This window comes from Gorilla gorilla, chromosome 3 (assembly GCF_029281585.2).
Source record: "Gorilla gorilla gorilla isolate KB3781 chromosome 3, NHGRI_mGorGor1-v2.1_pri, whole genome shotgun sequence".
Lineage (NCBI taxonomy): Eukaryota > Metazoa > Chordata > Mammalia > Primates > Hominidae > Gorilla > Gorilla gorilla.
The window spans coordinates 176,801,145-176,945,323 of NC_073227.2; the positions used below are offsets into that span (position 1 = coordinate 176,801,145).

Here is a 144,179-nt window from a genome sequence, read left to right on the forward strand (position 1 = left end):
CCAGATCATGCCACTGACTATCCCTGCACTCTTTACTACTGGAAATAGAGTCTAGTATCTTTAAATCTAATCAGATTAGAGAGCCAATTCCATAAACCTTGGAATGAATTCAGAAAACTCATCCTTAATATGTTCCTTTAGAGGCAGTCTCAGTACCAAAATCTACATTAGAGTTTTCCAAAAATACATATTATTATGAGAAACTGGCTCAGGTAATTATGGAAACTGAAAAGTTACACAATCTGCTGTCTGCCAGCAAGCCAGAGTCCCAAGAAAGCTGGTGGTATAATTCAATCCGAATCTGAAGAACTGAGACTGAGGGGAGTTTATCTAAATCCCAGTCCAAGGGCAGGAAACAATGAGATGAGATGGTGATATAGTTTGGCTCTGTGTCACTGCCAAAATCTCACCTTGAATTGTAATAATCGCCACATGTCAAGGGTAGGATCAGGTGAAGATAATTAAATCATGGGGGCAGATTACCTCACACTGTTCTCATGATAGTAAGTGAGTTCTCATGAGACCTAAGGGTTTTATATGGGGCTCTTCCCCCTTTGCTGAGCACTCATTCTCTCTCCTGCTGCCCTGTGAAGAGGTGCCTTCCGCCACAACTGTAAGTTTCCCAAGGCCTCCGTAGTCCTGTGGAACTGTGAGTCAATTAAACCTCTTTTCTTTATAAATTACCCAGTCTCAGGTATTTCTTCATAGCAACGTGAGAATGGACTAATACAGAGGGTCTAGCTCAGGCAACGAGGGAGAAAAAAAGACTGAATTCTTCTTTCCTCTGCCTTTTGTTCTATTCAGGCTTTCAAATGGATCAGGTGATCCCTACCAAGGCAGGGGAGGGCAATCACTCCACTGAGTCCATCAATTTGATGCTAATCTCATTCAGAAACACCCTCACAAACACACCCAGAAATAATGTTTAATCTGGGCACCCTGATGCCAAATCAAGTTGACACATAAAAGTAACCATCATATGAAGGATAGGAGATCTTCAAGTGTCTTCAAGGAAATCCCAGGAGTAGATCATGATACCTGCATGAGACTATGAGATGTTTCCAAAGGGAAGCCATCCTTGAATTCTAGAGAAGCTTCCTTGAGGAATAACTAATTAATCATTTATGCACAAAATGCAAGCCATTATCCCTGTGATGGGAATCACACAGTTAAAAATTTTCCCTTTTAGCTGAAGGGATTAAATATACCACCTTGTCTGCCAAAGGCATTCAGCTAATACACAACTTGCTGGCCAGGTTCCTTATGAATGATAATAAAATCACCCTAGACTTTCCCCTTGCAGGCCAAGGTGGAGTCTGTGTAATTGCAAATACACCCTGCTGTATCTGCAATAATGCCTTTGGCTAAGTGGAAAGATCGCTAGAGAAACTTGAGGAAAAACATACCTGTTTTTCTAAGGTAGACTTGGTGGTTTAGGGATTAGTTCAGCTGGTTGAGTCCAGGACTGGATAAGATGGTGAGGCAGGGCATGACAGGCCAATTTTGCAGGTTGGCCTCATTCTACTGCTTGAAGTCCTGTTGATAGTAACTGCAGTTAAATGCTATATTAGCCAAATTGAACAGATTTAGGCCCAGCTCTCCTGATCAGATTAATCAGAGTGCTAATGGAGTGATGTATCCATGGGAAAATTCTCCAGAAGACAAGATGGTGTAGAAACTAGGGGAGAATATTGTTGGGAGGTGGTCTCTCATATTTATGCATGTCTTATGAGCAGAGGTTCTGAGTGTCTTTGTTCTGCACTAGCTTTCCTGGGGTGTTTGTACAGCAAATCGTCTTGGAAGATAGAGATAGTATTTCTTTCTGGAGCAAGGGGCAGGCATGCTTACTGTTCAGTATAAAAGATTCATGTTCCCTAAGTTCAGGGTTCCTCTCTTGTGATGTAGCCTACTGCATGGACAGGTGTTACCTGGACCTCTTTTCATCACCCTGTGGACTTGGGACTCAAGAAACTGGCTACTCTGTCTATTGCTGTTGCTGTGAGTAATACATTCTTTACTCACTGACCCAGAAATCTTACCGTTTTTTGCCAGCATTACAAAATGCAGCAGGCTAACTTACTAACTTCCAAGTAGGATCAGGTTATCATGCTAACATTTTAAAATCATATGATTTCACAAAGAAATCGAGATCACTCATTGTATGTAGCATCACTTGGCCCACAATGTCTCTACAATGAACCGTTGTCCCTGAGTGGGAGCTGCCTCATTTGAGTGGGGTAAATATTCATGATCTACTGCATTCCCCAATGCTCACTTTTACCTCAAATCCACCCAACCTGCCTCATCACTTTATATTACCTGCTGAGCCCCATGGTCTTTGCATGCCTAGCTAGTACAGCAAACCTGCCCTATGAAAATTAATGATAAAACTAAGTGTGAATGTTCACTGTGTAAAGTCTGTCCTGTAGAGAATCCTATGTTCTGTAATAGGGTTCTATTAAATTACTTGCCTTTGTTCATATAAATGCGATTTGATTCATGGTCATAAGAACTGTATGTGGCTGTCAGGAATACAGTTTCTATAAAGTGAGGTTCACTTTAATACTGTTCTCCCACAATGTTGATATGCGATAGCTGTATGTATTTTGTGGATGACACAGTAGTGGTGGGTTTGCATCTGAGCTAGCCCAGTGACACCGACATTAATAGCCATGGGTTGAATCCCCAGAGAGTCTTTCAGTCAACAGTTCAGTAATTGTGACTCCTTCTGAGCCCTCTTTCTGATGATTTTGAGAGCAGGTAGAGTCTCAACTCATACCTTTGCCTCCTGTTCACAGAAAGAGTAACACTCTTGAATAGAACCTGGTTTCTTCACACAAGGGCAAGGCACAGCCCCTCACCTGTTTGGATGGATAGAGTGTGGGATAAATAATTTACTCAGCTTCTTGCCCTAAGAAGGATGTTCATGGAAGCAGAGTTATCATCACAGTAAGCAATCTTCAGCCTGCAAGGTCCTGAGCTGGTACTGTGTCTTTGAAAGTAGCCTAATCTTTCAATAAACAAACTCAAAATTTGAGTGACTCACAGGAGCAGTTCCTTTCTCACATATTGTCTAAGGATGAGGGTGATGAGGGCTGAAGCTCCACCAGCCACTCATGACCTGGACCAACAGATCACTCTCATCTTCAACGTCACCTTAAGTATATATATCTACCGGGCAGTTGGAGAAGGAATCTTGGGGAGTAGGTGTGGCAAATTTTTAAGTTCAGTCCTGGAGGACACACGTATTCCTTCTGTTCACATTCTCTTTCCTTGAACAAGTGACACAGCCAACCTCACTGCAAGAAAGCCTAAAAGAAGATTGGAATGATTTGCATTATCAGTACAATTCCTGCTACAAGTAATTTACTGAGGGCTAACTCAGTGTCAGGCAATGTTCTACACTTCACGGTACACATTATTTGAGAGCTTCACATAATCATGAGACTGAAAGTTTTTGTCTAGACCAGGCCCATCTTGAAGCCTGGGAGCAATGTAATCCTGAGTTTAAGTGACAGTAAAGGAAGAATCAATGTGGCAAGCCATCTGAGCCTGCATGGGGAGAGTCTGAAGTCCCCTCTTCGTGCTCCCAAATCAAGAAAACCCTGATAGTGCTCCATGGGTTGTGTCCATCAATTACTGAGCCTGGTGAATCAGAGCTAGAATCCTTTAGCTACAGGTAAAGATGAAATACACCTGAGTTGAGAGCAATACATGCTCTACCTATTATAAACCTGAGTGGTTCCAGGTGGGAGAGGTAGTGCACCCCCCCCCCCGCACCCCCCCCCCACAAAAGGACATACCAAAATAAAGAGGACTTTTATCACCTGGCAAAGGTGGCAGGGAAATATCTCTTACTGACAGGTAAAAAAAAAAAATGTGGATAGAGGGTGCCACTTCTCTTTGGCTGCAGTGTGGGATGAGAAGAGACTTCAGAGTTCCCGCCTATCTCCCATCTTTAGTTTAAGGGAGAATAAACCGAGTTCTGGACTATCAGTTCTTGCAATCTGGTTGCCTCCCACCCTGCCAATTCCAAACCAATGGTAGCTTCTTCCCAGGAAGAGTTTTGCAATAAGAGCAGGAGTTTTGCTCTAAGAGCAGGAGTTTGGCCATGCAGTTGCTAAAAGAAGCTCATTACTGTCACAGCTGGAAATAATCTGTATGTAATTTCCGTATATTTGATTCCTGCTTAGGAATCTCAGGGAGTTCCCTGCACATTGGGTGCCATTTACTTTTCAACTTTGAGATCAGGTAAGAGAAAATCAGAGTACTATGAATTAGACTTCACCTGGAAACCAGACAGTGGACCTCTAAATGTGGCCCACCTGCTTGAGAGTCACTGGAGGGAGGGAGCACTTGTTAAAGTGCAGCCTCCCGGAAACAACAACTTATTTATCAGTTAAAACAGCAGAGTTGGGTTCCAGAGATCTGCATTTTAAAGAAATGCCCCAAGAGATATTTATCAGCATTTTCAATCCCAGGAGACTATTGCAGTCCTTCCCTAAGGGTTGGGGTAACTCTACTAGTATTTGCCCACCGGATGGCAAGCTCTACTAACAGCTAACATTTCCATAACTTTGTGGATTGTTAGATAAGCATGTGAATTCATAATTTCCCTACTTCCTGGACCATGGACATATTTAGGGAGGCAGAGAAACACCAAGCTTCCTAGAACCCCTTCTATTTTGTTTGTTCCTGTCTCCTAGGCTCAATAGGTTACAGCGACGAGTATGCATGATTCAGGACACTGAGGTAAGAACAGAAGAGATAGATATCCCCTAAAATGCCAGACCATACACCACAGGGTTACATCTGGGACCAAGGAGAAAGGATCTTTATTAAGAATCTATGCCAGGAAACAGTAGCTAAGCCAGAAGATGAATACCAGAAGATGAATGATAGAATTGGGATCTAGAAAAGTCAATCAGTTGGCTCATAGTGGTTTTACTGCATTGCTACTCAAGTGTAAGCACTATGTTCAGTGTAATTTACGATAGGTAACAGTATTGATTTTCATTCATGGGTTACAAATGAAGTGTGACTCATCTTCTCCGGATTATTTTTCCCTGCCACAGAGATGAACACTTCCATGTGCCCCTTCACTTCTCTTTCCCAGCCTTACGGTTTCACGGATGGCTCTTTCAATGCTCATTCTCACCTCCCAGGATGAACTGCTTCCGTCTACACATTCCTGATGTTCAAATGTAACGAAAACATGGAAAGGTTAATTCATGTTGGGAAACAGATCAAGGACTTCGATGGTAGTAGAAGGAGGTTCTCTACCTGTGAGAAGGAAGGTAGGAAAAAAAACTTTAGACCCTATAATGCACCTACCAGCATAAAAAGCAAAGATACTTTTTTAACTCCCCAAATCAAAAACGATTAAATAATGCTATCTCCTTGTAAAAAGTCACCCCAAATCGTCATACTTACATAGTATATGAAGTACAACTAACCCAAATCAATGACATTTTGCATTCCCTTTTATGGAGGAAATGAGTAGAATTTACACATAGTTTATGTTTCTCTCACCATCTCTTCAGTCATCCTTATGATATTGTGAGCTATCCAATATTTATGTTTCTTTTCCCTTTAAGTCAGCTATAGCTGGTTTCTGTTGCTGGCGATGCACAACTCTGGCTAATGGAGAAACCAATAATTTCCCTAATGATTAATCCTCAGGAAATGTACCTTCTTTTAAAGAAAGCTGTGGCTATCTGTGAGAGGGGAATCCTATCTTATATATAAGCAGCACCGGTATTGCCATTTTCTCAGTGAAACACAGCATGGCCAACAGTAGAATATGAGATTGACACACACAGTACTAGGATATATGTAGAAGTAGAGTGGGAGACTTTCTACTATTATTGATATTTCTGAAAGATTAACATAGAAATGTAACTTCTAGGTCTGCTTTGTCAGCTCAGACTGCTATAACAAAATACCATAGACTGGGTGGCTTAAACAACACAAATCAATTTCTTACAGTTCTGGAAACTGAGAAGTCCAAGATCAAGATACAGGCAGATCCAGTTCTTGGTAAAGTCCCACTTCCTGACTTGCAGACGGTTATCTTTTTCATGTATCCTCACATGGTAGAGAGGAAGCTCTGGTCTCTTTCTCTTAATAAGGATACTAATCCCACCTTGGAGGGCCCATATCAATGTCTTATCTAAATAGAATTACCTCCCAAAGCCCATAAAAACCATCACAGTGGAGGTTAGAACTTCAACATATGAATTTTAGAAAGACACAAACATTTAGTCCATACCCAGGTCCCTGAGATGTCTCAGAATTTGGGTTAGGAAAGCTACTTGACATACTGAATTAGCATCCTACTGCTGCTGTGACAAATTGTTATAATCTTAGTGACTTAAAAAAAAAAAAAACCAGAATTTTTTTAGCTTATAGATCTAGAGATCAGAAATCCAAATATCTAAGTGTCAGCCTGGCTGCTTTCCTTCTAGAGGTTCCAAGAGGTCTATTTCCTTTCCTTTTGCAGCATCCAGAGGCCCTCTGCCTTCCTTGGCTCATGGCCTCTTCTTGGCATCATTGTAACCTCGGCTTCCATCATCACACATGCTTCTCTTACTTTCTCACTCCTGACTCTCCCTTATAAGAACTGTTGTGATTAAATTGGGCCCACTCAGAATTCAGGATAATCTTTGCATATCAATGTCCTTGACTTAATCACATATGCAAAGTACCTTTTGCTTTATAAGGTGACATAGTCACAGGCTCTGAGGATTAGGATATGGACATCTTGTCAGGGAAGGGGTGTGGGGGCGGGAATTATTCTATCTACCATGGCATGCCTAGTGGTTACATAGGTAAGAGAATCCACATAAACCTCAGGACTCCCTAACTCAGTTAATTCCATCATTCCATTTTTTTCTTTTTAATGTGTAAAAACCCCTGGCTTCACTAAAATCAGCTTTACCTAGGATCAGACTAAAGAAACCACAGATTTCCATTACAGGCCAAAAAAGTAGGTCTAAATCGCCTTAGAAATTATGAGCAACTTTTTTATTTGTCTCTTGGCAGGAATGAAAATGAAAGTAACAGATTGCAAAGAAGAAATAAGAGCAGTTCAATAAACAGAATGCACATTATTTTGGTAGACAGAATATAAAAACATACCTCAGGGTTGATTTTCATTTACTTCAGATAATAGAGTAGAACACATCTGGGGCTGCTTTGTTCTGCTGGCTTTGGTTCTTGTCTGTGGGACTGGAGTCATAAAAGAGGATGGGATCAGAAAACCATGGCTTAAATTATCTATGATGCCAGGATTGGATTTAAGCAAGTTACTTTATCGAAAACACAGCATATGTGAAAATGGATTATTTACATTTTTATAAACAGGATGCTTAAATGAATGATAAAAGTCACATTTACGGTGTATATTCGTCCGTTTTTACACTGCTGATAAAGACATACTCAAGACTCGGTAATTTATAAAGAGAAAGAAGGCTTAATGGACTCACAGTGCCACACGGCTGAGGAGGCCTCACAATTATGGCAAAAGGCAAAAGGCACATCTGACATGGCAGCAGACAAAAGAAAAAATAAGAACCAAGCCAAAGGGGTTTCCCCTTATAAAACCATGAGATCTGGTGAGACTTACTCACTACCATGAGAACAGTATGGGGGAAACTGCCCCCGTGATTCAATTATCTCCCACAGGGTCCCTCCCACAGCAGGTGGGAATTATGGGAGCTACAATTCAAGATGAGATTCGTGTGGAGACACAGCCAAACCATATCACCATGTATCAATCACTGTAATATGTCCTTTATAGATATCATCACATTTAATCTCTGTAATTGCTTTATTTTCAGGAGAGAAAACTAAGGTTTAGAGACGTTCAGCAATTTGTCCACAGCAGGGCCAAAAGCTAGAATACCATTATGAGTACCACTCATGCTCTTATCTCCTTTGTGGTATTTTCTTATTTTAAGAATGTTTAAAATTCATATAATTCAAATAGAGAACCTGATAATAAAGACAGAAAATTAAATGTACATTATATATTACTATACATAAAATGCTTTTGTAAGTGTTAACTCTTCTGATCCTTACCAAAAACCCTACAAAACCCTATATAAGTTGCTATTTGTATTACCTCATTTTCACAGACAAGAAAAGTAAAGTTTAGGGAAATGATGTGAATTCTCCCAATTTACATATCTATAATGTTGCAGATATTTATCTTCTAATTTCTTTCCACTCTACTAGGTGTTATAACAAAAAACACCAACTGTTGATTCTCGTGACACGTAAAGGAAAAAAAAATGATATCTTCAGGAAAGAGTTGTAGGTTTGGGTTAGGTGATCTGCAATGGGTCAGTGAGGCAAGTGAAGACCCTGATTAACGTGTGAGCCCCTCACTGCTCTGGGCTGCAGGTCCTCATGTGCAAACACAGCAACATACTATCTACCTGATAGAAAACCATAAGGGATAACCCCTGTGAAAGTACTTTGTAAACCGCAAAGGTTATTTAGAGGTAAGGTCTCCCATTTTTTGTTTTTGTTTTAACTACAAAGCATTAGAATCATTCCACTGGAACAAATATTGCTTTACTTTCCAATTTTTTCAATAGGGTATTGATGCTTCTCAAGTGAAGCATCATTAATGGTTCCTTAAATGTGGCCAAACCAGTTTAAGTATTTTTGTTTCCATATTTTAGGTTGATATTTTGATGGTTTTTGTCACATGGGGGAACTATCATGTGGAGACACTGTAAGTCATAGTTAAAGATCCTTCAAAATATATTCTAAATGGCATTTTATTACAGATGTATGTTTTATAAGCATACTAGTAAATACACTCAACGCAATTCTTTTGCTTCAAATGTCAATAAAACTTAGTAAGATTTTAATACATTAGCACAAGCTAATTTTAACTTTTTATGTTGCTGATGAAGCACCCATTCAGGAAAAAAAAAGCTCATGCTTTATGTAAACATATTAATGGACAATTTATCTCCTTTTCATTATTTTTACTCATGCTATATTTGTTAGAAAACTGATAATATAGTTGTATGTTATGAATCTAGTTAGATTTGGATTTTATTTTCAACAACAACAACAACAAAACCAGTAATCTGAACATGAAAAGTCGATGTAGGCAAGAGATTTTCTTGCAGATTGTCAGTTGTCCCTCAATGTTTCATATGTGAGTAACTTTGGCTTATTGTTACTAACTCCAAACAATCAGTAACAGAGTTATGTAGTCCTTTAAATTTTACAAGAAGCTTTCAAAGATGTCTCATTTGATCCTCTTAGTATCTTAGTTGAGCAAGGTGGGTCAGGCAATGCTATCACCATTATAAAATGGGAAGTTCCAGGCTCAGACAGGTTGAATTGCCAAGCAAGTAACTGACAAGGGTGATCTAGATCTTTTAGTTTGACATGGTGCAGCTCTTTTCACTATGCATTCACTGTCAGTGGACATATTACATTTATTTAAGGTGGACAAAAGGGGTTTAGTTTCATTAATCATTGACTTCAAACACAGCAATAACAACCACCACCTCAAAAACAATATTAACTAACAGTTTGTGAGGACTTAACATTTTGCAATCATTGCTTTAAGCATCACACTTGCAAACCTGTGGGGTAGGTAATATTTTTAACCTTCTCAGCACTGGAGTATATTGACCTGTTATTTTTCCTATTTTACAAGTGAGGAAACTGTAGTTCAAATACATTAAGTAATTTGTCCAATGGTGAAAAACAGGCAGTCTGACTAAAGAATCTGTACAATTAACTCCTACACTAAACTGTCCCCGTAGCTAATTTTTGTTTTTTAAATCAAATAAAGTTACAAAAAGAAGCAACCAAATATTTTAATTAGTGGCTCTTATTCCCTGCTATTTTCTATTTATATCTATAATAATAAGTAGTTTCAACATAGACTAGAGAAGAACATTGTTTTAATATAGTATCTAGAGGCTTTTGAGAGTTATGGACAGCTTTTGAAATCTAGATTCCAACTTCCACTGGGTGAGACTATGGGAAAGAAAGTATATTTAGCTCTACTTTGATGGGAATCTTAATATCCTCCAAACTTTCTGAGGACAACAATTCATAACTTTACTAATTATACTTCTTGGCTAAGATTTTAAGTTTTCACTGTTCCCCAACAAGTTCATAAAGAGATTTCCAGATATAGGAAAATATCATTGACTAAATGACCTCTAAAATATCTTTCAGTGCTCAAAGTCAATCAATCTTTGACATAATCATGGTAGATCTATCCTTACTAAACTAAAAAAAAAGATTAAGATAATCTCTCCCAGCCATGTACAAGCTTAGGCTGTAAAGAAGATGAAAACAAGTTAGTTTTAATTTTAAGCAATTTGACTTCAGAAGCAAAACTTTATAGCTCAATCTGGTACTCATAAGCTTTTCTTGAAAATGAAACATATTTTTATTTAATTTCATATACTATCAGTACGTTATAGTGATGTGTTGATTTAACTTAATGCTTTTAATTATTATAACATTGATACTAAGCATCATCTTTAATTCTCTTTTAATTTCTTTTAATTTTCATACATAATTGTTTAAACCTTATAAATAAATGGATATACATATATATGTATGCATGACTAATTTTTTTTGTTTATAAGTTCTGATGGCAAGGTAAATATTAAAAGAATTTGATGTAGAAAAAAGTAATTTAAAAAGTGCTTCTTTTAATATTCAATACTACCTTTTTCATATGACAAAACTTACAGTTCATTGGCAAGTTAACAATAAATCTGAATGTCGCTTCTTTAGGAATCTGAATTCTTGGATCTCTCTTTGTTCTATTGATCTAGAATCACATCACCGAATGTGTCCTTTAGAATTTGCTTTTCTCTTTGCTTGTAAGTATTCTGAATTCCTTGCTTGAAGTATCGAGTGACTATATTAGCAAAAATCATGACAACAGATGTGATTATTGTGCGACTAACCAAGACCAGCAACAGAAGCTTCACAAAGAATCAATATTCGGCTCTTAGCCACAGAGATTAAAGAGGCACATGAATATAAAGCAAATCATTGTATAAGGAATAGTTGAAATGAAACGACATGCTGCTCCATAAAATGATCCAAAAATGGAAGCCACAGAAAAAACTGGCAAAACACCAGAGCTTTGACAAACACATGCACAGACCTGGGAACACCCCCAAATATACATGTATCTTCCTTTATCTTTAATCAAAGGTTTCTAATTTTCACATTAACTAGCAAAGCCTTGAAAACAATGATTACAACACTTTATTTATTTATTTATTTTTGAGACGGAGTCTCGCTCTGTCACTCAGGCTGGAGTGCAGTGGCGCGATCTGGGCTCACTGCAAGCTCCGCCTCCCAGGTTCACGCCATTCTTCTGCCTCAGCCTCCCAAGTAGCTGGGACTACAGGAGACCGCCACCACGCCCAGCCAATTTTTTGTTATTTTTGGTAGAGACGGGGTTTCACCGTGTTAGCCTGGATGGTCTCGATCTCCTGACCTCGTGATCCACCCGCCTCGGCCTCCCAAAGTGCTGGGATTACAGGCGTGAGCCACCGCACCCGGCCGATTACAATACTTTTAATACTTAACTTACCATAGTAATTTATTTTTATTAGCTGAAAATGTGAGTCACTTCAGCTGACATTTCTGAAAGCCACATATTGCCTTTTTACTTATTGTTCATTCATTAGACTGACCTTCATGTTGATTTTAGGGCTGGCTAAGCCATTCCCTAAGCTCTTCTTTTTCATCTTTAACTGATTCTCCTCAGCTTGGGGCATACCTACAACAATGCAATGCATTGTTCAGAGAATATAGCATAATCTACTTCCTGATATGATTCCTATGCTACTTGGCCAGCAGTGGTGACAATAGGTAGGGAGCTTTTATAGAAGAATGGTGACCCCTCTTTTGAGATCCTCTATAGCTGGCAGGCATCCTTCTGTCCCTGAACATCACAGCCTGTGTAATATCTTGTAGGCCAAACAAAAGTCAGTAAATGTTTAGTGTCTAGAACTTCTTTTAGATTCAGAATGAATATAAGACAATTGGAACACAAAACGGTAAAAACATTTACAAATGCAAAAATGTGTTGGACAAAAACAACAATAAGTGCAAAAAGTTATTGGACAAAAGGGAAAGTGAGGGTAGAAGAACTGAAATAGAGAGAAAGAGACAGAGAGAAAGGGACATTGGCAGAAATGCTCATTATTCATTTCCTCTCATATCTTTCTCTAAGTGAGCTTTCCTCATTTTTCATTCCCAGAGAACAATTCAATCTCCTTATCTTTTGCCTATGTGAAGTTTAAGGTGGAGGACACCACAACACAGCGTAAACCAGAGAGCATGGGTCCATTGCTGCTCAAAGGTGAACAGATAAGAGACATAGTTTTTTTTTTAAGTTTTTTTTAACAAGTTAAAAGTTATTTTATGTATATTATTAAAAAGTCAAATAACAACAGATTCTGGCAAGGTTATAGAGAAAAGGGAACTCTTATATAGTGCTGGTGAGAATGTAAATTAGTTCAGCCATTGTGGAAAGCAGTTTGGTGATTTCGCAAAGAACTTAAAACAGAAACATCATTTGACCCAGCAATCTCATTATTGAGTATATACCCAAAGGAGTATAAATCATTCTACCATAAAGGCACATGCATGCATATACGTTCATCACAGCACTAGTCACATGGAATGAAATAAACTATTCACAAAATGAATACTTGTGAATATATGTGAATTAATATGTGAATTCACTATATGCAAAGACATGGACTCAATCTAGATGTCCATCAGTGGTAGACTGGATAGAGAATGTGGTACATATATACCATGGAATACTATGCAGACATCAAAAAGAATGAGATCATGTCCTTTGCAGCAACATGGACAGAGCTGGAGACCATTATCCTATGTAAATTAACAGAAACAGAAAACCAAATACCACATGTTCTCACTTGCAAGTGGGAGCTAAACACGGAGTACACATGAACACAAAGAAGGGAACAATAGCCACTGGGGCCTACTTGAGGATGGAAGGTGGGAAGAGGGTGAGGATCAAAAAACTATTTATTGGGTATCATGCTTAGTGCTTGGGTGACAAAGTAATCTATACACCAAACCCCCAAGACATGTAATTGGCCTATATAACAAACCTGCATATGTACCCCTGAAACTAAAATAAAAGTTAAAAAAAAATTCAGTTATGTAACAGTAAAGAAAATTCATCCATGTAGAAAAATAATCAAAAGATACAGAAAGTTATAAAAAGTAAGAGTCATGGCCATTCCAGCCACTGGTTCTAATTACAGACGATAGCCATATCAACACTTCCTGTGTTTCCTCCCAAACCATTATTCTTACAGCAACATGTATGTGGCTGTGTTATTACCCACATAGCACCTTACTGTATACTACCTCTAAAAAATGGAAAATGATTACATTCTTGTGGTGTTTTGTAAACCTGACAATACTTTTCTTCATCATCATTTTCTAGTCACCCTCCTGCTTTTTCATGGTTGTTTAATGTGCCATTTTAATGGTTCAAAATTAGTGGTTAATAGTTGTTAAATAATGATTAATAGTTTAATAGTTGTTTAAAACAAGGTGTTAGATTGTATGAAAGGCTGTAATCTATTTGCTCATTCCACCATTGATGGAAATTTTTAAAGTAATTTGTTGTTTTGTTTGTTTACTATATACCACTATTTCTGTATCAGTTTCCTTCATCATAGCTCTCTCGGTGCTGATGTCAGCACAATCTTATTGTTTTGACATTTTTCTCTAACCATATTGAGACTGTTCTCACAACAAAATATGCACATCTTAAAATACCATCTGGCTTCTCAGGTCCACTTGAGACTGGTGACCTCACTTTTGACCTTGCCCTAAAGTCAACTGGAGTCCATATACCTCAGGTACAAACAGCTTTAATAAGCTGCCACTTCCTGTTCCTCTCATCTTCTCTCTATGGCAGGACTCAGAGCATTAACTAACCTAAGGGCCTGGTAGAATGTAAGCTGGAGGTAGAGTAGTTAAAGTCTGTGCATTTTGTACTGGTCATTTTCCAGTTCGTCTGTTGCTAAGAAACAGCAACAGAGGCCCGCTCTAGAGGGTTACAAACTCCCTGGAATTATGGCTCCCGGACATGGTGTAGGGAAAGGTGTCCCACAGGGATCAAGCCTAGAATATCGCTGGATCTTGTACAGTTTAGTAAAGGGCAGGACTGGATTTAACATAACGCCCACCAAACTACATTACTGAAAATTTTTGGTGCTTCACTCAACTAGTCTCATTGACTAGAAGTAAAAATATGTTTTTCTCAATATTAGTAGCTTTAAATTTGCGATAAACTGTTGTGGGACCAAGCCACAGAGGAAATGTTTATCCGCTAGACAAAGATAAGCATGAGGATGCCAACAACGGAGGATATTCCTTTTAAGGTCTGTCCATTGCAAAGTACACAAGTACACACTCACACAACAAACACGCCCTGTTCCCTTTTGCTTGTGTTAACCACTGAGGGCAGATATCTGAATAATAATACATTTAGTGGGTCCACAAGAGCTGCATTTCCTCTGCTCCAGAATTCATGCAAGGAGCACGGCTGGGGCTTCTCCACTGTCATTGTTATGGCCTCAAATGAAGGCCTTGTCACCAGGCGGGGGCGGGAAGGCACTGGAGCGCAGCAGCATTGAGAGCATCCGAATTCCCTCCTCTGTCCCTGATTGGTTGAAGAACTGGGGGGCACCGACCAGCCCCCTGCGGCTCGACTCGCCATTGGCTGGGAAGAGGTGGCAATCAGGGCGGGCCAAGGCGGCTGTTCTCGCTCCAGCTCGATGCTGCCTCCCCGGCCCGGTTGCGCTGTAGCCGCTGCCGCCTCTGCCTGGGTCCCTTCGGCCGTACCTCTGCGTGGGGGCTGCCTCCCCGGCTCCCGGTGCAGACACCATGGTAAGTGCTCTCAGCCGGGTACGGCCCGAACCTCACCCCTCCTCGGCCGGCCTGGCAGCGAGGGAACTGGCCGCGCAGCCGGAGCTTGGCTCGGGGGCCCTGGGAGCTCACTGCCGGCCACGGGAGCAGCCTCACTCCTTGCCCGCGCCCAGTCAGGGGAGGTGGGAACGCCGCGAGTCGTGGCGGGGGCGATCGGTGCCTTTGCTTCCCAGGCGGGTTTGCCGCTCCACACCGCAGCTTCCTGAGCTCGGGAAGGGGAGGTGCGGCGGAGGCGTGGGGTCTTCCCGGCTCTGGCCGGCCCCACCAGTGTGGGAGGCTGAGCGCCAGCGGCAGGGAAGGCTCCGGGTTCGCGTCCCCTCGCTGCCCCCGATGCCCAGCCTCTCCCGGAGCGGTGACAGGTGAGGAGGGTGGGAAGATAGCGTGGGGGTGGGGCGGATGGTGACGGGGAGAATCCACCAGGGATTGGGGGGTTGGGCCCCCACGATCCGACCCCTTTAGTGCATAGTACCCCTAAGGGAGAGGAGTCAGGGGCAGGGTGAAAGGTTAAGCCAGCGCCATGGGAGCAGAGGCAGCAGCCTCGCCCCCAAGCCGCTTCTCAGCTACAGCGGGTCCCTGACGCTCAAGTCTCTCCCTGTCCCCGCAGTACGGATTTGTGAATCACGCCCTGGAGCTGCTGGTGATCCGCAATTACGGCCCCGAGGTGTGGGAAGACATCAAGTAAGTGGCCGGCTCCCCTGGCTGTGGCCCAGGTCGGCGCCCAGTGTGGGAAGCCCCCCGCGCCTCGCCTGGTCCTCAGCCTGCTGGCCGGGTCGCCGGCGCGCATCCTTGGAGGTGCCTCCGCGCCTCGCTCCCCGCTCGCTGCAGCTGCGCTCCCACGCTCCGGGACTGGAACCAGGAGGGGAGGGGCGGCTGGGGCGGGGCTGCGAGGGCGAGAACCGCGGAAAGGAGCCCCTAGGGGTCACCATGGCTTCCCGACCCGTCCTGAGCGTGGGAACGCGCTCCCGGCGCTCCCAGGCTCAGCAGGCTGGGCAGCTCCCACGCGTGCAGAGCCCCGAGGGACCACACGGGCCTCCGCGAGGTTCCTGCGCCCGGAGGCCTTAGAAACAAACGGAAGACTTTGGCTCCTTTATGATTTACACACCTGGCATAAGTTAGGCCTTTTTGGTATGCTGAAACACGCAGGAGATTATTTCTTGAGCAACAGTGAATTAAGAGCATTTATTCATTTTTAAATAAAGTGAAAATTGGAAGTTTTTCGTTTTCCCCAAATCCCACTGCCCACCCACCCCCTGCCCCAACCCCTATCCCCCCTGTTTTTTTCTACTGTGTTGAAGACTTACAGTTCAAGGAGGCATTCTACTTTCAGTCCTGGAGCTTTGAGCCCAGTACTGGGGATGTGAACGGAAATACCACACCCACCTGAGAGTTTAAACCTGTTGGAATGACTGATGCATCGGTCAGCATGTCTGCAGGCAGGTTGACTATTTCACTCTGATAAAGTTCTCTCTCCTTTTTCCTCTCACTCTCAAAAAATTTGCATTTAACTTATGGTATAGCTGACCACCACCAACTAGCTACTCCAAAACCCTATTTATGGATTTTCATATTAGAGCAACAGTCAAGACTATCACATTGTAACAAAGGTGGAAGGAAGGGTTTCCTGGGTGGGCAGATGGGAATACACTGTTATTATTCACTCTGATTTCCTGTACTTAGTGATTTCATTTTGTTGTCTCAGGTAGGTGAGGCTTCCATGCTGTTTTTCCCTAAGCACATTACAATTATTAGCAATCAATTCTAACAGGCCTTATTATGCAGTTACATGATGGTGATTTCTCATAACGATCTGTTTCCATAGAAATGACCAGGGTTATATATTAAGCACGAAAATGTAACTTTTCTTTCCCCTGGATCTGTATCACTGAGCATTTCTTTCATGTTTCAGAAACCATTTGTATTATCCACAGGGCATATTACCTACATATTATAAACAGAAGCCGAGATTTGGCAATTATGTGGTTGAATCCAATGAGAACATAGGCACCAAAAGTTACTTTAGGATTTGAATTTTCTGGCCATCTTAATACCATTATAATTTTTATTTTGCTTAGTAGACATATCAACAAGGCAGACATCAAAAAAAGATTGTTAACAGTATAACTTAACTACGGAATTATTTTTAAGCCACTTGCTTTGTAAATTTATAAATGCAATATATATATATATATATATATATATATATATATATATATATATATCCTCCATGTGATGCTTTTGCATCTGTAAGATACAAATTCCCAAATTTGCTGGTAGATATGCTATGACAATGAATATGCTTAGAATTTTTAGAGCAGAATAAAAGATGGCTATTATGATTAAACAGTCATTATGTAATTTAACCAGATTTAGATTGTATATCCTAGCCATTATCAGTTTAGATCACTGTTAAATACAGAGATGAAAAATAATACTTTATAGAGTAATGTATCAGACATTTTAAAAAGTTAAAATTGTCAATAGATTTGTTTATATTGCTCATATTTTCCCAGAAAAAGTCCAAATATGTAAAGATTCAATTAATGAGAATTTAACTCTGCAAAATCAAGCTGAGAATATTGTTCCATTCTACTTTTAAAAATTATTTATTAACTTACTAATTTATCTTTACGTAGCTTCCAACAGTATTCATAATTTGTCTAAAGGATAAAAATTCCAATCATCCACAACATAATTTTTCTGGTAAAAATGAAACAAGTTATACTGGTCTTTTCTTAAATAAAATTACCTCAAGGTTATGCCCCTGCAAGGGAAAAACTGTTAGTCACACTGATGTTGGTAATCCAGGTGTTAGTGTTGATTCTTTATTTGTCTAAGCATCTTTTGGTGGACCCCAGCTGATCTTGGGTGTGGCTTAGTGTCTGGGCTAGAGAACATGGTTGAACTCTCTGCACTGAGGGGATTAAAGCTGCTCCTTGGTTTCCAACCCAATACCCCTGAGTAATTACTAAATGCTCCCTTGGAGAGCATCTGGTCTCCACAGAAAAGAATCTTGCTGCCTGGGGAGAAAAGAGGAGAACCTGGAGGAGTGTAATTGAAAAATGCTCCTTGGGTGATTCTGGTTCCTCCTCCCCTCCCTACCCTCTGCTTCAGGGAATATTACAGCAGTCATTGGTCCAAGATGCTTTCAGTTTTAACTTTTATAAGAAACTGAATATAGGAGGAAAAACATTTTTTTGGTCTCAGTAAGTACCAAACTCTTCTTTTTTCTTTTGGTCTTTGAGAAACTATCTAAATTGATGTTTATAAAAATTTACATTATACTTTTTTGCTTCACTAGGAAATGGCCATCCATCCTTCATGAGAAAGGATGGGAAAAGATGCCAAACATTTAATGACAAATAAAACCCTAAGTAACAGATTCCAGACAGCAGATAGAAAATTCTAAGTGGATAAGGGCCAAAAATGCTTCATTGTAAACTCAATATCCACTTACACTGTTACCAACAATATAACCATTTCACAAAAGCTTTAAATTCCTCTTAAGAAGAAGAAAAATTGTCTAGACCAAGAGCCAGCAAACTTTCTCTTAAAGGGCCAGATAGTAAATGTTTTAGGTATTACAGGCCAAGGTAAAATTGAGGATATTATGTAGGAATCAATATAACTATTAAAATATAACCACTTAAAAATATTAAAACCATTGTTAGCTCTTGGACCAGGAAAATGCAAACAGACAACCAAACCAGACAAAGTGGGCTACATGTGATCCATGGGCTATAGTTTGCTGACCTCTGATTTAGACCATAACAAATCTGAAAAAGCAAAAGAGACCTCTGCATCTATTTTAAAGTTTGTTTTGTTGATTTCCTTTCAATATTCAGATAGTCCTTTTAAGAGGCTATGATTTCTAAGTAATGACAAAAAAAATTATCAGGGTAGAAAATAAATAATATTAGGAGTGATACATCCTAGAAAAGCACCTAAATACTTGATTTCCCATCTCTTGTTATCCTTCCATCAGCCCTGACTAAACTCATCATTGCGTCAAATTACTGGGTTTAATTTTAGATTTTTTTTTCTTCTTTCTTTCCATATTTTTTCTGGGTAGCAGTGGAGGGGAGCAGTTAGAGACAGGTCTTGCTGTGTGCCCAAGCTGGTCTCAAACTCCTGTCACCAAGTGATCCTCTTGACTCGGCCTCCCAAAGTATTGGATTATATGCACCACCACGCCCAGCCCAACTTTAGATTTTCTAACCTCACTGAAACATACAAATTAGGAAGATAGATCCAAAACACTGAAAAATCCCAAATGAATAAAAGTCTGTAAAGAAAGTACGCTGTCCTGACTTAAATAAATCAGATAAAACGTTTATCTTTAATGAGTGTAGTCAAGTGTTTTAGGCACTGAGGATAGAAAAGCAATGATGTAATCCTTACCTTCAAAAAAAAAATTCTAGAGTTTTCATGATATTTTAGTCTTATTATTTTGTTTTTATTTTCCTGCCTATAACTCAAATACGGGAACCTTTTGTCTGTTGGATAGCATATACTTCCAGTTTTGAAATTAACGTGTCTTGTTAAATTTGCTAATCACAAATTAATCATTATGGTTCAAATAAGGAAACACTTTGCTATAAACTAGTTATGGGACTTTCCAAGTTGCCTAAACTTTCCAAGCCTCCATTGCATAGAGGAAAAAATAATACTTCACAGAGTTGATGTAATGCATTGAATAATGTCTGCAAAATGCTTAACATAGTTCTTGACAATAGCTTAATAAATGATGATTTTTTTTATTTTACTCTAGAATCAGAGTTTTTAAACTTTCCATTCCCCAATTTACTTGAAAGATATTAAGCCCTCCTTTAAAAAATATTATTGCAGTCTATATTCTATCAGTCTAAATTTTTTTATCACTCTAGGATAAGTAATCATCATCATCATCATTTTTCATCATTTTGTTTTGAAATGCAACATATGCTCTTAATATCCATTGTACCAAAGCAAATTAAAACAAACAAAAGAGCACATCACCATGTTTTGCCGTGTTTATTCAGATTTTCATATTTTTGAAGGTGTGATTTAAACTTCTATACCTTTCTGTAGACCTGCTTAAGTAGTAATGAGCCTATGTACGTTTTAAAGTAGTAAGGATACTTTATATTATAAAGCAATTTCAAATTTCCAAAGTTTTGTTCTCTCTATAATTTTGATTGACTGCTACAACATCCATTTGGAATAGGAAAGGACTTTACAGCTCAATTTTTTTTAATAACAAAGTTGATTTTCCAAGAGGTTAATTCCCATATGTAATTACTTACTGTCCCAGAGAATTACATATAGGAAACTGAAAAGTCAGAACTTCAGCCCTTGTTCTTCTGTTGCCAGGTTTAATGCTTCTTTTAAGATATAACTGTGAAATAGGAACTAATGTAGTATACATACAAAAATGAAACCACATTTATTTTCTTACCCAGAAACTTCCTCAGTACAAATAAACACATTAATATACAGACTAAGGAAACAAGTAAACCAGATCATTGTTAGGATCAGGATCCTTTTCTGTAGAAAGATCTGCCAATTAGCCTGAAATACAGAGGAAGGCATTGCATTGTATTGTATGTTGGCTGTTAAGCTTACTAATGTTTGAAGTTATCTTTTGCAGCTGGAACTGGATGCCCAGGTGTACACTCCATCACATACCTGCTATTGAGCTCTTTGCATAGGGCTCTTCCAGAACCTGGACCATGTCTGTGAGCAGCATGGCAGGCACCTAGGTGATAAGGCGGGTCATCACATGATCTCAGGGGGTTTGTGGGTGTTTTTTTGAGTTTTATTTTGGTTCTGATGATCTGAGGTATCCCCCAGAAATCAAGCTGGGTCTTGGAGTCTTCATTTTCCTTGCATTCTGTGATTTTTGAGAATGAAAAAAAAAAAATCAGAGGAGCACATCACTTAATTTGGCGTGTTGGAAGGATCTTTGCACATTACAGTGAGCATCAGAAATCAGAAAATCTGTATTCTCACTCTTAATGTACCCAGATCTAGTTTTGGCAAACATTTACTAAGCATTGTTATGATTTGCAAGAACAATGTCCTTTCTACTTTCTTGCCTTTCTCCAGAATAAGGGGCTCTAGCAAATGTTTCTCTTTAATGTGTTGGAAAGCTATAGTTATGGGTTGATGCTGTGCAGACATCAACAGGAAAACACACTTAAGGAAATGAATGCTATAAAGAAATCTAACTGGCTAGATCCGAGGGTGACAGCTCAGCAGACGTGAGTACTTGCAGCTTTTTCATTCTCTCCTTTGCCTCCTTGTTCATTAAAGAGGAAATGGTGGGAGAAAAAATGTCTTTATTGTTTGTGTCTAGCAAAATGAAGCATCTTTTTCTGTGTCAAACTATATCAAAAGATAGTGAAGTTAAAGTGGATTTTATTCCAGGTAAAAGTAGACATTCTGAAGTATTTATTGGACCTCCTCGTTACTGTGGCTTTGGTTCTGTTGCATATTCTGGTCTACTTCCCCTTCATTGTTGAATCATGAAATATGAAATTGTTAAATTTATTGAAATTCTTTGTGGTCAATCTTCAGATAACCCAAACATGGAAACCTTTCACTCAACTTGTCCTACATACCCTTAGCATTCCAGCCCCATGGGCCTATTTTTAGTTTCTCAGCCATACCGAGCCTTAAATGTGTCCGTTTAACACCTGTGCTTGCTATGGTCTCCTTTTCTTCACCCTCCCAACCCTCCTGTAAATGTAAACACCTCTCAGCTTTGAGATGTCAAAACAAATGTCACTTCTTAAGGGAACCTTCTCTCACATCCAAACTTTTCCCTTTCCTTCATAGTGCTGTAATGCAAGAGTTTGTACTTAAGTTATTTGTACTACTGATTAATGTCTATCCTCCATGACAATAGCCTCCATAACTCTTTCTAGAGTGCTCTCTCTCTCCCTCTCTCTATATATTCAATAAAATATCAGGCTCTCTTTCCGTAATAAAAATATGGATGTTTATATGTGAATGAAGTATCTTTCACATTTTTCATTTCCAAAGAATAGAGCACACACATATTTTTATCAAAGATTCTTTTCTGCAACCAGAATTTATGTCAGCATGGTGACATCTTCAACTACTATTTAAATATAAGCTGCTTTCAAATAGACATTTCTTTTTCTCCCAGATTTATTGAGATATAATTGACAAATAAAAGTTATATATATTTAAGGTGCACAACTTCATGTGTTGATGTACATATACATTGTGAAATAATCAGTGTAATCAAGCCAATTGCCATATTCATTACCTCACATAGGTACCCTCTTTTTTTGTAGTGAGAACACTTAAGACCTACCCTCTTAACAAATTTCAAGTATTCATTATAGTATTGTTAACTGTAATTGTTCATTGTAATTGTTAATAGTGACATTGCTGTGCCAAATAAACATTTCTTATATCAGCAAAGGCAGAAGATAGAGCAATATAGCAATACATAATAGCAATTCCTTTTGGAAGTGTCAGAGTTCTTTTATGTTTTCTCATGTCATGTGGACATATTGGAAGGACTAAGAACTCTATTGTTAGAATGGCAATTTCATATGTCAAAAGACAATTACTAGATTGGATTCAGGACATGATTGAATCCTTTAGCAAGTGTCTAAAAGGCAGGGATGTGTGGTGCTGTTTAAAGTCAGTGTCATAGACTGTAACTCAGTGTTTAGAATACTGAAATTAAATTTGAAATCCAGATGAGCTCTCACCATGTCATGCTATTTCGAATGTAATATGTCACGTATATTAAACACATACCATATGGTTCTGCAGTCACAGTCCTACATGCTTTATACTCATTATCTCAGTTAATCCTCATTACCACCACAGAAAATAGATTCCTTCATTATCCTCATTTTGCAAATGAGAGAATAGAGGCTTAAAAAAAAGCCTGCCTCAAACACTCAGCTATTAATTATTAGAGCTGGGATTTGAACACAGATAAAGTTGTAATTATCATGTTATGTGTTTTCCTCCAAAGAGAAAGACCTATAACCTTCTTCTTTCCAAAGACAACCAGTTTAGCAAGGACATGGGCAATGTTTATGTGTATTAGTACTGCCTGCTGCTTTTTCTTTTTTCTTGGAATGTTCAAGCATGCGTACAGGTGATTTTTGACAACAATATTTTTAAAGGTGAATTGACATGAAGCATACACACAAGTATCTAAGTAAATTCATTTGTCTGTTAAAGCTGCTGAAAATGGCTCAGCAGCTCAAATGAAGATTTGTAAGTTTTGTGGATATGTTTTCAAAATTGGAGAAATTACCATTAAGGGTCTCTTGTTACTCAAAATTGGAGAAATTACCATTAAGGGTCTCTTCCTGACAATTGCATGTCAGGAAGAAACATGCAATTATGTATCAAGACTGTTGTTGTTTCCCCTAAAACTAAGGTATGGGTGTCACTCAGGAGAGCATTTATTGTTACTGTTTACAGTGCTTGGATGAGTGAGTGAACACATTGATATGAAAGGACTGACCTTTACTAACTAAAAGGGGGTTCAGGCAGGAAGTCGTTACTGGATTTAAAGGGCCTGTCTCTCCACTTGGCAGCTCCCTCAAGCCAGAGTCTCTCCTTTGGGGTTCAGGCTTACTGAGAATCATTAGATTAGGCTATTGAAAACTCAGAGGCTATTCATGCTTCACAGCCACTTAGAAAAAAGCAATATAAAGTTTTACTTTTTTAGATGTTATATATAGTTACTGTCCACAGTTTATAGTGGGAGATTTTAGTTTTAATAATGGTTGGGGACAATGCAACATTATGGTACCAGTTCAGCTCACTACAATGGACCATTCTAGGATTTATTATCAAAACGACACCTACGTACTGTTTTTTAATACAGCATGTGTTCTGATAATGTTGTTTATGGGATCAATAGTATCTTGGAGCTGTCATTGGTCAGTTTGATTGTTTGATCCTGATTGACCTTTTCTGCCCAAGAGCAGACCTTGTGTTGAGATTACGTTTTCAATATGCCTGTGTTCAGGCTCTCCTATTTCAAAATACTACATGGAAAACTTCTTTAACTGAAATATAGCAGTCTTGTCATATTCTTAACTTACTCTAAAAATGTACAGTAGCAGGAGCTCAGGGTCAGAATATGAATTCAGTTTTTCTGTGTTCACATATTGTAGTTAAGGAATATCTCCTTGTATGTGAAGTTATAAGAAATGTTACCTGGATATTTTGGACAAATCGTATACCTAGTTTTAAAAAATAAATAATAAAAATATTCTTTAGTTTGAAAGCAAATGATGGACTTTTGTTAGTAATGTTTGATTACTTGTTTTTTTTTTTCTTGTAGGGAGCTTGGAAATGTGTGGGGAAATCGATTTCATTAATTCATTCACTAATTTTTAAACATGTATACCTTTATTAAGCACATGTGCAATTCCAGGCACCTGGGTTAGGCACCAGTAATTACATTAAAGAAAAAAATCCCAACTTACCAAACACCACCACTATAAAAATACCAACTACCTCTTTGTGAAAAGGTAATTAGTATAAATAAAGGATCTGCTTAAATTCCAACAAATAAGAGTAAGTAGGAAGTTGATTGCTACTGGGAAACTATTTCACTTATACATATTCAACTACTAAACAGTTATTGTGGCTACAGATACAAAGAATGTGATTATTTCTGATTTTGTTGCCAGGTGAGAATTCTATCTTTATTTTTAAAGCTCTTAGGGGCGACAGAGCTTGTTTGTTTCTTGGCTATTTTAGTTTGTAAATTCTATCAGCAAATCTGCATACTAAGTGCACCTTAATTATTTGATTCTGACTAAAAATGACTAAGATTTTGTTGTCATTCTTCCCTTCTCTTCTTCCACTTGCCATTTCCTCTTTCTCCTTTTTCCCTTCTTCCTTCATCTTCTCCAACTACTATAACTTACCAGTTAGAGGAAGTATCAGGCATTAAGTGTGTGAGAAGTACTACCCTGAGGTTTTTGCATAGATTAATTCTGCTAACCAACACAATGACCGGAGGTAACTGCTGCTGTTAGCCTGTTTTACAGATGAGGAAATGAAACACCAAGAGTTGAATCTGCCCAAACTGCACATGGGATTGGCTTAGTTGTTTATTTTCCATACTGTGTGAGGAAAGACTTTGACTTATGACATAGATGAAATCAAGGGAGTTTCTCTTTATCTAGGTTTACTTGTTAGCCGATGAAAGTGCTTTTAAACTTGAACCTCTCTAAATATTTATTATTGTCTGCTGACCTCTTTCATTGAGTAATTCACTGAATAGAAAAATTTAACGCTTAAGCCAAGCAGAGTCATTGGGTATGTAAATATGGCAAGTCATAGTATTTGAAAATAGTGAAAGACTATGTTCACTTGGGATTTGGTAGGGCTTTTAAAAATAAAAATAATAGTAGTAAGCAGCAACAGAATGTAATACAAACTAGGATGCATGAAGATTGTAGTGCTGTTGGTTATTATTTGATAGATGAGCACTCTTGAACCCAGTTTAATCCAATTTACTTATAGTTTATATGATATTTTTTGTCATCTAAGAAGCATTGAAAAAAATGACAGTATGTCCAAAATTTTCAGAAAAATCTTAAATTGTGGTTCTCAGGGAAACCTGTGGTTTTTCTCACATGTAAAATAAGTACAATTTAAATAATAAGGAAATTGCATAATTTCCCTATTATGTAATTATATAATTACATAATATTAATGTAACAATGTATACATAATGCAACAATTTAAACAAAATTGGAGCTCAAAAAATAATTCTGAAAGATTGAATGAGTCTATAAAATTTGGTGAATGTACTTGGCTGAATTTGGATAATTTAAGCCCATATAAATTCTACTTGTCACAAAAATAAATTTTAAATTATTAGAAGTGTTATTCTTGCCTTTGCTTTTGAGGAAAGAACTTAAAAGTTATGGGATAGCAAAGTGGGGGATGCAGAATTATGAGATAATATTACTTGAATTATGTAAATTGTTTATGTAATCTAAATATTAGCTTACTTCCTAACTTTTCTTAAATTTACTGGTCGCCTTCTGTGACTTCAGGTAGCAGATGAAAAAACAGCTCTAAAGCTAAGGAGAGAAAGAAGCCTGCAGTGTGGGAAGGGAAGCCATTAAAGCTTTCCTCAAAGAACAGTGGCAGCTATATTTTGCAGAGTGCTGGGAAATGGTTATTATCACATCTCTGTGCTTTCTGGAGGTTAAAACATTTGACAGCATGAAGTCCGATTATATATAAATTTACCTAAAAGTTAGAAGAAAAGTTGTTTTGAGAATTGAGAGACAACAGAGAAGGCTTTGTTGATTCAAAATTTCTACTAGCTTCAAAGACCATATTATCTGAAATTAATTCTCTTAGTTATTATTCCTTCACTGTATATTCTCCATCTCAGTTTAGTGTATTAAACTGCTTCATACTAAAGAGTTTGCGATACCTCCAATTAACTTTTGCAGTATTTCCAATTAGCTTTTCCCCTGAAAGGAAAGAAGATGAAGAATAGGCTAGAGAAGGAAAGGAAGTGGCCCCAAAAAGGTTAGGTGTAAGGTGGTAAGGATGGAGGTTTCCTGCTCAAGTCCTTGCTCAGACGTCACTGTCCCCATGAAGCCTACCATGAACACCTATGTATATTATCCTCATATGTATACTGCATCGAGCCCCTTCCTCTTGCATTTCCACTGTCATGTCTTTATCCAGAGCTACCTCTTCCTGTAGCATCTATTGCTTCATAACATATTATATCATTCTGTTATATATCATGTTTATTGCTTATTACTTGTATCTCTCAGCTAAAATATAAGCTTTATGAGGACAGGAATCTTTACCTCTTTTGTTCATTGATATATTAAAAGTGCTTAGAAAAGTGCTGGGACATAATAGGCATCCAAATATTTGTGGTAAAACTGTTCCATCAGAAAAAAAGAAAAAGAAAAAGGGTAGCCCATTCCCAAAGATGTAAATAGAGTCCTAAGTACTTTGAATAATTCAAAGGCATTCAGAGTGAAATTTTTAAAAGAAGATTATTATTTCCTTCCATGTACTACTGTTTAATTTCTATTTCAGTCCCCACTGGGGAGCATTGACACTGGTCATTTCAGGAAGTAAAGCTTTGACGATAAGGGAGCTTATTTTAATAAAGAGAGAGAAAGGAAAGGAGCAATGCATTGACCCATGGTTAGGGGGTTTCTGAGGAAATGGCTGTTCCCCTATTTTATGCAGAGGGACTGTGGATTCTGCTTGTACTTTGTTTATTTATGGGTTACTAGAGATTGGTGAGTGTTTCAAATAAACAGAGTTTATTACAGAAATTTATGTGATTTGATTTATTCCAATTGGAAGAAACAGAATGGTGAAACATGAATAAATTTCTACTTTATTGTATCTTTAATTAGAATATTCTGTCAGAGTCTCCAAAATTTTAATCTATAGATCGGTGTTGTTTCATAATAAAATGTTAATAGCAAAATGACAAAACATAAGGTATCCATATCCGTCAAACTATTTATCCCATTCCTAGGAATTTGTTCTATTTTTACATAGAAGTGTAAGAAGCTATAAAGATATTCATAACATTTTTTATACTTGTGGAAAAAATAAAAACATCTAACTACCTACCAAGACTTCAATATGTCTACAATGCAATTTTATGCAGCCATGGTATAGAAGTATAATTATGATATGAAAAGATATCCATCAAATATTCACTCAAATGGGTTTTAAAGCAGTATATTCTATATATAAGTATATTCAAGCATGAACAACTTGAAAATTATAATAGCAGTGATTATCTCAGGATAGTGGAGGCTTATTTTCTCTTTTTAGTTTTTCCTTTCCTGTACTTTATATATATTTTTACAATTCGAAATTAGAATGCAGAAAATATATAGTAGCATTTATCAGAGGATAAGACAATGTTTGTATATTATGTTTTCATAATTTTTTGATATCTCACTGACTTTTGGCATTAAAAAGACTTGAGTTCTTCGAAGAGTTGTGTTGCTTTTGTTTAACAGCTGTTTATGTTTGGAAAAAGGGAGAAGAATTTAATATTTTATGTACAGTGCTATAATTGTTGGAGTAGACATGGGGAGAGCTATACTCACTGGGAATATGTATAGTACTTTAACGGCTTAGAATATACTTTTGTACACTTTATCTCTTTACTGTTGTGAAAGGTGAATTATCTGTTGCTTCCACTTCAGAAAAGAGAGGTTTTGTTGGTTTGTTTGTTCGCTTGTTTGTTAGCTGAGTCAGGATCTGGCTCTGTTGCCCAGGCTGAAATGCAGTGGCAAGATCACGCCTCACTGAGGCCTCAACTCCCGAGGCTCAAGCAATATTCTCCCACCTCAGCCTCCCAAGTAGCTGGGACTACAGACTTGCGCCACCGCACCTGCCTAATTTTTCTTTTATTTCTAGGAGAGAAGAGGTCTTGGTATGTCGCCCAGGCTGTTCTCAAATTCCTGAGCTCAACGGATCCTCCCACCTGGGCTTCCCAAAGTCCTGGGATAACAGGCGTGAGCCAACCTGCCCAGCCAGAAAAGAGAGATTTTAATGCTTATGTGCTTTATGTGATTTGCTCAGGTTCATTTAGCTGGTAAATCCTGGGCTCTGAAATGCAGATCTCTGTGCTTACAGAAAACATGCTTTTAAAAAAAAGTTATGAATAAATGCAGGCAAATAAATTATAAGCTCTGAAGGACAGAGGATGTTTTTAAGACTATCTGCATACTAAGGTATGGATGTAAGACATACCACCATTTGGAATTTTTCCCTGGAGCAAACAAAGATATAGTCATGAGTGGCAGCTGTGATAGCACAGCTTCTGAAGGAGAGAAAGCGACTAAGGACTGCCTTGAAAATATTTAAGGAGTTATTTGAGCTGCTGTGTTGCAAGTTTGCCTAATTAGAGTGGCTACTTTCCTTTGTATTTTCTTGGCAATGTACAGGGATTCCGATGAATTGGATTGAGAGTAAGAGGTTGACATCCAAGCTCCATGTATTTTTGTGAAGTTAACATTGGCAATGATATCTGGTACTTAGTTCTTTTCTACAGTTGGCCATGTGGGTTTTTTTATTTACATACATTTATGAGGTACATGTGCAATTTGTTACATGCATAGTAGGTGGCAGTGTTTTAAACAATGGATTTCACCTCTCCTTTGAATGCTTGTTTGAGAAAAGTAATTCAAATCCTATCTAAATAAATACATTTATATAATCATGACAACTTTTAAAAACAATTATAATTTTCTTTCACTAGTACTGTGTATGTTTTGAGCTACTGTGTTTAATAAGCTAAGGATATATTTGAAGATTTTATCAGTCCACTTGGCATCTCAAACTTAATATGTTTAAAAACATCTCAAACTTAATATGTTGAAAACATAGCTCTTGACCTAGACCCCTTGTCCGCCTCCAACAAGTCTTTCCCAATTCAGCTACTGGTGACAACATCCTTTTAGTTGCTTAGACCAAAAACCTCAGTGTCCTCCTTGAGTCCTCTCTTTTCAGACCCTGTGTCCAATCCGTAGCAAATCATGCTGAATTTACCTTTAGAATATATATGAGTTTGAGGCATTTCTTACCTGCTCCATGGGTTCACACCTTTCTCCTGCCTCAGCCTCCCGAGTAGCTGGGACTACAGGCGCCCGCCACCACGCCAGGCTAATTTTTTGTATTTTTAGCAGAGATGCGGTTTCACCGTGTTAGCCAGGATGGTCTTGATCTCCTGACCTCGTGATCTGTCAGTCCCCACCTCCCAAAGTGCTGGGATTACAGGCGTGAGCCACTGCGCCCAGCCCACCAACACTTCTTACCTCAATGTTGGCAGCAACCTCCTAACTGGTCTCCCTCCTCTGTCTTCTACACCTTTAGTCTATTTTCAATGCAGCAGCCAGGTGAATCCCTTTAACCTAGAGCAGTTTATATCACCACTCATGTCACAAGTGCTCAAGCCCTTCACCTCTTTCAAGTAAACGGCAGTTATCCCAACATCCAACCAGGCCAAGCACTGTAGCCTCATGTTACCTCTCCTACCCGTTCCCTGATAGCTACTTTTCCCCCTCCTCTGTTCCAGCCACGTTGGCCTCTGCTGTCCTCTGACACCTCAGGCATGTTCCTGCCTTGCCCTTTGCACTTGCTCTTCCCTCTGCCCAGAACACAATCTCTCTAAATTGCTCGTGGCTCACTCTCGGAGCTCCTTCGGACTTTATTCAAATGCCAGCTTCTCAGTGAGGCCTTCCTGGCTGTCGTCCTTGAGCTCTCCACTGCTCTACTCTGCTTTATTTTTCTCCAAAGTATAATACTTACCATTTTATGTTATTTATTAATTTTATGTTGTGTCTGTTTTCCCAGAATATATGTATTGCAAGAAGTCAGGGATTTTTGTCTGTTTTACTAAAGATTGTACCCCAAGTACCCAGAACAATGTCTGGCACCTAATAGGGACTCAACAAAACTTGCTAAACATCTATTAACCCAAAAGTTATTTAATTTATTATATTTAATGGCAGGTATTGTATTGAGCAGTAGAGTACTATGTACTGTTAATCTTGCTAAAATATACTTAAATATATCATTTTAATTTAGGGAGGGGGATATGACATCATTTCTGCTCTCTCACTAGAATTTTAGGTACATGATGCTGTTTAAACAAATTTGTCCAAAAAAACCAAATTCTATTTCAGAGATAAAACCATTGTTTATACAATTATTATACCTACAGTAGCTATTTTTTTAACTCCAACTTTTCTCTTCTTTCTCTCTCTCTTGTTTTTGTTTTCCAGAAAAGAGGCGCAGTTAGATGAAGAAGGACAGTTTCTTGTCAGAATAATATATGATGACTCCAAAACTTATGATTTGGTTGCTGCTGCAAGCAAAGTCCTCAGTAAGTTGAATGCAACTTTCCTTCTTTGGCCAAGTTACACGTAGAAGCTCACAGAATGCGTGGTTCAAGATCACAACGCAGGGTTACAGAAGTGGTGCAGAGCATTTGTACAACCTGCATAGTTGTGTGGTGGGCATCCCCATATCATGTTAGGCTCAGGCTATGCCAAGTCTTATTTTTCCTTTTGCAAACTCTTTAGAGAATAGAAAAGAGTAAATGCGCTCTTCTTGTTTTTTGAGACAGGGTCTGGCTCTGTCACCCAGGCTGCACTGCAGTAGTGGCCCAACTCCGGCTCACTGCATCCTCTGCCTGCCAGGCTCAAGTGATCCTCCCATCTCAGCCTCCCAAGTAACTGGGACTACAGGCACGCACCACCACGCCCAGCTAATTTTTTGTATCTTTGGTAGAGACGAGGTTTCATCATGTTGTCCAGGTTGGTCTTGAACTCCTGAGCTCAAGTGATCTACCTGGCTCAGCCTCCGAAAGTGCTGGGATTGCAGGTGTGAGCCTCCACGCCAGGCCCAGTCCTTTGTCTCCCCCAACAGAAAGCCATGTATTCAGGAAGGAAAGAAAATTATTGATACTTAATGTAACAACATCAGTTGTGGTGTCAAGAAAATGGTAGTTATTCAAGTATAATATGTGTTTCTCCAAATCTCTTTTGTAGTCACAAGTTATATTAACTATTGGTAAAAGAAACATGAAACTGAGATCTACCACAGATAAATACCTTTCTGAAGAAGGCAAAGTTTTAAAAATTTCATGGAGAAGAAGTTGTTCTCAAAGTAGTATCTATTATTCCCACAGTGCTTAATTTTTAACTGGGCTATAGTTTGGATACAATAGAATGAAGTTTTTAGCTTTGCCACGTATAACTAGGAAAGCAAATACTATCTATAGTAGAATAAAAATTGTTTTAAAAGATTGGTAAATGTTTAATATTAACAAGAAAAATATCTAGCCTCCAGCAATCAAAATTGAAACAAACATGAAATAACTTTTTTTATTATCAATTTGGCAGTCTTAAAAATGGAAATATCTAGTGTAATGATGGAGTACAGTTAATGGGAAATCACACACATTTTTAATGTGATGGTAGTTAAGACAACTTTTTGAGAACAATTTTGCCTCATGAAAGCCTTTTAAAAAATATTAAAACCTTCAGTAATTTTTCCTAAAGAAATTATTAGATCTCTTTCCATTAAGATTTATGTATGTGTTTTCATGTCAGAGTTCCATATATTATCAAAAACTGAAAAAAAGCCTACATTTTCAATAAGAAGGGATTGGGTAAATAAATTATTGCACCCATATGTTGAATAAGATAGCAATTAAAACTGATACACAGCACTTTGGGAGGCCGAGGTGGGTGGATCACTTGAGGCCAAGAGTTCGAGACCATCCTGGCCAACATGGTGAAACCCCCTCTCTACTAAAAATACAAAAATTAGCCAGGTATGGCGGTGGGTGCCTGTGGTCCCAGCTACTCAGGAGGCTGAGGCAGGAGAATGGCCTGAACCCGGGAGGTGGAGGTTGCAGCGAGCCGAGATCCTACCAGTGCACTACAGCCTGGGCGACAAAGTGAGACTCTGTCTCAAAAAACTAAAAAAAATGTGATACAGAAAATTTAAGTTTTAGGAAATATTAATGATTGTTTATTAAGAAAAAAGCAGGACACCAGGATACGTGTTATATGTAATCAAGTTATTAAATATACATATTTATATAAAGACTTTTGTATCAAAATATTGTCATGTGCATTCTTGATGATTTTAAAAATCTGTGTTTTTTGGAAAAAAGAAGTAGTATATCAAATATATGCTTTAAAATGGTCAAAATTAAGTACAGGGTGAGTATCTCTTGTCTAAAACTCTTGAGACCAGAAGTGTTTAGGCTTTCAGATTTTTTTGGATTTTGGAATATTTGCATATCCATAAGAAGATATCTTGAGGATGGGATTCAAGTCGAAACATAAAATTCACTTATGTTTCATGTACACCTTATAGACATAGGCTGAAGGCAGTTTTGCACAATATTTTAAATGATTTTCTGCATGAAACAACATTTTGACTGCAATCCATCACATGAGTTCAGGTGTAGAATTTTCCACTTGTAGTGTCACGTTGGTGACCAAAAAGTTTCAGGTTCTTGAGTATTTAGAATTTCAGATTTTCAGATTAGGTATGCTCCACTTATAATTCGTAATAGAAGCTGAAAAACTGGTTGCTTTGCTTGTAAGTGCAAATGTACACCATTAACATGTTTATACGTTGTCTTCTCTGATTTCATTGTATTGTCCTGGCGGGATTTTTTTCATATGATCTATGCTTGCCATGCACAAAAATTGAAGACATTTTACATTACTTAATAAACACTTATCTTCATTCTTTCTATTAACAATATTTCACCTATTATATGCTTTTTTCCCCCTCTTGAATTTGTAAAATAGATCTCAATGCTGGAGAAATCCTCCAAATGTTTGGGAAGATGTTTTTCGTCTTTTGCCAAGAATCTGGTTATGATACAATCTTGCGTGTCCTGGGCTCTAATGTCAGAGAATTTCTACAGGTAAGCAATTTGAGGTCCTATAGTTAAAAGTTCTGTGTTTATAACTCTCAAATATAGACTAGAATACTTTTGTTCACTCAGCTGTACAAGAGTGTCTTGCTTCTGAAATGGAATCGTAGTCACCTTTTTCTAATTCACATAAAATCATCGTTATTGGAGCGTCTCGAATACATTTTATCATTATATTTTTTCTTTAACTTCTGGTTGCTGATACTGAATATGCAAGTTGTAAATTAATGTTCCCTGAAAAACTCCAGGTGGTCTTTTGTGATCTGTTCAACTGCCCTTTTTTTTGGGGTAATGGCTATATATCCTAGTGATTGTGGTTTTATGTGTTAGACGTTTAATATGGCCTTATTTTCTATTTACAAAACATTCCTAGTTTGTAGATATAATCGAGCAATGTATCAGTATTTATGAAGTTCTACCTGGAGCTCAATGTTTAGGAAAAAGTAGTAGGGTTTTCAGGTGTTCCGTCACCAAAACATACTTAAGATCCATCATCATGAGTTAAATATTAATTAATCTACTGTACAAGGGAAAATAGGAAACAGTCCAAAGTCAGTTTCAGGTGAAAAAGATAAATAATGCAATCACAGGCCTTTGTCTTATATTCTTGTTAAAATTACCTTAGAAGATTTTACTAGTAAATTACACATTAGATGAGAGACTATTTCTGGATTGACTATACTATTTTAAGCATTGACATTTGTGAGACCCTCTTCTTGAAATGTGTTAACATTGAAAATTATATAGTTGTTTGCAAAGGATATTTCTAAACTGGCTGCTTTCAGCAGCCAGATCTTGCTAGAAAATGATGTCAGTGCAATACTAGCTGAACCGAAGCCCAGTTTTGAGGGAATGTAAACTACTTTCAATCCAGCTGCATTATTGATTTAACAGCCAAAATAAGAACTTTAGTGTTTAATCAAAATGTCTGTTGTTTACATAGTGACATTTTTCTTATAAACTTAAAACAGCATTAAATCAAGTTGGAAACTGGTTTGCAATCTCTTGCCATGGATTTACTAAACTACTGGTGTCAAAAAAAGCTGCCACTTCCAAATGAAGTAGCTGCCAAGAGATATTTAAATAAAATTGAACAGGCAGCATTTAATGGGATTATTTTAAATGGATTAAAGTTTGATACTTAAATGTTTTGGGGGATTTTGGGTTTTTGAATACATATTTCACTTTTTAGTACTTTTGTTGGCCACTATCAACTTATAGCAAAGTTTCAACTTTCAGTTGTTCTGACTTATAACTCTCTCTCTCAATGCCCATGTTTACATAACAAAACAAAGATTCAAGTGGTTTTATTAATTCCTTTTTTTTTTTTAACCTCTACTCATTGTGACCATCTGCTAAGCTTGTTATGGCACAGTAAGAGAGCAAGCGGCCTTTTAGGTGTGTTTCTCTGTATTCCAGAGCTGCTTTATCCAATAGGACAGCCACTAGTACGTGAGGCTACTCAGCATTTAAAATGAGATGTGCAAACTGGGGAGTGGCTCACACCTGTAGTCCCAGCTACTTGAAGGCTGAGATGGGAGGATCACTTGAGCCTGGGAGATGGAGGCTGCAGTGAGTGAGCTATGATCACATCACTGCACTCCAGCCTGGGTGACAGAGTGAGACCCTGTCTCTACATACATACATACATGTGTACATACATACATAGACACAACAAAGTGCAATGTGCTGCAAGTGTAAAATATACACCAGATGTCAAAGACAGTACAAAAAGAATAAAAGATGGCTCATTCACAATTTTATATTGATTGATTTCATGTTAAAATGATAATTTGGATATATTTGGTTATATAAAATGTAGTTAACATAGCTTTAAATTATACACAATTTTATTTTATTTCTCTTTCAACGTGAGAGTGAAAAATGAAGAAACTAGAAAGTTAGAATACTGTAGTTTTCATCAATATTTTACATTATGATTCAGTTCTTTTATTTTCTCCTGGTTTTGAAATTATACATTTTAAGGGCAAATTGAATATGTTAAAATACTGCTTTTCTAAAAAGTAGATATTTATGTTATCATTAGGCTGATTACACAGAAATTAAATGGACTTTTTCTGTGTGACTATAAAACAAAATCATTAACTTTCATACATTGTTTTAACATGCCAGCACACATATAAAGATTGACATTTTTATTACGTAAATTAATAAAATATTCTTTATGGTGACTTCAACTCTTCACTAAAAATTTAAAGACTTTCTTTCTGTTTCAGCCCTGGTTTTAATCAGTCACCACATCTTTAGATTCTATTTCCCAAATACTGAGCTTTGGGAATTCTGCCACTTTTCTCTATTTCCCCCAACACTTCTTTGGGAGAGTCTACCATTATCTAGAGGTTGAATGGATTCCCTGCTTCTCTTCATGACTCCTCCAATCAATCTCTTCTCCATCCTATAACTCTAGTGCTTTTTCTGAAATGCAAATGTATCTCGTCGTATCGTTTTCTTGCTTAAACTCTGGAGTAATTTTTTATTGCTCACTGGAAACTGTCAAAATATTTAAAACAATTGAAACCTACATCCTTTCTGCATCTTTCCTCTCCCTCTCCCCCAGTCCAGCCAAACTTAACCTTTTTAAGAACCTTGTATTTATCTTGTTCCCGCTATCCTCTCAGCTTTTCCACTGCTCTTCTCTTTGCCTGGAACATGTTTCCAGCACTTTCCCCATAGATAAATTCTATTAATTCTGCAGGTAAAATTACTTCTCTGGGAAGACGCCACTCCTCTCTCCAAGCTCTGCCCTATCCTAGTCACGGTAACTAACCTCTCTCTTATTTTCATAGGACACTCTATTTCCCCAGCCACAGTAGTTTTCATACTGCATTATCATTCCCATTTGAGGGACTGGAATGTAAACTTCAGGAAGCCAGAGATCATGTATAATCTCTTAATGTTTGTACCTTCACAGATGCAATCTGTATATCTGAGAATAAATGAATATATCTTTTTTAAAAAAGTGAGTATTGGTTGTTTGTGCAAAAGCAGAAAACACACAATAGGAAGCAAACACACCAATAGATCCAGCTGAATTATTTGCCTCAGGATAACCCATTTTGAGTGAGACCCTGTAATTTTTTTTACGGATGAATCATAGATTGAAATATAAAAGAAGAGACATACACTAGACCAATTTCCTTTTCAGGTGAACCTACTAAATTACTGTTTATTATTTAATTTACAGGGTACATTGCTTGTATCTGTTGACACTTTTAAAATGGTCGTTCTGACATTTCCATTTTAAGCTTTTAGGGAACACTAAAATAGCTACTGAAATCATAACATGGGAGACTATTTGATTATGCCTTAGCTGAGCAACTCTGACTCACTCATCATAGCAAGCAGAATTTCCTTGGAAGTTGCCTGTCCACAGCCTCTCAGTTGGATACATTATTAAGAATAGGTCTGTCTTATATATGTATATACATACCAAACCATTGTTTTTACTTTTCTTGAAATAATGAAAGAAAATTTCTAAGTACTAGACACAGCATATAATAGGCAATTAATGAAACAGTCTTTAAATAATAGAATTAATTAATTCTGAAGTATATGTGTCTTTATAATTATTTGGTCCAGCCTGTTTTATCAGGATAATACCTCTTTTGCTTAAATTTTTTATTCAAGGATACTGTATAGATAATAGCTGTAGCTTAGCTCCAGAAAAATATTTGTTTTCTCACACGGAGGTTATCATTTCCATTCACAGTTGACTTAACGAATACTAACATATCTTTCCCCTTGAAAGGCTTTGGTGCCAATATCCAATTCATGACCCTGCTTATGCAGTCTCTCCTGTGCTTACAAATTCAAGTTTAAAAAATTTGCATTGTGCTTATTTTAAGCCACACTGAGACTTTAACAAAAAATAGCTAGAAGTCCTAAATGGATAAATAAAATATAATGGAATATATTTAGGATAAATAAAATTTAGGATAAATAATATTTAGGATATATTTACGATAAATAAAATTTATCCTAAATGGATAAATAAAATATAAAATATAAAATTTAATGCATAATAAAATATAAGAAATATTTTTAGAGAAAACTTTGTAGAAATACTCCTCTAGGCATTTCACAGTTTAGAATTGATTTTTTCTTAAATCACCAGTGAAAGCATCAACTTGTGGGCTGATGAAAAAAGTAATAATCTTTGGCATTTATGCTTTGGTTGATTTAATAATTGAAAATATAATGTATCAAAAAGAGAAAAAGAAATAAGACATTTTTAAAATTTGATTTTTGGATCTTATATATTTTACCTGGGTATATTGTTTTAAAGACAAGACCATATTTCAGTAAGAATTTTGTCTAGTTTTTCCACTTTTTTATTCATAAATTGACAATAAAATGTGTGGTTCCATGCTATTGCTATAGTCAATGTCTTTTTTTTTGCGTTTTTTTAATGTTTTATTGTTATTATTATTGAGACGGAGTCTTGCTCTGTCGCCCAGGCTGGAGCGCAGTGGCACAATCTCGGCTCACTGCAAACTCCGCCTCCCGGGTTCACGCCATTCTACTGCCTCAGCCTCCCGAGTAGCTGGGACTACAGGCGCCCGCCACCACACCCAGCTGATTTTTTTTTCTTTTATTTTGTATTTTTTAGTAGAGACGGGGTTTCACCGTGTTAGCCAGAATGGTCTCGATCTCCTGACCTCGTGATCCGCCCGCCTCGGCCTCCCAAAGTGCTGGGATTACAGGCATGGGCCAGAGCGCCTGGCCGCTATAGTCAATTTCTATTGGAAGCTTCTAGTGTACTGATGAAAAGACTGCAAAGAATACATGGGATTTGAAAGCTTCATAAGAAAATAGCTGATAAGGAATGTTCAGTTTAATGTTATTTCTACCTTAATCCACGCTCACCTCTACTCTCTAATGTCCTATTGCATTATGGCAGATTCTATTTTCCCTAAATTACTCCAACAGTCTCTCCCATCTCACATGCATTTCTGTAGTATGATTTTGCCTCTTCCTTGCGGGAGGTAAAATTCTCTTTTCCTTGAATCTGGGTTGGCTTTAGTGACTATTTAACCAATCGAATGGGGCAGAAGTGAGATATTTAAACTTCCTAGGCTAGAGTACAGGAAGTCTTGGTTTCCTTCAGGGTATCTTGGAACAGTTGCTGTTGGGATGGTACCTCTAGAAACCCAGACACATGAAATGAGAAGCACAAGCCACATGGAGAGGCCACGTGTAGACTGGCAGATAGCAGTTCTAGCTGGGCTCTCAGCAAAGAGCTAGAAATAACTACCAGCCATTTGATTGATCCATCTTGGAAAACCAGCCTGCTCCGGCATTCTGATAATTTCAGCCCAGTTTCCATCTGATTCCGTCCCAAGGGTAGAACTTTCTAATTTAGCCAGACAACCCACAGAACCATGAAAAATAACAAATAAATTATTAAAGTTGTTTGACATACAGCTATGGATAACTAGACCACTACTCTGTGCATTATTTTTCACTTTATATTTTATGTCTGTGTTAATATGTGTGTACATGCTTGTACAATGAGTCAAGAACTTTGAGAAAGCTGTATTTGATAAGATAATCTATTACCCCTGGGAATAGGAGCCATGTCAGTCCCAAACAGGGCTACCAATTCAATTTCAATGGTATTACATTATTATTACATTATATTGTTTTTACCTCCCCTACAAATTTACAGAGTTAAAATGCAATTAAAATGAGCAGCGAAGGCTGCCAGGTTGACTATGAAAATATACGTGGGCAAATGCAATTTTAGAGAACAGTTAGGATTTAAATTATGACTTAATTTAAATTAGAACTCAGGTGAATAGTTAGATCAGCGTTCTTTCATTATTTGCTGGAGACACTGGCTTCTTCAACTAACCTTGATATGTTGACAGTTTCAGTCATTCACTCAACTCAGATATATTTGAGTTTATCAACTAGCGCCTCTGTTCAGCCTGCCATGGGATTTTCTTCAATTCCTGTTGGCACCAGGTTTTGACTTATTAAATACAACATTGTGATTTGGCCACCAGGAACAATCTGAGATTGATGACTGATCTAATTCTTAAATGTTTGTGCAAAGGGTTATTTTAGGAAATATGAGGATTTTCCTGAACAGCTGTACAATTCTAATACTTCCCTAAATTATTTATATTTCTTGAGAAAAAAGCGCGCACCATTCACTTTATTTTTAACTTTGGAATTTTAAAAAAGAACTGTTTTCTCAGCATCCACAATGCCAATTTCTATAATCCAATAATAAAAATAGTTTTATTTTTTAAAAACTTGTGAAGGAAGATAAGAAGTATTCCAGAATTGTAAGGCTTTTCAGTTTGAATAACTGGTATATATTTTCATAATTTTTCAAAATATTGATTAATTGTTACATGTAGTATTATATAGACTGGATCTTTTTTAACATGAGTTTAAAAGCAGTAGAGTAACAGAAATATTTTAACTGTTTTTCTTTAATTAAAATATTTCCTTGGAGAGGATGGTAATGATAAATTGATATAGCTTTAAAGCTATTTCCATTTAAATAATTTTAGTGACTCTGGTACAGTTTCTTTTTAAATAGAGATTTTCAATGTTTCTTTTAGAAAAGAATCTCTATATCTTTTCAGTTGAAAAGCTATTTCATTCTCAAGAAGCAGCTCCAGGAAGAAAAGGCAGGAAAAGTATTATGAAAGCATTCACTTCCTACTCCAATCTCATGCTATTTACTTTGGTGTTTCTCATCATCTAGGGTTTGATGTTCCATTTTACTTAGGTCGACTTTGTTTAAATGTTTTATCTTCAAATTCCAAAATGACTTGTTTCTTATAAAACTTAACAAAATATTTTTTAAATTACATGACTCTCATTAAAGAATGTTGGTGTCGGTCCTATTTTTCAGAGGTGTGAGGGATAAAAAGAAAGGAAATGCTATACCTCATCCTCCTTCATTGAAAAACAAAAAGAGGTTTGCAATGACTGATTTTAAAGATTTCTTGCAGATCTAAACTGCAGTAATATTCTCAACACAGACAACTCCCTTCTCCCCATCCACTAAAACAAGGATTCTTGGATACTGAAAATGTTTTTCTTTAAAACGTTCAAGGCAAGGTCTTACCCATTTCTGTGGATCCTTTAAAAAATTTAATTAGATGTCCTTGAAACAGGAAAATCAGGTAGTTGACTTCTGGGGACTTTGCCCCTGTAATTATGTAAGAACTTATTTTTGGCATGCGTATTACAAAAAGAAAATGTGCATTTATTTTGAAACATTCCAAGATCTTTAAAAATGTGACACTTTATTACTCAAAGGAATGATAAATTATCTTTTGTTTTCTAAATCTGTGAAGTGTACTATGTCTGAAATTCCAGTAGAGTACCCCAGAATACCAGAACTAATTTTTCTTTTATAAATGATAAATGCAAGGTGATAAAATAAACTAGACTGACAGGGAGCAGAATTCCTGAGTAGAAAAACCACATTCATTTGCTTGTAGAAAAACAATAAAATGATATTAGAACATTAAGAAATGAAATTATTAAATTAAAACCTTTAGGTATCTCAAGATATCAAAATAGATGAATGGACCTACTCTCTATATTTTTCCTGTTTTTTGACTTTATGAAGCCTAGAAGAATGAATCAAAGCATATTTCAGGTTTACATCATTGTTTCCTGGGAATCTACTTGCACTGCAATGTAAGAGTTTACATTTTTTCAGTGTCTTTTTTACTTTCATACATATGGACATACTTGTTTGCAATCGGCCACACAGCTCTTTACTTTCTGTAAGTGCTTCTGTGGATATATTTAGAAATAACACAGAATATCAGTTTTGATATGAAACTCTTATTCTCCAGAATACATTGTTAGAGCAATGTGGATGAACTATCATCTTTGTTTAGATAGCATTATCACATGTAGAAAGGGTTTTCTCTTGGCCATTGTGAGAATCCTTTTGTAGCAAAAAAAAAATTGTAGCCTGTATATGAGGATGACACATTTATTAGCAATATAAGTGTACTTAAATGAAAATAACTTTTAATCATTAATCCCATTTCTTGTAATAGTCTGGCTGTGGTAATTACTTTAAATTTTGAAAGAGTAAAGCCAAGTAAGGAAGGTTGTAACTCAAGAAATCCCAAGAGTATTTTTTATATTAGATACTATCTAAAGAAAATCAATATTACATTAAGTGGTGTTCAATCTTTTATGATTCAGGAGAGCACTTGTTCAATTAACGAATAGTAAATTCAATAACACAGTAAATCTCTGGAGAGTTGGTTACTGCAAAAAGACAGAAAAGGTGAACATTCTCATTTGGTGTTTTTGGTATCCTTTGGTGAGGGTGCAGTGCCTATCTTTAGTGACTCAGGAAGTACTGACTTGGAAGATTGTGTCCACTCTCTGACTTGCCTTAGCATAAGTGGTGCCAGTGACATAAGTGGTGCAAGTCGTTATTGCCTTATGCCATCTGCTTGAGTGAAAGTAGAAATGTTTTAATAATCCAGTAAAAAAGATGAGTATGAAAATGATATAAGCACATTGGTACACTGATTTATGAAATATGTAAGCATTCTGTATAGAAAAAATATTAAAATGCCTGTTTGAAGTTATTGTTTGGTTCAATTTCCTTTTTTTCTTTTTTTTTTTTGAGGCAGAATCTCACTGTGTTGCCCAGGCTGGAGTGCAGTGGTGAGATCTGGGCTCACTGCCACCTCCACCTCCTGGGTTCAAGCGATTCTCATGCCTCAGCCTCCCAAGTAGCTGGGACTACAGGCATGCCCCACCACGCCTGGCTAATTTTTGTATTTTCTTTCTTTCTTTTTTTTTTTTTTTGAGATGGAATCTCGCTGTGTTGCTCAGGCTGGAGTGCAGTGGCGAGATTTCGGCTCACTGCAAGCTCCACCCTCCGGGTTCATGCCATTCTCCTGCCTCAGCCTCCCAAGTGGCTGGGATTACAGGCACCCACCACCATACCCTGCTAATTTCTTTTTTTTCTCTCTTAGTAGAGATGGGATTTCACCATGTTAGCCAGGATGGTCTTGATCTCCTGACCTTGTGATCCGCCCACCTTGGCCTCCCAAAGTGCTGGGATTACAGGCGTGAGGCACCGCGCCTGGCCAATTTTTGTATTTTCAGTAGATGTGGGGTTTCACCGTGTTGGCCAGGCTGGTTCTCGAACTCCTGACCTCAAGTGATCTGCCTGCCTCGGCCTCCCAAAGTGCTGGGATTACAGGTGTGAGACAGCACGCCTGGCCTCAATTTCTTTTTTAAGTGAGTCACAACACAGTACCTGGGCCTGACTCTATTAGAAACATTTTCTAAATGCAGCCACAAGCTCAATTTTGACTTTGTGAGAAATGCAGATAAAAATAAAACTCTCTCAGTGATTTTTTTTTTTTCTCACCCGATTTTCTTTCACAAAATGTTTCACAACATAAGTAGAAGTATGAGGGGTCTGGGAGGGCTATGAAGCAGTCCTCAGGTCGTCCCTTCTAAGGGAAGAGTCCTAATGAGAATGATTCATCATTGGAAGAACCTCTCATACTATTCAACCAAGTAAAACAGTTTTAGGACTCCGGGGTTTGTAGGTTATATATAGCTCTTCAATACTTAGTGTCTGCCATATTGGATTACTTTTACATGGCAATAGCAGCCTCTAGAGGCAATCCGGATGAACTGATGTTTTTGCTAAGAATTAGCTTGACTCCAACAGGTATAATTGTGGGGAAGGAAACAGTAGATGCAGACGGTTCAAAAAGTCACCAGATTTATCGAGTTGAGGAGGTCATTGAATCATTTATCTGGATTAGATTGTCAAACTTCATGACCTAGCTCAAATCACATCTTCATTTTGAAGTATTTTAACTCCATTCTTTCAGTCTGAGTTGTTGGCTTCCTCATTTGCTCATCAAAAGCCACTCTACACATCCATTTGTGATATAAACCATGAGCTGCTTAATCCTCATCATGCAGATCTGCATCCAAACATCTACCCTGCACCCAAGCCCACATGACACAGTGTATGATATATAATGCACATGCAATAACATTATAGAGTGAATGCATGATTGAGTGGATGTGTGGAAGGGACAGAAAATTAATGCTGTAGGTGTCCTGTTAGAGTATTGCTCAAATGTGGACACCCGCAGAATCATCTCATTCTCACCGTAGTTTCCTCCCAGTAATCTCACTGGAGTTTTCTGTTTTTCTAAATTGACCTCTTTGAGACATTTGGAATGAAAGCCATAGTTTAATTTTGGCATACCTCCAGTACTTTCATTTTAGATATGTTCTTTTATGCCCATGACATTTTGAAGCTGTTTTGTTGTTTTTCTTTTCTTCTCTTTAAAAATAATCACCAGTTGTGAATAGATTACTACTTGCTTGGTGTATTTGTTTTTTATTGCTACCATAACAAATGACCACAAACTTAAGTGCTTAACACAACACAAATGTATTACCCTATGGTTTCATAAGTTGGAAGTCCATTGCAGGTCTTACTGGACTATATTCAGCGTGCTGTGCTGGCGGGACTGTGTTTCTTTATGTTGGCTTTTGGGGATAATTGTTTTCTTCCTCATTCCAGTATTGACAGAATTCAGTTCCATGCAGTTATAGGGCTGAGGACCCAGTTTCCTTGACTGTCAGCAGGCAGCTGCCCTAAAGTCCTGGAGACCTCTCTCCAGTCCTTCAACAGTCTCCTACATCTCAGAACCAGTCGCATGGTGTTGAAACCTTCTCATACTCCCATCTCTTTGACCTTTTGTCATTGCACCTCTCTCTGTCACCATGTAGCAGGGAAAGCTTCTTGACTTTTAAGTTCACAGTCACTCATGTGACTAGGTTGGGCTCACCTGGATAATCTGGGATAATCTTCCCAACTCAAGGTCCATAACCCTCATCACATCTGCAAAATCCCTTTCACCATGCGATACAACACATTCACAGGGATTAAGGCAAGGGAATCTTTCAGAGACAGTTGTTTTTCCAGCCTCATCTGAAATGTGCTAAGTGCTTTATATACATGTTTAAAGTTATCTCCATTTTGCCAGAAGAAATAAAGTCTTAGAAAAATTGGGCGAATTGGCTACCTTCCTACGAAATGACAGTCATTATTTAAACCCATGTCTACTTGATCCTAAGTCATATTGCTCTTAATTCCTATACCATGCTGTGCTGTGTGTATATCCTACTATATATGTGCAGCACACACACACACACACACACACACACACACACAACCCAACATGTTATGAACTGAGTGTTATTTGAAAAATCATCTTGGGCCACATAAAATGTATAGCTTACACCATTTCTTCTAGTACTCTTTACACCAATTAGTTTTGTATATTAGTAATCTGAGACTCAGGGAAACGTGGCATCTTCCAAATTAATGGCAAGGCTACAAAAACAGAAAATATTTATTGGCCAATTTGTTAGTTTTCCTAGACTTTCAAAATGTAGTTATTTCACAGATTAGCTATGAAACTCCACCTTGATGATAGCATACTAAAGAACATGAAGAAATTACATTGCTTTAGTTTCTAAAATAGATTTTTAATTTCTAAGATATTAGAATAGTTAAATAGAAATCACAAAATAATATGCTTATGTTTTATATGCTTATAATTTGGGCATAGCTTTTTGAGTTGAAAATTAAGTTTTAGAATTGCAATATAAACAGAAGGGAAATGTGTGAGTCCTTTGGGCATTCCCTGTTGTTGATCACAACACGTAGAAACAACTGCCCCAAGCTCTTGTAAATGTATCTTTGCCTTAGCCCTTAACTATGTTTTTTCTGTTTTAGCCATCCTTTTTAATCCCACTTGTTTATCTTTTCTTAAAATGTACTAACTATTCATAGCTGCAGATATTTTTCCTAATTCTACTATCTTAGTTTCATTTTCTCTGTGGCACTTGCTTTACAGATATCTCAGTGGAGTGAAGGATGTGCTACATGTGCTGCTTCGCTGATCTGCCCACTAGACTCCAATTTGACTCTTGTTTTCATATCTTGCATTTCCAGAGTCTGCTGTCATTGCGAAAGCATTGTTTATTGGTCTCCCTTTCTTCTTTGCTGCAGAACCTTGATGCTCTGCATGACCACCTTGCTACCATCTACCCAGGAATGCGTGCACCTTCCTTTAGGTGCACTGATGCAGAAAAGGGCAAAGGACTCATTTTGCACTACTACTCAGAGAGAGAAGGACTTCAGGATATTGTCATTGGAATCATCAAAACAGTGGCGCAACAAATCCATGGCACTGAAATAGACATGAAGGTAACAAACAGCAATGGAGACTTCTGAACACAGATGACATCTAAAAATATTTTAAATGACACTCTCTAAATTTACCTGCAGTTATCACTGTTAGTGCTCTTCCCTGGAAGTATATATAAGCCAAAACAGTGGAAAGACCAGCAATCTTCTATATTTGGCCTGGGAGTGCATTATACAGGATATTTTTTCCCTTCTGGCAGCAGATTTTTCTTTCTAATTATATAGTGTTCAAAGCTACAAGAAATTTACTTTGCATTCCCTGTGAACACACACCAGCTGGGAAGCAGAAGGATATGTGACGACTGAGCTGTGGGTTTCAGCATGCAAAATATCCATAATATGGATAGTCAAATTCTAAGGCAATATAAAATTAAGTATTATTTTATAGATCATTTTCTCTGTCGATTTTTGTCTGCCCTGAAATATAGTTGGAATGTCTAATTTTGTGAATGAAAGTGTTTGTTTTTGTTTTTGTTTTTAATCAAGTTACTTGGTGAAAGAAGCCAGGTCTGGTGCTTTAAAAATTGTGCTGTTATTGATAATACACACTCTTAGTTTTGAGTGATAATTTCAAGGTACTGATAGGGCAACCGTACAACAAAGACAACCACTGTTTCTCTTTGTCTCTGGCCCTTACGGTTTCTCCCAGTCAGGCTGCTTTTTATGTGTTCAGCATGTTCATACCCAAGAGTCAATTCTCAGTAGCTTTAAACTTGAGGCCAAAGTGGGGAGATCGATACCTTTTTCCAACCTTTCTTTGTTTATAGAAAACCTAATAGACAGTTCTTTCTTATAGATCATAGATATATTGTAACACACTTGGCAGGTCTAAAACCCTTAAGTGGAGTATTATCCAAAATTAAAATAGTAACATTTAAATAAATTAGAAAGATATTCCACATATTTAATCTAGTAAAGTTATGTTAGAGTTCATGGTTTTCTTTCTTTCAGAAGGTGGTGTTAGTTCTTACGTGGCACTTGTTGGTGATTTCCAGGTGCATCGTTAGTTTTTCTACAACCATTAGTAATGGCGGAAACCACGATTACTTTTGCACCAACCTAATAGAAAGTAGGACTGTGTATAACATGGCATTATCAAATGCAGACATTTAAAAATTAAAGCCTTGGGTAGAGTATCACAATTCATCCATGATTGGGAATCTCACTGGTATTCAATCAAAATAGTATATACCTCACATTTCCAATCTTTTTTTTTTTGAGACGGAGTCTCACTCTGTCTCCCAGGCTGGAGTGCAGTGGCGCGATCTCCGCTCACTGCAAGCTCCACCTCCCGGGTTCGCGCCATTCTCCTGCCTCAGCCTCCCAAGTAGCTGGGACTACAGGCCCCCACCACTACGCCCGGCTAATTTTTTTGTATTTTTAGTAGAGACGGGGTTTCACCGTGTTAGCCAGGATGGTCTCTATCTCCTGACCTCATGATCCGCCCGGCTCGGCCTCCCAAAGTGCTGGGATTACAGGCGTGAGCCACCGCGCCCTGCCAGTCTTTTGTTCTTGACATTAAACTAACAGTATCGCCTGGGGCAGTGGCTCACGCCTGTAATCCTAGCACTTTGGGAGGCCAAGGCGGGGGGATCACGAGGTCAGGAGATTGAGACCATCCTGGCTAACACGGTGAAACCCCGTCTGTACTAAAAATACAAAAAAAATAGCCAGGCGTGATGGCGGGCGCCTATAATCCCAGCTACTTGGGAGGCTGAGGCAGAAGAATCGCTTGAACCCGGGAGGCACAGGTTGCAGTGAGCCGAGATTTCGCCACTGCACTCCAGTCTGGGTGACAGGGTGAGACTCCATTATCAAAAAAATAGAAAAAAAAAATAAAGCAAAACAAAACAAAAAACAAAAAAAACACAGCATCTATACTGAGTGAACGTATATGCATATTGTATGCACTGTTGGTTTTATTTTTATTTAACCAGACTGAGAAAGAGGTAGGTTCATAGAAACTTCAGAAAGAAACACAAATTAGGACACACTTGGAAACTACTATTACTGTGGTATTAGAATCTTTGGCATGGGAGATTGATGACTTTAGCAAACTGTATGAAATTCAAGTATTTACTTAATTATATGGTTCACTTTATAAAATATTTAAATTCTCTTCTGACCATTTATTCAAGTGCTTCAATATGAACTTCTGAAATATTTGCATTTTATAGGTATATTTTGTGTATTTAATTTTTTCAAAGGCACTGTTTTGACTTCTCGAGGGATTCTCACATTAAGTTTATCAGGTCCAGAGATACCAGACAATTTGAACCACATAGTTAATACTAGATCATGTCATAAAGTGATATACCAATGAGAAGTTAAAAATATGATTAGAAAAGCTATTTGTTTTGCCAGTTTGATCGAAGCAAAAAAATTAGAATTGAATAATTAATTCATAAGTTTAGGATACATATAATTCAGTTTCTCTAGTTAAATAGAAACAGAGTAGAACATCAAAAGTAGGCCTGTCATTTAAGGTTGACTCTCTTGCCTTGTCTATGAGTTAGGGAAATCAACCTTAATGTGGTAAAATTTTCAAATTATAAATAAGGATACTAATATTTAACCAGTATAGTAAGTTATTCTGACAGTGAGGTAGTAACATCCCAGTTTTGCTACAAAATATATCTAAAAGAATATATACAATAGCATCTATAGTTATTGTGATTTGTTTTTAAAAATTGCAGAGAATGCGACAGGGTACTCCTGAAAAAAAAAAAAGAAAAGAAAAATGAGCAACATTTTGTTTTTATTTAGCTGTAACTGAAGAAATGTTGTCCCAAACTTTTTCCGTTTTGGGTCTGGTCGCCGTTGAGATCGAGTTTTCCCTTTGTAAGAGGGCTCATTGCTTGCAATTTCTTAACCTAAAAAGAAGAGGAAAATCTATACTTTAATAATGTATTTGCCTGTGAATAATACTTTAGAAATGTAGGATTTTTTTACATTATAGATATTAGCTCACAATTACGATTACTTCTTTAGAATGAATTCCTAGATTTGCAATTAAATCAAAGAATCCATAAAATTTTAAGGAATTTTTATGCCTATTGTCAATTTATCCTTCAGAAAGATTAATCAAAATACCCCCTCATCAGTGGTATTTGAGATGCCTCTTTTTCAGTACCTTACCCAATTTAATATTGTCATTTTTTTTTCTTTTTTTGAGACGGAGTCTCGCTCTGTCGCCCAGGCTGGAATGCAATGGCATGATCTCGGCTCACTACAACCTCTGCCTCCCGAGTTCAAGGAATTCTACTGCCTCAGCCTCCCGAGTAGCTGGGATTATAGGCGCCCACCACCGCGCCTGGCTAATTTTTGTATTTTTAGTAGAGATGGGGTTTTGCCATGTTGGCCAGGCTGGTTTCAAACTCCTGACCTCAGGTGACCTGTCCGCCTCACCCTCCCAAAGTGCTAGGATGACAGGCGTGAGCCACTGCACCTGGCCTGGTATTGTAACTTTATGTATTTGATAGTTGATGGTTAAAAATGACATTGCATTTATTTTTGAATATGAATCTCTATCATTTTATTTCCCATTGTTTTAAAATAGTATTGTAATCTTATTTGATAGTGCTAGCTTGCTTTTAGCTGGCTTTCAGGTTGTTCACTATACAAGTGTGCTTGGCTGAGAAGGCAGAGCCCACGAGTGCTTTTTTTTTCTAATTCTACCAAAGAGACCATATAGGATACTGGGGAACTGAGGCCAGATTTGTAATTTTACAATGATTATTCAATCTTCAAATTTTATAGATCAAAGTCCAGAAATATTTTCCTATTTTAGACATATGGAGTATTTGCATATATGTTTTGAATTTTTGTAATTAATCTTCTAAATGCAGTATTCATAACTCATTTTTTATTTAGGTATTTTTATTAAACTGAAATGAAGACAATTCATGCCATTTCCCCCTTTGATATCCAGGTTATTCAGCAAAGAAATGAAGAATGTGATCATACTCAATTTTTAATTGAAGAAAAAGAGTCAAAAGAAGAGGATTTTTATGAAGATCTTGACAGATTTGAAGAAAATGGTACCCAGGAATCACGCATCAGCCCATATACATTCTGCAAAGCTTTTCCTTTTCATATAATATTTGACCGGGACCTAGTGGTCACTCAGTGTGGCAATGCTATATACAGAGTTCTCCCCCAGGTAAAATGACAGCATACTTCCTTGGGGCCTGAGACAAAAGCCCATAGAAATACTATTGTTACAGGCAGCCATCCATTCATTTAACCCTCTGACTATGTATTAGGTAATATGCAGTTTTTTGTAAGTTACACAAATTAATTGTGAACTAAGTGTATTTGAGCATACCACAACTTTCCCTAGGACAACTATTTTTTTATAATAATCACATACAGAAACAGTAGGAATGTTATGTAAGAATAGTATACTTGTTTCAGTGAAAAAAAATGGGTAACTTTTTAGTAACAGTCACCTTTCACATGTTTATTTATTCACTGAGTAAATATTCATTGGATATCTACCATCTGTAAATAGCTTTAAAAATCAACTATTGATGGTGTTAAGGGAAAAGGGGGGATTTTAAAAAGAACTAAAACACAAAATGATAGAGATGATGATGGATTCAGTAGAAAAAGCATCAAAGGAAGCAGTTGGGATGATGATGATAACCTGCTGTTGACTTCTATGACAGATCCATTGGTAAAATCCTTTATGCTTACTCTTTTTTTCTTAAATACTAACTTTTGGAGTTGTATATGGCATACGTTTAGAGATACTTTTTGCTTGTAATTAAAGAGACTTGAAAATTCAGGATTAGCCCAGTTGGATCAGGTGAAATGGAAGCAGAGTAGTGTGCTGTCCTGGCTCTGGTATTGACTCTACCTGTCCCTTACTGTATGACCTTGAACTTATTACTTCACTTCTCTCAGCCTGTTTCTCTTTGTTCTGGCATGAGAATAGAAAGCATATGAAAAACACTTAGTTCATTGTAAGCAATCAATCAGTGTTACCTATTGTTTTCACTTTTAGCCCTCTAGATAAATATTAAGAGAGTGGTTGCTCATGTTTTTGGTATTTTAATTTCATTTCAAGCCATACACATTTAACATATCACTGTACATTTTAAAAGATAAATTTCCATTTTTTCTTCTTCTGAAAATGCATTGTAAATTTATGCTAGCTTACATTTCAATATTAATCATCTGAATCCATATCAGATTTCATGTTCTTGTAACTATTTAATGTCCATTTAATCACCAAGTTGTATAGATTGAGATTTGGGTTCATAGTTCAGCTAAGTTTCCCTTGAATTATAATAATTATAATTTTCTAGTTTTAAATATAACTGAGCTGATTTAATCAAGCGATTAATATCAAAGTATAAAAACTATTTTAACTGATGTGATACTCTTTGCTCTCTATCTACATTTTAGCTCCAGCCTGGGAATTGCAGCCTTCTGTCTGTCTTCTCGCTGGTTCGTCCTCATATTGATATTAGTTTCCATGGGATCCTTTCTCACATCAATACTGTTTTTGTATTGAGAAGCAAGGTAATCAAGATATTATTTCATTAAATGTGAGAAAGGTATGTCACAAATTAGAAGTATTCAGGGGGGAAAATTATCACATTCTCTGAGAAAGTATAGAGAGATAAAACCCAGACTTCAAAGGAAGATCTATTTAAAAGGCAATAACATTGATTTTTGGTTTGCCTGAGGAGCAGTGGAACTCTATCAACTGATTAAAATTAACAGAGGTAAATTTTAGAGACTGTCTTTCTGAGACGGCCTTGTTTCACATCAAAAACCCAACATCTTTTACTCCCTGTACAGCTACAGTGCCTTATTTTAGAAATCAGAACTAAAAAGGATTTTTTTTTGGAACTTCACTCAAAACCACTTATTTATTCTTTCTTAAATTCTCTATTGTTCTTAGTGGCGTTTTGTGGGTGAATAAAAGTGATAAAATATTCACACAGTTGATAATTTAGATAGTGCTGGGATCTCACGGTTTCTGTTCTTGGGATAGATACAGCAAAAGTCAGTTTCCTAGAGTACCCATTGAATCCTTTCTGTATTTGGAACTGACTGTTTCCAGCTGCTCTATGAATACAGGGTGGGAGAATGGGGAGGTTTGGCTTATTCTTTGAGAGTCTGGTAATGTATGTTGGAACCATACCGGAAAATCAGGGGGATAAAAAAGATTCACAAAAGCTTGAAATAATTATGTGAAGAGTAGCTCAGTTACTGTCCTGAATTCAGACGGGACAGTCACTTTTCTGCAGTGTTGCAAGGCAGCCACTAGGCTTATTACAGGCAGAACTCTGACGGAAGGCCCTCTCCTGTTCTAATGATGCACTTATTCTGCTTTGTGGTTTGGTGGGAAATGAGATATGCGTGTCCTTGTTGCTGAATTCTTAGGTAGGGAGAAAGGCATTCATTAATGGTTGTATCTTGCCTTTTCAAGGAAGGATTGTTGGATGTGGAGAAATTAGAATGTGAGGATGAACTGACTGGGACTGAGATCAGCTGCTTACGTCTCAAGGGTCAAATGATCTACTTACCTGAAGCAGATAGCATACTTTTTCTATGTTCACCAAGGTAATAATTTTTAGATTAATTATAGTGGCTATCAGTACCTATCTTTAGCTAACAAAGGAATGCCACAATATTTTATTCCATTAAATTTACATATTCTCTGAGGTGTAATTAGATTTTACAGCCCTTGTTGTGTATTACTTTATAACAAGGATAATCTTATTTAATATTTGCTAATAAACTCAGAAGAAATCACATACTCTATGTTATTTGCCACGTCTTAATACATTTGTGGAGTGTTTATGCCATTACACCATGGGACAAATAATCTGCATTAAGCTAATTCTATAGTTTTGGACCTTCAAAATAGGCATTATGTAGAAAAGCGATTTTTTAAAGCAGCTAATAGGATGGCATAATAAATACATTGGTATATTTGACACCAAAAATTATCTTTTCTATAGTAGGTTAGCAAAAAATCTAAAAGGTCTCTTTCTGGGTTTGAACTATTTTAAATTAAAAATATTTACCTACTGTAATCCAAATACACTGTTCCAAATGTATTATTAATTAAAATGTATGTAAAATGTGATTTTTAATAAATGTCAGAGAAAAATAAAACTATAGATTGTTGTTTTCCAATTTAGGAAAGCATTTTACCAGGAGATACATGGGAATTCAGAATATAAAACTTATGTCTAAATTTGCTTCAGAACAATAGAAAAGATAACTGTGGGGATTACTGTGAGATGATATTCTGTGTATTCATAATTTTGTATTAACAAAGTGTAGGTGCATTATGTAGTAACACAGTCAAGAAGGCATGTTTTGGTGAGCTATTGGTTAAAAATTTAATCTGAATTCCACCGTGATCACTTTTCACTTAAAAACGTGGTCTTAAAATTTCTGAAAAATGTAATAAATTTTGTAACAACCTCCTGTTATATTATTACTATTGTATTATACATTACATAACAATAATATATAAGGCCAAATAAGAATAATATATTGTTGGTGCAGTAGTTCACACCAGTAATCCCAGCACTTTCGGAGGCCGAGGCGGGTGGATCACAAGGTCAGGAGTTCGATATCAGCCTGGCAAACATGGTGAAATCCCGTCTCTACTAAAAATACAAAAATTAGCCAGGAGTGGTGGTGGGCACCTGTAATTCCAGCTACTAGGGAGGCTGAGGCAGGAGAGTCGCTTGAACCTGGGAGACAGAGGTTGCAGTGAGCCGAGATCATGCCACTGCACTCCTGGGCAACAGTGCAAGACACTGTCTCAAAATAATAATAATAATAATAATAATAACATATAGCTAATTTTTAAGTACATTTAAGATTAATTAAATATTATTTAACTATAACATATAAGAATAATATATCAAATAATATAAGGATATGGATGTCTTTTCCCTGAGAAATAAATATCAGGAAAATAAAAGAAACAAAACTAAGAAACATAAATGCTTTTTTAAAAAAATTAATAAGCTACATTGATCTAAAGATGTCCCATCTGCTATCAGTAAGTGTTTTCTTCTTCTGCCTCTTTACAGGTTGAGCTTAGGAGAATGTCAGCTTCTCATTAGGGGCAATTTCTATTTATGGAAAGAAAGGTTTTCTTCAGAAATAAAAGCAGAAAATTTGGAGTTTATTTGTTAATTCCCATATGCAGACATTGGTCACCCAGTGAGAAAATTGCAGATTGTCCTATGAGACATGCTCAGGTGTGTAGGAAGATTTGTACTCACACTACATAAACAAAAGATCAAGTAAAAGTAGTTTTACTTGTAAAATAATTCTAAGATGATTAGTTTAAATTTAGAAAAAACTTAATGGTTCATTAAAATAATGATATAGGGCATTTTTAGAACCATGAGACCTTTATGATTGAAGTTTTGTAACTCAGTATGAGCATTTTTGACCATTCATTTTTGAACTTACAATCATGTTTTTTCTCTGCTCATGGGCAGGTCTCGTATACCTTTGGCCGATGATCTGGCCTCTTTCTAGATGTGTCTTTTTCTGCAAGTGGACTTACATATCCATTTTAACGAAATTAAAAGACACCGTGTATTTCATTAGTAAAATCTTTGATTGTTTTATTTTCTTTATAGGTATGCTAATTTTTGTTTTGCTTTATGAACATTGCTGCTGAGAATATATTGCATTAATCCAAAATTCTGCAAAGTCACCCCTTTTAAAGAATTTTGGATAGGATTAATTCAAAATTCTTCAAATTATTAATCCCAGATTCTCCAAAGTCATAACTAAATTTTTTCATTTTAGAGTAATTATTATTCAGAGTGGCCAGAAGTAATGATGTTGCATTAAAAAATTTCAAGCCAAAGATATAACCTTATGCCATTTTAACCAATTAGGTTTTGTTGTCGTTGTTGTTGTTGTTGTTTGAGATGGAGTCTCGCTCTGTCACCCAGATTGGAATGCAGTGGCATGATCTCAGCTCACTGCAGCCTCCTGCTCCTGGGTTCAAGCAATTCTCCTGCCTCAGCCTCCCGAGTAGCTGGGACTACAGGCGCTAGCCACCACACCCAGCTCATTTTTGTATTTTTGGTAGAGACGCGTTTCACCATGTTAGCCAGGCTGATCTTGAACTCCTGGCCTCAAGTGGTCTGCCCACCTCGCCTCCCAAAGTCCTAGGATTACAGATGTGAGCCACTGTGCCCAGCCTCAAAGAGTACATTTTTAAAAAGCAGTTAACTTTTTACTTGTCAGATCATCACTAAAATAATAAACATTATTATGTTGTTGGAAAAATGACACAAGTTACAATGATGATGCATAAAATTCAGCAGGATTGAATAATGTTTCAAATAAATGAGAAAAATTTGTCAAAGAAAAAGAAGACATGAGAGCCAGAAGTAAGAATGACACATAGTCTTAGATACATAAATTACATGCTGAGGCTGGGTCGTAAACGTGGTTGGGAATTTTTACTCATTGTTTCCAAAAGGGAAAAATAAGCAGTTACAAGATTCATAGAATACAGAAAGCAAAATGAAAGTTTCTCAAAAGAAGCATTATTATTCTTGAGAGAGAATAAAGATAGATTTTTTTTCCTCTCCTTATTATGAGAAAAAATTTGAGAATAATAAATTACAGCCTGTGTTAAATACCTCAACATTTATCATAGAGATGTTTTCTACACTATCGTTTCAATTTAGACTGATGGCACCAGAAAAGTGCAACCTGGCAAAAATGCATCTCAAGTTCACTGCTTTTTGGTAGATGCTTAAATATCTAAGAGAATAAACTCACAATCTTCGTTCAATTCTCCATAATTCTATTGTCTTCAGCCTGATGTTTTGAATGGTAGGAGGTGGCAGGATCAGATTCCTTGACAGAAATCAGGATTGCATTGTCATGTATACAAGTTGAGACTGATCTTGCCTCATTTCTCCATATGACAGTGTCATGAACCTGGACGATTTGACAAGGAGAGGGCTGTATCTAAGTGACATCCCTCTGCATGATGCCACGCGCGATCTCGTTCTTTTGGGAGAACAATTTAGAGAGGAATACAAACTCACCCAAGAACTGGAAATCCTCACTGACAGGCTACAGCTCACGTTAAGAGCCCTGGAAGATGAAAAGAAAAAGACAGACACGTAAGAATGTAACGCTTGGGGCACTACTGTTATTCATAACATAATGTGACTCTACTATATTTAAGATTGAGAACCAGACTAAAAAGCCATGTGACCTGTAATAGCTCTGGTGTAGTAAATAAAATCTTTCACATTGCTTTTAAAAAGAAATTATGCTTAAGGAAATAAACCAGTCTTAACGGTAGTGGAAATATGTCTGCTATTTTTAGAAGCCAAGTTGGAATAATATAGGCCAAAATATCTTTTGGAAAATCATGAGAATAACTCAAATTCAAATTTAGTTCAAAAATTGAAGTTTAACTATCATTTATTCGTGCATTCTTTCATACAAGAGTTATATATTGACCATCTTCAGTATGCTGGGGGCTGCCACGTGCAGAGAGCTGCTCTGCACAATGAACTTAACCATTGGCCATTACATGTTTAAAAATTTATTTTCTGGGGCCTTGAATTTAGGAATAGAAAGAAATGAATCTGACTAATTGTAATATCATATATAATGACAACAATTATATCTATAGTGACATACATTAGCAAAAATATCAAAATATAAAACATTTCTATGAGTGGTGGATTCAATTATGAAATATTGAGCAAGGACATGAAAGATAATACTTGATTTTCAAGAAATGTATTTAAGTAAGTCCATAGCATGCATACTACTTGGCCTTGCTTTCATATGCTAACTAAAAGCACATCACTGACATTTATAAGCTATTTTACCCAGGTTCTTATGTGTTCGTTTTTTAAAGTTTATATAAACATTTGGTGCAGCTTCTAAGACCTTAGGACTAACGTTCAAAGTCACATGGGTTTGTAGGTTTGAGTTACTCAATATTCTGTTCTGGCTGTTTGTATTAGAAAATCATCTAGGTTTCATTTTTTTTTTTTTTTTGAGACGGAGTCTTGCTTTGTCGCCCAGGCTGGAGTGCAGTGGCGCGATCTCGGCTCACTGCAAGTTCCACCTCCCGGGTTCACGCCATTCTCCTGCCTCAGCCTCCCGAGTAGCTGGGACTACAGGCGCCCACTACCACGCCCGGCTAATTTTTTGTATTTTTAGTAGAGACGGGGTTTCACCGTGTTAGCCAGGATGGTCTCGATCTCCTGACCTCGTGATCCGCCCGCCTCGGCCTCCCAAAGTGCTGGGATTACAGGCGTGAGCCACCGCGCCCGGCCTTCATTTTTTTTGTATTTTTTTTGTATTGTGACTCAATTTGCTAATATCTACATTCATGATAAATAGATAAATAACCAGCACTATAAATAACATATCCTTTACATATGCAGATATTCTGTACTGAAAAAGCTCTTAATTCACTTCTTTTCCTAAACTGTCAGCTTAAGCAGAGTATTAGCTTCTCTTCCTAGACCAGGAGTCCAAAACTGGGAGTTGCTGGGAGTTAAACAGCGGCCTTGTCTTTAATACGAGTAGCTGATAAGTACTTATTACAGAACTACTTCTTTGTTTGGATTCCCCAAGGTGGGTTTCACATTCAGGAACTATTTGCACCATTTCGAGCTACTGTGCTTCAAAAATCCTTATATTATTTTTTAGATTATTAGATTTAGAATTTGGTTTTTGTAGATATTTGGGTTTCAAGGTGATGTCATTAGAAACCATTTACTATTAATTTTCTTTAAAGCTAAGTAGTTCTACTGTTCGTACTTACTATTCAAATATAGCTTTAATATTTCATAAAACATTCAATGTTTAAAAGTTGAAAATGAAAGACCGGAGAAATTCTACTATGACTAGGAAAAACATTGAGAGCTCAGCTCCATTTTGCATATTTAAACTTCCCACATATGCCCTTTTGCTTTAGAGCAAAAGGCAGGAAGAAAAAGGCAGGAGGGCTTCATTTGTTCCTCTTCAGTCTTCCAATCCAGAGCCCATAGGTCTAGTTTCTGCTTCTTTCCCTCTAAATTCATCAGCTGTCATCCGCCCCCTGTGTGCTCACATTTGTCCCTTAGCCTGATCCCTGATGTCACCATAGTAGTCTCAGTTGTACCTAAAGAAATACAATATTTTATTTTCTAGACCAACTTCCGCTGGTTTTATCAGTTTCTTCTATGGAGGAGTGAGGCATGAATGAGACTGGAGAGAAATTCTGCTTCTTTTAATATTACTTACCAAAAATAGAGACATATTTCTTATTCTAAGAGGCAAACCTGTTTCCATTATTGTGCTATTCATACCATGTTTTAGGTGCTGGTGATGACAATCTTCATACTGTGACTATCATAATAGCAGGGTCAGAATACAGGACTACAAATGAAAACTTTGATTTTCTATTACCAGTCTTTTTGTTTTGTCTGTTTGCTTGGCTTATTTTGATTTGGTTTGAACTAGTTTGGGCTTGCGGATGTCTTATGTGATTAGAATGAACAAATAATTTATGTTTTCTGTAAATCCTTGCTTATAAATACAGCTAATATTTGATGCTAATTTTAAAGGATGTCCTGCTAGAATCCAGGCCTTTAAAGTACAAACGACACTGATGCTGTGTGAAAAGGACAGCAGAAGCACTAAAGGCTTTCCCAGTATTTCTTACAGTGGCTTTCTGCTGATCCCACTGAACAGATTGCTGTATTCTGTCCTTCCTCCGTCTGTTGCCAATGAGCTGCGGCACAAGCGTCCAGTGCCTGCCAAAAGATATGACAATGTGACCATCCTCTTTAGTGGCATTGTGGGCTTCAATGCTTTCTGCAGCAAGCATGCATCTGGAGAAGGAGCCATGAAGATCGTCAACCTCCTCAACGACCTCTACACCAGATTTGACACACTGACTGACTCCCGGAAAAACCCATTTGTTTATAAGGCAAGTGTTCTTTATCGCTGACTGCAGAGCTATCCAGAGGCTGGCGTTCTGAGACTCCCCTCCAGAGGCCATGTCATCACAGCTCTCTTGACTCCAGCACTGCAGCCTTGAGTACAGTGAGCCTCCGTGTATTCACTCTTTACCATGTTCTTAAATAATTGCCTCTTGTTATAAAACTGTCTCTTCCTTGTAACCACAATGAATGTTTCATGAAGTGGGTGATTCCCTGGTTAAAATGAAATGTTCACCATCTTATTTGCACTTAGGCTAACAAATCTGGACAGGCTGTTTATCACATGTAGTATAAACATAGCATTCATTTTAGTCCTCTGCAAGAGACATTTTTACTGAGATATATAAATGCTTTGTACAGTAAAGAAGTCATGGAGCATGAGAAGGACTCAGATTTGCGTTTAGATAACATCAACTTGAAGAAGATAAACATTTATAAGGCGTTTTTGCCCTTTGTTTCATTTAGAAATAAATATAATATTGGAAAAAAGAAGTCAGTGGAATATTGCTACATAAAGGCAAGAATGTTAAGTAAACCATCCCTAGATATCTGGGGTAATATAACTACACAAGGACTATTTATGTTATAGTCATTTTCTGAGGTACACTCTAGCATGTGGTGAGCACATCATAAAAACAAATGATTAATGACCGTGATAAATCACTGAACTTGAAATGGTGGCTCTCCATGCCATCAAGCCATCACTGTTTTAGGTAGAAATGTAAAAAATTATTCTTCTGAATTATAAAGTTATCTGAGGTGAGAAATTAATTGCTTACTAAAGGAAAAATAATTCTATGTCTGTACCTGCCCATCATCAAAGACCCCAATTGTCCATCATGTGTGTAAATTATAAGTAATTGCAAGGTTTCATTTTGTTGGAGTTGAATATATTAGAATTTTAAGAGAATTAAAGGGGGAGGGAAGCTTAAAGTTGCTGGTAGACTTGAAAAAATATGTTTTTTATTAGGGTAATAAATGAAACAGTCTTTTTTATGCTAACCATGAACATCTAAATATATGTACTGTTAGGTGGAGACTGTTGGTGACAAGTATATGACAGTGAGTGGTTTACCAGAGCCATGCATTCACCATGCACGATCCATCTGCCACCTGGCCTTGGACATGATGGAAATTGCTGGCCAGGTTCAAGTAGATGGTGAATCTGTTCAGGTTAGTAAATGAAGTAGATATTGTAATAATGGTATGTAAACCTTTTTGGACAATTGATTCATATCGTTGTCCAGAAAATCATTAACGTGTCTAAAGAAGGGCATCTTGACAACAAAGACTATAGCATTTCATCCAGCCCGCTGTACTACATTCTTTCATAGACATGGAGATTTATCTACCTGTTTGAAATTATCTAGTCCGTTTCATGTACTGAAAGTCATGGGGATGAGAAAAAAAACCTCTTGTACCTTCTAGTTTATTTTTTAAAACCTATTTCATGTCTCATGTAAGTTACTAGATTCACATCTTTGAAATCTTCCGGACTTCAAATGTTTCTCTTGAGATAGGATATTTCCCTGGGGAGATAGAGATTTCATGGAGGGCTTTTGAAGTTGTCCGTAATATGCTTGAAATTCTTATAGACATCTCTTATGATGTTATATGATGACTCTACATTATTCTGTAATATAAAGTAAGCAAAAATTCATGTGTTACAGGAACAGAAAACCAAACACCACATGTTCTCACTCATAAGTTGGAGCTGAACAATGAGAACACATGGACACAAGGAGGGGAACATCACACACCGGGGCCTGTTGGGAGTTTGGGGGCAAGGGGAGGGAGAGCATTAGGACAAATACCTAATACGTGCGGGGCTTAAAACCTAGATAATGGGTTGATAGGTGCAGCAAACCACCACGGCACATATATACCTGTGTAACAAACCTGCACCTTCTGCACCTGTATGCCAGAACTTAAAGTAAAATTAAAAAAAAAATTCACGTGTTAGTGATCAAAATGATTGAAGCAAAGCTTTCTTTTTTGCAGATAACAATAGGGATACACACTGGAGAGGTAGTTACAGGTGTCATAGGACAGAGGATGCCTCGATACTGTCTTTTTGGGAATACTGTCAACCTCACAAGCCGAACAGAAACCACAGGAGAAAAGGGAAAAATAAATGTGTCTGAATATACATACAGGTGAGAGAAAATGTCTTGGTATTTACTGATTTGCAAAGAAAATGTGTCTTTGCATGTGGTTTAATTCTCTGAGAGATTTTGTTGCTTTAACAGAGTTATCACCTTCACTCTTCCCCACTGCTTGTAGAGTTGTTTACTTTTTATTTGAGAGGATTGTGTCATTATTTCCATTTTATATGATTTCACAACATCTTAGGAAATCCTGATATGATCGTTGTTTCTAAAGCTTTGAGTTACCTTTCAGTACTTCAGCATTTGTTCTTGCCATCTTGGTTTATAACATGACACATGTCACCTTCTCTATAAAACTTCTGTATACTTCTCTCTCTACTCCCCTTCCCTTGTCTTTTAGATGTCTTATGTCTCCAGAAAATTCAGATCCACAATTCCACTTGGAGCACAGAGGCCCAGTGTCCATGAAGGGCAAAAAAGAACCAATGCAAGTTTGGTTTCTATCCAGAAAAAATACAGGAACAGAGGTATGACTAATCAAAGTGTAATTTGCGTGCTTAAGACAGAGTATAAGTATGGAAAACTAAAGCAAAATCACTGAAAATGTATTTCATTTGAAAAGAATTCTTGCTAACAGAAATTAACTTCTAAGTAAAGCAGTGGAAATAATTGAACATTAATGAGCCAATTACAATCATAAGTACTTTTTAGGGGATACTTTAGTGATTTTTGTCCTCTAATGAAATGAAAACCAACAGACTGGATTGAGAAGGCTGCTTTTTTTCTTGCTGTTGTGGTTGTTTTGCTCTTCCTCTGTAGTCTGGCTCAAAGGTAAGTGGGCTGTGAGGGGCTCCCCTGACCCCTTTCCTCAGCTCTCTAAGTTGGCTCTGAGATCACCAGCATTGTTAAATAAGGGCTGTGATTCATGGGAGGTTTCTTAACCATGAAGCTTAAGATCCTTTTAAGGGGCAGGCTATCTTTCTATGGAGTGATTGGGGAATTTTGGAAATCCTAGTCCCTCATGTGTTTCTCCTAGATAGATGAGTGATTTTTAACTTGCTAGAATCTGATTAATTCCTTAGGGAAGATTTAAGTTCTTTCTACTACTATCGTTATACTCCAGGCAGAGCCCATGTGCTAGAATGGACTTCAGAACAGTGGCACATCCAAAGTGGAATCACACCTCTCATAGAGGCCTTGCACACACTAAGATCATGGCTAGCCTCTTCCTAGCCTTTTGTAAGGAGTGGCATCAGAAGCAAGTTTGATACTTTGTTACCCTGTTGATGTGTTGTTTCCTCATGGGGGATAAGACTGCATGCTCATATTTCTCTTTTAGTATGTATAAAATCTCTAAAAATGCTTTTAGAGCATAACAACTTCTAAAGGGAATAGAATGCCAGGGTTTGAAATATTTATCTTCTTTCACCTGGTTTAACATTAAATCATTTTCCTATGAGGTGGACATGCTTATTGATGTTCTTCTGATAAACTAAACCATAATTACCTCAAACATTGGTCATCTTAGTCGTGCGGTCCTGTTTTTCCCAGAATTATGGTGGGAATGATTTACAGAAACTGTAGATGTGAACATGGATCACACTCTCATAAAGAGAAAAATATATTTAATTGATATTATAAACCTCACTATCACTGTAAATCAATCCCTCTTTTCTTCTGCCTTTTTAAGGAAACAAAGCAGGATGATGACTGAATCTTGGATTATGGGGTGAAGAGGAGTACAGACTAGGTTCCAGCTTTCTCCTAACACGTGCCAAGCACAGGAGCAGTTCTTCCCTATGGATACAGATTTTCTTTTGTCCTTGTCCATTACCCCAAGCCTTTCTTCTAGATATATCTCTCACTATCCGTTATTCAACTTTAGCTCTGCTTTTTATTATTTTTTAGTCTTTAGTATATTATCTAAAGTTTGGCTTTTGACGTGGATGATGTGAGCTTCATGTGTCTTAAAATCTACTACAAGCATTACCTAACATGGTGATCTGCAAGTAGTGGGCACCCAACAAATATTTGTTGAATTTAGTTAAATGAAACTGAACAGTGTTTGGCCATGTGTATATTTATATCATGGTTTACCAAATCTGTTTAGGGTTCCATATATATGTATATGTATATTTTAATGACTATAACGTAATAAAGTTTATATCATGTTGGTGTATATCATTATAGAAATCATTTTCTAAAGGAGTGAATTCTAAGTTTTAGGGGAAAAAATGCAATTTATTTTCAGACTCCCAAAGTAAGAATTAATATATCATGCTAAGAACATAGTGACTATTTTGAAGTATGCTACTTCTCTTTCAGAAATATAGAATACACGTTTCTGTTATTAAAGTATTTGATTACTAATTCAAATCATGTGGCAATTATAATTCTTCTAAAATGCTATCATTTCTAACTGTATCCCCTGTATTAAATCTCATTAACCACAGGCAGCTGTTACAGAAAGCTGCATTGTTTCACATTGAGCTGTTACATTAGTTCAGGCTAAATGCTGGGAGCTCCAACCACATCCAAGAATAAATCTGGAAACACACTGCTGGGATACTGCTGTTAGAGCCCTTCTTGGCCTTGTATTCCCAGAAATGAGCTCCCTTTCCTTAGCTTAGAAGAATGTGATTATATCCAGGACATCATGTTCAGAAAACTTAGTTTACTTTCAGCATAGAATGCATTACTGTTGGAATAATTAGCCTCTAGCTCTTAAACGTCTCTGATAACTTATTAATATCTATCTTTATAAAATAGAGTGCAACTACTTTTGTGTAAAAATGTTTGCCTTTAAATTTAGTATTTCATATAAGCACATCGATATATGTATAAATGTTCCATGTTAATGTGTAAAAGAATCTGTAATAAATTATTTTTTTCACTTGTCTCTATACAGTTTTTATTTCAATAAAAATGGTATTAACATTATTCTTCATTTTATTAATGCCATTATTTTGTAAATACATTTTACAATTTTGCCTATTTGCTACCATTATAAATTTTCACTGACTCCTTATAGACAGCATATTCTTAAATGCTATATTTCTTTTTAATACCAACAGAGTGACAGGAAATAAAGACTGGGCATGGAAAGGGGCAACAGTTAAATATTGAATGTCATCAGCTTATTTAAAGAGCTCTGAATCATTTAGGGATGATAGACATGTATACAAGTAATGAAAATATGCGATATTCATAATGAAGAAATATATTCAAATACAGAAATAATACTTAGAGAAAGAGTGACTTGAAAGAAAAGAGGTGAAGTGGGGATAGTTGTTATGCCTATTTTGGGGGGAGAGTTAGGTATACTCAGAAACTACATTGACACTGTCATCTTCCCAGAATCCTACATATATTTATTTAGCCTCTACTTTGGGTAGGCACTGCTCAAGATATTTGAGAAATGTCATTGAACAAAACATCTCTGCCTTTGAATACCTCATATTCCAATTTTTACATCTTGCATGTTTTTAAATCTCTACTTTATTCTGCCAACACTCTTCGAAGTCCAGGCACTCATCATGTGTAACTTGAACAGTTGCAAGATCTTCCCTATAAATCTACTTCCTACCTTTGCCACCTCCATTCCACACTCTCAAATTGCTGCCAGAGTGGTCTTTTACAAATCCAAATTGCTCTCCTGCGTACAATCACTTAAATGCTACTCATTGTCTGTACACCTTAGCAAAGCATGTAAACATTGTCACCTTAACCAGCCTTATCTGCTAGTTGCTACCTTTGTAATTCTATGCTCTGCTCTGTCTGAATACCCTCTACCCATACTCTGCTGCAAATTCATTTCTTGCTAAGACTCAGCTCAATATCCTCTTGTTGGAAATTTCCCTGTTAGGAAAGTTTAGCTTCCCCTATTGTCCCAGGATCTTTACAATGGTTCACATATTATCTGTTTATATATAGGATTCCTTATTAGGCTTTAAGTTTCTTATGGCTAAAATAGTTCCTCTTTCACCAGATATTCCTTGAACCTTCCACAAAATAGGCACTTGACAAATATTTGTTGAACAAAGGAATGGAGGGAGCAGCCTCTTCGAGCAGTGGGGCTGGAAGCCAGATTTAAAGGGAATGAGGAATAAGAAATGAGATAGATTGGAGAAAAGAGGAGGCACAAAAATGGCACTGTTAAACTTGTGCTTAGAGAAAATCATGCTGACACTGGTGCACGGGCTGATTTAGAGGGAAAGAGCCTGGTTTAAGGTTGGCATTAGGGGGCTACTCTACTTCATGCATAGGCCTGCTTTAAGGTGATGGCAGGACAGGAGGCTAATTGAAGAGCAGTCAAGATTCACATTAAAAGTGCATAATAACTCACAGGCCAAAGGGGATGAGAAGGTTAGGGTCAAGTAGAAAGCTTCTGGCTTGCTTAGTGGGTAGTTGATGGCTCCATTTGACGTGGTGGTGGATGTAGAAAGGTAAGTGAGCTTAGAGGAAAGGTGCCTAATATTAGGCATGGCTTCGAAGTTCTGGTGAATACATTTTTAAAAAACAATGATTTTCAGGTAGCATTAATGTGAGGAGAGAATAGAACTTTTTTTTTCCAAGTTGGGCCAAACTGCTTTGAATTTCCAAACAACCTGTCACTAGCTCCATGATATTGGTAAAGTCATTTAACCTTTGTGTAACCTGGTTAGGTCATTGTAAAGACAGAGATTATAATAACCACTCACTAGAGTTGTTGGCAGATCAAACTGAAATACGAAGAAGTCAGAGGAGTTGGAACTTTGGCTTGGCATTTCAGAAAGGCTAAAAGGTAATCTAAGAAATGAAAATTTACAAATCTTTGGTAACAGATATTGTTATAGTTGAATCATGGACAGCACATGTCATGAAAAAACAGGAGGGTCAACAAGAAAAATCAATAAACACATTTATCTTTGCCAATTATTGAAACAAACCCAATGGAAACCACCAAAATATTAGAACCAAATGTTGTGAAATGATAACAGTTTATCAGTTTGAACTGAATTGTTTTAAACTTTAACAATTAAATACCATTTTAAAGGTATATATTTTTAATTATATAAGTTATATATTTATTATATTATAGATTACATATATTATATGTATTTTAGCACTAATTCACTATTTCATTCAGTTTAAATCTGTATTTGATTCACCAAATGATATGTTCTATTTCCTTTGTCATTGAAAGGAAAAATAATTTGCTTACCTCCCTCATAGGTTTCTTTCTTTCTTTTTTTTTTGTACCACCCTCACTAATGGTTTATAGAACCCCTAGAGGGCAGCAGAGAATGCTGTTTGTAATTGAAATCTGAAAAAGAACTGAAAGGAGACAGATTCTCTCACAGGACAGAGTTCATCTTGTCTCCTAGCTGTCACTTCCTGTGTGCAACCTTGAATTCACTCCTTCCACTCTTTCTCAAGTTCAAAGGAATATAATAAAAATAATTATTTATACTTATTAAGACCATTTGTAGAGCATGAAATCTATCCACACGTATCTTGTTCTGAAATGTCACCAAAATATTTCCTGCTAATTCTGCAGGAAGGTAAAACATTTGCTAAAACAAGCAATTTGTAATAAGAACAATAGTTTTGTACAATATTTTTATGAGTAAACTAACTTGCTTGTAGCTCATGTTAAAAGTTATTAAATAGAAATAGGATACTATTTACTTATAAGGATAAAATTGGAAAAAAATTTATTTTACATTAATAGAAAATGCTTTTGTGATTCTTCCTTGCTACTTATACCATATCAGAAAGAAGAAATATAGTGTGAATTAACAAAACAAAATTTAACAAAAAACAAAGCACCGTACAGAGAATCAAGAACCTGAGTCCAATTCTGGTGAGGAAATCTTGTGGCCTTTAGAAGTCACTTAACTTTACAACTCAGTTACCTCATCTGAAAAAAAAGGAGCTGGTTAAGGTGATATCCAAACTAAATTATTGCTCCAAAATTCCATCATTTTGTTGGTAACAATTCCAGGGTTTTTGTATCAGAAGCATTCTAACCAAAGTGACTCCATCTTTACAGAGGCTGGGTAAAATGAGGCTGAGACCTGCTGGGCTGCGTTCCCAGGACGTGGGGCATTCTTAGTCACAGAATGTCTACAGTTAAGGGAATAGGTTAATAATGTTTACTGAACAGACCCAGGACTTAACAGACCCAGGAAATGTCCAGGTGTCCCAATATCTTAGGAACAAATGTATTCTTAATTTAAGAATACGTTTTGCTTTAAAGATAATAATACAGATTATTGTAGAACAGTAGTTAAGCAAATACTCAGCTGATAAAACACCATGCAGTAAAGAAGCAGGCCAAAACCCACCAAAACCAAGATGGCAGTGAAAGCCACCTCTGGTCATCTTCACTGCTCATTATATGCCAATTATAATAAATTAGCAGGTTAAAACATGCTCCTAGCGCCATGGCAGTTTACAGATGCCATGGCAACATCAGAAGTTACTCTATCTGGTCTGAAAGGAGGAGTAACTCTCAGTCCTGGGAATTCTCCACTCCTTTCCTGGAAAACTCATGAATATTCCACCCCTCATTTAGCATTTAATCAAGAAATAATCATAAGTTTACTCAGTCCAGCAGCCATGCCACTGCTCTATGGAGTAGCCATTCTTTTACTCCTTTACTTTCCTAATAAAGTTGTTTTCACTGTACTCTGTGGATTCACCTCAGATTCTTTCTTGGATGAGATCCAAGAACTCTCTCTTGTGGTCTGGATCAGTGCCCTTTTCCAGTAACTCTTGTGCTAGGATTTTGGCCTGAAACTTTTGGGAATACAATCTAAAGTTTTGACAATCTAGTAGTGTTGAATAGATCAACTGAAAGACTGAAAGCTAACTTCCAAGAAATAAACAAATCTGAGGTAAACACTTGGTGAGGACTTTTGACTCCAAGCTAAAATCAAAATGACTAAGGTCCTGATTAGTGTATAAGAGTATTAATATTATGTATGTCTACTAAAAATGTGCCCTATAATATTTAATTATGTTAGCTAAATTTAAGTGTTTAATAAACAGTCACATTCTTGATGACCTGAAAACAAGGAGAGAATGTATGTCTCTATTTCAATTATATGTATTCACACAATCGCTGTGGTACAGTCTATCCCAAATAGGGCTTAAATATAGGGGCCAGGCATAGTGGCTCACGCCTGTAAACCAGCACTTTGGGAGGCCAAGGCAGGTGAATCACTTGAGGTCGGGAGTTTGAGACCAGCCTAATCAACATGGTGAAAATCTGTCTCTACTGAAAATACAAAAATTAGCCAGGTGTTGTGATGGGCACCTGTAATCCCAGATACTCGGGAGGCTGAGGCAGCAGAATCACTTGAGCCTGGGAGGCGGAGGTTGCAGTGGGCCGAGATCACTACTGCACTCCAGCCTGGGCGTCAGAGCAAGAATCTGTCTCAAAAAAAATTACAGGTAAAAAATATCAGTGAGTATTACATATAGGTTGGGGTTTTTAAAATGTTATTCTTATGAAATATATTTCCCAATTATGTAAAGTAGTGACCACAGTTGCCTACCAAACAGTTTTAGATCATTAGGGGGAAAGGAGTCACATAAAATTAAAGTATTAACTTAGAAAACACTTTTAAACTGTTGTAAATACTGTCCCTTTTGTGGTTTTCTGCATCACATGAATAAATGTCAATATATTAATAATTTTTATATACCCATGAATATAATACCATCATATTGTTCTGGACAACAACAGTACCTAAATCCGACACTGTGACTACACACAGTTTTAGACGTACTAGTACAAATAACATAATCAAAGATATTTTGTTTATTTTTGTGTAAAAATCATTACAGTCTAAGGCAGGCATGGGTGAAACCAGCGACTGAGTGCTCTGCTCCCGGGCAACTGGGGCTCTGAAGAGGAGGGGTCAGGGGAGTCCCCTGAGAAGTTTGTGTCCTGGAATCCAAGACAAGGTGAGGGCAGGGCCTGAAGAAAATACAAGTCTCAGGAAATATGTAGATTTCAAATTGATCTGACAAAAAACCCTAGTGGTCTGTCCAAAGAAGCCAGTAGCCAGAAGAAGCATTACAGGCAGGAAGCATTATGAAGTTAAGTGTGTCTGGTGTTGGAAGCCTTTTTGCACAGTGCTAGTTTGTGTGTGCAGTGGTGATTTTGGCACCTGTTTAATAATTGTATATCCTCAATCGCAAGTATTGGACAGGATATTGAATAATGGGAGGTTGCAATTTCTTAATGTGTTAGTATAACTATTTTTTCCTCTAAAGCACAGTGTTTTTAAGTCTGTTTAGAAAACTTCCAGGCGCGGTGGCTCATGCCTGTAATCCCAGCACTTTGGGAGGCCGAGGTGGGCGGATCACGAGATCAAGAGTTTGATACCAGCCTGACCAACATGTTGAAACCCCGTCTCTACTAAAAATACAAAAATTAGCTGAGCGTGGTGTCACGTGCCTGTAATCCAAGCTACTCAAGAGGCTGAGGCAGGATAATGGCTTGAACCCAGGAGGAGGAGATTGCAGTGAGCTGAGATAGCGCTACTGCACTCCAGCTTGGGCGACAGAGCGAAACTCCATCTCAAAAAAAAAAAAAAAAAAAAAAAAAAAGAACACTGCAAGGGTAATGTCTAACAGCATGGTTTAATAGTAATACAATGTAAGGCCCAAATATAAGTCACATATGACGTGGATTTTTAAATCTAAAAATTTCTAGTAGCCACACTTCAAAAGGTAGAAAGAAACCAGTGAAATTGACTTTAATAATATGTTTTATTTAACTCAGTATAAGCAAAATATGATCATTTCAACATGTAATACATTTAAAATCATTAATTAAATATTTAAAATCAGTGTGTATTTTAAAATCAGTGTGTATTTTAAAATCAGTGTGTATTTATACACTTTAAAATCAGTGCGTATTTATACACTAAAATCAATGCGTATTTCTACACTTTAAAATCAGTGTGTATTTATACACTAAAATCAGTGTGTATTTATACACTTTAAAATCAGTGTGTATTTATACACTTTAAAATCAGTGTGTATTTATACACTAAAATCAGTGTGTATTTATACACTAAAATCAGTGTGTATTTATACACTTTAAAATCAGTGTGTATTTATACACTAAAATCAGTGTGTATTTATACACTAAAATCAGTGTGTATTTTACATTTTGCAGCACATCTAATTTCAGACCAGCCACTTTTCAAGTGCTCAGTGGTCTCATGAAGCTAGTGGCTATCATATTGAACAGTGCAGGTCTACATATGCAGGTTATTGATTGGATCTTTTATCCAAAACAATCATCTTAGATACTTGATTGTTTTGTTTCCTCCTTACCAGAAAATTGGATCAACTTTGTTATTTATAAAAACAAACAAGTAGCTGAGTAGTTGAAGTGGTCATTAAATTAAGAAAAAAGAGTATAGGCAGGTTTATACTTTTTATTCTGATTTATAAGATGTAGTTTTGAATAGAGTGTTTCTTTTGAACTCTAACATTCTATATACTACAACATAATATAAATGGTGATAAAAAGAGTAATAAAGGAAAATGAGTTCTATATGAGGTATTTCTCAAACAACATTTGCAGAAAAGAAAGTGGACTATTTTATAAGTTGCTAACATTAGCAACTTCATGATTTGAGATGATAAAGGATCTTACATTTTCACCTGACAATTCTTTCGCAGTCTTTTAATAAGAAGCAATTATAAAGCACTAAGAAGCACCTATTATCTTTTGACAAAGTTAAGGCTCTTTATAAAGATCTAGTTCATCAGTCAGTTACCACCCACATCATATTTCTTTTTTTCATTTGTATTCCTGTTAAAGGTTGTTCTTTCCCTGTCAACCCAGCTTACTCTTTTTGCACTTGACAGTAATGTTACCAAAGTATTAACTGAAAGAGAATTATGCAAAAGTTGACTACCAAAAGATTTGTACCCTTGAATACGCAGGAACAATTTTCACTTGATTTGTGCTCAGTAAAGTGTATCAGAAAGTTCAGAACCCTTCAGACCTCAGGAGGAGCAAATGTTCCTGTCACACTGACCATGTGTCTTTTTGTGAATTTACCAAAAGTTCTTCCTGATTCATGAATGTTTGAAATTCAAAACTCATTGTATACAGCTTGTTGGATTTCTTGACATGTAAAGTACTTTTAAAAAGAGTTCTTTTAAAGATACTGTTAATACTATAAAATAACAGTTATAAAATTTGCTTTTAAAATATATATTTATTTAAATATTGTGCTGTATTATAACTGACCATCAAACAACAGACATGAGAGTTGAGATAAGTGGTGACCAGATCCCTGCTGCCCTCAGGCTCACAACTACCAGCATGGAAATCGGAGTAATCCTACAGTCACTGCAAGTTCAATGGTGATTTGAACATTTTACATGTTTAATCCTTGCAGCAATTTATTAAGTATATACTCTTATTATTGACTTCATTTTACTCATGAGGAAACTGGAGCACATAAAGTTTGGGGAACTGCCCAAATGTTAAACAGAGAGTGAGTGGGTAAAGCCAGTATCCACACCCAGACAAATGGATTCCAGAGCCCAAGCTTCCAACTAGAATGCTCGGATGCATCTCATAACAAAATAAGCAAGTGGCTGGCAAGTGGCGTACATCTGGTGGGAGTTTTAACACCAGATGAGTGTGTGTCAGGTAACAAAGTTCTAGTCAGGCAAGCAGGCAAGGAGTGTGAAGAAGATATGGCAGGTGGTATTGGCCCTAAACTTTACGACTAACTCTGAACAACAGGATGTGGAAGGCTGGGGCACAAGCAGTGGGGGCTGAGGCAGGGAAGGTAAACATGTTCCCCTAAAGATGGATCACAAGACAGCGATTATAAAGGCTAGACCGGGAGAACCTGTATGTTGTGCAGGAGGAAAAACAGCTTGATGCTAATTCGCCCCTCTGTGTATAAAAGGCTTACGTTCTTCTGCCTGATACCCAGATTGGTTCTAGAGTTTTCAGATTTGGGGACTGATGAACTCCAACAGCAAACCCTGATGAGCTGTACAAGTAGGGAAAGAATGTCCTTGACTGCATCCTCCCATTAAGGCATCTGCTAAGAGAGCAGTCTTGCTGGATGTGGAAGGAATCCTGCATAAAGGTAGTCAGCCTTAGTCTCCCTCACTCCGCCACGATGACTAGCATTTTAATCTTATTTGTATGGGCTTCTGACAAAGGAAATTTGGGGCAGGGAGGGGGCTCTTTCTAAGGCTTATAACAGGTTCTTCCAGAAATATAGAAGAAATTTTTCAGCTTTCCCAATCTCAGTTAGGTCTGTGCTTTCATAGCATCTGAGTAAAAGACCATTGCTATTCTTCTATCTGTTACAATTTTAATGATTTACTGTCTTCTGGTCAAATAGACTGTGGGAGAAATCAGGTCAGACACTGCACATCCACTCATTGGCTCCAGTAGCCAGTTCCAGAGCCTTGTCACAGTAGGGGTTCAGAATTGTCAGGTATCCTTCCTCCAAATACTGGAGAAGAGTTGGTGAAGAAGAATGTCGTTTGTACAACTTGTAAAGTATCTGTGTTTTCCACTTGATAGTCTGTTTTGTGCATTGGCTGTAGATTTATTTACTGGAACGGCCTTCTCATCATATACATGTGCACATCCATGACTGATGCCATGTTGTAGTTTTTAACAAAGCATTGTTGAACATTTGAAGGATAATATCAGAAGGGAATAGCTGCGCAGAATATAAAACACTCAAGATTAAAAATTCTTCTGCCTGTAATCCCAGCACTTTGGGAGGCTGAGGTGGGCAGATCACAAGGTCAAAAAATGGAGACCATCCTGGCCAAATGGTGAAACCCTATCTCTACTAAAAATACAAAAATTAGCTGGGCATGGTGGCTGGTGTCTGTAGTCCCAGCTACTTGAGAGGCTGAGGCAGGAGAATCACTTGAACCCGGGAGGCAGAGGTTGCAGTGAGCTGAGATCGCGCCTCTACACTCCAGCCTGGCAACAGAGTGCAGTCTCAAAAAAAAGGCTTCTTCTCAAGTTTCTAAATTCCCCTGGCTATATTCAATCACATGGCGTCCCAGTGCCAGCCAAAGGACACCTCAGCGAGGAATCTTTCTGTCTTCACTCTTCACCAAGTCCCAGTGCCTCTAAATCTCTCTTGGCCTACCTAAAGGTATCGTCCGTTTTCTTGCATTATTGATGTCTAGAACTTATCACAATTTATTATGAAGTTAAGGGAATAATTTTTAAATTGTTAGCAATTATCCTTACCACCAGATAATAAAACATTGTTGATATATATGAAGACATCCCAGCATTCAGGCATAATGTATGCACTTTCTTCTAAATGGTGCCGTAAAAGAGAACGTGATTTGCAGATATTTGCCATAAGCAACAACCACTCTAAGTGAAGAGAAAAAGTACCTTGCCCCCTCTGGTTTTCACTTAGTAATTTAGGAATTACACGTTATTTATATGGGATTGTATATGTTTATCCACATTTTAATGACTAGATTTAAATTGATTTTAAATTACTATCAATATATTATGATAATCATTAAAACATCATTACATCATTAAACAATCATTTAGAAAGTTTTGCTCCTTTTAAAACTAATGCATGAATTAAGCTGAATAACAACGAAAAAGTATCAATATTTTACCATCACTAACACCATTGAATAATACTGTTTTCATGACCACAAAGTACCATTTTCCCAAGCATAAGTTATTTAGGCTGCCAAATTATATTGAAAACAAATATCAAATGTCACCAAAATATAAAATCTTCATCCATTTTTCTATATCAGATTGCAAGAGAAGAAAGAACCTGATTTGCTCAGTGATTCATATGAATCTGATTTGAGCAGTAAAATTAATAATGACAGTATTGGATTATGTCCCACATAATTAAGAAAACTTCCTGAACTCATACTTACTAAGTAAATGACTTAAATAATAAATAAATGAGGGATAAAGGTCAATTCTTCCTTACAGAATGATTTCAATAAAAATAATTATGAACAGATCAGTACTTGGGGCAAGGGAAGGAGAGAATTTGGAGAGTTGGAGTAATGGATCGAACGTGGAGTGAAATTAATCAACAGGTTAAACTATTCTATATCTTTGTGAGATTCCCTTTACCATAAAAAGTGGTTCGTGTATTTAAAAATGGTTCTCTGTTACACCATCCTTAGAATAATAGAAAAGTTTTTTTTTTCTCAATGTATTCTCAGGGAATAACCCCATGCTTTTAGTTACAGTATTTTCCCCAGTTTTTTTTTTTTTTTTGTAAAAGATTACACAATATCAAGTCCTTTTTTCACTCAATATCATAGTTAAGCATTTTTCGACATAGAGTGAGTATTTAATGTTCACATAAAATTTCATCCCGTAGCTGGACCATGATTTTCTCAACCATTTTAGCATAGCCAGACATTGACACTCAGAAGCTGAGGATGGATTGGGTAGTGAGGTACGGCCCAGTTTTCTTGTGCATTTCAGTTGCCTACGTGGTACAGCCCTAATACACTGAAGCAAGACCTACTTGTTCATTCAGCACATACTAATTGAGCTCCCACAACATGCCAGACTCTCGTCTAAGAGCGTAGGTTAGATTGATGGAAAATAAACAGAGCTCCTTGCCCTCAGAGGGCTTACCTTCTAGCAGAGGGGGACAGAAAATACACCATAAATATATTAGGTTGGGTCAAAAGTAATTGTGTTTTTGCCATTAAAAATAATTTGCACCAACCTAATATATTTTTACTAATGGATCCCAGAATGTGCCCAACTCCCAATGTTGTGATGTATGTGTCTCTTCATGTTTTTATGTGAGAATTCCTGCTAGAGAGATTTTATATACATACATACGTGGTACACACACTCACACACACTCACACCCACATGCACACATTCTCCGAGAGTAAAATTGCTGGGTCCTAATTATGAGTATATTTAATTTGCCTTAAGTACTGTCACAGTGATCTCCAGAATTGCTGTACCTGTGGTCATTACCGTCACTAGTGCATGAGAATTCTCATATTCCTATATTCCTTGCCAACATTTGGCACTATACTGCCTACTTTCCTTTCTGGCCTTAACTGCAATCTGACCACCTCATTTAAGAAACTGCAGTAGCTCTTTCTTAATTTGTGGTAGGGTGAAGATCTTGGATAAGAATTCAAAAATCCCCATAATCTGTTCATTCTCTTTTGATCCAAAAGGACTTCTGATTACTCAATTTTATTCCCCTTCCAATTCTTCTAAGCTAATCTTCTTGCTGTTTTGCAAACACACTATGTAAATGCAAATTTGCTGCTGCTGGCATTTGCTTTCAAGCTTCCTTCTCTTTATTTATCCAAGTTCTAACAATCCAGTCTGCAGGATTCAACTGTTTTGAGAAACTCAAAAACTTTAGTAATTATTTCTCTTTATCTTCTCTGAACTAATTTTTACAATAAACAGTCTGAAAATAAATCATGTATTGTTTTTCTTTTTCTTTTCTTTCTTCTTTGTAAAAAAAAAAAAAAAAAAATTAATGTGAGGGCTTGTTTCCCAACTAGAATTCAAGAGAAAGAAACAAGGATATAGTACATTTCTGTTGTAAGCAATTACCCTTTGAATAAAGGGCATAGCAGGACAAGGGACATAACCTGAAGGTGACTTTGACTTATCCTTAATGACAGAGAGAGCAGGTAGCCAAGGATCCCCCAGAGAAACCCTGCCTTCAAGCCTAAAACAGCCTGAAGGCTGAAAAACCAGACTTCAGGGTTGGGCATGAGGCCCGTCCTTTTCCAACTGATTCTTTCTGATTAACGCCCACCTGAGCACTAGGAGGACAGAGTGGAGCCTCGGGATGTTTGAGCACCCTTTGCAGAGGGGAGGAGACTGCCTTCCCTTATTCCTGGGTAGTGACTGGGATTCAATCTGTGAGATGGGGGCCTATTAACGGGAACCCTTCACGCTTTGCTGAGAGTGTTTTCTCCTTTCCCCCCTCATCCTTCAAAGTGTCTGTGTGTCTAACTTTTCCTGGTCGTGTGACAAGGACTCGGTTTTTTCTACAACATTAATAATGGCAGAAACTCTGCCAGTGATTTTGAAAAATATATTAATTTATTCAAGACATCTTAGTGGTAACTGACAGAAACCTGTATAACTGAATTGTATGCTGTGGTTTGTTAGCCTATGAATTTCTAAATGTCATTTAAAATTGACGTTTGAATCCTTCGAGTTATTTTTTAAAATTAACTTACAGTCTTCTTTCTGCAGGCATTTAATTAGTGCAGATGTGTAAGATCTGATGAAATAATGGATTGGCATAAAAGTTGCTGGACACTATTATAGGAATAATTACTGGACCAGTTATGGAAATTGTTGGGCACTTTGGTAGTGTTTAATGTTTTTTCTTATTTGTTCCCTACTCCTACTTCCAACTCTGGTAAAATTTATCTCAGTTGATTCTAGTGAAAATTTGAGATACAAATCCCTTCTCATCTGACTTCTGTTCCTCCCATTTCTCATCCTTAACTCTGATTTTGGATATAGGCATTCCATTGAGACCCTTTTAATTCTTGCTAAGTCTTGAGACTTCGAAGGAAACTTCCTATCACCTTAAATCTAAAGGTAATGTCTTACATGCCAACACTCACTCTGCCTTCAGATGAACAGTGAAGCTCTACTAGGCTTTCAGAATGTTAGTAATGGGATGACTCGGTAAGATAAGCAACAAAGTAAATACAACAGTCCTTATATTAGGCATCTTTTCTAAAGCTGGCAGTTTATTTCTTGCTGACTACATACATTTATTTGTTTTCTGAATGATTTCAAATATTTGTTCTTTGTTCATGATAAAAAAAATTGCATAAACCTCTGAGGATCACTATTTATAGAAAAATAGTTAAAATGCAATTCATTCACCAACACTTTTCTGAAATCTATTCTTACTTAGAATACTATTTCCCTAGTAACTATGACATTTACTGCGATTATGTTTTCACACCACAACAAAACAACCTAAGAAGCTGGTCAATATCTATATTAGGTAGATTGGCCAATACCTACCTGAAAGTCATACAATATACCCTCCATCATGTTACAGGTGATAAAATATAAGTGTGACTGTTCATTCACCCTCTTGACTCTTTTGGCGTCACAATTTCTGTAGCAGGTTTGCTATCTTCTGAATCCAATCAAAATTACACAGATACCCAGTCATCTTTCAGCTGCAGCTTCTTCCTACTTTTCCATGATTTCCTGTTCTCTAGGACATCTCAAATTCCATCTGCCCTTCAATGCCTACTGAGCTCTTATAGCAAAAAATCAATGCTCACAAATTAGTTTGGAAAAATCTTTATCACAAGATAATGGGGGATTTCTGAATTTTTATGTGCTACTATTGATTGTATAAATTGGTACAGTTATGTCAGGGAGCAATTTGACAATATGTAGTCAAGATAAAGATGCATATACCACAACATTTTATCAATTTCACTTCCAGGTACATACCAAAAGGTAATGTATACAGAATTTCACTGCAGTATTTTTGTTATAAGTGGAAATTTGGAACTATGTAAATATGCATTTGTAGGGGAAAATCAATCCATCAACCATAATATATGTATGGATGTAATTTTGTGCAACAGTTTAATAAACCACATCTTTATTTGTTAACATGAACACACTTTAAACGGGTAAAATTGAAAAGTAGTTTTCAGACTAATGTACATAGCATGATTTCATATAAATAAAATAGGATGGAAATATGCCAAAATATAATGTTGGTTAAATCTGAGTTGTGTTAACCATGTCCAAAAATTTCATAGGTTTTTTTGTGATAATTCTTTACCACTTAAACTACTTATTTCCTTCCTTATCCATTATTTGCCTGCCTTTGAGTAGGTTTTGCTAGGGATATTTAACTGCAGGTACAACTTTTCCAAACTTAATTTTGTTTTTTCCTTGGCATTCAATCTCCATGGATATGACATCAACAAGATTTTCAGGTACTTCCTTCCACAAACACATCTTCATTCTAGGATTATTGTCTACTCCTTTCATTTATATTTAGGTCTATAAGTAAAGTCATAAATCTTTTATTATAACATATAACTTCAGTGGAGAGATTAAATTTTTATTTTATATACCATACCTCAGTTGATTTGTTAACATGAACGTGTTATTTCTCAAACCTTCCAGCACAGATTTTCTATATAACATGCATTTCCTGCTACTATGGTAGTTACCAGAGGCTCATGAAACTTCAGGTTCCATCTGCAATATGGGGAGCATAACCATAACTCAGCCTTCAAGAAATAAATTTTTTCAACAACGTAAGATATCAGGTGTGTTAGTCCGTTTTCACGCTGCTGATAAAGACATAGCCAAGACTGTGAAGAAAAAAAGATTTAACTGGACTTACAGTTTCACATGGCTGGGGAGGGCTCAGAATCATGGTGGGAGGCAAAAGACACTTCATACATACTGTCAGCAAGAAAAAAAATGAGGGAGATGCAAAAGCAAAAAGCCCTGATAAAACCATCAGATCTCATGAGATTTATTCACTATCATGGGAACAGTATGGGGGAAACGGCCCCCATGATTCAAATTATCTCCCACAACACAAGGGAATTATGGGAGTACGATTCAAGATGAGATATGGGTGGGACACAGAGACAAACCATATTACTAGGTATCATTATGAAGCACTGACCATCTACTTCCCAACCAATTGAATGTACAATGGGAAAATTCCTTGTTCATTCGCAGCACTCTGGCCAGGAAATAGCAATGTTACATGAGTGTTCTTACCAGAGAATCACTGACATTGGCTTAGTCTGTACATAGTAGTCCTACAAATGTACTCCTCTAGCCTGAATCTCTATCATCTTGAGCCACTGCCTCCCAACTTTTAAATACACTTTTTTTTTTTTTTGAGACAGAGTCTCGCTCTGTTGCCCAGGCTGGAAGGCAGGGGTGTGATCTCAGCTCACTGCAACCTCCACCTCCCAGGTTTAAACAATTCTCCTGCCTCAGCCTCCCGAGTAGCTGAAATTGCAGCTACTGGCTAATTTGCACCCCTGGCTAATTTTTCGTATTTTTAGTAGAGATGGGGTTTCACCATGTTGGTGAGGCTAGTCTCGATCTCCTGACCTCAGGTGATCCACCTGCCTTGGCCTCCCAAAGTGCTGGGATTACAGGCGTGAGCCACCCTGCCCAGACTAAATACACTTTTAAAAGCAGTTTTAGGTTTACACACACACACACACACACACATGCACAAAACTGAGTGAAAAATACAGAGCTCCCATATACCCCCTTAACCTACCACCCCCAGTTTCCCCTATTATTAACATCTTGTATGATTGCGGTACTTTTGTTGCAATCGATGAGCCAATATTGATGCCTTATTACTAACTAAAGTCCATAGTTTATGTTAGGATTCACTCTTTGTGTTGTACATTCTATGGGTTTTGACAAATGCATAATTACATGTATCTAACATTACAGTATCATACAGACTAGTTTCACTGCCCTAAAAATCCCGTGTGCTCCATCTATTCATTTTTCCCTCCTTCCCTCAAGCTCCTGTCAATCACTGATATTTCAAAATTCTTTATGGTTTCAATAGTTTTGTCTTCCCTGGCATGCTATATCGGTGGAATCCTATGGTATGTAGCCTTTTCAGATTGGTATCTTTCACTTAGCAATATGCCTTTAATGTTCTTTCATGTCTTTTCATGGCTTGATAGCTCATTTATTTTTATGTTGCTGCCCTATTATTGCAATCAAGATCTTATCAAATCCTTCCTGACTGAGGATATGTGCTCTTTCCCAGGATGTTTGGGAAGGGGATGCTCCATTAGTGTAGAAACATCTATTGTCCCTTGTATCTCTACATTATCTTTTCAGGCAGCTTCCAGTAATGCCAGGTCCCCTGGGTCCTTTATGAATATTCTGTGGGTGAATCACCAGTGATAAATGGATATACAGAAGTATGAATATGATCAACATAACTTGGGGGAAAAAAAACCCAAATTGTGATTCCAACCTGCTCTTCTTTTAGGCAGGTCATCAAGGGATACTGATTGATATACTTTCTTTGAATAACTCAAACAGAGTTGTTGGGTTAACTTCAGAGTTTGCTTTCAGGTCACTTCTCCACTTTTGGGGAAAAGCAAATCCAGGGGTTGTCTCAGCATGGATCCTGACCCATACCCCACCTTGAGAGAATTAAGAGTCTTAATTTTCTTGCTCTGAGGCTCTCTCTCAGGAAAAGAATAATAGCATCCTTTCCCATTTGTCATTGAGGTGCTCTCTTCCCATCTCTCACAGTTTCTCCCTTTCCATTTTCACCTGTCTCATCTCAGACTTGTCCTTTTCAGGTGAGATTTTTCTCATTCAGTAATTCTACCATCTACAGGCAAGTAGCAGAAACAGCCTTCTTGAACATCCCCTTTTGTCCATTTTCAAGAAGGAGTACTGTTAGAAAGGTAAAGATTACTGGACTATTCCTACCAGAGGCACTGGGCCAGCATTTCCAGCCAGTCCTCCGTTAGCCACATGATGTGGAGTCCTCACTCGATCTATCTGTTCCCTTAGTAATATTTATACTTTCTGAAGAATCAGCATAATGTTTGCATGGTGATTCTTCCCAGGATGCAGGGCACGCAAGTGCAATCCCAGATCTGGTACAACTCGATGAAGTAAAATAAGAAAAATGTTTTTGAGGCGAGAAAGTCAGAGAGTATCCTTGGACCTTCATCCTCATCCCCATATCCCAGAAACTGTTTCAAAGGTGTTCCTGCTCCACTATCCCTCATATTCAGATAAGGTATTTACTCAGGAGTCAGCTCAGCTCTTCATGCCTCTAGCACATCCTTCCCACATTTTAGTAAAGGTGTCTTCATTCCAGTTTGAAGGTGGTAGGGGATATAATAACAAACAATGTTAAGCTTCTTACCTCATGTAGGTACATACTAATAGCAGTGGCATGTCACCTTGTAAGTAAAATGTAGTTGGTGGGAACCAAACTGATCGACAATCTGTTTTTCCAAACCTTTAAGGAGGCTTAAATTTAATAATCTCCATTCTCAGCTAGTTAGCTCTTCCATGACATCAACCCCATTTTATCTCTTTCAAACAAAATACAGTTGCCCCTTGAACAACGTGGGTTTGAACTGCACTACATGGCTTTTCTTCCACCTCTGCCACCCCTGAGACGGCAAGACGAACCCTTGCCCTGTCTCCTCCTCCTCAGCCTACTCAACATGAAGAAGACAGGATGGAGGGCTTCATAATGATCCACTTCCACTTAATGAGTAGTAAATGTGTTTTCTTTTCTTCATGATTGTCTTAATAACATTTTCTTTTCTCTAGCTAACTTTATTTTAAGAATACAGTGTATAGGCTGGGCACGGTGGCTCATGCCTGTAATCCCAGCATTTTGGGAGGCTGAGGCGGGAGGATCACGAGGTCAGGAGATCGAGACCATCCTGGCTAACACGATGAAACCTCATCTCTACTAAATTAGCCGTGTGTGGTGGCGGGCGCCTGTAACCCAGCTACTCGGGAGGCTGAGGCAGGAGAATGGTGTGAACTCAGGAGGCAGAGTTTGCAGTGAGCTGAGATCCCACCACTGCACTCCAGCCTGGGCAACAGAGTGAGACCCTGTCTCAAAAAAAAAAAAAAAAGAATACAGTGTGTGATACATATAATATATAAAATATGTGTTAATTGACTGTTGGTGTTATTGGTAATGCTTCCGGTCAACAGTAGGCTACTAGTAGTTAACTTTTGGATGAGTCCGTAATGATATGTGGACTTTGCACTGAACAGGGGCTTGGTGCTCCCAACCCTTGTATTGTTCAAGGGTCAACTGCATATGTATTTGTCGTTTTCTTATCCCAGGAATATTGGAAGATAAATTCATGAGCCATATGGGATACTTAATATTTCTTAAAATATAGACTTCCTCAAGTTCAAAAAATAGGAGCGTTTTCTCAATTATATTCTGCTACTTGACCCGTTTTATGTTAGACACAACAAAATTTTTGGAGTCCTTCCATGAATCACTCAAAATACAAATTGTTTCAAGATTTTTCAATATATTGAAAAAAAGGGGAAAGAATGGTATCTTCTAGCTGAGTTTACTAAGGGGTGTCCAACCTTTTGGCTTCCCTGGGCATCACTGAAAGAAGAATTTTCTTGGGACACACATAAAATACACTAACACTAATGATAGCTAATGAGATGGAAAAAAAAATCCATACATCATTTTCATAATCTCCACCACTACAGATAAGCAAAAAAGTTATTGCATTCAATGGGTTACACATGGCTATAATTAGAATCAATATTTGGATAAGTAGGCCAGGCCTGGAGGCTCACACCTATAATCCCAGCATTTTGGGAGGCTGAGGTGGGTGAATCACTTGAGGTCAGGAGTTCGAGACCAGCCTAGCCAACGTGGTGAAACCCCATCACTACTACAAATACACAAATTAGCCAGGTGTGGTGGCAGGTATCTGTAATCCCAGCTACTTGGGAGGCTGAGGTAGGAGAATCATTTGAACCCTGGAGGCAGAGGTTGCAGCATAGGTTGCAGTGGCTGAGATCACACCACTACACTCTAGCCTGGGTGAAAGAGCAAGACTCCATCTCAAAAAAAAAAAAGATAAGTAGAGGAATTGCAATAAAGTCAGAAGCTGCATGCCACATCTGTGGGAGAATTTCTCCAGAGTATTTACCCAAGATTGGGATTTCTGAGTCATGAGATATTCGTATTCCTAATGTCAGTACCATGAAATTGCACTGGCCTCATTCCCACAGAACTAGCACTTGCTTATCATTAAGCTGGAAAACAATATCAAGACTTTTAGGAGTTATTCTCTTACATCTGGGAGAAATTGCAATACCACCAAGAATAAATTAGGGGATAGATTCTTTGACTTGATTATTATTTCTTAAATATGTTTGAGAAATCTTCTAAAAGTCACCTTTAATTGAATATTCTGAGACACCGAAAGTAGATCTATTACCCGAGTGGGAGAGAGAACACTGAAACTCCTGAGTTTCCTCTCTGGACTAAATATGTAAATAGAAGTACTTGGGAAAAAAATGAGAAAATGCCATGTATTTTCAAGATAGTACAGATTTAACTTTATTTTCATTTAGATTGATGTTAAGTACCACCTGTATGGGAAACAGATTTCTGTCCCTCCAAAAGTCATTTACAATAGAACACTCCAGATAAAAGGGAAAAAAAAGTATGTTGAATCTTAATGAAAATAAAAATTCTTTAAAACTTTATAAAGCATAAATTATACATATCATTTCTTGAATAAAGAAATATTTTGTTTCCTCATGTATAGTTTATTTATTGGGTCTAGTTTACATATTTAGTCATAAAAATGTCTATTTTTCACTACACCAATATTCATTCATTCAGAAACATTTATGAGATGTCTATTACATAATCTCGACTGTTCTAGGTGGAGGGAACACAAAGGTGAAAAAGATAATTCCTATTTCTTTATTTCATATATATATATACACATATATATATACACATATATATATACACATATATATATACACATATATATGCACATATATATACACACACATATATATATACACATATATACACACAGACAAAGACAAATAGAAAGAAATATATACGAAGAGATACATATCTTTAATGGCTTTTATTGAACTCTCAAAACTATAGCAAAGTGACGTAACAATGAATTAGTCATAATAAATCTGAAGGTATCATGAAAAGAAAAGGAAACTATTTTATTCTAAGTGACCATTAACACTCCTCTATCCTTTTTTTATTTCCCAGATGATTCTGAGGTGGAGGAGTCCACTGGGTCATTTCAGATATCTTCAGCAAAAAGAAAATGCATATCCAGTAGAAATTGGTGAATAGATATTCAATAATTTCTATGATCGTGATCAGACTGGCCCCACAAAATAGACCCAGCTGACCACCAAGATCTGCTGTAATAAAACCAATAAAGATTGAATGTCATTATTTTTCATAAAAAACAAATGTTATTAGAAGTTAAATTAGTTGAAGCAAAATAGAGTCCTAACTGAGATGAAGATTGGTTAATTTTATTATTTTAACATTTCATATGAATAAGGTAATAGCAATTGGTAATATCAAAGTGATATTCATACAAATCATCATAAAAAGCAGAGAAGAAAAGCAAACATAAAATCTGATTCCAAACATATAACTCTAAGACTTTGGAGGATATAAAATCTCGGTAAATTCATTAGAGATTCTAGATAATTAGAAACTCATTTCTAGGTGTTAAATGAAGAGCAGAAAAGTGCCATCCAGAAGGCACTACTGGATGATGATGTTTTCCAGAAAATTAATTTCCAAGCAAGTTGTGATATCAAGTGTCAAAACTGTATTTCTTTTTATGCATTCATAATATTTCCCTTAACCAAAAATTAACATAACACTGCCTTTTTGATAGTTTAAAATTTGTACTTATATTTACTGTTTGTGCTTTTTTATTGTGGTAAAATATATACACCATAAAATTTACCATGTTAACCGTTTTTAAGTATACAGTACTGTGGCATTAAGTATGTTCACATTGTTTTGCAGCCATTCCATAATCTTTATCTATTTGCAGGATGTTTTCATCTTCCCTAACTGAAACTCTGTATGCATTAAACTCTAACTCCTCATCCTTCCTCTTCTCCACCCATGACAACCACTCTTTTACTTTCTGTCTCTGAATCTGATTACTTCAGCAGTGCTTTCATAAACAGATTCCATTATTAATCATTATCTCATTGCCCTCGGCCATTCTTAGGATTATTCTGTTTTTGTAAAGTGTGATAATGAAGTATAGGCTTCTCCAAGAGCTTTGGCAAATTTACATATTTCCTCCATATTCAGGGTCTCAGCTGTGATGTCTGACTGCCATCACTTTTGCCTGAGTCTAAGGCCTTCTTCTGTCTCTGACACGGCTTCCTCTAAGATGCGGTGAGATCTAGGAAATTAGCCATTATGTTTATTAGGGACTGTGGAGAAGGCAAGTGAGCAGGCAGTGGTTGCCTAATTTTGCTTCCTCAGGTTCTTCTTTTTAAGCCATTCTAGGGTAGAGCCCTGTGTGGAGGTATAAGGTGGCTGACATTTACCCAGGTGTAGCATTGCTGAAACATTCTACAAAGTCACTTGATGAGGGATCTAATGGTAAAGTTTGATGTGAGTGTGAGTAGGAGATGAAACACCACCAGCCTTTTCTTTATAAAAGTCCATGTGAGGTTGTACAGTGTTTTCTAGGGAGTGGAAATATGTCAGATTTAAATAGCAGCTGAATGACAAGTTCAATTGATTCTTGTCCTCTACTGGTAAGCTAAACCTTAAATATCAAAGAAAAAAAACTGATAAAAATTTTTAAAAATAAGGAGCAAATAGGCCGGGCACGGTGGCTCATGCCTGTAATCCCAGCACTTTGGGAGGCCAAGGTGGGCGGATCACAGGGTCAGGAGATCGAGACCATCCTGGCTAACATGGTGAAACCCCGTCTCTACTAAAAATACAAAAAATTAGCTGGGCGTGGTGGCGGGCGCCTGTAGTCCCAGCTACTTGGGAGGCTGAGGCAGGAGAATGGTGTGAACCCCCTGGGAAGCGGAGCTTGCAGTAAGCCGAGATGGCGCCACTGCACTCCAGCCTGGGCTACAGAGTGAGATTCTGTCTCAAAATAAATAAGTAAATAAATAAAATAAGGAGCAATTAAATAACACTTACCAAGTAACTCAGACACACTCACTGCCTTTTGCTGCTGGGTTATCTTATAGTTTAGGTCACTATAGTTAATTTCAATTTTTACAAGATTCTCCCTAGGGATAAAAAATAGAGTTAATATAGCTTAAGATTGTCAGCATTACTTTTAATTCCCATCGAATAAAGGCAATATTCATTTTTGTTTTATATGCTATTTAATGTTAAACTGGACACAGAATTGTTTTTAATATTAATCACAATTAGCAGGATGTAGAAGGCATTTTGTCATGTTAGTTTTTAAGAAAAAATAATTTTCCCCAATAATTTTTCTGCACCTCATTCCTGAGAAACTAGAAAAAGACATTAAATGTAAATATCTACTGAATAAAATATTTACAAACATTTAAATGTGTGTTTGATTTTCATTCAAATCTTGGTTCTGTCTTTTGTTACTTACATGACCTTCAAGAAATCACATTGGTTTTTTTAAGTCATGGTTTCCTCATGAGTAGTCAGGATTTTAGAGCTGAGCTCACAGAGTTGCAGTCAGGCGAAATTAAATTATGTATATGCAAAATTGACACAGAGCCTGACGTGTATTGGGTGTTCGATGAATACTAATTATTAACTATATGTCATTAATATACCTAGGCAAAGACTCTGTTTTCTTAATGTCTGTTTGAAATCTTTATACATGACCAGAGTGGCTAAACATCTTTTAAAATGATACTAATAGCTCGTTACACGGTCTTCAAAGCCCTCACTTTCTCTATCACCAGCCTAGACCCCTACCTTGAACTTCAATAATATATTCAGTTCATTCTTATATTTCTACTTGGATGTCTAATAGATGTTCCAACTTTAATACGTTCCAAGTCAAATCCTTCACATTTCCCTTATTTATAGTGTAAATTTTCACACTCCATAGCCAGTCCATCAGGAAAGCCCATTTTTTATGTTACCTTCAAAATATATCTGGACTCCTACGACCTCTCACCCCATTCAAAGCTACCACCTTTGCCCAAGCCTTCATGACCTCTCCCCTGGATTTTTGCAATAGCTTGCTAACTGGTCTTTCTGTTTCCAACTTTAATGCACCCCACTTCAACAAATATTGTCAGGAAGGACTTTCCTGACAATAATCCACAACCCTGAGAACAACCCTCCCTGACCCTGGCTTCGCCACACTGCTTTTCTGCCGCCACTCTCTCACAGCACTTAATGCCATCTGACATGACTATATACAGTGGTCACCAATTTCCATCCCAGTGGACAGAAGTGCAGCAAGGCAGGATTTTTGTCTTTTGTCCACTGAGGTATCTCTAATACCTAGACGACTCCTGAATCCTAACAAATAATAGGTTGTCCCTTAGATATATGTAAAATGGACAAATAAGGGAGCAAATTAAAGATGAAACCAATAAATGAATGGATCAATATTACCCTGTCAGTGTTATAAGATGAATCTGAAACCAAGCACCTCATGATTTTAAAATGGCAATAATAATAATAGTATTCATTAAGAGTGGATACTATTAGCCGAGTTTCCTAGAATTATGTGGTGATCTTTAATACACCTAAAGAACATGGCTGTAAATCACTCTCCTTAATGTTTACAATTTTTGAAATCAATAATTCCAAATATACTTAATTCAAAATATATCATTAATATGTCTACTTAATTTCCATTGGTTTAACCCTGAGTAACAGGAGAATGTACTATGTTTAAGTAGATAATCAGGGACTACAGTAATATTTACAAATGATAAAACAGTTCCCAAAGTAATGGAAAAATAAAGTTGTCTTGGAAGTCCAGAAATTTTAGTAATATTCCAATCTCTTTGGCCCCCATTGTGCTCCTAATTTGCATGTGCACTGATAATATTGTTTAATTTCCCAAACACAACATTCATAATCATATCCAAGCATTATCCACCTGTGATTTTGAGAGAAGATAAATTCTTCCCCTGCAAAAATATTGTGATATTTGCTCAACTTCTCTCAGGCAGTTGTTTTGTCTAATCATTTGAGTCTCACTGAATCTGTGCCTCATGGCAATAGTGAAATTGTTCAGGATTTAACAGGATTTAAGTCCAAAAATATTTGTGTCAGGAGAGGCACAATTATAAAGTAAAAACTAAAAACTGAATTTTTTTATTGTATTACAAAATAGTTTTTTAAAAAGCTTCCAGATGCTTGAACAGGAGTGCTGCATTAGGGGAATGAATTAATTTGGCATAAAGAAAACAATTTTATACAATTTTTATTTCAAAATTTGTTAAGTTAAAACAGAACAATTTTTAAAATTCACTTGTTTTACTAATGAAGTTGGCCTAACTTCAGACACAATTTACCCTTATCTTCAAGGGTAAACTCCACACTGCCTGCTACAGTCAAGCTAAGCCTCTCAACATTTTGAGGTACAGCAGCAGCCTCATTAGGCCGTGGATTGACCATGAAGTAGCATTTATTTCTGTCCCAGGAAGACAAACATACAACTCCATGGTTAAGTTAGGGGTCGCTTCTTTTAAAATGACTGCTGCTAACATTTCACATTTGCCGTCCTGACAAACTGCATTTCTGTTTTCTGATTTACCACTCTCTAATTTCCAGTACCTTTGCACAAACCAGTTGCTTAATTATATGTGTGACTTCTAACTGTCTCTGTGTGGGAGTTGAACAACCCCTGAGTCCAGCCACCTTTGTTCAGCTGCTCACCTTAGTCTTCCTGGTAATGGCCTCCACTATTTAAAACCATGTAAGGTCCCTACATGTACATTATGTGATACGATTAATTGGATAATAATTCATAATTATATGGACAGGAAACAGAAAAATACTGGGTAGAAGAGGGCGGTTCCCTGGCAAAGGCCCACCCTCAGACCTGGATACCCGTGGCCCTAAATGAGAACAGACATTTCTGTTTTTGCACCCAAAAAGTTGCCTTTTGGCCCACTACACCCGCTATCCTGCCTCCATATGAAACCCAAACCCCAAGCTCCAGAAGAGACGAGAAGACCAGCAGATCAACAAACCAGTGATGACAAAATGATGTGGCAGAGAAAGAGAGAAGAGGAGGCACATCCGAACACCAAGGGGAGCTCGGCCGGGGGTGTTCAGAGAAGAATCTAGCCACAGGCTGCCTGACTCCACGCGAAGATCACAATCCCACTCCATACCCGCTTCTGGCTCCCGATCCATCTCACTGAGAGCCACCTCCACCACTCAATAAAACCTTGCACCCATCCTTCGAGCCTGTGTATAATCCAGTTCTTCTGGGACACTGGGAAAGATCTTGGGATACAGTAGGCTGTCACACTGGCCCTCTGCCCTTGCGATAAGGCAGAGGGTCCATTGAGCTGATTAACCCTCCAGCCATCTGTAGACAGCAAAGCTGAAAGAGCTTTGTAACCCTAGGGTTGCAGGCACCCAATGCTAGACACTACCATGGGGTAGGAGCCCAAAGCGCTCCCCCTGGCCTCTGCACCTGCCCGTCTGCATGCTCTCCATAGGAGTTTGAGCTGCGGGGATACCAAACAGGCGAGCAACGCCCTGTTGCACATTTTGCAAGGGGAATCAGAGAATTCTCCCGTTTCAAGAATAATCTGAGTTTTGGGAAAAAAAAGAAAAGAAAAAAAACAGCATTCCCTAAGATCCTCTTATTCCATACATGGCTTTCTTTTCTGATTCACCAGTATATCTCCAAAATCATGCCTACTTTCTCTGTATATTAAGTAGGTATGAAACTCAGGAGATTTCTATCAACCAAAAGACACAGGAAGTGCTCTTCTAAGTCATATTTAAATACATCAGGAACAATATTAAAAGCAAATCAGTTTCCCACATTAAAGCAAAATATATAAATAGATGTCTGTGCTGGAGTCGGAAGTGTAAACAAACATAATTGTAAATTTTACAGCCTGTTTATCATTTTATCTGCTGTTTGAAATCACTCCATTAGCCCTGTTTTGATGAAAATGCTTTTTCTTTCTGTAAAGACCACTTTATTACCTCAGCGTTTACATGGGAATATCTTTTTTTATTTTATTAAAGTAAGCACAAGGCTAACATTGGAATCTAAGCATGCTTTCCAAATTATGCACACATCTGTGAAAATGTACGTCAACCTTAAGTTAGTTAACATATTTTTATTTAATAGATATAACTACAAATACCAATATACTGTATATATTGCTGCTTCATGTCAAAGTCCTAAAAATACAAAGAAGAAACAAAGAGAAATGCTAATGTTGCTTCCCTGTTAAAAAACGAAGAGTTATTTATGAAGCTTGATTTGTAATTTTTAAGAGGCTGTATGGTATAGCAGAAAGAGGACTAATTTAATTCTCAGTTAATCAGGGGACGTGGAATCATGTATCTGAGTTGCAAAGACATGGGGACCAGCGTCAAAGTTCTTGGGCATAACTTCTTTCTGGGCCCCTGACTACCTTCACGGAACCATTTCTTAAAATACGATGTCCTTCAGTTTCCTCTTCTGTAAAATTAGAATATTAATTTCTGTTTCATCTACCTTGTACAGTTATTAGAAGACTCAAAGTGTATAATGTACAGGTAGGAAATTTTCATATTTTAAGGCATCCATTATTATCAGTCAACATTATTATTTTCCCCAGTTTGGGCAATAAATGTTTGATCGTGAGCAAATTACTCAAGCAAGCATCATTTTCCTTTTCACACAATTAAAGTAAGGAGTTGAAAGATATGATCTTATTCACTTTTAAAATTCTATGGTTTCATTGTCAGTTCAGTGAAAAAAGCCATTGCCTCCCTTGATTGATTAGAATTTCATTTCCTGAGCCTTTGAGGGTTTTCAATAAAGAAAAAAAATCTATGTTAATTATCAATAATTTAAAAGGCTGGTAAGATTACCTGATGTATTTCCCACTTTGATTCAACTTCTTGGAAAGATATTTCAAAGCTTTTTGACTTGGAAAAGAGGAATAAGAAATAGTGGCCGGGTATTCTGTTTCTTCACAAGAAACGGGGCAGCTAGAGTTATGTGTTCCCACTGTACATAAATCCTTAAATTCAATGTGGTCTGAAATGAAAATCAGGACAGGGAATTCAGAGAAGAGAAATATCTCATCATGGGTAGGATAGTTTTATAAAGTTTATCATTTCACTTTCAATGTTAAAAAAAGTGGTTACCAACAACAAATGGTGTTTATATGTTACTCTGAATATAGCAGAGGAGATACAATATAAGGCCTGGAAGTTCCTATCTTTGAATTCATTGAGTCACTGGATTGGGATCTTTATTGGATTTAAGAAATTATTTTCAGGAAGTATCTGGGTCTCTTTCTGTAAAATATCAGATATTTGGACAGAAGAAAGATGGAAAGTGTGTAAACATCTTCAGATTTGTCTCAACATTCAATGGTAAGAAATGTGCTCCTGAGTATTTGCAGTTCCTTATTTCTGTTGGCCCAGTCACTTCCAAATCAACCACTGAGGTTCTCTGTTCAGTGATCTCTCTTGGCTCCTTCAGAGCAACCAGGCTGTCCGTGCAGATGCATACTAGAAAAAAGTCCCTGTAGCAGGTAGTGTTTGTCTCCAGCTTCCCTTTGGACCACCTCCCAGTGCTCATTCTCACTGCTCCTCATTCGTGGTAGATACTCAGGTTCTTGTTTTTCCTTTGGTTTTGATACTGAAACCCTTTGTTCTCGTGAATCAGTTGTTTACCAAGACCTCCTCGTTACTGACCAACTTTGGGTTTGCTTTTCAGACTCTGACTTCTCTAGGAGAAGTCAAAGCATGCATCTGCTAGTTCTTTAGCATTGCTGGCAAAGACCACCACTCTTCCCCTATACTCACATGCACTCATACACTCCCATACGCACATAGGCTCACATACACATACTCTCACACACGCACTTACATACATATACTCTCATGTACATAATACTCTCTCACACACACAAACACACACACTCTTCTGACCCCCTTATCCCACAACAGTCCCCGCTGAACTGCATGCATGGTTTTTTTCCCCAAGCTCTCCCTCCAGCCTCCAACAAGGATAAGAAATCCGAAGAAATCTGGCAACATCATTTCAAGTCTATTGGTTAGTAATATGGCTTTTGCATATTCAGCCTGTGATCTACATAAAAAAAGATTCCTTCTACCTACAGCCATACCTTGAAATATTTTACAACCATTGAAAAGAACCTTTTAAATCTATTCCTGCTACCCTGGAGATACTTCCACAATGGGTTAGAAAAGCAAGTTGCACAGAAGGGTATATACTGGGATTCTGTTTTAATAAAACAACCAATGACTTCAAGTGATAAATATGGAGATGTATATGTGGAGAAAGTTACTGTAGGATATACTAAAGTGTTAGCGATTATTGCAGGTTAAGGTAAGAGGTGTGAAAGCAAAAAAAAGAGGGGGCTCTTTAATAAGAACTTGTCCCCAATAAATATGGCATGTACAGTTATAATTCCATTTATGAAAAAATTTTATATGCCAAGTACATGCAATAAAGTGAATGAATGAAGGATTATTCCCAAACAGTGAGAGGAGTTCTCAGTAATAAAACTTCTACTTATTTTTACATGATTTCCTTTCTATTCTGTAGTATTTTAACTATTCACAATAAACTTGTTGTATTTGTGAAACAACAAAAAGCAACTAGGATATTTTGATTATAAAAAAGAACAAAATTTAAAAATTTAGATGTGTCTTAATATCAGAGGGTTTCTGTTTGTGTATACTGCCTGTGTTTGTTAGCTACTATTTAAGAACACTTACAAAAAGATCTTCTCTTATATACTATATTTGTTTAATTTCTGGGCTATCCATAGTTTGACTTAATGTCTTATATTACTTTGAGCAACTTTAATATAAATCCTGAAAATAAAGGTAAATTAAGCACTTACCAAGTACAGGAGAAACACAGCTGAAGTACTTTTGTAGGTCACATTCTATCCCGTATCCTTAAAAATAATAAGTGTAACATATAGAGACTTTACATTTTGTAAAATAAGTGATCTAATGACAAAAATAGCTTTCTTACCTACATCTATCCATCCATTCATCCACCCACCCATTCTTCTATATGAACATCTATTCTTTCATAAGCAAAACTATGGAATCAAGTTAGTATCCAGTGAAAATACGTGTTGGGAGGAAGAATAATGCTTTTGTTTCTTTCCATACCTCTTTCCATCTGTCTATATCACTCTAAAATCTTTAAGCAGGAATAATAATTTTAAAATGTGAGTAGTTTTCAAATTTAAAATTACTTTCACAGTTATCTCATTTGATACAGTTCACGATCCTGTGATATGAGAATTTTCATTTTACAGATAAAGAAACTAAGCCTCAGAAAGAGTGGCTTGCTCAAGACCACACAGTTAGGGGAAACTTGGTACATTCTGTATATCTTCCATCCTGCTCCCTCTATCCATTTACACACACACACACACACACACACACGTTCCTGACTGTCATTCCAGAGGTAGGATGGGGAGGGGGCAGGTAAGTACCAATATTTGTTAAGTACCCACTATAGATTGCGAGATAAGTAGTAAAATCACTATGTATCAGAGCTGGGTTTACTCCTATGGCTGATTCTAAAGACTTAGTTTTTTAGCCTTAATACAATATTTGTCTATTGCTATAGCCCATGTGACTCAGCAGTTAGCCACAATGTTTAGTCAGTAATCTTGAAAACAACCAAAGAAGATTGTCCACTTACAATGTGGGGACAATTTGTGGAATGTTTGGCTAACTGTAAGGAAGTGGTCTTTATGAATAAAATTAAATAAGTAAAAAAAAAAAAATCTACCTCCAACACTGAGTTAGGAAAAAGCCTCATTTTTCTGAATTATTTCTTGCTCTGGCAATAATATTTCTTCCATTATAAAGAGCAATTCAGAAAAAAAAGATGGTAGATGGAACACAGAAAACAAAAAGAAAAACAAACAAACAAAATAACAATGAAATTCTGGAAATAACCAATACCTGGAGCCTATGTAGGGCTAACAAATTAGCCACAAGATTAGAAATTATGTTTAGGGGACATGCAGCTGGAGGGTGCAAGATTCTAAACCTCCCCAAATTGCTTATAGTGATAACATTACTATTGTAAAAGCTAAGATCAGTGCTTGAGATATGTTGCAGACCCTGCCTCCAATGATCAGCTGGCACCACCCAGATCAAAAATCTGGCCCATCTGGTTTTGTGACCCCTACCCAGGAATTGACTCAGCGCAAAAAGACAGCTTCAACTCCACATGATTTCATCTCTGATCTCACCAATCAGAACCCCTGTTTCACTGGTTCACTGGTCCCCTACCCACCAAATTATCCTTAAAAACTCTTATCTCCGAATACTCAGGGAGACTAATTTGAGTCATAATAAAACTCCAATCTCCTGCACAGCCAGCTCTGCATGAATTAGTTTTTCTCTATTGCAGTTCCTTTGTCTTGATAAATCAGCTCTGTCTAGGCAGCAGGCAAGGTGAGCCCGTTGGGCAGTTACAATATTTTGGCAGATAGATTGTGTTACAATATATCTTTCTAGATATGCTGTGGGAGGGGGACGTAAGAGACCTGAATAAAAATATCTGACATGTACATAGACTGTATTCTGTGCCAGGCACTATTTGAACCACTTACATACCCCTTTCATTCTTACAACAACCCTATAAGATGGGATTATTATCCCCTCCTCCATTTGACAGCAGAGGAGAGAGGTTAGGTCACTTGTTCAAGATCACCTAGGGGAGAAATTGTGGAGCCGACATGAGCAGCCTGGTTGAGATCCAGCTCTTATTCACCCTGCTCCATTGCTTCCTTGAATGCTTGCCTCTCACCCATGGTTCTGGAAAAGTTGCAAATTGTATGAAAAGGAGGCCTGAAGTTAATTTTATAGTCCCAAAGAAAATAACTTTTCAACAGTGAAATCTTCAGGCTTGGTAAGACATATCCATGATCTAATTTTTCTTTCAAAATTAAGAAAATCTTGGTGTGCTGTTTTAGATATTTGAGACCATCGAATTTTAGCCTTTGGGAGTAAGTATTGGGGCCCCACCCTGATATCGCAATTTTCTCTTCCAGAAATCTCTGCGATGATTTTATAATGTAAAATTTGTCAGTCGAAGTTGTACTTGGCAAATGGATAATTTTCCAGTGTAGAATTTCATAAGAATGGAAAACAATTCAGTGATATGTTGATTTGCTATGTTTCAAATTAAGTAAATATAAACATAAAATTCAAAGAAATGTAGGACTAAGCTTCTGGTGACTTTGCCATTAGTTGTCATTTTAGTCTGCAAAGAGAAGGAACAGGCTTAAGAATATAATAATTTTTCTGTTAATGGGTCAGCAACATCTGTAATTACACGTAATAATACTTAATATTCCATTTGTATTTCAATACTCTATTTCTCCCAGACCTTTTGTAACCCTCTAAGAAACACTTAACTGTCTAGTTAATTAAGGGGGCAGTTAGTCTTTATTTACCAGGAAGAAGAAAAGGCACACATCCACATTGCTTTTTTATGTGCTGGGCTTTGCATTCCTTCAAGCAACCGAAAGTGCTGTAGCTGCTAAAATTCTGCAGCTTGATGTTAGGATTGCATTCTCCCCAAGGGTATTCTTGATGAACTGTCTTAAGATAAGATAAATACTGGGTTCAGGAGATGTGTTTACATCAATTCACTTATTTTCCATCAAGAAGCAGGTACACACTTTTATTTTCCTCTCAGAGCTCTTCGATTTTCAAAACCAAAATTGGTTACATTTGTCTATTTTGCCTACTCTATTGACCTGAAATTCCCTGAAGCTAAGTATAATAGTGATCCTTAAACATATATCCCAAATGTGAATTAATAAAGTCAGACACATTGAGTATTCTAAAAATCAACTCATATAAGGAAAAAATATCATTTATGTAAATGTTATATTAGTGTAGTAATCAGCTCACCTACAAAACAGCGAAGAAAATCACATTTTAAAAAGATCCTTTAATAAGCAACTATTATGTGCCAGGCAACATGGTGTTGCAGAACTTTCTCCTTAGTTCAGCTAAAACTGGGCTCTTGTCACATGACCAGGAAAAACGAGGCTCATGGACAAATAGAAGGGCGAGGAAAATGGAATTTACTGGGTGAAAAGGAAAAAAGAAAAATGACTCTCAGCTAAGTGAGAGAGAGTCCTGCTGGTAGGTTTCCCACCTCACAGATTGAATCTCAGCCCACCACACAGGAACAGGAGAGGCCAGGCTCCTCCCCACTGCAAACAGTGCAAACTTCCCAAGGCTCCACCCCTTCCTCCCAATGTGCAGGTGGGCATTTTTCAGAAAGAATCACGTGGGAAAGGATAGCCTTCATCTGGGACAAGCAGTCCTGTTTTTCAGCCTTCAGGCTGTTTTAGGCTTGAAGGCGGGGTTTTACCAGGGGCCCTTGGCTGTCTCCTGTGTCTATCAATGGTAAGTGCTTTCTTTATGGTACTTCACTTAAACTTCCTTACTATGAAAGAAAAATATTACCCCTTCCCTATTTGTGCAGAGAGGAGATGGAAATTTAGGAAGCTAATTAAAGAAGTTACTGAGCAAGTAAGTGGCTGGCAAACAGAAACCTACCAGACCAGCCTGACTCCAAGATTCCTGCTTTTCCCACTAATTTTCTCCTTCCCAGATAGTCTCATTGAAGAATCATAGCTCAGCAACTTAGGTACCTCTTTATACTTAATGACCCTTTCCATTTCTAATGAAATGTAAAGTTTGGATTTGATAGGCTTCCCAGCTTTCACTTATATAGTTTCTGTTTCCACTAATCATGTACCTTCAGATAGAGGAAAATAATCTGAAATGAAATTTTGGAATTTCTAATGGTGTTTTACAGGCATAGGAGAAAGGAATTTCTAGTGAAAAGCATTACTTATGTCTTTGATGCATTCACTACCCCACCTAATTTCCTCAGACTCGAGTATTTACCTTCACTTGGCGGATGGTTACCCTTGCGTGCATTCCCACAGGTGACAACAAGCCTAACCCATCAAACTGTGGCACTTTCTTTGGTGAATGGATAACAAAGATGATCCCAGCATCAACGAAACCAAGGGCTGGGTTATCAGTGAATGCCTCCTGAAACAAAAATATGTTTTTGCCCAAATTGCAAATTGACTATATCAGTTCTATACAAGTTTAGGATTTAGTTTTATCATCTCATGATAGCATTTGACTAACCCTAAATATTTTATATTTCTATCTCTTTTTGTCTAAACTGTATGAAAATTAAAGACATACTTTAGTGGTTGAATCTGTGAAAGGAAAATATCTTGGGTCCCTTCAAGGTGGGGTCTACTCAGGACAGTCCTGAAATAATTGAGACTTGTCTCATCATTTTTCTTGATTGATGTCTGGTAACCACAAAGGGATCCTGAGTGAAGGTGACCTGGCCTGCAGCAGCTAGCCTATCAGTGCTTGGTACCAGCTTGGGCACCTTATAGCCCAAACCAATAGGACAATTGCTGAACTCCAGGAACTCTTTCCTCCAGGGATCCCTGATCTTCCATTGTTTTTCATTTGGGGGTCTGAGGTTCATTCGCTATTAAAAAAACAAAAAACAAACAAACAAAAAAAACTCCTTTTGTTGTGGGAGTTTCCACTCGCTTCCACCAAGGAATGTGAACCTAACTGCTTCTGCATCGGCAGAGAGCAGTTTTCAGCTTGGGCCCCATCACTAGGTAAGAAAACTGGTTTGGGATGCTTTCTTGCAAATTCTTTTTAAAGAACTAAAGTTAGCATTAACAACCAGCTGATGTTAATTTCTGCTTACACTTAGAGCGCTCAGAAATCATATAATTTGTGTGATCACTGTTAGTTTTGCTTAACTGTTTTGTTGTTTGTTTCTCTCTTGTGGGGTTTGTGTGTGTGTGTGTTTTGGTTCTTTCTCTCATTGGATTTGACCAACTCAGAACCCTCTAGCTCATAAGTATAGAATTTTCCACTCCAAAGAAATAGAGCACCTTGCTCCCCTAAGCCTTTTGGGGCATTCTCATGTGACAGAATCACATGGGGGTGTCTGGGAGGAATGCTCCCTAAAATGTGCAGTGGCTCTAAATAAGTATCCCCCTCAGAAGAGTATACTTAGGGTCTAATCTCAGCTGGCAGGTGCATGTTAGGAGCCAACCCCTGCTGCATCTTGAGCACCTAACACACTGTGCCAGGTAGCTACAACGCAGGAGGACCAATCTTGTTCAGGGGTAACAGCCCTGAAGAGCTAGGTCTGCTAGCAGCACATTTTGGGTCCAACACATGTCCCAACTTGGTCAAATCCAAAGGGGAACTCTAAACTATGGGGAACAAGGCCTCTGAAGTGGAAAGAAAACAGCAATCAAGAGGGAAAAAAAAGGAAAGATTTTTTATTTTGACTACTAAAGGGGCTTTATTTACATAACAAAGCCACGTTTTTATCAGCCAGACCAAACTGAAAGAGCAATGGCTGTACTTCTGAAATATGGTAATGAGGTCTAAAAAGAATTTTTTTAAAGAAGCTCAGTGGTTCAAAGTCAACTTAATTAAAAGATTAACATCCAAGATGTGTGTGTGTATGTGTGCATGTGTGCATGTTTGTATTTAAAAGGCCTTCAGGTTTTTGTGGGGTTTTTTTTGTTTTTCTCTCCTAAGACTTTGTCTTTTTTTTGAGCAAAAGTTTTTTTTCCCTTCAGTTGACTGAATTCTGTTTTCACCTGATCTTTTGACTAAAATAGTTATTGCAACAGAGGCTGCTCTTGGGTTTTTAAGGAAGAGTGTAGTTAAGACACTCAGAAATATCTTTGTTAAAAAAAAATTTAAGTGCACTCTGAAAGCATCACACGGTCTAACCTCAAAATAATTCTACCTTTTTTTGGAGACCCAGGATTCAATGTGAGCTCTGCCCAGAGCATAGAGATCCAGTTAAAATATAGGTAGTCCCTATCTAAATAAAATTGGTCTCCTTATACAATATTATGATAGAGTTCTATAATTTTATGTTAAATTTGGCTCAAAGAAAAATAAAAGCATCTCCCTCTAGCACCAATAGACTTTTTCTCTCTGTACCTTATGATATAAAGTTTGCTGTTTTATTTTCACGTGAGTTGTTTCCTATAATAAGCAAATTTAAGGCTATTTAGCTAACAACTGCCTGGGGTTGTAAAACAGGTTATCAAGAATCTGAATGTCTAAGATAGGAAAAAAATAATAAAAGGGTCTTTATGAATCTACAAAATGTACCTTTATTGGCATACCTAATATGTCTATGTATTTATATGTCATATACACAATATTTCACTACAGAAAATATATAAAAGGGCTCTAATTAATTGGCTTAAAGAAAAATAAAAGTGTTTAAATCATATATTTTATCAGGAAAAAAGAAAAGACAGTTCAAATTCTTTTTCAAGTTTATGTAACTTAAGTAAAATCTTTAATTAAAAAGCTAGCTTTAAAATCACTAGTAAAGTAATATCAGAAATGTCTTAAGAATTGCCAGCATACTTTTTTTGTTTATGTTTATTAATCAGGCTATTTCAACTTATCCCTGCCAAACACTATAAAATGTCAAAATTTGGCATAGAGATTACAAAACTGTAAACTCAGCCCCAAACAGAATGATCATTGCTTGTGTAGTTTTTAATAAATAAGACATTGATATTGGTTTAATGAAAATAGCTGCATCTTAAATTTTCAAAATTACCATAATTTCTAATCTTGTGGCTTTAGGCAGCCTAGTCCACAGGCAGTAAGGAGGTTTGTTTGGGAAACGACTGCTATTGTGTTTGTTTCAAAGCTAAACTATAAACTCAGTTCCTCCCAAAGTCCAGGAATGAACAAGGACAGCTTGGAGGTTAGAAGCAAGATGCAGTCAATTAGGTCGTATCTTTTTCACTGCCTCAGTTTTATTTTTGCAATGGCAGTTTCATAACTTTAAATCATGACTATCGCAGTTTTCCTAAATAATCTAGGTGAACAATTAAAATAAAATAGTTAGGTAAGGGATAAATACTTGTAGACAAACATGTCATAACTTAGAATATAAAGTTATATTCAGTTAAATAATAGATATTTCATTATGTGGGTATTTTCCAATAAATATATATTATAGAAAAACATTCTTGCTAAAAAAAAGTGTGTCCTTTTTAAAAAAACATAAACAAATTTTGTCTAATTCAAAGCTTATCTAAAGGTTATGTAGAAAACAAGGTAAGAAGAACAAGGAAACAAAAAGAGATGTAAAGAAAGTTATAAAAATAAGGAGGTTTTTTTGTGGTAAGACAGCTTAAAGAGAAATAATATGGTAAATTTAGTCCTAAAATAAAATGACTGGTTGTTTAAGAAAGGAGAAGTGTTCAGGTCAAACCAGAAAGTCCAAGCATGCCATTAATAGTCAGTGTAAGTCACAATAAGGATTTATTTTTTAAAAAACCAAAAACTTTAATATGATCAAGTTGTCACATTATTATTAAGTTTTGGTTTGCTTAGGAAAAAAACTAAGATAGAAATTTTTGTTTTCAAATTAAGATTATTACATCCATCTATCTTCCCGTATGTGCTTTTAAAGTCCTTGTGACATTAAGTTACAGGGCTTTGACTCCAGGGTCTAAAAAGGATACCAAGTCCTACTAAATCTTAAACACTAACAGCAATTAAAGCCTCATCTTCAGGCCCCATGGAAGATTCCAGTAAAAATAAAATGCATTCCTGGCCAGGCACAGGAATTCACACCTGTAATCCCAGCATTTTGGGAGGCTGAGCAGGTGGATCACCTGAGGTCATGAGTTCCAGACCAGCCTGGCCAATATGGTGAAACCCCATCTCTACTAAAAATACAAAAAATCAGCTAGGCATGGTGGCGCATGCCTGTAGTCCCAGCAACTTGGGAGGCTGAGGCATGAGAATCACTTGAACCCAGTCAGTGGAAGTTGCAGTGAGCCAAGATCATGTCACTGCACTCCAGCTTGGGTGACAGAGTGAGACTCTGTCTCAGTAAAAAAAATAAATAAATAAATAAAATGCATTTTTGACATGTAGGGCCAGAAATTAAAGCCATTCAACTCCTCAAGGCCTAGGGACTATTGAGGAAGAGGTGGGCATGTGAGATTGCAATGGGCGATATTAAAAGACAAAATAAGTTCAGTTTCTCTATAAATTAATCATGACTGTCAAAGGCACAATGATGCAAGACCAGCATATGGACTCCTGTGTCAGATTAACAAGGTTTTCTTGAAGCATTAACTAACTCCTTAATAAAGATCATAAAGGTTATAAAAGGCTTATGGAAGTTATATTTTATGGTCAAGATTAAATTTTATAGATTGTTTACAAAATTTTGGAAAACAAATTTAACTGGCTTCATGCTGTTTTCATTAGGGCTTCTTATTTGGAAACTTAAGTCTCCTCTCTCAAAGAATGAAGTTTTTTTCTTTTTTTTAAAAAAAATCCTTGAGTTATCACTTTGGTTAAATGAATGACTTTACAATAACCTGTAATCCTATTTCATAATATCAAGTATTTTACACCTTTGATATTTGAAGATCTTTCTAAAATCAAATTATAAATTATGTCTTTTTCTGACCTAATTAATCCTTTAAGATATTAGTTTCCCTAAAGTCCAAAAATGACATAATTTGGCTTACTTGGTATAAAATTATGCAGGAAGCATTGTCAAATACGAAATGGTGTTTGGTTTTATTTGGGCTGTATTTATGTAAATGTTATTGGTAAGTGTTCCAGAATTAATGGAAAGGCCTGTAATTCTGATATGACTTAGTGTACATTATCAATAATAATAATAATTGTTATGTTAAAATTATTGTGTACCACTGAGGTAACAAATTTCCTTGTCAGTTGTGTCTTTGACTATGTCTGCCCTAAAACCTTTTTTCATCCAAGGACAATTGTACTCATGTTTTGGTCCTCTTTAGAAGGTGTTTTTATAATCAGCTACAAAACTCTAACAGGTGCCCTTAAATGCAGGTTTCTGATAACTTTGGAGATTGTAACATCAGAAAAGAGGAAAAACTTTCAGGACTCATGGAGAGCTAAAATGTTCATGAGTATTAAACAGAACAGGAATTAACTGCATGGACTCAAATAATCTTTTTGACTTTTTACTTAAAATATTTGCTGATCCTTTGTTTTGTTTTTCAGAGTCTTAAAACTTTTACTTTGAGCTACAATTTAGAATACTCCTATGAACAAAACGTGGAGCATACTTTATTCTCTCTGCCTGATTTCTCCAGAATCTGGAAACTATTTGTGGGTATTCTTAACTTGTGGCAATACAGTTATTTGCATAAGTGCAATAAGAATCTGTTTTCACTTGTAACAGGACACAATTGGAGAAACTGGTTATTTTACCAAGGCTTTTACTGGAATGGTGTGCTTTCCTTTAAGGAATCAAACTTGGCTTATGAAACCAATAATGTCCTTGGAAAAACTGACCTCATATTTTGTGTACAGAATCCCTGTACAGGGTTTCTGACCTGTGGTAAGTAAAGAATGTCACTTTCTGACAGGCCCAGAAGCTCCAAGTTTGTCTTGGAACCTCAAGTGGAGAGGAGATTCACCCAACTCACAGGTACTTGATGGCACAAATCTATGGCTGGGCTTGGCTTTTAAAAAGTCTTATCTGAGATTCCTTCTATGGAACAAAGTTCCACCAAAGGCAATTTAAAAGCCTATGTAAAAAATAACTATTCTTGGTGCACTGTATACAAATAATTTGACAAAGTAAAATAAAGCAAACTAGTCCTAACATGATTTGTCTTTAGCAAAAATGGGAAATTTTATGTCCTAATTAATCCTTTAGTTAGGATTAGAGAAGAGAGAAAAATTATGTTTCCAAAACTAGAGTACAGCTGTTGTTAGATTCTAGTCTTGCCCAGTGTTTTTCAATTTTTATTATTTTCTACAGTTTGGACCAAATTCTATTTTTTCTTGGCTACAAGCCTTCAAAATAATGTTTTCAATTTTTTTCTTTTTTTCCCCCATATTTCCTAATTTGGAGTCACTGAAAACTAAGCTGTGCTTTCTTAAAGTCCGGCAAACTGAAGCCAGTCAACTTAAACTTTAGAAGAAAGTAACTGCAGCCTATTTACATACATAAGCCACTTTTCATACCTGCCTACTGATGTACGGACTTCAAAGTAACGTGGCCTATATGAATTTTTCCAGGATTGTTCTTTTGTTTGCTGTTGTTTTTCTCCCTTCCTCCCCCTATTTTCTCTTCATAGAACATGAGACTTTGCAATCTGCTAAAAATAAGCTTTTGGGACCTACCCATCTAGTAATAAACCGTCCTAACCACGAGAAATCAGATGAAAACTGAGACCAGAGACTCATGTTCTCCTAAAATGCTTTCTCCTAAAGATTTTTTTTTTAAAGGGAGCAGGGGAATGGGAAAGGAAATTATCTTGGGCCCTGTCAAACTGGGAGCTGCCTCCCATTCTATTTAAAGTTATTCCTTTGCTCACTGAGATAAATGCCTATTCTGATTGCCTCCTTTGGAAGGCCAATCAGAAACTCAAAAAAAATGCAACAATTTGTCTCTCACCTACCTATGACCTTGAAGCCTCCTCCCTGCTTCAAGTTGTCCCCACCTTTCTGGATAAAACCAATGTATGTCTTAGATATATTAATTGATGTCTCATGTCTTCCTAAAATGTATAAAACCAAGTTGTGCCGTGACTACCCTGGACTACTTCAGGACTTCCTGAGGCTATGTCATGGGTGCCTGTTCTTAACTTTGGCAAATAAAACTTCTAAAATGATTGAGACTTGTCTCATCGTTTTTCTCGATTGACAATCATTGCTCAAGACCTCTATAGTTTTCCATGGATCACATTTCATCTTAGATAGGTGCAGGTAAGTATTTACAATTACTGTTAATGATCTTGTTCCCTCTGGCCTTCTCTTCACCTAGTTGCCTTTTAGTTGCTTCCCTCTTGGCTGTTTTCTTTGACTCATTTGCTTAGAAAATCATTTGGCCCTCTTCATTTTGCAATTAAAATCCCTGCCCTTATGTAAAATTCAAATTCATTTTCCCATAAGAGTAAAGATTTACACTATTTCTTTAACACTAATATTCTTTTTAATAAATCTTTTGTCAGATGAAGAAATTTAAGACTAAACTTCTGGTGACTGTCATTAGTTGTAATTGTAGGCTATAAGAAGAAGGCACAGGCTTAAGGATATAAATATAAATAATATCATCTATGAATGGATCAACTGCCTATGTAATTACATTTAACAAACATACTAAATATTCTATTTGTAATTCAAAACTCTATTTCTCCTGGCCTTTTTGTAACCTTCTAAGAAACACTTAACTGTCTAGTCTGGAGAAATATCTCAATGTTATTTACCTATGGAACATTGCATTGAATTTGTAGATGTTCATTGCATTCTAAAAATATTTGGAAAATTCTAGTTTGTAAAAATTGATAATATAATGTTCAAACTGACCATAGGGCTAATATTTGAATGACTCAAAAGTATTAATCAAATACATTACAAGTATATGTAGGTACATGCATTAAAGTTTGCAGTGTTATGTTTGGACGTAAAGAAAAATATCTTGAATGGGATACAAAAGGAAGCTATGAAGAGTACATTACTGGAAATTCTTTAAAAGTAGCCAATGGCATGATTCACTTGGATTGGGAGGTGAATGCAGGAACATCAATTTTATTTTTCATCTTTGTCATTAATTGTATGATTTTGGATACTTAATCCATCAGCATTTTACAATCCTCTTTTATAAAACCATAATAATAAAGTAGAATGCTTTAAAATGTGTAATACTAGAAGTAGTCATTTAAACAAAAGGTCAGAATTAACTAATCTTGGGTGGGAGCTATACTAGGAACCCTTGAAGAAAACACCACTGCATTTCTTAGGTGTTTGAACATCTGCCTCCCAGGACTAAACACTTAGAACTTATTAGGTCAATTTCAGCTTTCCAAAAGCTGGGCTTGGACAAAATCTATTTATATAATATTCTTTATATAACCATTATGTTTTCCATCACTTTTCCAGATATACATTCTATAGTTTGTCAAATGTGTATGTAGAGTTTCTTTTTAAAACATGTCATATTTACATAAACGTATTTCTAAAATTATTGTTCAATGCAAAGAGTTCTCTTAAAATAGCTACATACATTGCAACTTAGAATCTCTGGGTTTTCTTATTTTGTGGCATGAACATTCCCTGGAGTCAATAATTTAAGTCAGTAGGATAGCTAAAAATCTCCAGTTTATGCCTCAAAATTTTGCCTGTTTAATTTCTAAGCCAGTAGTTATATAAAATCCATAGGAGTCTAGACTAAATTAACAAAAACTGAAATAATATCCAATGTGTGGGAACTACCTGATATGGCCCAATAGTCTGATCAAGTTTTTGAAACCCCCACACATTCTCGTTTGTCTTGAACCTGGAGAAAATTCAGTACCTGATTCACATTGAAGAGCAAGCTCAAGCCTCTTCCAGAGACACTCACTTTTCTCTTTGCTTGGAGAGTTTCACCATGATTAAAAGTAAAACAATTTCCATATTCAGTGAAGACATGTGCAAAATCCTCCAATATGTAAATGAACCAAAAAAAACCATCAGTTTGATATTTTTTGTCCCTTCTCAAGTTTGCTATAACCTTTTTTTTTAAAGCACAAATACCTAACAAGACTGCAGAAATATCAGAGAGAATAGTCTGATTTATATGTGTATTCAGTGATAGTTTTTTTTTTGGTAATATGCATTCGTCAATTTGCATGTGATTATTTAAAGGAGACATTTTCATATAAAATTAAGCATGTATTTAAAACATTTAAAAAAATTGCTTGTTGAATGTTTTCCTGAAGATGTATGGAAACATGTTTTTATCTGTGGAGCACTACTTCAGCATCCTTTCTTGGAGGAGCTATGCCTAATGTAACCTGTATGGTCACAGTGTGGCAGTCAATCACATGACCCTTTTACCCTCCTTTTACCCTCCTTTTCCAACCACTACAGAGGTGTGCGTGGGACGCAAGCTGGGCCAAGCTTAAACCTCACCTTCTTGCCTCAGTGGTTGGTTCAAGAATTGATATGTGTCCCAAGCGGAGCTAATCAGAGTCTTTGGTGAGATTATTAAGTGGATACTGGAGTGCTAAACTCTGATAATGAGTCTAGGGGGAGTCAGCAGCCATTTTGGTGAGGTGTGGGGAGAACTGATACAGAAAGAAGCCAACCAGAATTATGAGATGGAAACAAAGTCAGAATCTTAAAGACAGTCTTGGAGTCCGTTGGTTCAGCATTTTTTGAAGGCAGACCTACTGTTGGAGTTCCCTCTTAATTAAGCCAATTCATTACTTTTAGTCTTCAGTTTACTAGAACAGAAATGGGTTTCTGTAATATGCAACTGAAAAATTTCTCTAACACGAAATTTTTTGGTGGTAAGTTAAACATGTTGGTGAATAAAAATAGCATAAGAAAACTTACTTTCCAAGTTAAGAGTTTAGGCCAGAACCTCACCTCTCTGAAATGTCTCTCAGGCAATTTTTTCTGCTTACTGTGTGCTAAGGCAGCCTACCAAAAACATAAGAAATTGTATTGAAGAACCAAGAATTTGTGTTTACTTAGGCTCCCCTAACAACACAGACTACAGAACTGCTGATACGGGAAATATGGCATCAAATTGCCTGTATAGTTCTTTATTAATAGATTACAGATAGATCTAGTACTTTATCTTAAATATAGATTAATTTTATAAACAATAATAGGATTTTGTAGTTGTTATGTATTTGTTTTGTACTTGTTATGAGTGAATGTATATTATATATAATATATACTAGTTATTATATATATAATATATAATAATAATATATAAATTTTTCATAGTTAAATGCTGGGATCCTCTTATTTTCTATAGTCTGTAATGCAATACCATAGGCATATAAGCAGAGTGATGGATATTTGGTGATTATAAAAATACTATGTTGGAATAGGTTGTTTGTTGATGAATGAAAAAAATTAAAATATCCTCTTGTGTTAAATTGTTTTTCTTTTGGAAGGACTATACTACAAGAAAGGCAATCAATTTTTCTCTTTTCTATCTTTCCTTATCTAACTGCTTGAAAGAGGAAATTTGTCTCATGTGTATTCCATACCCCTGATATTATAAGGCTGAGCTAATGAAATAGAATCTGTAAGCAAATTTGGATTGATTCACCATGGGAGTAAATGCCGTGGGAGCTCAATGTGAAACAGTGCAGTAACGGAACTTATTACTTTGATTATATTTGAAGAATAGAAAATCGTTACCTTTGGGCTACATGGCTTTCCAAAAAACTCACAGTCCAACAAAGTGCTATTGTTGAGATAAAAACCTTTGTTCCTGATAAATTCCGTAATGCTGAAGTTTTGGTGACTTGCAGCAAAATCAGTAGCCTCTCTAGAGCCAGTGGAATTGGCAGTAATTTCTTGAAGATGGAGGACTTTGGATACAATGTGCCATAAGAAAAAAATAACACCAAATTTGGCTACAGCATCTGTTTGGAACCTATTAGCAGGAATGAAGGCAGTAGTTAGAATAATGAAAACTTATAATTATCTGGAAGACAGATACCAACATCTAGATTCTATTAGCTTCTTCTTATCTCCCACACTCTCCCTTATTTGCAAGACATTTAAGCAAAATTTGATGCCTAAGAAGTCTTTGACCCATTGTGCAATTAATCTTGTATTTGCACATGTAGTTTCATTTACCTAGAATATTCCCCAGACCTTGATCTGGATGACACCTAATGGATCTTCAAGATTCAATTTAAAGGAAGAGGTGGGAATATATAGTTGTTAAAAATGCATTTAGGAGCCAGATTTCCTGTGTGTGGCCTTGTCCTGTGTCAGCTTAGCTAAATTAGAACTGCATTTCCCAGCATTCCCATCCTTGTATATATGTGAATTTCACTGTCGTGCAGGAGCTGTGGTAGCTCACCCACACTGCAATCCATCTGCTGACTCAACTTGCTGGTATCGGGCAGCAGCCAGGACCACAGCTCCTCCAGCTCCTTTGTGACCTTTTCCTTCAGCTTCTGCAAATACTGAGTTAGGTAAGAGTGCAACCTGGTAAAGATGACAGCTATCCTGAAGGTCATTCACACCATCAAGATTGGAGGTAGTGAAAAAGAGACCTACATTTTGAGCTTGTATTTGTTTCCCCTACTTCATATCCATTTTCCCTTCCTGCTGGCCCTGCTTACTTCAGCCCCAGCACAAAGAACAGGCAAAAGACTTACAAAGACTGCTTAACCAGCTCCTGCAACGAAGTGGGGCTTAATCCCTAGAAAAAAAGCCCTTTATTCTGTCATTCATGGTGATTCCGTTTCTCCAGTTAGGTTCTAATTGTTACAGCCCCTTGATGGTATGACTTAGCAAATTTTTTTTCATTTCCCTCTGACTTAAGTTTCCTCTCTTGTAAAATCTGTATATATTAATATAACCTACCTCAAAGTGTTCTTTTACTGATTACATTAATTGTTTTTCTTAAAATTTTTAGACACCTGCCTGGAATATAGTGAGTGTTAGGTAAGTACTTATTAAATAAATGATTCATTCTGGCCACCAAAGCAGAAGTAATCTATTTAACTTAACGACTGTATCACTTTCTAATTCTCTTATCTTGCGGGGCAATTTTGTTCAGCATTCCATATAGTTCTTCATTTGCATGCCTTCCATTCCTTTACAAGCAAGATGAGGACTTTCATATTTTAGATATTATAAATTTTGAAACTGAACAAATGTTCTTTCTTTAAATCGACTGCTAAAAGCATAGAACGGAATGCATATTCCACTCTTGGTAAGTATATGGTGTATGTGGTTTGTATGTCATACCTGAACCTCGTTTGTGTCCCAGATTTTATTTCTATTTTGCTTTATATTATATTATCTTATTTAATATGTAAATATATATCTATATGTGTGTATATATATATACATATATATAAAGAGAGAAGAAAATAAAAATACTCTAAAAGATATATTTTGAAATGGCTGCTGCAGGGTCAGCTAACGGAAGTGGCCTTGCAAAGCTGTCTTTTATGTGGAAAATTTGCATCTGTAGAAAACGTCCATTAATGCAGCCGGGCCTCCTCTTGCTAGGCATTTGCTAGGTATAGGAGAGATTGAGATTCTGACACCTTTAAAAGTCTAAAAATAAACATTTGCCATCTTGTCTCTCTGAAGAAGTCTTCATCTATATAACAAGGTCACCTTTGCTAGTCAAGCCTCTTCCTTTCTCCCTACTATAACCTGTATAACCTGTCTTGGTGTTAAAACCTGCTTTCAGTAATGTTCTGAGCCCACATTCTTTCTATAATCTCAAGATGATAAATAAGCCTCTGTATCCGGTTGGGATGTTAGGCTTTATTCTGAAGGCTCATGTGTATACACATTAAATATCATTGTAAGCCTTTTCTTCTATTAATCAATCTGCCTCATGTCACTAATTTTTCAGCCTATCTTTAGGGGGCCAACACCCATGGCCCCCACAATATATACATATAATTTTTCTTTCATATTCAAGCCATATTAAATCCTTTCTCAGTCAAGGTAGGGCATACACAAAACACAAAAATGGAGAAACAACCTCAAGCCAACATTACATACTCTTTAAGAGATGAAAAACTGTTTTCATAGTCAATATCTAATATTGTAGCTTGCTTAACTGGCTCTGATCCTTGCAAAGCTAGCCCAGGTCCTAAAACTCTGTAAATATCCTCCTCGGACTTCCTGATTCCAAGGCACTATTGGTCATCTGTCATGGTGGTATTCTGTCTAACTACAGTACATCTAATAACCTTGCATTTCTTGGTCAAAAGTATCTCTTGGATTGTTAAGGAATTAAGAGTTTACATCAGCAACAGATTTTGGCAGAAGTACAGTGTAAACCCTATATTGAGAGATGGACCTCCAAGCTACTTCAGGTTTCCAACTCCCAGTGACAGACAGGTTCCCAACAATCGGCTCCAAAACCCTACAACTGTGAAATCCTGCACAGTCAGAGCCAGTATTCCCTGAATATATTCATTGGATTATATTCAAAATGATTATGCAGAGAAATAAAGGAATTACTATACATATGGGAGCAATGAATACAATCTACAAAAAAGTTAAATAGGAGGGCATCTTAAAATATTTTTAAACTTTTTTTATTATACTAATAATATTTGAGACCATGAGAGTAATTTATATAGATTAATTAAATTTAATAAATAAAGCCTAACAATATTAAGCCAAGGAAGAAAATTTTTTGTGAGAAATATTGTTTTGCATAAAACAAAAGTGTTTTGCACTGAGTTTATTTTCAATTTTATTTTATTTTTTGAGGCAGAGTCTCAATTTGTTGCCCAGGTTGGAGTGCAGAGGCACGAACATGGTTCATTGCAGCCTTGACCTTCTGGGCTCAAGCAATCCTCCCACTTCAGCCCCCCACATAGCTGGAACTACAGGTGTACACCACCATGCCCAGCTAATTTTTGTATTTTTTGTAGAGACAGAGTTTTACCATGTTGCCTGGCCTGGTCTCAAACTCCTGAGCTCAAGCAATCTGCCTACCTTGGCCTCCCAAAGTGCTGGGATTATAGGCACTAGCCACTGTGTCTGGCTTATTTTCAATTTTAATTTGAACTTCAAAACTCTTCTAAGTTTTCCTTTCAAAAACCTTGCTTAGCTAGAATTTGCCTTACTCTAATTTAACACAACTGGTAAGAGCCTAGTAGAAGAAAATAACAACAAAAATATATTAATTTGTTTAAACAATTTAACATCTGCTAACCAGTTATTAGATATGTCCTTCTTATGTATATCAATGGTTCTAAATGTACTTCTCCAAGTTATATGACCCAAATGAGTAAGTTTCATCTAAAATCCAAGTTGATGCCTGACTCAGGCCTTATTTGAGTCCTGCCAAAACAGATCCATTTCTCGTACATTTTACAGATAATTTTATGGAGAAGGAAAATGAGGAACAATGTCTGCCTTTTGCATTCTTCTTTGAGCAAATTTTAATGTCTTACCATTCTTTAATTAACTAATGAAATCTTTGTTATGTCTTTATATTTGCATGAGAAGCAATGATTTTACCTTTGGTTAAAAATGCTTGAGCAATTTTTTCTTGCATCAAACAAATTTGAAATAAACAAAGAATCACAGTGATTATAAACATGAAGACCCAGTATATGAGTTACTCATAAACAATGGATCAAATAGCATCAGTAGTCACTACATCCAATTATTATTTCTGATTTTAGTGGAAGAAAATAAAATTCTGAAGTTTTTACCAAATGAATATAAATTTTTGATGAATTTTGTTATAAAGATATTTTAGTGAAAATTTTAAACACAAAGACATTTGAAAAGCACTAGAATTGATACCAAAGAACCAAGTCACAAACAGTATTACAATTTCTGGAATTTTTTGTGAAATGTGACTTTTTATGAATTTCTGCCAATTGTATTCTTAGGAGTTTGTCTTTCTGTTTGTATAACCATTGCTTCATGTGAAAGAAACTTTTCAAAATTAAAATTAATAAGTATTCTTTAATTAATTACAAGTAAAACTAGACTAATATGGCTGTGCTATGGAACATCAATACATGGATAAAGTTAATTTTGATGAAGTCATTGACAAATATTCATAAAGAGGCTAAAAAATGGAAATACAATGCTGTTATTCATTTCTGTGTAAAACTAAAGAAAATGTCTGAGGGGAGCCCCAATCATTTTAGAGGTTTATTTTGCTAAGGTTGAGGATGAACCTGGGGAAAAGAAACAAAATCACAGAAATATCTGTGATCCATGCTTTTTCCTAAGAGGGTTTGGAGACACAATATTTAAAGCGGAAAGAGTGGGCAGTAGGGGAAAAAGGAAAGAACAAAAAGGGGAGGGTAGATAATAAAGGCAAGCAGTTGCATTCTTTTGAAGCTTTGATCAATTTCACTGACTTTACATTTTACCTGTGAAAGGAGTGGGTAGTAGACTAGTCAACTATGTGTTTGTCTGGTGCTCAGTGAATCTTCATTTATATATAGGATAAAGTAAACATAGACCAGAGGAAGAAGTCAAATACGCATTTGCCTCAGGTGAGTAGAGGGATGACTTCTAGTTCTATATTTGTCCTGTACCTGTGAAGGTAAGCTGTTGATTTATATTCTCAGGGTGAAATTCAGTACAACTTCATTTTACAGTAAGGATCTTGGGGCCTGCAGGAGATTTTCTGTGAGAAAATTGTAATAGAGGGCCCCTGAGAAGGTATGTGCCTTCTATCTTTGTGGTTATCTATTTAGGAACAAAATGGGAAGCAGTTGTGTGTGACGCAGTTCCCAAGCTTAACTTTTACCTTTGGCATAGTGAGTTGGGGGTCCTGAGATTTTATTTTACTTTCACAACTGGAACTGATTTTAAAAACTTAAAAAAAAAATATGTCAGTGTCCAAAAAGTATTAATGCATTACTTTTTCTTATTTTTGTATTGTTTATTTTATTTTTTAACATTTTTATTGACATGAATATATAGGCCATTTTCATTATTTGTTTGATTTCATGACTATTACCAAAAAAATTTTGTCATATAGAGGAGGGAAGTATTAAAAAGGGATCTCTGACATACACTTGGTATAGGGTCCTGGTACCGATTGTGAAAAGTAAACCCTTTCTGATAATCCAAAGTCACTTGGCAAAGTTTCTTCATCTCAGGTGTCCATTTTCTACTCACAAGGTGGTTAAACAAAAAAAGTATAGAAATTGGGATCTATCAGCAGACCTGTCCAGTTTCTAACTTGGTAAACTCTAATTAAATTACAGTGTTAAGCTTTACTTTTTTTCAAAAGAATTAGAGAAAATGCAACTTAGAACAATGGGCTTCAAACTAGAATGTGCATATGTCTGAGTGTTCTCCTGCACAGAGAATTTTAAGGAAATAAATGTTCCCATCCTCTTTTTACAATGGTTCTTCTCCCGTATATAGGAAAGTGTTAACTTGTCACCCATCACAAATCCTAACACAGAATGCATACTGGTGTGTAACAACCTCAGGGCTCCTAATATAGGCATACAAATTGTATTTTGCTTCAGGGGAAGACTCCTTTAAAAATTAATCAAAGCTCCTAAAATCTTGTCTTGGCTTGTCATACACATATTTGTAGCTAGGGTGAAGTTCTGCGTTAGACACAGGGTATTTGGCCCTTGCTTAAGACTGAATTGACAAAGTCTTAAGTAGAATAATGAAAGTTGTTATTTTAAATGTAACTAGACTATTTGTTAAGGCTTCCACATTTTGGGTTATTTGAATAAAATCCACAGATAAAAATTTAAATGATTTCTACTGGTGTATTTTAGTCAATAAAGCAGTTAAAATTTCATGAAAATATATGAAATGTTTATTCCTATTACAGTAAATCCTTATCCTATTTTATCTCATAAATATAATGATATATAATACTTCTGTTTGTGATAATATAATTTGATATAAAATACAATATTTTTCATCTCCTAAAAATAATAAATAAATATACTTAGGGTTATTGCTAAAAATGTAGACATATGCAAGTTAAATACACAGTTTTTCAAATTTTTTATATAGCACATTAACTAAAATATTTGAAGATCATTGGCTCTGAGAACTAGAAAATAGCTTGAGTACTTTTCCTGATCTGTCATTAATTTGCTGAGCAACGCTGAGTATAATGTTTAAAGTGGGAATCCAAATTATCTTTCTGTAAAATTATACTTTGGGAGTTGGAGATACCTTTAATGCCTGTAAACTGATATTGTCTTAATTTTTTGTTCCCTAAGGAAGAATAATTTTCTTATAATTAAGAATTTTCCTGTTCTATCATTATAGCCTCTAAAATATTAAATCTTTTGTTGGTCTGGATACTTATATCTAACTGAGCTAGGATATATTATCTTTTTTTCAATGTCATCTAACACAAAAGCTGTAATCATTGATTTGAGATTTGAGCTATGCAAAATGGATTAGATTTCCATACCAAAAATTGTAAAAGTACTTAGATCATAGGCTATTAAGTATTTTTAGACTTCTTTTTCTTTTTAATTTAGCTGTTTACAGTTACAACTTTCCCTATAAGCACTGTTTTAGCTGCATCTCATAAGTTTGGTATGTTGTGTCTTCATTTTCATTCATCTCAAAGTATTTTCTAATTTTTTTTGTGATTTCTTCTTTGACTTCTTTGTTATTTAGGTGTGCATTGTTTAATATTTACATATTTGTGAATATCCGAAATTAATTTTGATTATTGACCTCTAATTTTATTCTATTGTGATTGATAAACATATTTGAATACTTTAAAATATTTTCCACCTACTTTACCTTGTATATGGCCTTGTATATGGTCCATTCTAAGAGAATGTGCCATGTCATGTGCACATGAGAAGAATGCATATTTTGCTATTGTTGAGTAGAGTGTTCTAAGGATGTTTGCAAAGTCTAGTAGGTTTATAAGGATGTTTAAGTCTTCTATGTCTTCTATTTCCTTGTTTATTCTCTGTCAAGTTGTTCTATTGATTACCAAAAGTGGGGTATTGAAAAATCTAACTATATAGGTTAACTTATATCTCCTGATAGATTGATCATTTATTCAACATAAAATGACAATTTTTTATGTCAGGTAACATATATTACTTTAAAGTCTATGTTGTCTGAGATTAGGATATCTACTCTAGCTTTCTGAAGGTTGACATACCTTTTTCCTTTCTTTTACTTTTAACCCATTTGCATCTTCAAATCTAAATTGTGTCTCCTGCACACAACATATAGCTGGATCTTTCTAAAAAAAAAATCCATTCTGATAACCTTTGCCTTTCAATTGGATTGTCTAATCCATTCTAATTTAATTTCATTAGTAATATAGTTAGATTTGCATCTGCCATTTTACTTTTTGTTTTCTCTATGTCTTATGCCTTTTGTCCTAAGTATACCTTGGCTTGTGGCAAAACCTTATCAATCTCTGCTTCTATTTCACATGAATTTTCCCTGCTGTATCTCTGTGTGTTCTCTCTTCTCCTTATAAGAACTTCAGTCATTGGATTTAGGGCTCATCCTAGTGCAGTATAACCTCAACTTATGTAATTATATTTGTAATGACCCAATTTTAAAATATGATAATTCTGAGGTTCCAGTAGACTTGAATTTGAGGAGATACTATTTAAATGTTTCTTTTTTAAAAGAAAAGTTTGCTTTTTAAGAAAAATATTTTTTCACCAGTTATGGTTGGTTTTGAAGGAGATAGAGTTTATGGACTTCCTCACTTTGCCATTCTGGAAGTAATATCTACATTTTATTTCAGTCAAGGATAACTGCAACCAATCTCTGTTTTTGTTAAAACACATGCTACTTAAAACAGTATGAGGCAACAGTATTGAAAATCATTTTTTGGGGGGAAAGGATTGATTTGTTTTGACTTGTTAGGACCTTGATACATATCATGAGTTCTTGAAATATTGACAATCATACAAACGGGCTATAACATCTATTATATATTGAGCACCTGTTCTAGAAGTCCCCCAGGAATGAAACACAATGGAGTACTTATTACCTTATCTAATGTAACAACAAATATGTGAAGTAGATGATATTATCTCATTTTATAAATATGAAAATTAACACTAAGAAGGCTGAGTGACTTCCCTAATAGCTAAATGGTGAGTCTTAAGAAGCCCTCCCTTCCTCAGCAAAAATCCTATGTATGGTATTTCATGCTTTACCACAGGCAATTACAAAGCATTGCCTGGAAGCCTAGTGGTGGAAAGTTGTCCTCCTCTTAGCAGATTTGGTGTACAGTCAATGGACTGCAGGTTTCTGGAATGAGTTGCAGTCAAGGACTCAAGACACTGGCAGTAGAGCATTGAATCAAGTGTAACCCTTTTCTAAGCTCAGGGCTCTTTGCAGCCGCACTGATCACAGACCCATGGAGTTGGCCTTGCCTCTACTACATTAAATAGCTCATCATATGTACACCAGAACATTTTATATCGTTATGTGTTTGCAAAGTAGTTCCCTCTTCCATTTCTTCTTCATCTCCTCTTAGAAAGCTGTAATCATCTTTTAATACCCAGATTTCCGTAACACCCAAGATGGAGATTATTAATCTGTTCTGTGGGATTTCAGAGCCCTTGCACATTGTTTTATTTTGTTGTGCAATTACCATATTGCACTATGATTGTTGATGTTTCTCTTTTCTGCTAATTAATGAACTTCTAACATGCAGGGATCAAGACTTTTACATCTGGCTGGGCACAGAGGCTCACATCTATAATATCAGCACTTTGGGAGGCTGAGGCAGGTGGATCGCTTCAGCCTAGGAGTTTGAGAATAGTCTGGGCAATGTAGTGAAACCCCCATCTCTTTTACATCTATTTAATGATAGGATTTGGGATATTACCTAGAATATGATTGTGGAAGGAAGGAAGAAAAGATGGAAAATAAGTGAAAGAAGAAATTAATGAATTCTTTGCTCCCTTAAATTTGTGCTTTTGAGTGCAATTTAAGAACTTCAGTGGTTTTACATATGATAATTTCCACACGAGAAAACTCTTTGTCAGTCATCCAAGAAAGATTATACTAGCAAATTTATAGGAACTAATTATTTTTAAAAAAGTAATTTTTACCTGTTCAAATTACAAAATGTCACAGCTGGGAACTCCATCTTTTCCACATACTGAACCTCAATGGACGTTGTGGTTGGCCATGTGAAGTAGTTGAGCAAGCGAATGTAGATCTGCCATGTCACAAGTGAGACTGAGCCCAGAACCACCACCAACCAGAGCACCCTGCGAATTTTGCTCCGGTTCTGAACAATATTGTGTATCCCATGAAAGGAAGTGGAGATGGCAAAGTCATGGTCAAACTTCTTTCGGTCAGTGGGAGATGGCAGTGGTTTCTTTGAAAGGCAAAGCTTTATCTTTTCTAAGAGTCCTTAAGGTTTTGCCCATAAAATGATTAAACAAAAAAAAGTAATTAGGAAACCTTAATGCTATCTATAAAAAAAACACAACTCACATAATTTAAAGAGGTGACTCTTTTTACTTGTAATTCATAGAAACTAAAAATTCATCTTTTGTTGAATGATTTATTCAGGAATCAAGAAGTGTAAGTGTTGGCTACATGGGTTTATTGAGAAGATGCTAATGCTATGCATAGAATGGCTATTATTAATGTAAATGTATTAGTGGTGTGGTATTAATAGGTGACTTACAGCTTTAAAACCAAGTTGGTTACAACAACTCATAAACTTTAAATATTAACTCTTATTTTTAAAATGCTCTTTCTGTCTGAAAGTCCTTTAGAAATCATGAACAAAATGAGGCTGATTCCTCTGACAGTCCTAAGTATGGCTAAAAGTAATCTGTTCTTAACTAATGTTTGTCCTATGGTGGTATAATTTATGGTAAATGTAACTTTCATTCTCGTATTCTTTAATGTACAACTATGTTATATTTTGTTGGTTGTTTAGTCAGAATGTTCAGTGTTCAGTTGTAGTATTAGTTAAGTAATCTATTTTCTACCTCTTCATGGAATTAATTCATCATTTCAAGTCTATCAGGAATCAATCAATAATATTTATTGATATTCATTGGTAAGAACCAGGGAAGGTAACACTAAATTTTTTTGGCAATATATGATATGTTGACAATTTTATTTTGGTTAAATTTCTTTCCATTTGTTCCATTTGTCCATTTGTTGAGGGAAAGGTGCAATATAGTTAAGACCATGAGAAGGGCTTCACAATGGAAGATCAGGCTTCCGGTCCATTCCTCACCTCTTATAACCTGCACAACTTTAGCCAAGTTTCTTAGTCTTATACCTTTTCTGTCAAATGGCAGCAATGGTATCTGCCTTATGAATTTGTTGTATTAAATTTGTTGATAATACCTGGAGAGAGCTTAGCACATTATCTAGATCATAATAAGTACTCAAGGGTATTAGCTATTTTTATTATTCTGCTAATGTAGTGGTGATGTGGTAAATAGTAAAATATTCAGGAATTTTAAAAAGCTTTAAAAGTATCTTAAAAAATTAGTTCTTAATGGCTTTATATATGTTCATAATTAGGTGAATTAACTTTTATATCCTTTGCCAAAAATAATACTTTTGGAATATAGGTATTCAACTATCCAGCATTAATTTACTTACAAGAAGTTTCAAGCTTCATTTATTATTAAATCATTATTTAATACAACATAAATAACCAATCAATTAGCTAAGCTTTTTATTCAGTTATAGGACATATGCTATAAAAAGGTGTCTATTAACATTTTCTAAGGGAGTCCATTTCATTCACTTACAAATTATATGATTATTATTTGACAAATTATATTATGATTATTATTCACGAAGCAGGATAGCTTGTATTAATATGATTAGCTTGAAGTTGGACTAAGATCTTAGAATAGCACCGTCATTAATGTTGTTTTTAGTATAAAATTAATGAACATGTATCAAGTAACTGGCATAATCCCAGAGAAAAATCAGAAACAAGAAAAAAGTTATTGTTACTAATTAGCAAAATATATTTAAATATGCTCTTTTGTGTATTCTTTAGTCATGACTTGCAAACATATGTGAAGAATTTACTCTGATAAAAGAACAACTCAGTCTCTGGATAACTTGTACCATTCCTACAATAGGGATCAAAACTATTAGAAGGGGAAGACTAATGTAGTAACTAGTTACTGACAAGCAAAGTATGGCTAGTTGCAAGCATTACCCCAAAACATTTAACTTTCAAGTTTGCCTGTCAAAAATCAGCCCATTTAATATACATCTAATCCTTGACAATTGGTTTGGCCTTTCTGGAGTAATACCAGCTATTTTCTAGTGTTTTAATAGAGTTTTTTTTATTATTGTTTTAGGTAAATGTATGACTGTCAGGAAGATTAAAATTGGTTTAATAAATGGCCCACTAGTTTGCAAAGCAGAAACTTCTTACTCTCCTGACTGAAGTATATACAGTGTCATTATGACAACTAGACCTTGCATTGAGTGCTGATCAACATAGAAGCATTTTGAGGAACATCAAATCGGCTTTGTTACATTTTAAAAATAAAACCTGCAGGCCCAGGATAAATAGCAACCAAAAGAAATAAAACAAAACAAAGAAAGAAAATCAGATTCTAGCATATAGTAATATTTTAAAGCTATTTTTGAGTCCCTCATACAAATAACTTTTTTTCTAAGTAACTAAAACTATTCATTTTTAAAACTTACATTACTTGTATTGTGTTCAAGTAGCATTGGAAATCAGATTTCCCAAATGAAGAAAAAAGATCTCTCTTTTCTTACTTCTGGCCTCTAGAAATGAAAATTGTTACTGCTCTGAGGAGTTCACTCTTTACTCACCGTTCTCAGCATATACTTTTGATTTTTCTGTCTGCTCCATTTGTGATTTCAGTTAAGCAACAGTCCTCAGGGTAACCCAATTTTCATCAATAACAGTATTCATTTTGTGGCCTTTATATAAAATACAGCAGTTGAGGTTGTAAAACATGGAAGCAATTTAAATGTTTGTGTTGCTATGTTTTGCCTCATAAAGCACATAATCTGAAAACCAAAAATGTTGACAGAACCAGGTATGGGCATTTATGGACTGATGAGAAGCTAACCCAGAGTGATTTCATGAGTGAAAAGCAAAAAGTATCATTAGGAAACCATTTTCTCACAGTTAAAGGGACACTGCCTATCAAATATCTGTAGTTTAGCAGCAGCCCCTGACCAGGCTAGTTGACACTCCAATGACTCACCCGGGAACGTCTTCTTAGCTTTTCTTTTTACCTTTGTCTTTATTCAACTTCAAATCAAAATGCAGCTGGAATAAATTTTTTTTTGTGGGAAAGGTGTCTCCCCTTGTTGGTGTTTCTTTCTTAGTAACAGAAGCTGTTTCTAACAGAAATAATAGCCAATAAACATGACAAAATAAACACCAAAAAATATCTGCTCAAGAATAAATGATTACTGAAAACAAACAACTTACTAAAACATAAAGTCTAATTATTTTTTATATGAACACTTTTGGAAAATTGTTAGAATTTATTGTATTGAATAATAAATGGAAGAATGTGCATTATTGTGCATAAATGGCATCATCTCTTGACAGAATTCAGTGATTGCATGTATCTGTACCTAATAGAGCTTGTTAGAGTCACCATTTTATAAGCATCTCACCATTAATCATCAGTATGATTATGTATATTTTGCATATATTTGAAAACTTGTAAACTCAGCACTATAAGTTCAAACTAGTCTTATACGGAGGCAAACTAATTCCAAGTGATGTAAGTAAGGAATCTGGCTAGAGGTCCTCAGTTATCACAGTAAAGATTTCAGGAATAGGATAAATTTCATGATATATGAATTTCTCCATTAAAGAGCTCTTCTTTGGGGTTAAATTATGTATTATTCTGTTCTCACACTGCTGATAAAGACATATTCAAGACTGGGTAATTTAGAAAGAGGTTTAATTGACTCACAGTGTCACAAAGCTGGGAAGACCGCGCAATCATGGTGGAAGGTGAAAGACGAGCAAAGTTACATCTAACATGGAGGCAGGCAAGAGAGCTTGTGTAGGGGAACTTCCCTTCATAAAACTATCAGATCTCTTGAGACTGTTTCACTCTCATGAGAACAGCATGGGAAAGACCCGCCTCCACGATTCAATTAACTTCCACAGGGTCCCTCCCACAGAACATGGGAATTATGGAAGCTAAAATTAAAGATGAGATTTGGGTGGGGACACAGTCAAACCATTTCATTCTGCCCCAGCCCCTGCCAAATCTCATGTCTTTACATTGTTCAAAGCCAATCATGCCATCCCAAAAGTGCCCCAAGTCTTAATCCATTTCAGCATTAACTCAAAATTTTGCAGTCCAAAGACTTACCTGAGACAAGGCAAGTCCCTTCTGTCTATGAGTGTGTAAAATCAAAATCAAGTTAGTTACTTCCTAGATACAACGGAGTACAGGTATTAGGTAAATACACTCATTTCCAAATGAGAGAAATTGGCACAAACAAAAGGGCTATGGGGCCCATGCAAGTCTAAAATCCAATAGGGCAGTCATTAAACCTTAAAGTTCCCAAATGATCTCCTTTGACTCCATGTCTCACATCCAGGTCATGCTGATGCAAGAGGTGGGCTCCCATGGCCTTGGGCAGCTCCAAACCCTGTGGCTTTGCAGGGTATAGCCCCCCTCCTGGCTGCTTTCATGGGCTGGCATTGAGTGTCTGGAGCTTTTCCAGGTGCATGGTACAAGCTGTTGATGGAGCTAACATTCTGGGGTCTGGAGAACAGTGGCCCTCTTCTCACAGCCCTCTTCTCACTCTTTGTGGGGGCTCCAACCCCACATTTCCCTCCTGCACTGCCCTAGCAGAGGTTCTCCATGAGCGCCCTGCCCCTGTAGCACTCTTCTGCCTGAACATCCAGGAGTTTCCATATATCATCTGAAATCTAGGTGAAGATTCCCAAATCTAAATTCTTGACTTCTGTGCACCTACATGCTCAACATCACCTGGAAGCTGCCAAGGCTTTGGGCTTGCACCCTCTGAAGCCATGGCCTGAGTTGTACCTTGGCCCTTTTAGCCATGGCTGGAACAGCTGGGAAACAGGACACCAAGATCCTAGGCTGCTCATAGCAGGGGACCCTGGTCCTGGCCCACAAAACCATTTTTTTCTCCTAGGCCTCTGGGCCTGTGATGGGAGGGGCTGCCATAAAGGTCTCTGACGTGTCCTGAAGACATTTTCCCCACTATCTTGCTGATTAACAAATAATAAGAGGAAAGCAAGCTTCTTCTTAAACTTATTTGCTCAAATTTGTTCCTCTCTTCTATGATATTTAAAAATAATAAATGTATTTGCTCTTTCTCACACAAATCTGGTAACTCCTCATCTCTCTTTTACTTTAAAATTAGCTTTTAAACACTTTTCTCCTTCTGTCTTTAGCTTTGAAAGTACTTCATTCTCACTTCTACCTTATTACTGATTTTGGTAAATTTAAATTCCATCTTCTCTGTTGAGTTAGGAAATCTCCTTCCATTTTCCTTCATCTCCCCTAATTGAAATCAAAGCCAGTATCCTCTTCACAGTTATACCTTGCTTCTCCTTTGTGACTTCAAGTTCCTTAACTTTCTAAGATATCTCATTAAAAACAAATATGGAAGTGCCCACTTTCCTTCCTTCTACTTCATCTGGTCATTAAAGTTGTTTTGAATAGCAATGTGTTTGACAAAGGTAGATTTTCATTGAGAGGGACTTGTAAAAAAAAAAAAAAAAGAAAAAATTTAAAAAGATAGATTTGAAATTTTCTTCCTCTCTCCCATACCACCCAAATACCTACACACATAAGGTAGGTAATTACATGACAAAACAAAACCCAGTGAAAATCTAGAGTTCTGAATAATTATTATCCAATACCTCCGAACAGGTAGCATCAACAATAACAAGAAAAAAAACTACATATTAATGTTAATAAATGCAAAGGATGAAATTAAAAAGCATGCATAGAAAAACAGTGCAACCAACCTTTTATCTGACCCTGCATTTGAAATTAGAGCCTAAGCAACATTAAAAACAATATGCAGTGTCTAGAGAAGTATATTCTTTCTCACCCATTACCAGTTATATAGACACATAAATGTGTGTTAGTCAAATATTTCCTGTTAATTCTATTTTTAAAAAATCTTATGTGTTTTAATATATATTTTGATTCTGTTAAATTGGCATATATCTAAAGGTATAAAAAATCTTTGACTAATACTTTTTAATTTAGCTTTAAATTAAAATTTTATATTTTATTTTCTGTTGGTGATACATGACCATTTATAATGATATAATTAATCTTTTTAGATTTAGACAAACAAGATAGTGCCTACAAGGCCAGCAAACAAAGACAATTTAAGGAATGCTTTTTTAAAAATCTGAAATAGATATTTTATTCTTAATCTCAGAAGGAAAAACCAAAGCAACCTCACAGCTTAGAATGTTTTTAAAGTAATAAATAGTTCAGTGGTGTCTTGCTTTGGGTCTGTAATAATACAAAAGACAGAACTAATAGGGCCATTTTCTGTTATGGACTATGCATAAGTGTTGTTGGTTAGTGTTTTTATTACAATATTTTTATAGAGCTCTAGGTGGAAGAAATTAGCCACGGTATATCTATTCAAAGCAAACAAATTCATGCATCTGAAATAATTCCATGTAGTGAGGAAAGAGACTACAAAATATCAAATCCAATACTTATTATCATTCCCCACCCTCATCTATTTAACAATGGAAGCTCAGAAATAAGGAGAAAGAATGGAAGTTCTACAAAGGAAGGACTTTTTGCCTGTTTTGTTTGTTTAGCTATCCAACTGCAAAGAAAAATGATGCACAATGAGTGAGTAAGTCCATCCCTGGGCTGGGCGTAGTAGCTCACACTTGTAATCTGAGCAATTTGGGAGGCCAAAGTGGGGAGATCACGTGAGGTGAGGAGTTCGAGACCAGCCTGGAAAACATGGGGAAACCTTGTCTCTACTAAAAATACAAAAATTAGCTCGGCCTTGTGTTGCACACCTGTAATCCCAGCTACTCGGGAGGCTGAGGCATGAGAATCACTTGAACCCAGGAGGCAGAGGTTACAGTGAGCTGGAATCAGACCACTGCACTCCAGACTAGGTGACAGAGCAAGATTCGGCCTCAAAAAAAATTTTTCAAAAAAAGAAGTTTGTCCTTTTTATTGCATATTATGATGAAAATTATTGTAATTTTTCAAACATTTTATTTTAAAAAGTGCAAACTTATGGCAAAGTTACAAAAATTGTACAAGGAATACCCACATACACTTTACTTTAATTCAATGATTTTTAACATTTTCCCACATTTGCTGTATCTTCATTATTAAATGTATGAACTTCCCATCTCTTAAGCAGGATATCCTCCTGCGTAAATACAATATAGTGATCTCATTTAGAAAACTTAACTTTTATACAGCACTTTATGTAATATGCAATTCATATTCAAATTTCCCAAATTCTTCCTCAAATTAAATTTATGATGTTTAATTTTCCTAATCCAGAACACAGTCAAGAATCACAGCTGACATTTAGTTTGCACGTCTATTAGTCTCTTTTAATCCAGAAAATTTCCCTAGACATTAATTAATTTTTTTATTTTTTTGTTTTATCATTACATTGCTGTTTTCAAAGAATCCATCTCAGAGGCTTTGCAAAATGCCTCTCAGTTAAGAGTTGTTTTCTTCTTCATGATTAAGTTCAGGTCAAATACCTACAATAGGAATAATGCATAGGTGATATTGTATCCTTCACAGTGCGTGTACATATCAGGAAGCATGTGATCTCAGGTTCTCCTATATTTGGTGACAGTAATTCTGATCTCTTGATTAAGGAGATGTCTGCAAAATTTCTACTTTGTAAATGTACCTTTTTCTTTTTGTAACTAACAAGTAATCTGTAGAGGCAATTATTTTAGGTTAGAGTATTTTGTTCCCAATCTTTCACACAATGTTATTAGCATAAATCAATGAATCCTGTCTGAAATAATTACTTTTATGATGTTTCAAGATGATGACTTTTCAGTTTCTAGCATTCTTTCTATATTTATTTGTTGGCACTCATTTGTATAAAAGAACTTCATCTTCTGATGTTCCTAATTTTTAAACGTTTTTAAATGTATTTGTGGACTCATGGATTATTTCGATATTTTATACATTATAACCTATTCTGTGGTTACTCATTTAAGAAATTCTTCAAATTGGCACCTTTTCTAGAAGGACTAATTAAAATGAGTTTACTCATTGTATTAGTCTGTTCTCACACTGCTAATAAAGACATACCTGATACTAGGTAATTTATAAAGGAAAGAGGTTTAATTGATGCACAGTTCCACATGCCTGGGGAGGCCTCATAATCATGGCAGAAGGTGAATGAGGACAAAGTACTATCTTACATGAGAGCAGGCAAGAAGACATGTGCAGGGGAACTCTCCTTTATAAAATTGTCAGGTCTTGTGAGACTTATTCACTGTCATGAGAACGGCATGGGGAAGACCCACCCCCATGATTCAGTTACCTCCCATCAGGTTCCACCCACTGTTTTAGAAAGAAAAACCAAAAAACCGGGTTCTTGTCACAGGACCAGAAAACGTTAAGCACACAGACACTTCGAAGGGTGAGGGGGAATGGAATTTATTGGATGAAAAGGAAAACTAACTCTCACCAAAGCAAGATAGAGTCCTGTTAGCAGGTCTCCCATCTCACAGATTGAATCCCAAGTTTCCACCCAGGAACAGGAGAGGCCAGGCTCCTCCCCACTGCAAACAACATGCACTTCCAAGGTTCCACCCTATCCTCCCAGTGCACAGGTGGGCACTATTCAGAAAGAATCAGTCAGGAAAGGGCAGGCTTCATCCAGGACCACCAGTGTGGTCCTTCAGCCTTCAGGCTATCTTAGGCTTGAAGGCAGGGTTTCACTGGGGGACCCTTGGCTGCCTCCTGTCTCTATCATTTCCCCCTCTAAAGAAGTATACCTAACTGCCGTTGGAATAAGGATAAGGACAAAGACTCATCTGAACTGCTTTCTGCTGACAGGGGGCACTGCTTGTGGAAAACGGCAGTCAGAGCTCCCTCAGAAGCCTATCAAAGGGTCCCTGGCAAAAGGGGCCCTCATCCAAGTCTCCAGTGGCATGGAGGTTTGGAGTTTGATTGCCTGAAGGCGAGAAACAAACCAGGTTATAGAAAACACGTATCAAAACAAAATGGGGGTGGGGGTGAGGACAGCTAAAAAATTCTGAGGCCTTTTACCAGTTTGCACAGGGAGAGGGAGGCCAAAAACCTAACTGGTAAAAAAAAAACAAAAACTTTTACCCTTTAGCCAGCATGTCGGGCTTCTGGGTTCCCTTCCCCTGAGCCCAATCCTAAGCCAACTAGGTTAAAGTTTGAGAAATTAACTCTCCCCAGTTTGGAGAATGCATCTGGGTGAGGTTTCCCATGGTACAGAAACACAATTACCTATCTGTGAAGAGAGGACAGAGGAGAAACACAAAAAAAGAAGGGTCTTTTTTTTCAAAGGGGTCCTAGAAACTCAGGATGCATTTGAAAGGGGTACAGATGGCCAGGTGCAGTGGCTCATGCCTGTAATCTCAGCGCTTTGAGAGGTCGAGGCAAGCAGATCACCTAAGGTCAGGAGTTCGAGACCAGCCTGGCCAACATGGTGAAACCCCGTCTCTACTAAAAATACAAACATTAGCCGAGCATGGTGGTGCATGCCTGTAATCCCAGCTACTCGAGAGGCTGAGGCAAGAGAATTGCTGGAACCCAGGAGGTGGAGGTTGTAGTGAGCCAAGATCACACCGCTGCACTCTAGCCTGGACAACAAGAGTGAAACTCTGTCTCAAAAAAAAAAAAAAAAAGAAAGGTGTACAGACTAATGATGAATGGCTACTCATCTACAAAAAGGGGAGGAGATTCCTCCTTCCTTGTATCCCCAAGTCCCAGATACTGTGACAGGGTGGGTGTCAAAGCGGTCTTCACTTGTGTTAACAGGGGGGTCTGGGGGTGAGAGTATTCGCTTTTACCCTTGTACACCCTATCTCCCCTGCTGTCCGTAGCCTTTGGATTCTCCAGACCTCATTTATGCCATGGATACTAGTGTGACCTTTATTCATGAAATGGGAAGCTTGGCTTATTCAGCAGGAATCAGTCACACTCATCTGCATTGTGCGTTTTAACTTCCATTATCATCTGCATCTATGTCCTTCAGATCTAGTTCCCCCTGCCCCCAGGGCTTTGATGTGAAGCTTAGAATTGAGTTTGGGACAAAAATGTGTCTCAGAGGCTAGCATGGATTTCTTATTATAAGCCAAATGCTTAGGTGAGGCTGTGGAATTGAGTCCTCCTCCAACAAGGAAAACGGCATCTTGTGACATGCCCAGATAACTGGTGGCTATAGTTATCCTTGCTAAGATTTGGGTGCATGGGGCTTGGCTTTGGTTAGCTCCCTTGGTCTTACTTTCCCAAAAAGGAAACCTCCAGGTGATGGGCATCCTATTTATTCCCATCACCTGGCAGGATTTGCAGGCTAATTGCTCAGAACTAGAATGTTGATCCAAAATTTTGACATTACCCATCCCTTTTACTCCTTCTGAGCTTTAGTCGGAGATTACTGGTTGGTTCACAGGAACAAGCAGGGTTACTCTAAAATGTAGGCAAAAACTTAAAAACAACTGATGAGTCTAGAATTTAATAACAAATGTATGATAAGTTTTGAAACATAACTTCTCTCTCTCCAATCCTCAATTTTGTTTAAAAAAAATCATGATAGGGATGAGTTGTTTGTAAAATAGATTTTAATCTTACACTTGGGCTGATTATTTGCATAAAGTGCAGAAGGAATAACTATTTCTATATAGACCTTTTACATTGGTTTCGATGGAAATCTGTTCCACAAGGAATCTCAGATAAGACTTTTTAAAGCCAAGCCCAGCCATCAGTTTGTATGCTCAAATAACTGTGAGTTGGGTAATCGTCTCCTCTTAAGGTCCCAAGATAAACTTGGAGCTCCTGAGCCTGTAAGAAAGTGACATTCTTTACTAACCACAGGTCAGAAACCCTGTAGAGGCACTGTGTAGACAAGGGCATGAGGCCAGTTTTCTCAAGAAACTCTTATCAGCTCTGCAAGTTGAGCTTGACTCCTTAAAAGGAAGCATACCCTTCCAGTTAACACCTTGGTAAAACAACTAGTTTATCAATTGCACCCTCTTGCAAAAGAAAATGGATTCTTATTGCACTGATGCAAACATTTATATTGCCATAAGTTAAGAATATTCACAACTAGTTTCCAAATTCTGGAGAAGCCAGGCAGAGAGACAAACATGCTCTGTATTTTGTTGACAGGAGTATACCTTACTCAATTATTAAACGTCATAAATAGTTCAAAATAAGTTTCCTTGACTCTGAAAAAAAAAACAAGGATCAACAATATTCCAAGCAAAAGTCAAAAAGATTGCCTCAGTTTTTTTATGGGTTTGTGAATATTTTAGCTCTTCATGAGTTCTGTGTGTTTTCCCTTTATTCCAAAGTTATCAGAAACCTGTATTTGAAAGCACCTGTCAGAGTTCTACAGCTTATTATAAGCCATCTTTTGAAAAGAATTAAAACAAGAAAATTGTCTGTGAATAACAAAATGTCCAGGTTAGTTACAGTTAGAAACACAATTGACAAAGAAGCTTGGTTATCTCTGTCATTTACAATTATTTAACATAAAAACCTTAATTATGATAGCATATACTCAGACATTAGAATTTTTAAAATCCCATACAAATTTGAAACACATATTAGTATTATTTACCAAAATATAACCTAAAGAATATTGAACACCATTTTGGCAATCTCATATACCTAAATATGTCAAATAATCCTGTTTTCCTCTCTTTTGGATACTCCAAGGGCTCTCTGAAGCATCAAAAAGCCAGGCGTCAGGAAAGAAAATTTTGAAACTGAATTTGATTTTCAGAAGCCTGTTAAATGTGTTAGTGGTTTAAAACACTTGATATTATGAAATAGAACTCCAGATTACCTTGTTATTTATTTTGCCAAAATGATGAATCAGAAATTTAAAAAACAAAAAACTTTTTATAACCCCTTAAAAATTTTGCTAAAGAGCAGATTAGTGCCTTAAGAGAACCTTGTTTTGCTTTTATTTTAATGCTCAATTTCCAAGAAAACCATATAATATCCTTTTGAATTTAGTCAATATGTTCACATATTGAATTTTTGCAAGATTAATTTGTACAATCCCTTTACAACTTGTTTGGACTTTTAGCTTTATCTTATCAAATTCAAAACAATCTTTTAAACCTAAGCAAGAACTTACATTTCCACGCCTTCTTATAATCTTTTACTAAAAACACATCCTACTGTTCTTATACAGCTTGCATGTAAATCTATTTCCAGTAGTTTCAATTACATGTTATAATGGTTACTCCTAGCAACTTTTAACTTTAAAGTAAAACTTGGTAAGTTGTTTTGATTATGTGCTAGGTGCATCCAAGGTTTGACTAATTCCAGCATAATTAAGGGCTTGGTTATTTCTATATGTCCCCAGGCCTTACCAATTGTGGAGCAGGCAAGACAAATAGTTCTCAAAACCCAAAAAGCAGTTTATGACCTTAAAACATTTAGCAAACCTAGCAGCTGACCTGCATAATTTAGTCCACCTATTTATATTTTGATGACATCTGCACTTTACCAATAATCTTTTAGGCTGTTTAAATTTTTTGAAGATGAAAGTCATATGAACTGAAAGGTACCACAGCTTGTATTTTACCCTTTAAAAAATATTTGATCCAAGCACTTATCTTCTTTTAGGGCAATTAATTAGACCTTTTTTTTTTTAACACCCAACACATATATAACTACACAGACAGGAAGAAGAAAACCCAGTAGCCATACGATTTTTCATTTTCCGACCTCCTATTTGGATTATTGGTCCCTTTAAGAGGGAGGGCTAGGAAAACAAGCAGCTTTTAGAGCCTAATAGGCAGGCATTACTGGGAGGCGAAAAGAGATTTTGAGAGGGATCTATCCACTTTTAATTCCTGGGGTTCAATGAGGAAGACAGAGGTCTCTCCCCTCTCTTGCGTGCATTAAAATTGGCAAAGCAGAATGGAGAAAAATCATACAGCCAACTGAGAAAAAGCCGTTTTCCAGCAAAGCAAGATCCCAGAAGAGAAAAAAATAAAATAAAACAAAAAGACCTTTTAAATATACCTGTAACTTAGATATTCATCTTTAATTAAGTTGAGCACTCCTTAAGAAAATCCTTTTAAATCTCCTATTACCTGACTTTAGCCATACCAAGAAGCCAATATTTCAGCCTTTCAAACTTTACTAAAGCCTCAGAGAAAGGAAAATCCAAGATGGTTCATGGAGGAGAAGAGAATCAACAAATAGAAAAGTTACACAGATATCAAACCTGAAAGGACTCAGTTGCTAAGCCATGACTGAACCTGGGTTGTGCAGAGGCTAAGCAAAACATTGCCATGGAGTTACACATCATGCCCCCAAGTCCATAAACCAAGATGGAGGCCTGCAGCAAAGTTCACTGCTGACCATACAGAAAGTCATGCAAAGGCCTGGAGTTGTGGCTCATACCTATAATCCCAGCACTTTGGGAGGCCAAGGCAGGTGGACCACCTCAGATCGGGAGTTTGCAACCAGCCTGGCCAACATGGTGAAATCCCGTCTCTACTAAAAATACAAAAATTAGCTGGGTGTGGTGGTGCGTGCGTGCCTGTAATCACAGCTATTTGAGAGGGTAAGGCAGGATGATCACTTGAGAGAGAGAAGTGGAAGTTGCACTGAGCTGAGATGGTGCCACTGCACTCCAGGCTGGGTGACAGAGTGACACTCCATCTTTTAAAAAAAAAAAAAAGAGAAAATCGTGCAAAGCACACCAGATTGGCTACAGCTTAAAACCAATCTCATAAAGAATTTGTCACAATTAAAACTCTACAGAAAATATAAACAATGATCCCCATCACTCCTGGTCTAGCAAAACATCTTCCAAAAGGAAAAACAAACAAACAAACAAACAAAAAACCCTTGCTTAAGTCAACTGCTGACCCAGTGGAGAAAAGGAAAAGGCGTTTAAATGCAGGGCTGTGTTAACTGCTGACAGGGTGGAGAAAAGAAAAGATGCCTGTGGAAGAACCTCTTATTCTTATGCAAATAGTTTCCTCCACAAGGGAGATAAATTTAATTGCAGTCAATCAGAGTACAATTTTTGGCCGGGGGAGGGGAAGGCTCCATGGTTGCATGGCAGGGAGCACTGACCAGCCTGCTGTTGGGCACCCTTGGGCCATGCAGCCCAGCCCTGGCAGGGAGGGGAGCGAGGAACCCACCATTTATTTGCCCATCCTGTGTATGCCTGCAGCCATCAGGGTGGGGTAGTGCACAATTTCCTCTCCCCTCAGAAGAGGTCTGAGGAGAAAAAGGCTTAGAAGCAAAAGGAAAAAAGATTTATTGGTTTGCACGGTACTCACCCTTCCTCAAGCTGAATGTTGGCCACCAAAAATGTTGTAGAAAAAAACTGGGTTCTTGTCACACAACCAGGAAAAGTTAGGCACACAGACACGTTAAAGGGTGAAGGGGAACAAAATTTATTTTATTAGGCAAAAAGGAAAACGAACTCTCAGTAAAGCAGGAAAGAGTCCTGTGAGCAGGTTTCCCACCTCACAAATTGAATCCCAGGTCCCCACCCAGGAACAGGAGAAGCCAGGCTCCACCCCCCACAAATGACATGCATTTCCTGAGGTACGCCCCATTCTCCCAGTGCACAGCTGGGCATTGTTCAGAATCAATCAGGAAAGGGCGGGCTTCATCCAGATTGGTAGTCTGGTTTTTCAGCCTTCAGGCTGTTTCAGACTTGAAGGTGGGGTTTCACAGGGGTGGAGGGGGCTGGGGTAGGTGGGTTATGAAGGGTAGTGGGACCCTTGGCTGCCTCCTGTCTCTATCATCATGACATTTGGGAGCTGCAATTCAAGATGAGATTTGGGTGGGGACACAGCCAAATCATATTATTCTGCCCCTCTCCCCTCCTAAATCTCATGTCCTCACATTTCAAAATCAATCACACCTTCCCAACAGTCCCCCAAAGTCTTAACTCATTTCAGGATTAACTCAAAAGTCCACAGTCCAAAGTCTCAGTCTGAGACAAGGCAAGTTCCTTTCACCTATGAGCCTGTAAGATCAAAAACAAACTAGTTACTTCCTAGATACAATAGGGGTACAGGCATTCAGTTAATACAACTATTCCATGGGAGAAATTGGTCAAAATGTAGGGGCTACAGGCCCCATGCAAGTCCAAAATCCAGCAAGGCAGTCAAATTGTAAAGCTCCAAAATGATCTCCTTTGACTCATGTCTCACAGTCACGTTGTACTGATGCAAGAGGCCGGTTCCCATGGTCTTGGGGCACCTCTGCCTCTGTGGCTTTGCAGGGGCTGTCCCCTTCCTGGCTGCTTTTACAGGCTGGCATTGAGTGTCTGCAGCTTTTTCAGGTACACAGTGCAAGCTGTCAGTGGATCTACCATTCAGGGGTCTGGAGAATTTTGGCCCTCTTCTCACAACTCCACTAGGCAATGCTCCAGTGGGGACTCTGTAGGAGCTGGAACCCCTCATTTCCCTTCTGCACTGCCCTAGCAGAGGTTCTCCATGAGGACTCTCTCCCTGCAGCACACCTCTGCCTGGATATCCAGGCATTTCCATACATCCTCTGAAATCTAGGCAGAAGTTCCCAAAACTCAATTCTTTTTATTTATTTATTTATTTGTTATTATTGTACTTTAAGTTTTAGGGTACATGTGCACAATGTGCAGGTTAGTTACATATGTATACATGTGCCATGCTGGTGCGCTGCACCCACTAACTCGTCATCTAACATTAGGTATATCTCCCAATGCTATCCCTCCCCACTCCCCCCACCCCACAACAGTCCCCAGAGTGTCATGTTCCCCTTGCTGTGTCCATGTGTTCTCATTGTTCAATTCCCACCTATGAGTGAGAATATGCGGTGTTTGGTTTTTTGTTCTTGCGATAATTTACTGAGAATGATGATTTCCAATTTCATCCATGATTTCTGTGTACCCACTGGCTCGACACCACATGTAAGCTGCCAAGTCTTGGGAATTGCACCCTGAGAAGCAACAGCCTGAGCTCCAAGTTATCCCCTTTTAGCCACAGCTGGGATGCAAGGCACCAAGTCCCGAGACTGCACAAAGCACCAAGGCCCTGGGTCTGGCCCATAAAACCATTTATTCCTCCTAGGCCTCCCTGCTTGTGATGAGAGGGGCTGCCATGAAGATCTTTGACATGCCATGGGGACATTTTTCCCATTGTCTTGGCAATTGACATTTGACTCCTCATTACTTATGCAAATTTCTACAGCCCACTTGAATTTCTCCTCAGAAAATGAGTTTTTCTTTTCTATGGCATCGTCAGGCTGCAAATTTTCTGAACTTTTATGCTCTGCTTCCCTTTTAAACATAAGTTCCAATTCTAAACCGTATTGTTGTGCATACATAAAACTCAATACTTTTAACAGTACCCAAGTCACCTCTTGAACACTTTTCTCCTTAGAAATATTTCTTGCACCAGATGTCCTAATTCATCACTCTCAGGGTCAAAGTTCCACAGACCTCTAGGGCAGGGGCAAAATGCCACCAGTCTCTGCTAAAACATAGCAAGCGTCACCTTTGCTCTAGTTTCCAACAAGTTTCTCATGCCCATCTGAGACTACCTCAGCTTGGACTTTATTGTTCATATCACTATCAGCATTTTATTCAACAATTCTCTAGAATGTTCCAAACTTTCCCACATCTCCCTATCTTCTTCTGAGCCTTCCAAACTGTTCCAAGCTCTGCCTGTTACCCAGTTCCAAAGTCACTTCCACATTTTTGGGTATCTTTATCGCAGCTCCCCACTCTACCGGTACCAATTTACTGTATTAGTCTGTTCTCACACTGCTAATAATGACATACCTGAGACTAGGTAATTTATAAAGGAAAGAGGTTTAATGGACTCAGTTCCACAAGGCTGGGGATGTCTTACAATCATGGCAGAAGGCAAATGATGAATAAAGTCCCATCTTAATGGCAGCAGGCAAGAGGACATGTGCAAGGGAACTCCCCTTAATAAAACCATCAGATCTCGTGATACTTATTCACTATCATGAGAACAGCAAGGGAAAGACCTGCTCCCATGATTCAGTTACCTGCTACTGGGTCCCTCCCACAACATGTGGAAATCACAGGAGCTACAATTCAAGATGAGATTTGGGTAGGGACCAAGCAAAACCATATCACTCATTTTCCACAATTATCTATTAAAAGTAAGTAATATAAATATATTTTGGAAGAAAAAACATTGCTAATTTAATAATTCAAACTTGTAATGCTTTAAAATTGGGTTTCCCAATTTAAAGCACCAACATGTTTAGCTGTAGAAAAGGAGATAGAGTTCCTGACCATTATAGCTCTCGATAATTTGAGTGGTTATGAAGAGAGACTTAAGGCAACATATAGAAATACTAGCTTCTGGATGCTCTTTTTAAATAAGAATTTACTTATGTTATATTTATTTTATACTTTTCTATCATATATACTACAAATCAAAATCCTAAACTTCTTGGGTCAAAACAGAAGTGAATCACGTACTGCTTATTTCTTTGTTCCATTTTTTGTACATGACCGTAGCTAGCAAGATGTTGAACTTGTTCAATTCTTTTGATTTTTACTTTCATGTACTGATTGCATGAAATGTTCATCCTTAGATCTTTAAATAAAGGAAGCAACTCTTTTTAAAAATAATATGCACAGGAGTAATATACATAAGTAAATACTACATGCCTGTGACATCATTATCAACAAACATTTATTAAATGTGCCATGGATATATCCTAATCATTTGTACTTTTTTTTTTTGAGATGGGATCTCACTCTGTTGCCCAGGCTGGAGTGCAGTGGCACCATCTCCGCTCACTGCAATGTCTGCCTCCTGGGTTCAGGTGATTCTCCTGCCTCAGCCTCCTGATAGCTGGGATTATAGGCGTGTGCCACCACACCGGGCTAATTTTTGTATTTTTAGTAGAGATGGGGTTTCACCATGTTGGTCAGGCTGGTCTTGAACTCCTGACCTCGTGATCCACCTGCCTCGGCCTCCCAAAGAGCTAGGATTACAGGCATGAGCCACCGTGCTCAGCCTCATTTGTTCTTTTTAAAAAGCCAATACCTAGCTGGTATGTTCAGTCTTTTGAAAACAAAAGGCTTTTGGGAACCTGTTGATGAGTTTCTTATTTCAGTTCTCCAGTTTCTTGGTCAGTTACTGGTTCAGTTTGTGGGAGGTTTCTGTTTGTCACTCAGCTGCAGCCACACCATTAGTGGGACAGCTTCAGTTTAAAACAACTCCATGGTTTGCCATAAATATTGAAAGTATTCCTATTATTGGTCAAGGGGTGGGGAAAGACTCCACTAATGCTTAACTTGTAGGCCCATTAGCTTGCCAAATTATGTGTCCACACAGTACATGATTTCATGGGTCAAGGTGACTTGGACAGGGTTTCTTCAAATATTCTCCCTGCAGTTTTACGTTTCGTTTTCTCAACTCTGATCTCTTATCTCTGTGTACTAGAACATCAGGGAGACATTTACCTGACTGTCAATTATTTAGAACAAAAATATTGATTTCTCATCATTTCCATAACTTTGGGCACTATTCTAGTAGAGGGTTATTAGTTGTGTGGTAAATGCATTTTCTAAAAAAATAGATCAAAATAAAACAAAAATAACTCAAAGATAGCAAAATAAACAATAGAACACTGAAAAGGCACAATTCCTGGGTGATAATATAACATAAATGATTGTCAATTTTTTCTCATGTAGATTTTACACACTATAGTAAAATAGTATTTCCCAAAATTCATGTCCATCCAGAACTTTAAATTATGACCTTGTTTGGAAATAGGATCTTTATAGTTATAGTTATTTAAGGATACCAAGGTCCTGCAAAGAGTAAAATAGTATTTCCCAAAATCCATGTCCATCTAGAATCTCAGAATGTGACTTTATTTGGAAATAATTTTTTGTTTGTTTTGTTTTGTTTTGAGACAGAGTCTCACTCTATTGCCAGGCTGGAGTGCAGTGGCATGATCTCAGCTCACTGCAACCTCTGCCTCCCGGGTTCAAGCAATTCTCCTGCCTCAGCCTCCTGAGTAGCTGGGACTACAGTTGCGCGCCACCACACCCAGCTAATTTTTGTATTTTTAGTAGAGATGGGGTTTCACCATGTTGGCCAGGATGGTCTCGATCTCTCGACCTCGTGATCTGCCCGCCTCAACCTCCCAAACTGCTGGGATTCAGGCGTGAGCCACTGTGCCCGGCCAAGATTTTTATAAATATAATTATTTAAGGATCTCAAGATCCTGGACTTAAGGTGGTTCTTAAATCCAAATAACTGGTGTCTTTATAAAAGACCACAAAAGAGAAGAAGATTTGGACACAGAAAAGTGCAGAAAGGAAAGCTGTGTAAAGATGGAGGTGAAGCAGAGGTGAAGTTGATGCTGCCGCATGCTCAGGAATGCTAAAAGCTACCAGAAGCTGGAAAGGGCAATGAACATAGTGATCAGCTGTGTCAAATGTTGCTGATGGGTCAAACACAATGAGGCCTGAATATTGACCATTGATTTCAGCAATGTGGCAGTGTTAGAAAAGTGGTAGAAGCAAATAACAAACCACTGTCTTGAGGACTTTTACTACTAAGCAAAACAATAAAATGGTGCCGACACGGAAAATGTAACCAATAAAAGTTTTTTCATAAATTAGAGACATAATACCATATTTATAAATTTATAAATTCATAAGTATAAATGCCCTAAAAAGTAAATATGTGGGAGGAAGAAGGCCTATTTGTCAGAGCACAATTCTTGAGGAGTTCAATGAATCATGATTTAACGCCCAAATAGAGAGTTTGCCATAGATAGTTCATTTGTGATATGAACATAGGAATTCAGATTATATGGGAATACATACTAGGAGGCTATAGATATCAAAATGGTAATATTCCTCTGATTATTTGAAATTTCTTAGTGAAAAAGATATCTGAGTAATCAACTGAAAGTAGAAATAGAGGTTTGAGAGAGAGGCTAAGTTGTGAAAATTGATAAAATCAATGGTCTAGTAGGCCAGGCGCAGTGGCTCACACCTGTAATCCCAACAGTTTGGGAGGACAAGGCAGGTGGGTCACTTGAGGCCAGGAGTTTGAGATCAGCCCGGCCAACATGGCAAAACCCCACCTCTAATAAAAATACAAAAATTATCCACATGTGGTGGCATGCACCTGTAGTTGCAGCTACTCAGGATGCTGAGACACAAGAATCGCTTGAACTTGGGAGGCAGAGATTGCAGTGACCCGTGATTGTGCCACTGTACTCCAGACTGTGTGACAGAGAGAGGTGTGATGCTGTCTCAAAACAAACACAAAAACAAAAACAAAAGAATGATCTCAAAATGTATCACGTGATGTCCTAGCAATGTGGAGAGTCCACTTGACATTCATGGTTATGATTTTAAATGGAATCTAGTAATTTTGGTTTTGAATTTTTGTTTATTTGTTTTTTCTCCAGCCACATTCAGTTGCCAGAGAGCAGGCACCAAGTCACTGGAGAGTGCAATTTATCCAGGATAGAATTTTGGCTCTAGAAGTGTGACCAAGTGAGGGAGAACAAGGGAACTGAGAGTAAATGGCAAGGAGTGACTGAAATCACTAATCATTAATCGCCATGTGCAACAAGGTGAGAGTGGGGCAAGCACACTCAAGGGGTGAAGGACAGAGAAACGTTAGTTAGTTCAGTGCATCAGAGATCCCAGAAAGATTGCTGAGGTCAGGATGGTAAAACAAGTAAGCTGTAAACAGAAAGGTGGTGGGCAGAAAATGGTATGCAGGGAGTTAAAATTATAAAGAGTGACAGTTATTTGTTGTAGAAAAGTCCAGGATGGAGCCATCCAATAGAAATATAGTTCGAGACACATATATAATTTTGGATTTTCCTGTAAAAATGTAGAAAGAAATAAGCAAAATTTAATTTTTTTTTTGAGACGGAGTCTTACTCTATAGCCCAGGCTGGGGTACAGTGGTACAATCTCGGCTCACTGCAACCTCCACCTCCCTTGTTCAAGCGTTTCTCTTGCCTCAGCCTCCCAAGTAGCTGGGACTACAGATGTGCACCACCATGCCCGGCTAATTTTTGTATTTTTAATCAAGTTGGGGTGTCACTATGCTGGCCAGGTTGATCTCACAATCGTGACGTCAGGTGATCCGCCTGCCTCTGCCTCCCAAAGTGCTAGGATTACAGGTGTGAGCCACCACGCCTGGCCTTAAAATTTAATTTTAAGAATAGATTTCATTTGACCAAACAATCAACATAAGAATTGTTCAGGAGCTATTTTCCATCTGTTTTAGTGCTTACTGTTTGAAATCTGGTGTATATTTTACACTCACATCTCGATTTGAACCTGCCACATTTCATGTGCTCAATAGCCACCTGTGGCTGGTGGCTATGGCAAAAATTCTGAGACCAGTTCTTTCCTTGAGAACTTTTAACTTGATATAACCTCTCTCCTAAAGAAAGCATTAGGTAGTTTAAAGAATTGCTAAGTGAATGAGGTTGTTTTCTGTGTGCATTTGTAAATATCTAGTCAGATAATGATTGCAAAGGACAACTGAAGTAACCAAATAGTTAATAACAATTCTGGGTGTTTACAATACACAAAGCAAACACCAACCTTTACCAGGATAAACATGTTTCTCAGGCAGGACACCAAGGCAGGTGGCTAAAAAAAAGCCTAAATCTATTGGTATACACATATTGCAGTGTTGCTGAGAAATTATTATCGATGCATGAAATGGATTTAACAATCAATGAGAGAACAATGGGTCTTTACCTTCTATAAAATAAAATCTGTCCCTGGTTGGTGGCAGCAGCTGAAGGTTTGCAGGGCATGTGGTTCTTTTGAACTAGCCTTTTTAGCCTAAGATAAGGGAAAGCTTTTGCTTAAAATAAGCTACAAGGCCCCCAGGTCAGAACAATAATTTGAATTAAAAAACAAACAAACAAAAACAAGTTAAAAGCTGCCATTAATTTTGAGTTTATTTTTATAGACTTTCTTCTTCGGACATTTTGTGGTTCTCCTACTTATCATTATTATAGTTCATCAAGTTGATAATATTTTGTCAAGTAGTTTGAATAAACTTTAAGATAATATACTCTTTTAGGAGACAAAGCAACTTCATCAGTGGCAAGCAGCATAAGAGAGTAGAGAGAATGCACAGTATTTGAAATCAGATGAGATTTGAATTCTGGCTCTATCATTTACTGACTGTGTAACCAAGTATGCGTATTTTCTAAAAGATAGATTAATCATTTTATTTTCTATCTTTATTTTCTTTTCTTGTTTCCCTGGTTCCCACTTCCTACTCAGCCGTTTAGAAATGCAAATATAGCCTTTTGCCCCATTCACCAGACACTTTGTACAGGGCAAGTTCATATAAGTACGTGCTCCAAGAGAGAGCTCTCCTCTAGAGTTAACAGTTGATTTACAAATGAAAGCATGACTGTAGCCGGGCACAGTGGCTCACGCCTGTAATCTCAGCACTTTGGGAGGTGGAGGCAGGCGGATCATGAGGTCAGGAGTTCGAGACCAGGCTGACCAACATGGTGAAACCCCATCTCTACTAAAAATACAAAAATTAGCCGGGCATGGTGACGCATGCCTATAATCCCAGTTACTCAGGAGGCTGAGGCAGGAGATTCACTTGAACCCGGGAGGCAGAGCTTGCAGTGAGCCGAGATCGAGCCACGACACTCTAGCCTGGGCTGCGGAGCGAGACTCCGTCTCAAAACAAACAAACAAACAAAAATAGCATGACTGTCACAGAACTCTCACTTACCAGGAGATTGCCTCAAGAGGTAACAGTCAAAAAGCGTGCCTGCTGCTATCTCCTAGCTGGGGAGTTTCTGGCCTATTCCCGCCCATGAAGGTGCCAGCAGTCACCAGCTCGACTGCACAGTAGGCAAGGCACCAGAGCTAGCACATGGACCCATCTCTTGCTCGCTTTCTCCTCTTCCTTTCAAAATGTCTACTTTCTGCTCCGAAAGCAAAGTAGTATCCTCAGGTGGGAAGCCTATTTTTCTTCCCCAAACTAACTTTGGAATAAATCACTTTCTTTATACCAGAAATCGGTCTTGATAATGGGACTCTGCAAGTGGCAAGTGCCTAACCTGTATTTCAGTTACACCTGTGTAACCGTGAGAAATCCCTCAACTCCTCCAACGTACTTTTTCCTTCTGTATAATCAGGACAATAGGGTCTCATAAAGCTGTTGTAAGAATTAAGTGAGATAAGATGTAAGCTTGATACATGTTAGCAATTATTATTTTAGATTAGCCTGTGTTGTCTGGAATAACTCATATATTTTTCTTTTAAAAGGTTGATGCTAATTATAATTACAAGCATAAATTCATAAATTTTAGGTATAAAGACGTCACATTATTTCAATCCTCAAGTCAGGTCTTGTCTTTAGACAAGTCAGTCTTTAATTTGGCATTTACCATTATTAAGAAAACCTTTTACACAATCAAGTCAATCATGTTGTTTCATTCAGTCAGTCATAAAACTGTAGTGTTTATTGTGAAAAGAAAGTAAATCCTTGGGACCCCAAATTCACTAGGCCAAAGGGAAAAGTTAAGCTTGGAAATTGAGTCACACAAGAAATTGCCTTTCCTTTTGTTTCTAAGCTGATAGCTACAGATAAAAGCCAGATGTCTGTATGAGTAACTGCTCTATGTTTACTTTATTTTATGTAAAGTGCAGATTTACTGAACACAAGAGAATACATAATTAACTGTTTCCCTCTACCCTCTACTTATCACATGCCACACGTGGATTCAGTAATGTTATACATGACCTCTTTCCCCCCCTGCACACTTTTCCCTGTTAAACACTGAAGCCCTCAAAATCCTCTTAGGAAAAGGCATGGCTTACAGATAGTCGTGTAGTTTTGTGTTCCTTTTTCCTGGGCATGTTGATGACATTGGCAAAATACACCTCTACATTGATTGAGACCTATCTCAGATACTTTTCAGCTTACACTATCATGACAAGACAAGCTATTGTGCTCTCTGGGAGACACAAAACATGCACTCTAAATGCAGAGACAAAGCAAACTCTTGTCAGATAGTTTAATAAATTCTCTGAAATCATAGAAGTTTGATTTCATGGTGCACTGATGGTGCTATGAGAAGACATCATGAGAAGGAAAGGAATTTAACCACATCTTGAAGACTTAAGGAAATCCAAGGGAAGATATCCATGTTATTTTGTACCACATGAAGGCATCTTATGAAGCTGGGCTTTTTACTTGTTGCAGCAAAGAAGACCACACACAATGAACTCAAATTCCCTTTTCTACTAACTTGAAAGAATCCTACTTCTGTTACCAGAAAGGGGTCCCGATCCAGACCCCAAGAGAGGGTTCTTGGACCTTGTACAAGAAAGAATTTGGGGTGGTTCTGTAAAGTGGAAACAAGTTTATTAAGAAAGTAAAGAAATAAAGAATGGCTACTTCATAAGCAGAGCAGTGGCATGGGCTGCTCAGCTGAGTATTCTTATAGTTATTTCTTGATTATATGCTAAACAGGGAGTGGATTATTCATGCATTTTCTGGGAAAAGGGTGAACCTCTCCTTTTTAGACCATTTAGGTTAACTTCCTGATGTTGCCATGGCATTTGTAAACTGTCATGGTACTGGTGGGAGTGTCTTTTAGCATGCTAATGCATTATAGTTAGCATACAAGGAGCAGTGAGGATGACCGGAAGTCACTTTTAACGCCATCTTGGATTTGGAGGTTTCAGGCCGGCTCCTTTACTGCAACCAGTTTTATCAGTGAGGTCTTTATAACCTGTATCTTGTGCCTCCTATCTCATCTTGTGACTAAGAATGCCTAACCTATTGAGAATGCAGCCCAGCAGATCTCAGCCTTATTTTACTTAGTCCCTATTCAAGATGAGGTCACTCTGGTTTAAATACCTCTGACATCTCCAGTGAAAATTCTAGTCCCACTTTTTCCATCTGCCTCCTGGATGAAAATTACAATACCCAATCACCAGTCACTATCTGTTGCATATCATTGTGCTTCTTCTTATATTTTATTTTATTTTATTTTATTTTACCAAGTTTGCACAGTAAAGGTCATTTCCAGATAAGTCATCAAGATTCGAATGTGAGTTAGGCAGTGTTTCAGATATCTAGCAGAGGACTTCTCAAATTATGTTCTATATAATACCAGTTCATTGACAAATTTCTTTGATTTATTAAACGTCACCTAAATTTGAGAGTCACCATGCACTTTGGCAACTTTAAAGGTTTTAAGAAGCTTTGAAGGATCTATATTGGCTTGTGTACAGCCAGCCTTTGATTACAGAAACTTTCCTTTATTACCCCTAATAAATCAATGGCAGAAATTCTGTTTCAGACCACTTACTAAAGTGCTGAGTTAAAACTGCAGCATATTAATAAAACTTCTTAGGGAATTTAGGCACATCATAATTCTCAATCTGTTGATGAGAATAGATATTAAGGCACAATCTATTGATTGAGAATTATGATGTGCCTAAATATCAATTGAGATTAGTGTCCAACTCACTGACATTCTAGGTAGTCTTATATTAGAATGAAGGGATTTTCTCCTTCCCAGGGCTGCTTGTGATATTCCTGAAAACTAGTTTATTTTTATTTTAGTGGGACTGTAGATTATCTACTTACGTAATTTCCTTCTTTGTGTTGGCTGCTAGAAAACTTGGGGCCAAATTTGGACCCATATCTAACAACTCTCGTGATTCTTACAGATCATGTTGTAATCATCTCATTCATGGCTTAATAATATTTTACTACATGCATTTTTCTTTTGCCCCATTCTCCCTATCTTCCTGTTTTTAGCTGCATTTTTTCATGTCCATTGAATGTATATTTTAAATTTTTTAAAGTTTTTTTTCTTTTGGAGCTAATAATAATATTTTAACAAACTGTCTTGTAAGCATTTTGTTTAATGAAAGAAGTTTTGAAACGTAAGGGAACGATCATTGCACTGTTGAAGTCATGAGACTTTTAAATGGCTTTGTTCCAATTTCACCTCTAATTAGCTGATGCACTCAGGCAATATTTTGAAATTCTCTGGACTTCCATTTCCCATCTGTGAAGTGAGTCAGAAATAGACAGCCTTGGTTAAAGATTACAGACCAAGTCATTTTGGCAGGCGACGTAATGCAACTTCTGCCAGCTGTAGAAAAAGAGTAGAAAGAGATGGGGCTAGCTTCAGTCAGACATGAGGAAGAAACAGGGCTGGGCTAAGATATGTGAGCAATTAGAGTTAGCTAACAATTTGGTTGCCATTCAAATACATATTATCTTACAGATTTGTTTGTTTGGTAGAAGAAGAAAAATTTTTATTTAATTAGAATTCTTTTTAAAAACAGACTCATTCCTAGTATCTGAAGTGAAATGAATAGATAGAAAAAATTCAAAAATGGCATCTATATTATTATTTCTGGTTTAAACATTTTTTTCTGAAACCAGCATAAAAAAGGGTTGAAAAATTACATGTTGAAAATAACTTGTTCCCATTAAATGGAAATATTTTTGCATGCTTTTGTTTAAGAATTTTAGCCAACTGTGTTGCACATGCTTATGAGAAGAATGTTCTACTGCAGTAGGTCAGAGCTAATGAGGAGTTTTCCTCCATCCTCCCAGCCTTGAGAGTGCTTCTATGTTGGCAAAAGAAAGCTCCATTACATTTCACCGGTGATACAAGAAGATATGCATTTGTTTATATGCATGTCATCACCTGGTACTTTTCTAACTTCTGTTCTAAGCAAATGAGAAAAGAACACAGGTGAGTTTCATAGGTATATGACTGTTCACACCAAGCAAATGCTGGATGTTATCACTATGTGCTATTGGAACGGATGTTTTAGGATTGTATGAATAGACAAAGAGCTCAAGAAATTGAGGCATCACACGGCTCCGTCATTGTAGACCAGCAAGACTCAGAAAACCTGTGTTAAAACACTTGTAAATAGTCACACTGTGGCTGATACCTCAGTTTCAACAGAACATTAAATTAGATTTGTAAATTTAAACATGTTTAACATATTATTTTATTTTGTATGTTTTTATAAATTTGTCTTGGAATTAAAATTCTGTAAAAGGTACATGCATCTTTATATCTGATCTTATGTTCACCCAGATCTGTGCCTGGCTGATTCCTCACCATTTGGTTTCCATTGGTGTCTCCCTCTCAGAGGAGTTTGCCTTCACCTTCCTTCTCTGCTATTCCCTGTTCCATGACCCTGCTTTATTTTTTTTCATAGCCCTAATTGTGATCTAAAATCATTTTATATTGGGGGAGCCAGCCCCCTATATTTCAACGTAGGTTATTTTCTATTTTCCTTAAGTGTCGGCCGGTCTGAGAAATAAAGAGAAGGAGTACAAAAGAAAGAAATTTTACAGCTGGGCCTCGGGGGTGACATCACCTATTGGTAGGTTCCATGATGCCCCTGAGCTGCAAAACCAGCAAGTTTTTATTAGGGATTTCAAAAGGGGAAGGGGGTACGAACAGGGCATAAGTCTCAAAGATCACATGCTTCAAAGGGCAATAAAAGATCACAAGGGAAGAGAGGCAGAGCAAGATCACAAGGCCAGGGCGAAATTAGAATTACTGACAAGGTTCCATGTCCCACTGGGCACATATTGTCTTAACAAACATCTTAACAGGAAACAGGATTCAAGAGCAGACAACCAGTCTGACTAGAATTCACCAGACTGGAATTTCCTAATCCTAGCAAGCCTGAGGGCACTGCAGGAGACCAGGGCATATTTCATCCCTTATCTTCAACCGCATAAGGCAAACACTCCCAGAGCAGCTGTCCATAGACCTA

The 144,179-nt window shown here is 37.0% G+C and overlaps 2 protein-coding genes and 1 long non-coding RNA gene across 7 annotated transcripts; 1 reads left to right on the top strand and 2 right to left on the bottom strand.

Moving 5' to 3' along the window:
* Positions 1-4,816: 4,816 nt before the first annotated feature.
* Positions 4,817-14,712, bottom strand: LOC109026547 (uncharacterized). 5 transcript variants are annotated; one of them, XR_002005554.3, is made up of 4 exons: positions 14,552-14,712; positions 10,744-10,915; positions 7,141-7,230; positions 4,817-5,283 (listed from the first exon to the last, which is right to left on the bottom strand). It is a non-coding gene; the product is annotated as an uncharacterized lncRNA (long non-coding RNA). The 5 variants fall into 5 exon arrangements; XR_008679304.2 differs by lacking the exon at positions 14,552-14,712 and adding an exon at positions 14,002-14,098 and having other exon boundaries at positions 4,817-5,191; XR_008679303.2 differs by lacking the exon at positions 14,552-14,712 and adding an exon at positions 14,002-14,098.
* A 74-nt stretch (positions 14,713-14,786) lies between these two features.
* GUCY1B1 (guanylate cyclase 1 soluble subunit beta 1) lies at positions 14,787-63,734 on the top strand. The gene is made up of 14 exons (XM_004040547.5): positions 14,787-14,955; positions 15,599-15,672; positions 30,792-30,892; positions 33,342-33,460; positions 45,549-45,746; positions 49,678-49,908; positions 51,159-51,275; positions 52,192-52,325; positions 55,694-55,891; positions 58,473-58,710; positions 59,756-59,896; positions 60,725-60,879; positions 61,232-61,358; positions 62,522-63,734. Exons 1-14 carry the CDS (start codon positions 14,953-14,955, stop codon positions 62,543-62,545), a joined length of 1,860 nt encoding a protein of 619 aa, XP_004040595.1. The 5' UTR covers positions 14,787-14,952; the 3' UTR covers positions 62,546-63,734.
* A 19,227-nt stretch (positions 63,735-82,961) lies between these two features.
* ASIC5 (acid sensing ion channel subunit family member 5) lies at positions 82,962-119,141 on the bottom strand. The gene is made up of 10 exons (XM_004040551.3): positions 118,989-119,141; positions 116,258-116,564; positions 106,896-107,133; positions 105,049-105,174; positions 96,546-96,695; positions 95,072-95,219; positions 92,483-92,539; positions 90,471-90,639; positions 85,605-85,696; positions 82,962-83,827 (listed from the first exon to the last, which is right to left on the bottom strand). Exons 1-10 carry the CDS (start codon positions 119,026-119,028, stop codon positions 83,637-83,639), a joined length of 1,518 nt encoding a protein of 505 aa, XP_004040599.2. The 5' UTR covers positions 119,029-119,141; the 3' UTR covers positions 82,962-83,636.
* Positions 119,142-144,179: the final 25,038 nt, after the last annotated feature.

What these genes read in the sequence shown, in the direction of transcription:
- ASIC5 (XM_004040551.3), bottom strand. Translation starts at nt 119,028, where the DNA reads ATGGAGCAGACAGAAAAATCAAAAGTATATGCTGAGAACG. An exon ending in GAAAGCCATGTAGCCCAAAG is followed by an intron (nt 105,175 to 106,895) that starts GTAACGATTTTC and finishes TACATATTGGAG; the next exon opens with GATTTTGCACATGTCTTCAC. An exon ending in TGTGCCTTTTCTTCTTCCTG is followed by an intron (nt 92,540 to 95,071) that starts GTAAATAAAGAC and finishes ATTATTTTTAAG; the next exon opens with GATACGGGATAGAATGTGAC.
- GUCY1B1 (XM_004040547.5), top strand. An exon ending in TTTTTGTATTGAGAAGCAAG is followed by an intron (nt 51,276 to 52,191) that starts GTAATCAAGATA and finishes TGCCTTTTCAAG; the next exon opens with GAAGGATTGTTGGATGTGGA. An exon ending in GTGTCTGAATATACATACAG is followed by an intron (nt 60,880 to 61,231) that starts GTGAGAGAAAAT and finishes CTTGTCTTTTAG; the next exon opens with ATGTCTTATGTCTCCAGAAA.